At 44.0% G+C, this 144,179-nt stretch overlaps 1 protein-coding gene across 1 annotated transcript; it reads left to right on the top strand.

Moving 5' to 3' along the window:
- The first annotated feature begins 31,970 nt into the window (after positions 1-31,970).
- LOC120998708 (myc target protein 1 homolog) lies at positions 31,971-120,550 on the top strand. Its single transcript, XM_040429492.1, has 2 exons — positions 31,971-32,172; positions 119,448-120,550. Exons 1-2 carry the CDS (start codon positions 32,082-32,084, stop codon positions 119,975-119,977), a joined length of 621 nt encoding a protein of 206 aa, XP_040285426.1. The 5' UTR covers positions 31,971-32,081; the 3' UTR covers positions 119,978-120,550.
- Positions 120,551-144,179: the final 23,629 nt, after the last annotated feature.

Below are 144,179 nucleotides of genomic sequence, written 5' to 3'. Positions count from 1 at the left end.
TACACCATGTATTAGTTGGCCTATTTTAAAGCAGAATTTTGGTGCATGTTGGTGTACATATCAAGTTGTGCCCCATTTCTAATAAGCCATACCACTTTCATACTAAACCACACCCTTTTTGACTGAGGTGCTCTAAGTCACTAAGGTACGCAAGGCATGTACGCTACTCTTCTGGCTGTATTTGAAGCAGAATCTTCATTAGTAAATATGCTCCAATGTTGTACACTTCTGTCCTATGTGCTTCTTCAAGCCATTGTGTCACCGCCAGCTCTCTGAGAAGGTCTGGCAGACGTTCTTCTATACCTCTTGCATGATGTTCTTTGTTTTGGTTTCACTTTGTCATCTCCTTTCCTTCTCCCAGCTGTTACCTATTTGCACTAATTGCCTCCCTTTATATTCCCTTCCATACTGCCTCACTTTGTGGTTTATACTACTTCCTGGATTGAAGTGAGCACTGCTGGAGACTTCTGTTACTGCTTGTTCAGATAAGTCCTTTCATGTATTGTGTTTCCTTGCTGGCTTGATTCTAGGTGACCCTGACTCCCTCCGTATTAAGTGCAGGGAGCCGGTGGTCGTGTCCCCTCACTATTATAGGGTTTTCAGGTGTCACACAGTCTAGGTACGAGGGCATGCAATCGTCTACCTCTGAGACCCTTGTATGTGCTTAGCAGTCAGGGTGAGCTCTTAGGGTTTTATAGGGGTCACCTTTATGCTCCTTAGTTTGGGATCAAGCCAGTCGGATGTTTATCCATAACTTCCAGCTGTCTGCAACATCATCCGTGACATTATAAACCGCCATTACCATCTTAAGCATGGATCCGGTTTCAGCCTTAATTGACCGCATGCAAGGTCTTTCACTGGAGGTAGCAGATCTCTGTAAAACTGTGTCTCAGTTTCAGGTGACTGGTTCTGCTTGCGTTCATGGAGTTTGTTCAGAGCCTAAGATCTCGCTTCCGGATACGTTCTCCGGGGGTAGTGAGATTTTTGTTCGCTTTAGAGAGGCTTGCAAACTCCATTTTCGCCTACTTCCCCATTCCTCTGGTGATGAGGAGCAGAGGGTGGGGATCATCATCTCGCTGCTCATGGATAACACTCAGTCTTGGGCCTTTTCGCTGCCGGTGGGGGCACGGCCCCTCCGATTGGTGGATGAATTTTTTGTAGCCCTGGGGCAAATATATGATGACCCGGATCGTATTGCTCTGGCTGAATCTAAACGGCGTCTTTTATGCCAGGGTAAACAGTCCGCAGAGATATATTGTTCTGAATTTTGGAGCTGGGCAGCTGATACTGTTTGGAACGATGCTGCACTCCGAAGTCAATTTTGCCATGGTCTTTCGGAGGGATTGAAAGATGCATTTGCTTTTCATGAGAGACCAGCGTCGTTAGAGTCTGCCATGTCTCTAGCTGTTCGTATTGACAGGCATCTTAGAGAGAGAGGAGAGACCACTTCTTCCTGTCATATTCAGTCCAAGTGGGGCGGTCTCATTCAGTGCGCAGGGGCCTCAGTCTCTCTCAATCCCCTCTGAGCAGGAGGCCATGCAGTTGGGTTTGCTTACCTCTGATAGTAGAGGATTCAGGGTTTATTTCTGTTGTGGGGGTATAAATCATTTGGCTAATGTTTGCCCCTCTAGGAGATTCAGGGAGTTTTCTGAGGGTAATAAAGAAACAAAAAAAAAAAAAACCCTCTAAAAACTTTCCATTTGCTACTATTGGCAAGGTTGATGCGGAAATTGAAGGTTTGCCGTTTGCTTGTAGTTCCCGTTTTCTCCTACCTGCCAGGGTGGCGCTAGATAGCAAGAACATTGTTTGTGAGATTTTAGTAGATAGTGGAGCAGCTGTCAATCTCATTGATAATCAATTTGCTATAACACATGGTTTCCAGGTATGCATTTTGGAAAAGGATATACCTGTTTTTGCTATCGATTCCGCTCCACTTTCTCAAAAATCGTTAAAGGGCATAGTTCACAATATTCGTTTGACTGTGGGTGATGCTCATGTTGAGAATATGTCATGTTTCGTCTTAAGGCCTCTTTCACACTTGCGTTGTCCGGATCCGTCGTGTACTCCATTTGCCGGAAGTGCCCGCCGGATCCGTAACACCGCAAGTGAACTGAAAGCATTTGAAGACTGATCCGTCTTCAAAATGCGTTCAGTGTTACTATGGCAGCCAGGACGCTATTAAAGTCCTGGTTGCCATAGTAGTAGTGGGGAGTGGGGGAGCAGTATACTTACCGTCCGTGCGGCTCCTGGGGCGCTCCAGAATGACGTCAGAGCGCCCCATGCGCATGGATGACGTGTTCCATGCGATCACGGCATCCATGCGCGTGGGGCGCCCTGACGTCACTCTGAAGCGCCCCGGGAGCCGCACGGACGGTAAGTATACTGCTCCTCCGCTCCCCACTACACTTTACCATGGCAGACAGGACTTTAGCATCCTGGCAGCCATGGTAACCATTCAGAAAAAGCTAAACGTTGGATCCGGTAATGCGCCGAAACGACGTTTAGCTTAAGGCCGGATCTGGATTAATGCCTTTCAATGGGCATTAATTCCGGATCCGGCCTTGCGGCAAGTGTTCAGGATTTTTGGCCGGAGCAAAAAGCACAGCATGCTGCTGTATTTTCTCCGGCCAAAAAACGTTCCGGTCCTGAACTGAAGACATCCTGATGCATCCTGAACGGATTTCTCTCCATTCAGAAAGCCCCGACGACGGAACTCTATGCCGGAAAAGAACAACGCAAGTGTGAAAGAGCCCTAAGCTGACTACTTACTCCTCTAGTGTTGGGGCTACCCTAGCTCACTAAACATAACCCCACCATTGATTGGCAAGCAAGGCAAATAAATGGTTGAAGTGACTTTTGCAGAGAGAATTGCCTCACGGCGTCTCTTTCAGAGGTTTCTACCAAGACTGTACCATCTTTTCTCTCTGAATTTTCAGATGTGTTTTCCGAGAGTGGTGTCCAGAAGCTGCCCCCTCACCGGGAGTACGATTGCCCTATTAATCTCATCCCAGGCGCCAAGCTGCCCAAATCACGTTTATACGATCTCTCCCAACCTGAAAGAGTCGCTATGCGTACTTATATCTCTGAGAGCCTGAAAAGGGACACATCCTACCCTCAAAGTCACCTGTCGCCGCTGTTTTTTTTTTTTGTTAAGAAAAAAGATGGTTCTTTAGGACCTTGTCTGGATTTCAGGGAGCTGAACTGTATAACAGTTCGTGACCCATATCCGCTTCCTCTTATCCCGGACCTGTTTAACCAGATTATTGGGGCTAAAGTTTTTTCTAAGTTGGATTTAGGAGGGGCATACAACCTAGTCAGGGTCAGGGAAGGGGACGAATGGAAGACGGCCTTCAATACCTCTGAGAGTCATTTCGAGAATTTGGTTAAGCCCTTTGGTTTGATGAATGCTCCGGCCGTCTTCCAACATTTTGTGAACAGCATTTTTTATCATTTAATGGGGAAATTTGTACTGGTGTATCTAGATGACATTTAGATTTTTTCTCCTGATTTCAAAACTCATAGGGACCACCTACGTCAGGTCTTGCTCATTCTGCGGGAGAATAAATTGTACGCTAAACTGGAAAAATGTGTGTTTGCGGTTCCGGAGATTACATTTCTTGGTTTTCTTCTCTCCGCTTCTGGTTTTCGCATGGACCCTGAGAAGGTCCGCGCTGTGCTTGATTGGGAGCTTCCTGAGAATCAGAAGGCGCTGATGCGGTTTTTGGGTTTTGCCAATTATTACAGAAAGTTCATTTAGAATTATTCCTCTGTTGTTAAGCCACTCACTGATATGACTAAAAAGGGGGTAGATTTTTCCTCCTGGTCGGTAGATGCGCTTAAGGCCTTTTCTAGTATCAAAGAGAGTTTTGCTTCCGCTCCCATTTTGGTTCAACCTGATGTCTTTCTACCTTTTATTGTTGAGGTGGACGCTTCTGAGGTGGGTGTGGGTGCGGTCTTATCTCAGGGTCCCTCTCCTGCCAAATGGCGACCGTGTGCCTTTTTCTCAAAGAAACTCTCCTCCGCAGAGAGAAATTACGATGTGGGAGATAGGGAGTTGTTGGCCATCTAATTAGCTTTTGAGGAATGGCGCCATTGGCTAGAGGGAGCCAGACACCCTATTACTGTGTTTACCGACCATAATAATCTGGCCTACTTGGAATCAGGCAAGCGTCTGAACCCGAGACAGGCCAGATGGTCTTTATTCTTTTCTAGGTTTAATTTTGTTGTCACGTTCCGCCCTGGGGTTAAAAATGTGAAGGCTGATGCCCTGTCACGTTGTTTTCCGGGAGGGGGGAACTTTGAAGACCCGGGTCCCATTTTGGCTGAAGGGGTGGTCATCTCTGTTCTTTATCATGATTTGGAGGCAGAGGTTTAGGCAGCCCAGGCAGAGGCTCCTGATCTTTGTCCTCCTGGGAGGTTGTTTGTGCCTCTCGCTTTACGACACAAGGTTTTTATGGAGCACCACGATACTGTCCTTGCTGGGCACCCGGGGAGTAGAGCCACAGTGGATCTCATTGCTCAGAGATTCTGGTGGCCGGCTCTTCGTAAGACGGTTGAGGGTTTTGTGGCAGCCTGCGAGACCTGCGCTTGTGCCAAGGTCCCTCATTTACGGCCATCGGGTTCTCTCCTCCCGTTACCCATTCCTTTCCATCCTTTGGACGCACTTGTCCATGGACTTCATTACGGACCTGCCTCGTTCCTCGGGGAAGACTGTGATTCTGGTAGTAGTGGACCGTTTTAGCAAAATGGCGCATTTTATTCCCTTTCCTGGGTTAGCCAATGCTAAGACGCTGGCGCAAGCATTTGTTGATCACATTGTCAAATTGCATGGCATTCCTTCAGACATCGTTTCTGATAGGGGCACGCAATTTGTTTCCAGATTCTGGAAGGCCTTCTGTTCTCGCTTGGGGGTTCGGTTGTCGTTCTCTTCTGCTTTTCACCCGCAGTCGAATGGTCAGACCGAACGCGTCAAACATAATCTGGAGACATATCTGCGCTGTTTTGTGGCAGAGAATCAGGAGGATTGGTGTTCTTTTTTTGTCCCTTGCTGAGTTTGCTTTAAATAACTGTCGCCAGAAGTCACCATTTTTTGGTGCATATGGGTTTCATCCGCAATTTGGGACATTCTCTGGAGAGGGGTCTTCTGGTTTACCTGATGAGGAGAGATTTTCCTCATCTTTGTCATTTATTTGGCAAAAGATTCAGGGTAATCTGAAGAGGACGAGTGAGAGATAAGCGTGTGGCGGATAAGAGACGTGTGCCTGGTCCGGACCTGAATGTGGGTGATCTGGTGTAGTTGTCTACAAAGAATATCAAACTGAAGGTTCCTTCCTGGAAGTTGGGTCCTAAGTTTATTGGGCCTTACAAGATCTTGTCCATCATCAATCCCGTTGCCTTCCGTCTTGATCTTCCTCAGACTTGGAAGATCCATAATGTTTTTCACAGGTCCCTATTAAAACCTTATGTACAACCCACTGTACCCTCCTCTTTGCCTCCTCCTCCGATTGTTGTTGATGGTAATCTTGAATTTCAGGTCTCTAGGATTGTGGATTCTCGCATTATCCGCGGTTCTCTCCAGTACCTCGTTCATTGGGAGGGTTATGGTCCTGAAGAGAGGATGTGGGTCCCAGTGGCGGACATTAAGGCCACTCGTCTCATCAGGGCTTTCCATAGGTCCCATCCTGAGAAGGTGGGCTCTGAGTGTCCGGAGTCCACCCGTAGAGGGAGGGGTACTGTCACCGCCAGCTCTCTGAGAAGGTCTGGCAGATGTTCTTCTATACCTCTTGCATGATGTTCTTCGTTTTGGTTTCACTTTGTCATCTCCTTTCCTTCTCCCAGCTGTTACCTATTTACACTAATTGCCTCCCTTTATATTCCCTCCCATACTGCCTCACTTTGCGGTATATACTACAAACCGGATTCTAAAAAAGTTGGGACACTAAACAAATTGTGAATAAAAACTGAATGCAATGATGTGGAGATGGCAAGTGTCAATATTTTATTTGTAATAGAACGTAGATGACAGATCAAACGTTTAATCCGAGTAAATGTATCATTTTAAAGGAAAAATACGCTGATTCCAATTTTCACGGTGTCAACAAATCCCAAAAAAGTTGGGACAAGTAGCAATAAGAGGCTGGAAAAAGTACATTTGAGCATAACGAAGAGCTGGAAGACCAATTATCACTAATTAGGTCAATTGGCAACATGATTGGGTATAAAAAGAGCTTCTCAGAGTGACAGTGTCTCTCAGAAGCCAAGATAGGTAGAGGATCACCAATTCCCACAATGTTGCGCAGAAAGATAGTGGAGCAATATCAGAAAGGTGTTACCCAGCGAAAAATTGCAAAGACTTTGCATCTATCATCATCAACTGTGCATAACATCATCCGAAGATTCAGAGAATCTTGAACAATCTCTGTGCGTAAGGGTCAAGGCCGTAAAACCATACTGGATGCCCGTGATCTCCGGGCCCTTAAACGACACTGCACCACAAACAGGAATGCTACTGTAAAGGAAATCACAGAATGGGCTCAGGAATACTTCCAGAAACCATTGTCAGTGAACACAATCCACCGTGCCATCCGCCGTTGCCAGCTGAAACTCTACAGTGCAAAGAAGAAGCCATTTCTAAGATAGATCCACAAGCTCAGGCGTTTTCACTGGGCCAGGGATAATTTAAAATGGAGTGTGGCAAAATGGAAGACTGTTCTGTGGTCAGACGAGTCACGATTCAAAGTTCTTTTTGGAAATCTGGGACGCCATGTTATCCGGACCAAAGAGGACAAGGACAACCCAAGTTGTTATCAACGCTCAGTTCAGAAGCCTGCATCTCTGATGGTATGGGGTTGCATGAGTGCGTGTGGCATGGGCAGCTTGCATGTCTGGAAAGGCATCATCAATGCAGAAAAATATATTCAGGTTCTAGAACAACATATGCTCCCATCCAGACGTCATCTCTTTCAGGGAAGACCCTACATTTTTCAACAAGATAATGCCAGACCACATTCTGCATCAATCACAACATCATGGCTGCGTAGGAGAAGGATCCGGGTACTGAAATGGCCAGTCTGCAGTCCAGATCTTTCACCTATAGAGTACATTTGGCGCATCATAAAGAGGAAGGTGCAACAAAGAAGGCCCAAGACGATTGAACAGTTAGAGGCCTGTATTAGACAAGAATGGGAGAGCATTCCTATTTCTAAACTTGAGAAACTGGTCTCCTCGGTCCCCCAGACGTCTGTTGAGTGTTGTAAGAAGAAGGGGAGATGCCACACAGTGGTGAAAATGGCCTTGTACCAACTTTTTGGGGATTTGTTGACACCATGAAATTCTGATTCAACATATTTTTCCCTTAAAATGGTACATTTTCTCAGTTTAAACTTTTGTTCCGTGATTTATGTTCTATTCTGAATAAAATATTAGAAGTTGGCACCTCCACATCATTGCATTCAGTTTTTATTCACGATTTGTATAGTGTCCCAACTTTTTTGGAATCCGGTTTGTACTTCCTGGATTGAAGTGAGCACTGCTGGAGACTTCTGTTTCTGCTTGTTCAGATAAGTCCTTTAATGTATTGTGTTTCCTTGCTGGCTTGATTTTAGGTGAGTATAAAAATTTTGTTTGGAAAGGTGGGACCAGCACTCAAAACACTAGTAATACACGTGGTAATAAAATCTCTACAATTTATTATACTCGATAAACATGTATACATGTACATAAATTACAAATGCATATATAAAAAACAACAATAAAAGTCAGTGTGGAATTGCATATATCTCTATATTCACATAGGTAGGAATATATCACAATTAGGATTCGCTAAGCCAGACTCACTGCATCCGTATCCTCCCCGTGGGGGTGACTCGTTGGATCGCAGTTTGTTCAGACAGAGCGATTTTCCTTATTTGACCTGAACAGTTGCCAGCATCATAGACTATATCATGCTATGGGTCTTTTCCTTTAGAAAACATTCAAATTGTCCATCCAATTTGCCGTACTCTGGTATGTAAATACGTCATATAAGGTTCCAGCCGTAATTCGGCTTTATGTCCTTATACAGTTCCGATATAATTGTATTTAAGTTGTCTCACTACTCACTGTGTACCTAGATAGTTTGCTTTATTCAGCACGCGGAAGTATCTGCTGTGGCGTCCCACAGATCAGCTTTTCTCCGCTCCGGCGATGTTAGTTCCGGTTTGATCGAGATCTCGTCTTACTTCTCGCGAGAGCTTGGTACAAATGTTGGCTTACGTGAGTAGGATAACACTTCTTCGATAAAGTTTCGTATATTAGTCCATGGCCATGTATCGTCGAGACTGCTTGTCACAGAGATGTCCCGCTCAGACGCGTTTCGAGAACACTCGTCTCTTCCTCAGTGGGTAGCCTGTGTGTTGTGTGGTCTCGACTTTATATCCTCCTCATTATTGTTTAATTAATTACACTTGGTGTGCGAAGCTTGGGGATTGTGACGTAATCTTCTAACCCTATTTCCTATGCAAATTTTCATGTGACTTTTCGTCATGTGATTTTTCATGCGGTTATGTAGTTTCTTCGCATGATCTTTGCCTCATGTTCTTTTACATCATCATGCGGTTTTACATCCTAATGTCGTGTATCCTTCTATAGATATATATAGAGGGCAAGTCTCACTCTAACATAATATACTAAAATATGTTTCGGACATCACAATCTTTATATAAAGAATTTTTTGTGCATAAAGTTTTTTACAAATAAAATTTCTCGAGAGTGCCTTCTCAAAGATTTTCTCGAAAGAATCTTCCGAAATAATCTCGGAGAATTCCCCCGAAAACTTCCATTATGAAAGCAACCCTCGAACATTAAAAATCTTCAAACATTAAAAATCGATGAAACATTAAAAAATCGATATCTCATTCTTCTGAGTATCATTGGGGTAACTTCACAGATTACTCCCATGTTGTAGGAATTTTTTGGGGAATTTTTCAATTACTTGTGTACATCTTGAATCCAATTGCACATTCCCCCACCTTCCCAAGGGGTGTATCCAAGTGGTCTGGATATTTTTATTCAGTTCTCTCTGACATGCGTTTTTCATGTGTTTTATTTCTATACTTGCGTTTTCATCAAGGGATATGAAAAATGACCCTATATGTCTTCTATATGAAAAGTTTGCTGTCAATTCTATGCCATTCCTAATTATATGACACTTTCTTATTTTTCTATTTGTATAGATGTCTTTCCTAATAGGGATATAATTTTCATCTCCGATGGGTAAGTTACTATAGTTTTTATGGATGTTATTAAATATTATTCTTTTATAGTACTTTTAGTTCATGTGGCATTTTGCGGCATGTAGATTGTACAGGTGGTTTTAAAAAAGTTATGATGCATACTAATACTGCTTATATCTTGTCTGTCTAACCTATCGGTGATATTTATGGGTATTGGCCACCATACTAAAATTATTTCTTCAGTTGAAACCAAAAATCTCCAGATCTGAATTCAGACCTGCAGGGAGAAGACTACCAAAATCGTAAATTCTTCTCGATTCTGCTCGGGACATCCTCATAATGTGATTGCCTCCTCTCCAGTGTGTGTCTACCTTCTCCAGGGCCACGAACGTGATGCCCCTGAGATCGCTGTTGTGTACCACCTTAAAATGTTTGGATAAGGAATGATTTTCATATCCTTTTTTGATGTTATTTAGGTGTTCTGTTATTCTCACTTTCAGGGGCCTCTTCGTTCTGCCAATGTACTGTTTCTGGCAGGGGCACTGGACAAGGTAGACCACACTGGAGGAATCACATGTTAAGCAATCTTTGATGTCCAAAGCAAACTGATTCTGGGTAGATTGGACCCTAGTTGTCTTCTTTGGGAATGACGTGCTCCTACAACCTAGACACCTCCCGCATCTATAGAACCCATTCATGTTCAGCCATTTTTGAACTGTCAGTGCCTCTTTTTTCTTATGATTTTTAACTGACGGTGCAATTTTTATATCTAAATTTGGTGATTTGGTGAATGTGATGAGGGGAAAGGTGTGAAGTATAGGTCCGATGACCTTATCTCTTAGTAGAAAGTGCCAGTGTTGATTTATAATGTGATGTACTTGTTTAAATTGTGCACTATATGGTAGGATTAGCCTAAGTTCACTCTCTTTTGTTGTGTCTTTGTGCGTGCGTGGCTGAAAAAAGGTTCTTCTATCTATTTTTCTCATTTTTTCTAGGGCATCTTGTAAGATTTTCTCAGGGTAGTTTTTGCACTCCAATTATTGTTTCATTTTCAGGGCCTCAGATTCAAAGTTTGGCTCGTCAGTACAATTGCGCCTAATTCAACGGAACTGGCCTGAAGGAATATTTAGGAGCCATTGGGGTAAGTGACAGCTAGAAAAAGGTATAAAGCTGTTCTTAGCTGTCGATTTGTAGTGGGTGTTGCACATGTATTTATTCTCCCGTCGTGTTATCTGGATATCCAAGAATTCTGTGAATTCCTCTCTCATCTTCGATGAGAAGACCAGGTTCATATCGTTGTGATTGAGATTTTCCAGAAATAAACACAACTGATGGGCATCCCCCCCAAATGAAAAGAACGTCATCGATGTAGCGACGCCAGAGGACCAGGTCCGTCCCCAGCCTTGGAGCAATATTTTCATACTCCCAAAATAAATTTGCATAGCTTTGGGCGAACCTGGTCCCCATGGCCATCCCACAAAGCTGAAAAAAATGGGCGCCTTCAAAATAGAAATAGTTATGGTGGAGTATATATTTGATCAAGAATTCTATCTGTTTAGAACACATAGTGCCATCCATTTCCAATTGTGATCTTACTGCAGCAATGCCCTGGTCATGTCTGATGCTGGTATAGAGGGACTGGATGTCCAGCGTGCCGAGAATCCAGCCAGGCCGGGCGTCCAGGCCCTCCACTGTACCATTAATATCAGTGGTATCCCTAATATATGACTGGGTCTTCCTCACCACAGGCTACAATAATACATCGATGTACTGGGAAAGATTAGATGTTATTGACCCTATTCCAGAAATTATAGGGCGTCCTGGTGGACTCTCTAAGCTCTTGTGAATCTTGGGCAGACAGTAGAAGACAGGTAGTCTCCCCTGTGTGCCCAAGATAAAATTCTGTTTGGTTAAACCAAAGTGAGCCAACTGTTTACCATTTGTAAATTGATTCTAGGTGACCATGACTCACTCCATATTAAGTGCAGGGAGCCGGTGGTCGTGTCCTCTCACTATTATAGGGTTTTCAGGTGTCACACAGTCTAGGTACGAGGGCATGCAATCGTCTACCTCTGAGACCCTTGTATGTGCTTAGTAGTCAGGGTGAGCTCTTAGGGTTTTATAGGGGTCACCTTTATGCTCCTTAGTTTGGGATCAAGCCAGTCGGATGTTTATCCATAACTTCCAGCTATCTGCAACATCATCCGTGACACATTGCTCTATGCAATTAATAGACTTACCATCAGTTTTAATAAGACCAGACTGCTGGATGGTTTTAACTTAGAAAAAGAGAAATCTTGGGTTAAATTCTCAGTCTTACAAAGGTGCCATCACCAAGGAGCTTTCATTCTTTCTCAACATCTTTATTTCTAATAGTAGGTTTACAATTTTCTAGAATTACCCCTTCCTTCTTGTCCTATATAAATCAATGGGCTAAGGGCACTGTGACCATTACATTAGCATATTCATTTACATGCACCCTTTGAAGAGTGTCCAATTTTGAACAATAATATCACTGTAAAAAATATAATTTCTGTGTGTTTGAGCAGGGATGAACAAAATCCAGCAATTTGTGCATTTTTATTTATGGTACTCCCCATGCATGATAAATAACCTATTAATTTTTCAGACCAACTGTTATGGCTTCTGTGATACCAGTTAATTTTTTATTTTTGCAATTTAATTTTCTTTTCCTTAAAAAACTTGTTAGTTATCCTAAAATCTGCCCAACCCACTAAATGCCTTAAAGTAGAAAAAATATCCCATACTTATATTTTTCTTCCCTGCTATTTTCTGCACTATGCTACATAAGATCAATCTCAACAAGACAAACAAGAGCCTTTAATATTCTTCATCTAAAAACAATTTTATTAATATAATTTTAAAAACCTTCATAAATACTAGTAACACAACGATCCAATACTAGTTAATGCTGAAGACCCAAAAATAAGGCGATATCAGTAAATATCAAAGACCAAATCCACCAACCACCAAGCATGCTGACATTTAATACAACTATCACTTTAAATCAAAACTCAGCAACAAAGTATTATTAATATTAGAATTATCACATTGTGAATGAAAATAGATCTAAGTAGGCAGAAACTAATGATGCTACATCAGTACGTAACCTGTTAAGCAAACACTCTATTGATTACCTATAGATCAAAGCTACAATAAATAGTCACTAAATGGAATAACTGCCATAGGGCTGAGTAGCATTTACTATTAAAAACATCTTGTATAAAAGAAAACAGGGCTACTACTTGCTTTTGTGCAAGATGTTTTTAATCGTAACTGAATAAGGCTACTGTACTTTGACATCTGCATTTTCAATTCCGGTTTTGAGATCAGGCAGAGGATTGTCAATGGGGACAAAACGAATCAGGATGCATAAGTATGAATCTGTTCCGTTTTGTTGCGCTGCAAGCTGCAGTTTTGTTTTAGGTTTGTGAAACAGAATAAACCGGATCCAGCAAAAAAATCAATGTAAGTCAATGGTGCTGAATCCGTTTTTTTTTGTTAGCAAAAAAAAAAGGTATCGCCGCCTGTTGACTTACAATGATTTTCATACCGGATTCGGTTTGTTCAGTTTTGATTTAATACAACCGCATCCGGCAAAAACAGATGCATCCAGATGTATAAATGGCATGGGTGCTCGACTGAGCACCCGAGTATACTGGAAGTCAATAGGAGAATCTGAGCATTAAACCAGGTACCCCCTGCTCTGAAGAGGGTAGGGTGTCTGGTTCAAAGGAAAATGTCAGAAATTGATGGAAACACCACCGAAATGGTTCTGGAACAGCATAGGGAGGATGTCTGGATGCATCTTGTACTCGCAGGTCGCTGCTGGGAACGATGTTGTCCGAATAGTACGCCACTTTTACAGACTTACAATAATACACACAAAACCGAAAAAAAAAACAATTTTAGAGGAAAAATTGTTAAGAAAATTACAAGGAATATGTACTCCGATACAACCTGTATATCACTACTATTGTAGTACAATAGTTAAGGTAGTGGAACTCCTACACTCATAAAGCCTATGCACTGAGTGAAAGGGCTGCCAAAAATTACAAGGAATCGGACCTCCAAAACACCCTTTGTTACACATAAAGGAGGGCATCATACACACCCTTGAAAAATTATGATTGATGGCCTGCTGGTGACCCTCAAAAACATTTAGAGCAAGGGCCTGCTGATCTGACCATCTAAAACATTAGGGGCGAGGGCCTGCTGCTGAATTGGTGACTCTAGATAACCTCTGGGCAATTGCACATCGCTGTGACGGCGACGATCCATTCGGATGTCTGCCCTATCAACTTTCGAGGTTCTTTTCTGCGCCTACCATGGTGATCACGGGTAATGGGGAATCAGGGTTCGATGTCGGACAGGAAGCCTGAGAAACGGCTACCACATCCAAGGGAGGTCAATGGATGAAATCTGATTGGCTGTTGTTACATTGCCCCTTTTTTCCTAATTGTGAACCACCCAGAGAGGGTGGGTAAAGTTATTAAAGCACAAGCATCCAAGGAAGGCAGCAGATGCGCGGCAATAACCCACTCCCAACTCGGGGAGGTAGTGATGATAAATAACAAGAGGCCCTGTTATTGGAATGAGTACACTTTCCGTTAATGAGGATCTATTGGATGGCAAGTCTGGTGCCTCAGCCAACTTGCTCCCGGCCTCCACAACGTTTACCCAGTGTGCCATCATGGGGAGGATTGTGTTGACCAGACTCTTGGCTACTGAGACTGGACTTGTAGGTGAGGGCCGCCTGCCGTTTTGTTGACTCTAGATATCTTCTAGACGATTGCACATCCCCGTGATGGCAACGATCCATTTGGATGTCTGCCCTATCAACTTTGGAGCAATTTTTCAACAAGGACCTTCTGGTATAGCACCGTTTTGCTTGTCCTCTCCACCAGAGGAATGAGAGATGAGAAGTTCTCTTTGTAGTGGGGGTTGAGAAGGGTCAACAACCAGTAATCCGTGTTGTCTAAAATGCTTATAACGTGCGGGTCATGGGAAAGGCAGCCTAACATAAAGTGAGCCATGTGTGCCAGAGTACCAACAGGCTAGATCTTCGCTGTTGTCATCAGAAGGTGAGCTGACCCTGTAAAAGATTGTAGGTGAGGGCCTGCAGGTGAGCTGACCCTGTGAAACATTACATGTGAGGGCCTGCAGTTGAGCTGACCCTGCAAAACATTATATGCGAGGGCCTGCAGTTGAGCTGACCCTGTAAAACATTATATGCGAGGGCCTGCAGTTTAACTGACCCTATAAAACATTATATGCGAGGGCCTGCAGGTGAGCTGACCCTGTAAAACATTATATGCGAGGGCCTGCAGGTGAGCTGACCCTGTAAAACATTATATGCGAGGGCCTGCAGGTGAGCTGACCCTGTAAAACATTATATGCGAGGGCCCGTAGGTCAGCTGACCCTGTAATACATTATATGCGAGGGCCTTCAGTTGAGCTGACCCTGTAAAACATTATATGCGAGGGCCTGCAGGTGAGCTGACCCTGTAAAAAATTATATGCGAGTGCATATATGCGATCGCATTATATGCGATGAATAAGCATGTTGATATGATGTAAGAGGAGGAAGAGGAGGAGAAAGGAAGATTTAACCATGTACCCTTTTTGTGGTGGAAGTGGTGCATGGGAATACAATGTATTGAGTACATTAAACAACACATTTAAAGTGCCTTTGTTCATCCGCTTTCCTCTGGTGGAGTCGAGAAGTCTGGGGCAATCCAGGCCTTGTTCATTTTTATAAAAGTCAACCTGTCAGCATTTTCAGTTGACAGTCGGATAAGCTTATCTGTTATAATGCCACCAGCTGCACTAAATACCTGCTCAGACAAAACGCTGCGGCAGGGCAGACCAGCACCTCCAAGGCGTGGAGCGCCAGTTCGTGCCACGTGTACAGCTTGGACACCCATTAGTTGTAAGGCACTGAGGGATTACTGAGGACACTGACAAGGTCTGCTACGTACTCCTTTACCATCTTCCAAAACTTTTTCCTCCTTGTGACACTAGGCCGCACATCAGGGTGAGGGTGCTGGCGGGGTGTCATGAAACTGTCCCAGGCCTTGGAGAGTGTTGCCCTGCCTCTGTTGTAACTGCTGTGTTCCCCTTGTCTCCCCTCCTCGGTTGCCCAAGAAGTATAGACTCTGCCGCCAGCGTTGTCAGAATGAAATTTTTGGAGCAATTTTTCAACAAGGACCTTCTGGTATTGCACCATTTTGCTCATCCTCTCCACCTGAGGAATGAGAGATGAGAAGTTCTCTTTGTAGCGGGGGTCGAGAAGGGTGAACACCCAGTAATCTGTGTTGTCTAAAATGCATATAACGTGCAGGTCGCGGGAAAGGCAGCCTAACATGAAGTCAGCCCTGTGTGCCAGAGTACCAACAGGTAAGACTTTGCTGTCGTCATCAGGAGGATCACTCTCAATCTCCTCATCCTCCTGCTCCTCTTCTGCCCACCCACGCTGAACAGATGGAATAAAACTTCCATGGGTACTACCCTCTGTAGCGGAGGCAACCGTCTCCTGCTCCTCCGCTTCCTCCTCCTCTTCATTGTCTAATTCGCGCTGAGAAGACGGACGGAGGGTGGTCTGGCTATCACCCTGTGTAATGTCTTCTTCCCCCATTTCCACCTCTTCCACATGCAAAGCGTTGTCCTTAATGGTGAGCAGCGAGCGTTTGAGTAGACACAAAAGTGGGATGGTTACGCTGATAACAGCGTTATCGCCGCTCACCATCTGTGTTGATTCCTCAAAGTTTCTTAAAACCTCACAGAGGTCAGACATCCATGACCGCCTCGCTTCTGATTAGCATAAGCTGACTGGAAAGGTGACGACCATGTTGCAGCTGGTATTCCACTACTGCCCTCTGCTGCACACAAAGCCTGGCCAACATGTGGAACGTGGAGTTCCAGCACGTGCTCACATCGCACAACCAGTGAGCTGGCAATTTCAAGCGCTGCTGCAGCGTTGACAGACCGGCTGAAGCTGTCGATGACTTGCGGAAATGTGCACACACGCGGCGCACCTTCACCAGTAGCTCAGGCAAATTGGGGCAGGTTTTGAGAAACCGCTGAACCACTAAGTTTAAAACATGGGCTAGGCATGGGATGTGTGTGAGCTTGCCGAGCTCCATAGCCGCCACCAAGTTACAGCCATTATCAGACACAACCATGCCTGGTTGTAGGTTGAGTGGCGAGAGCCACAGCTCAGTCTGATGTCTTATCCCCTGCAACAGCTCTGCAGCAGTGTGCTGGGAAGGAGGCATCCTCGCATGCGCCTTCGCCCTGCAGACACAGATTGTGGACCCAGGTGTTCTTCCCACTTATTACGGTGCTTGGATGCCATGTGGCGGATCATGCTGGTGGTGGTGAGGTTGCTAGTGTTCACGCCCCGGCTCATTTTGGTGTGGCACAGGGTGCAAACTACTATTCTTTTGTCGTCTGCACTTTCCTAAAAAAAGCGACATAGTGCCGAACAACTATTCCTTGGCAAGGGAGATTTACGCAAGGGGTTGCCTTGTGGAACAGTTGCGGGCCTGTTTGGTGTGGCCAACCTTCTCCCTTTTGCAACCCCACTGCCTCTTCCAGACTGTTGCGGTGCTATAGATCCTGTCCTTGCTCGGCTTTCCACCTTCCCAGGTTGGGTCAGTGACCTCATCGTCCACCACCTCCTCTTCCACTTCCTCACTCTGATCATCCTCTTGATTTGTTGACCTAACCACAACCTCAGTGATTGACAACTGTGTCTCATCCTCTTAATCAACCTCTTGAGACAGTAATTGCGGTTGACTCATTGGCAACTGTGTCTCAACATCATCCACCTCATTAAACTCTAATTGCCGCTCCCCACCGTCATGTTCTTGTGACTGTGGATGCTCAAGAGGTTGGCAATCAGGGCACAAGATCTCTGTCCCTCTTCAAGCATGCTTGGCGAGAGGGCCAAATTAAGTATGGTGATGAAAAGAGCTCCTCAGAATTTCCGAGTGTGGGATCACTTGTTTGGCCAGACTCTCCATGGTGGGAGGAATGAGGATCAGGGTGAGGATTCTGTTGACCAGACTCTTGGCTACTGAGACTGGACTTGGTGGAAGACAGGGTGTTGCTTAACCGACTGGAAGCATTATCTGCTGCAATCCAACCGACCACCTGGTCGCACTGGTCTGACTTCAAGAGTTTTGTTCTGCGACGCCCTGCAAACTGGGACATGAAGCTAGGTATCGTGGATGATTGTTTTTCTTGTGCTCTGGCAGCAGGCACAGTTTCAATGCGCCCAGGGCCACGGCCTCTGCGTGAACCATCAGCATCATGGCCACTTTCCCGTCCCTTACTGCTCGCCTTCTTCATATTAAATGTTATATGCATGCTTGACACACAAGATGTGGCACAGATGTCACATTTCACAGCAAGGACAGTATATTGAAAAAGTACTTAAAAGTAGGAAAAAAAGGAAAATAGATTTCACTTATATTTTTCCTATCTCTGGCCATGACACACAGAAGGTATTGGACAGATGTAACAAGTCACTGCAGACACCCTCTATAGAAAAAGTATTGAAAAGGAAGGAACAAATATAGTAATTTTCACTTATATTTCTCCAATCTCTTGCCCTGACACACAGAAGGTATTGGACAGATGTCACAAGTCACTGCAGACAACCTCTATGGAAAAAATATTGAAAATGATGGAAAAAATATATTAATTTTCAGTTATATTTCTCCAATCTCTGGCCCTGACACACAGAAGGTATTGTACAGATGTCACAAGTCACTGCAGACAACCTCTATAGAAAAAGTATTGAAAATGATGGAAAAAATATATAAATTTTCACTTATATTTCTGCAATCTTTGGCCCTGACACACAGAAGGTATTGGACAGATATCACAAGTCACTGCAGACACCCTCTATAGAAAAAATATTGAAAAGGAAGGGAAAAAAAATTGGTACTATAGCTATAAAATACTGCCAGCCTTCCATCACACACAATAGGACTTTTGGGTCTTTAAACGTTTTTCTACTGAATTGATTGCGATCAGACTCCCTACACTCTTTGTCCCTTCCTAAGCGCAGCTCTCCCTGACTACAAATGAGCCGAACATGCGTCTTCGGGTGTTATATAGCACCCGATAACGAGTTCCGGGCCAGCCAATCACTGTTATGTCAGTAGCCAACATGGTTACTGGCATTACAGTGAGGGCAGTACTTACCTGCAAGTTTTTTCGGCCACATAGCAGCCGCGAAAAGTGCAGGGAGGAGACTCTAGCATGGCGCTCGAGCACATGTGGTACTCGGCCGAGCACCGCCATGTGCTTAGCATAGCGATGCTCGAGCCGAACAGCAGTTCGGCTGAGCATGCTCGCTCAACACTAGTCCCAGTACAAAAAAATGCTACCTTATAACGTGTGTCAGTACAAAAAACTATCCCCTTTTAGTAACCTCCATAGTGGCCCCCTTATAATGTGTGCCAGTACAAAAATGCTCCTTTTTACAGCCGCAATATCCCCATATTGCTTTCTCCAGTTATAAAATAATGACCCCTGCCCTATTGTGGCCCAACAGCATGCTGGCAAATAAAAGTAATAAACTCAAATACTTACCTTCATTCTGCTGTCAGCGATGCAGTGCAAGACACAGACCTCTTCTAGTCTGTGCCCTTAGCTCTATGCAGCCCGTCTCAGGCAGCGTGATAATAAGGACCCCGGCCTGATAGGCTACGGGAACTAGGACTAAAGTCTATTAGAGGAAATGTTGGGCCAGGGAGACATCGCTCCTGTGCACCATTGCAGCATTCAACTGTGTTCTGGATTACTTTATTAAGCCTCAGTGCAAGCACCTTAGCAAATTGCAAATTATTACTGAAATGGATCTATATGACCCACATTTGCTAGTGTCCTTCCTGGTCCCAGGTTTAGACAGTTCCTTTATGGTAGCTACATATATATAGATAGAGTCAAATGAGGCCCACATTAAACAAAGTCAGCAGCTGGGATGCCAGCTTATACTGATAATGTTTATAAACATCTGGGGTCAGCACACAGGGACCAGGCTCTTAGCCAGAGGTGAGAGATGCCAGCTTATATTGATAATGTTTATAAACATCTGGTGGCAGCACACCTAGACCCGGCTCTTTGCCAGAGGGGAGAGGTGCCAGCTTTAACTGATCATGTTTATAAACCTCTGGAGGCAGCACACCAGGACCAGGCTCTTTATCAGAGGGGAGAGATGCCAGCTTATACTGATATAATGTTTATAAACATCTGGGGGCAGCACACCAGGACCAGGCTCTTTATCAGAGGGGAGAGATGCCAGCTTATACTGATAATGTTTATAAACATCTGGGGGCAGCACACCAGTACCAGGCTCTTTATCAGAGGGGAGAGATGCCAGCTTATACTGATAATGTTTATAAACATCTGGGGGCAGCACACCAGTACCAGGCTCTTTATCAGAGGGGAGAGATGCCAGCTTATACTGATCATGTTTATAAACATCTGGGGCAGCACACCAGGACCAGGCTCTTTACCAGAGGGGAGAGATGCCAGCTTATACTGATAATGTTTATAAACATCTGGAGGACACCAGGACCAGGCTTTTTGCCAGAGGGGATAGATGACATAGCTAATGTAATTTCCTCTATAGCAAAAACATATGCACAAATCATATCTCAGGTAACTATGGAGCTACGGTATATAAAGAGCTACAAACTGCAGGAAAGTATCTGAGATGGACACTACAGATCCGTAGCCAAATTATGGATTGTCGGGTATAGACGATGGAACATTGGAGAAGCTAGCCTTAGGCTACATTTACAGTGTAAAATGTGTTAGGGCTGTCTTTGTAACATCTGTCACGTGACTGTTTTTCAAGCCAATTAAAGTCTAAGGGGCTATTCACATGGCCATTTTTTCATGGTCAGATAGACCCCGTGAAAATCAATAGGCCTAGTATTATCAGATGTATACAGTAGGCAGGAGTGTACCCCTCTAATGGCTACAAGGGTCCTTTAGGAGTTAATAAAAATATCTCATCCTCTTGAACATGCAGGGACACTCGCTTCTCAGACTCTTGCTATTCACTGAATGCAGCAAGTCCTACTCTCCCAACATCAGGTCCTGCTACATCCAGTGGATAGCAAGGGTTTCAGGATCGAGTGTCCTCACAGGTTCAAGAGGATGAGGTAAGCATTTTTTTTTATTTTATTTTTTTATGTCAGCACTAGCAGAGATGGGGTGAAGGAGGGGTATTACATATGGAGGCAGAATTGAAGGCCATTATATATGTATGGGTGCAAAACTGGGGGTTAATATCTATATTGGGGCACAACTTAGGGGCAATTATAACTATGCGGAGGCACTAAGGGGGCCATTATCTATACGGAGGGCATAACTGCAGTCATTCTAATTACAAGGGCAAAAAGGAATGCATTATTTATATTGAGGGCATTGCAGGGGTTGGGGTTTTAACTTAAAGTGCACCAGAGTTTTTTTTTTTTTAAGTTTGCATAATAGCTGTGCTTCTTTTTACAATTATAACTGTGGAGGAACAGGTGTTTCTGGGCTTCCCTAAAATATTTTTCAGCCATATTATTCCCTGTTTCGGCTGCACAGCTAGATGTATTTCACTCAGAAGCAGGGGGCGTATAATTTCTTTGAAATCTGCCAGCACCGTACTGCTGTGACGTCCTTTCCCTCACACTTCAAGAAAGGCATGAGGCTTCTGTGAATTCAGAAGCAGTGTAGAAACAGTTATTTTACCAAGCTCAGGATCTCAGCTAGCTCTCACCCCCCCCCCCCCACTTCTCTGCCATCTGTAGTGGCCATGACTTCACAGCTTTTTTTTTTAAATGTACTCATTTTTTTTAGGTGGATGCAGGCATAATTTTAAATTAAGTGATTTTGAAATTTGCTATTTAGACCATTGAAATTATGTCCAAGTACAGTAACTCTGTCACCCTTTCACTACCGGAGGATTTTTTGTTTTTGCGTTTTAATTTTTCTTCCCTATCTTCCTTGAGCCATAACTTTTTTATATTTACATTCACATAGCTGTATGAGGGCTTATGGTTTTGCAGGACAAGTTGTACTTTCTAATGCCACAATTAATTATGTCATAAAATATAGTTGCAAGCGGTAAAAAAATTGCAAATGGGGTGGAATTGGAAAAAAAACACAATTCCACTACCGTTTTACAGGTTTTGTTCCCACGGCATTTTGTTTATGGCAAAACTGACCCATGCCCTTCATTCTCTGGGTCAGTATGATTAGAAAGATACCCCAATTTGTATCTATAGTAGTGTAGAAATAAATAGTTTCAAATAGAATTATATTAGTCGGATCTTTTTAACCAAATAAACACCAGTCAGCAAATATCCTTAGGTGTGCCCAGTCATTTTCTCTAGAAATAAATAGTGTAGAAATAAATGTAAACTTTGGGAAAATATATATTTTTTTTACATCACCATATTATGACTCCCATAACTTTTTTTTATACTTATGTCTACTGAGCTATATTGGGGCTCATTTGTTGCGGGACAATCCATAGTTTTTATTAATACCATTTTGGATTGTGTGTTACTTTTTGATCACATTTTATTAAAGGGATTCTGTCACCTCGTTTTAGCCTATAGAGCTGCGGACATGCATGGTTATATCGTCGCTAGCATGTCCGCAATATACCTGTCCCATAGCGCTGTGTGCTTTTATTGTGTTAAAAAAATTATTTTATAGATATGTAAATGAGCCTGGTAAGGAGCTCAAGGGGCTGTACTAACCTTTTTGGAGCCCAGCATCGCCTACGTCCTCTGAATCTCCTCCTTGCTCACAGGCGCATCGCCGTAATCTCGCGATGCGTGGCATAGTGTTCCTTCCCTGTGCTGGCATCAGCCTCAGGGAAGGAACTGCGCATGTACGAGCTTCCGCATCTCGAGATTATGGCGATCTAACTTTGTGAGCAAGGAGGAGATTTGGAGGACGCAGGCGGTGCTGGGCTCCTTCACAGGGGGCGTGGCTGGGCTCCAAGAAGGTTAGTATAGCCCCTTGGGGCTAGAAACATAGAAAACATAGAAACATAGAATGTGTCGGCAGATAAGAACCATTTGGCCCATCTAGTCTGCCCAATATACTGAATACTATGGATAGCCCCTGGCCCTATCTTATATGAAGGATGGCCTTATGCCTATCCCATGCATGCTTAAACTCCTTCACTGTATTTGCAGCTACCACTTCTGCAGGAAGGCTATTCCATGCATCCACTACTCTCTCAGTAAAGTAATACTTCCTGATATTTCTTTTAAACCTTTGCCCCTCTAATTTAAAACTATGTCCTCTTGAAGCAGTTTTTCTTCTTTTAAATATTCTCTCCTCTTTTACCTTGTTGATTCCCTTTATGTATTTAAAAGTTTCTATCATATCCCCTCTGTCTCGTCTTTCTTCCAAGCTATACATGTTAAGGTCCTTTAATCTTTCCTGGTAAGTTTTATCCTGCAATCCATGTACTAGTTTAGTAGCTCTTCTCTGAACTCTCTCCAAAGTATCAATATCCTTCTGGAGATATGGTCTCCAGTACTGAGAGGCTAGAACCTGGGATCTTTTAATCCCTTGTCCTATTCACCCTAATAGAGATCTATTAGGTTGAAAAGGACTTCACACTCTCCCTGCTGCCCTGTGCATAGTGCACGCAGCATCATGGAGCTTACCATGGCAGCCCCGGCTTCAGTAGAGTCCTGGCTGCCATGGTAACCGATCGGATCCCCAGGATTACACTGCTGGGGCTCCGATTAGAACTGCCAATGCCACCAATGCAATGAGGAGGAGTAGAGGGGACCACTGCCACCAATGATGAGGGGGAGGGGACCCTGTGGCCACTGCCACCAATGATTCTACTTTATGATACTGGGGATGGGGGGGTGCGGTGCACTGCGCCACCAATGAATATAGTTTATGCCTGAATACAAACGTAGGCTGCGGGTGCCGGCCATATCCCATACCCGGAACCCAGCCTCTTTGACTGCGCGCTGTGATCCGCCGCTATTAACCCATCAGGTGACGCACCTGAGGGGTTAATAGCAGCGGATCACAGCGCGCAGTCATAGAGGCTGGGTGCCGGGTATAGGACATGGCCGGCACCTGCATCCTGCGTTTGTATTCAGGCATAAATTATATTCATTGGTGGCGCAGTGGCCACAGCCCCTCCCCTCCTCCTTGCTTCTATCAGCCCATTGGTGGCAGCGGCAGCAGCGGTACAGGGGGGAGGGACTGCCTCTTTCTCCCCTGTGCTGCTGAGGAGAACATGGCACGCGCTGACAGCAGTGCGTGCCATGTCAGTTCCTCGTGTGTGAAAGAGGCAGAGCAGCGGAGGGTCTAGGCGCAAATAGCGACAAGACTACAAAGTCTTGTCGCCATTTAGCAATTCTAAGTCGCATTGGCGACCAAATGGTCGCCATCTGGAGCCCTGGGGGGGGGGGTGTACCTGCACAGACTCACTCTATCCAATCAGTGCTGCCATTTTCAGACTGTGCAGGGACACCCCCCCCAACTTGTTACCTCCCCTCTGTACCCTTACTGCAGACAGCTATCAATTACTTATAACTTCTAGTAGAAATAATAGAGGAATGGGACAACATTCAGACAAAAGAATATATTCTCCAGAATTATTAGTATGTGGGGAATGCATGAAGCTATTAAAACAGACATGTCAGGAGTGGTGAAAGGTCCTCTTTAAACTTTAATGTTGATTTTTTTACTTTTTATATATTTTTTAACATTTTTAAAAAAAAATTGTGATGATTTTGAATCTCCTATATGAGCCTATAAATTCTGTTTTTTAATTTTGTGGTATCAGGGATTTTTAAAATGAGTTTTGGACTGCAGATTGTTAATTTTTTATCCAGGCCTGCCATCTGGTGGCCAAGATAAGAATTGCAGCATGAACACTTTAAGCCTTGTCATCGAGGCTTACAGTGTTCAGCGCAACTACCGATGCCCCCATTGGCCACAGGGGGCATTGATAGAAAGCACGAGCTTCTAGGTTTTTGCGCATTTAGATGCCGTGATCTCACTTGATCACTGTATCTAAAGCCTTTTAGTTAGGCGCAGGTCTCTGCTGTATGAAATAGCAGATACCTGCTGGCCATGGCGCCCGCTGCACGTACGAGCAGACGCCATGTTTACATATCGGTATAGCGCCGTACAAGTACAGCACTGGTAGCAAAAGGGTTAAAAACCCAAGGAAAAGCATCTGTTTTTAATGGCTGTTTTTCACTGCCTTTTAGAAATGGAATGAAAACGGCCAGAAAATGCATTCGCAACCATTTTTTTTCACTCTTGTTTGAATGTAGCCTTAGGCCCATTTCACACGGGCTAGAATTCCGTGCGGGTGCAATGCGTGAGGTGAACGCATTGCACCCGCACTGAATCCGGACCCATTCACTTCAATGGGGCTGTGCAGATGACCGGAGATTTTCACGCATCACTTGTGCGTTGCGTGAAAATCGCAGCATGTTCTATATTCTAAATTTTTCCCGCAACGCAGGCCCCATAGAAATGAATGGGTGTGCATGAAAATCGCAAGCATCCGCGAGCAAGTGCGGATGCGGTGCGATTTTCACGCATGGTTGCTAGGATATGATGTTAGTAAATTGAACAAAGTCAATTGACTGTATTATTTTACCTTATAGCATGGTTATAAAGGAAAATAATAGCATTCTTAATACAGAATGCTTACTAAAATCTTGCTTGAGGGGTTAAAAAATATAAATAAATTAACTCACCTCATCCTCTTGTTCGCGCAGCCGGCATCTTCTTCTATCTTCATTCAGCAGGACCTGCGCTGACATCACCGCGCTCATCACTTGGTGATCGCGATTACGTCATCAAAGGTCCTTTTGCAGGTCCTGAAAGAAGAAGAAAGAAGAGGATACCGGCTGCTCGAACATGAGGATGAGGTGAGTTAATTATTATTATTTTTTTAACCCCTCAAGCGACATTTTAGTAAGCATTCTGTATTAAGAATGCTATTATTTTCCTTTATAACCATGTTATAAGGGAAAATAATAAAATGAATAGAACCCCTAACCCAAACCCGAACTTCAGTGAAGAAGTCCGGGTTCGGGTCTGGGTACCATATTCAGTTTTTTTCTCACGCGTGTGCAAAACGCATTGCACTCTCACGGAAAAAACTGAACATCGGAACGCAATCGCAGTCAAAACTAACTGCAATTGCGTACCTACTCGCGCGGTTTTCCCGCAATGGACACGCAACGCATCTGGAGCAAATCCAGAAACCCGTGTGAAAGAGGCCTTAGGGTATGGCCACAACATTTGGTATACTGATGCAGTTTTGGAAGCCAAAAACAGGAGTGGATCAAAAAAGGAAGTCCTATAATGACCTCTCCCCGATTCTATATCCGGAAACCTGACTATATGGCCATATTCAAATACACCAGCAATTTGCTGGAATGATTATCCAGCTTGAAAAAAACTTTGTAATATCTTACATTTAGCCTTAGGCTACATTCACACGGATGGGAAAAATGGTAATGTGATGGCCATTTAAGTATTTAAGTGTTTTGCCTTTGATTCGCTTGTGTCCTGCCAGTTCATTGTCTAGTTCTGTCTATAATCTTGCTTGTGCTTCCAATGCCTTGCACTGGTGGTTCTGACCTTTTGTGTCAGCTTACAACTCTACCAGGACTATTCCAAGAGTTAAGGGGTGAAAACCAAGTGACCCCCCAGGATAACACCCTCAGGTCTAGCGCAACATCAAACCAGTTAGTTGTCACAGTGGTTCCACAACTATGGTCTGTAACACTAACTTGTGGAAACTGTTTTGTTTTTTTCCTTTGCCTTGCCATATTATGACTCATAACTTTTTTAGAATTATGTCTACTGAGTAGGGTTGAGCGAACCTGAACTGTAAAGTTCGGGTTTGTACCGAACTTTAGGATTTTTTGACCCCGGACCCGAACCCGAACATTTCAGTAAAAGTTTGGGTTGGAGTTCGGTGTTCGGAGTTTTAATGGCTTTTTTTGAAAGGCTGCAGGGCAGCCATTCAACAAGCGTTTAACTCGTGTGCCCTTAGAAGCCATCACAGCCATGCCTACAATTGGCATGGCTGTGATTGGCCAGTGCAGCATGTGACCCAGCCTCTATATAAGCTGGAGTCAAGTAGCGCTGCACGTCACTCTGCTATTACTAGTGTAGGTATAGGAGGATGCTGCTGCTGTGAGGGAGAGAATAGGAAAGAATCTATCTGATATCAGAACTTATTGTTAACTCTGCGATCTACAGCGATTTTTTAAATTTTCTTTTTTTTTTTTTTGTGGGTGCAATGCAACATTTTTGTACCCTGCCCTGAGCCCAGTGACACAGAAAAATACGTTTTATCCGTCTGTTAGTTAGGTGGGCGTCGGCGGCCATTTTGTGCAACAGCAGTGCACCAGCACTGCATATCTGCCAGGGACAATAATTTAATCCTGTTATTTTAGTTCAGTGGGCAACATATACCCATTTTTTAAGTGCCCCTGCATTGCATATGTGACAGGGGAAGGGAAAATAATATAGGTAATCCGTCTGTGAGTTCAGGGACCCAGGGGTTTACATATTCACATTTTTTCTGTAAAGTGCCCCTGTGCTGCATATGTGAGTGTAATCAATTCAGTAAATCCATCTGTTAGATTCTGGGGTGACAAATTAATTGTTTATTGCTAAAAAGTACATTTGCACCCTGCAATGCATTTGTGATAGTGAAAGAAAATAAGTTAAATCCATCTGTTTCACTGTAGGTGAAAAAATCATATTTATTTTCATAAAGTACCTTTGCGGCCTTTGCTGCATTTCTGACAGTCCAATATAACTGATAAATACTCCTGGTAATTGTGTTTTTTTTTAAAAAACACTAATTTTGTGCTAGATACTACATTTGCAGCCTTTGCTGCATTTCTGACAGTCCAACACAGCCGTTAAATACTGCTGTTATATTGTGGTTTGAAAAAAACATCCATTTTGTGCTAGATACTACATTTGCGGCCTTTGCTGCATTTCTGACAGTCCAATGCAACAGTTAAATACTGCTGTTATATTCTTTCTTAAATAAACACCCATTTTGTGCTAGATACTACATTTGCGGCCTTTGCTGTATTTCTGACAGTCCAACACAGCCGTTAAATACTGCTGTTATATTGTGGTTTTGAAAAAACACGCTTTTTGTGCTAGATAGTACATTTGCGGCCTTTGCTGCATTTCTGACAGTCCAATACAACCGTTAAATACTGCTGTTACATTGTGGTTTGAAAAAACACCCATTTTGTGCTAGATAGTACATTTGCGGCCTTTGCTGCATTTCTGACAGTCCAATACAACCGTTAAATACTGCTGTTACATTGTGGTTTGAAAAAACACCCATTTTGTGCTAGATAGTACATTTGCGGCCTTTGCTGCATTTCTGACAGTCCAATACAATCGTTAAATACTGCTGTTATATATACAGTACAGACCAAAAGTTTGGACACACCTTCTTATTCAAAGAGTTTTCTTTATTTTCATGACTATGACAATTGTAGATTCACACTGAAGGCATCAAAACTATGAATTAACACATGTGGAATTATATACATAACAAACAAGTGTGAAACAACTGAAAATACTGTATGTCATATTCTAGGTTCTTCAAAGTAGTCACCTTTTGCTTTGATTACTGTTTTGCACACTCTTGGCATTCTCTTGATGAGCTTCAAGAGGTAGTCCCCTGAAATGGTTTTCACTTCACAGGTGTGCCCTGTCAGGTTTAATAAGTGGGATTTCTTGCCTTATAAATGGGGTTGGGACCATCAGTGGCGTTGAGGAGAAGTCAGGTGGATACACAGCTGATAGTCCTACTGAATAGTCTGTTAGAATTTGTATTATGGCAAGAAAAAAGCAGCTAAGTAAAGATAAACGAGTGGCCATCATTACTTTAAGAAATAAAGGTCAGTCAGTCAGCCGAAAAATTGGGAAAACTTTGAAAGTAAGGGCTATTTGACCATGAAGGAGAGTGATGGGGTGCTGCGCCAGATGACCTGGCCTCCACAGTCACCGGACCTGAACCCAATCGAGATGGTTTGGGGTGAGCTGGACCGCAGAGTGAAGGCAAAAGGGCCAACAAGTGCTAAGCATCTCTGGGAACTCCTTCAAGACTGTTGGAAGACCATTTCAGGGGACTACCTCTTGAAGCTCATCAAGAGAATGCCAAGAGTGTGCAAAGCAGTAATCAAAGCAAAAGGTGGCTACTTTGAAGAACCTAGAATATGACATATTTTCAGTTGTTTCACACTTGTTTGTTATGTATATAATTCCACATGTGTTAATTCATAGTTTTGATGCCTTCATAGTCATGAAAATAAAGAAAACTCTTTGAATGAGAAGGTGTGTCCAAACTTTTGGTCTGTACTGTATATATATATATATATTTTTTTAAACACCCATTTTGTGCTAGATAGCACATTTGTGGCCTGCGCTGCATTTCTGACAGTCCAATACAACCAGCCAATACTGCTGTTACATTGTTGGTTGACAAATTCACTATTTTTGTGACCGTGAAGTAATTGTATAAAATTCGCCTGTCACACTGTTGTGTGACCTCAAGAAATGTTTTCTCTTTATGACACCGACACAGCCTTATTGTCAGTGAACTTATTAGTTGACTATTGGCGGTTACATTGTCGCCTGACATAAACCATCTGTTAGTTTGGTGGGTGAATGCAAAGAATAAGGACAGTGTCAAATAAGGGACGTGGCCCTTGTCGTGGTGCTGCTGGTGTTGGTGGAGCTCCTGTTGCAGGGAGAGCACGTGGTCAATCTGTGCCAGCTACAAGCACAAGTGAAACACCTCCCTCAGTTGCGAGTAGGCGACAGAACTTTCAGCGTTATTTGGTAGGGTCGACTGCGGCTCTACGAATGGTGGGGCCAGAACAAGTACAGGCGATAGTAGATTGGGTGGCTGACAGTGCCTCCAGTTCCTTCACATTGTCTCCCACCCAGTCCACTGCTGAAAGATCAGAGTTGGCACCTACAGCCCATGACCATCTGTCTTTCAACTCACCCCCTTGCAAATCAGCCAAGCAGTCTGACCCCCAAGTCATGCAGCAGTCTCTTATGCTTTTTGATGACTCTGCTAGCAGGGTTTCCAAGTGCCATCCACATAGCCCTGCCCCAGAAGTGGAAGAGATTGAGTGCACTGATGACATGGGAAGACCACCGTAGCACGTCTCTGATGATGAAACACAGGTGCCAACTGCTGCAGCATTCTACATTCTGCAGACCAACAAGGAGGGCAGGGGTAAAGAGTGGGTGGAAGATGATGTGGAGGATGCTGAGGTACTAGATCCCACATGGAATCAAGGTCATGCGAGTGACGTGTGCAGTTTGGAGGAAGACGCGGTGGTCGCACAGAGGCACCAGCACAGCAAAAAAGGGAGCAGTGTGCAAAAGCGTCTGTTACATTCTTGGGTGACATTTTACAATTTTTGCCGTAAATAAACCCCTGCTCTGCATAGGTGACAGGGACCTAAATTTCTAAAAATCGTCTGTTACATTCTCAGGTGACATTTTACCATTTTTGCCGTACACAAACCCCTGCTCTGCATAGGTGACAGGGACCTAATTTTTGTAAAATCGTCTGTTCAATTGGAGGGTGACATGAACCCAGTTTTGCCATGAATAAACCCCTGCTCTGCATAGTTGACAGGGACCGAAATTTTTAAAAATCGTCTGTTCCATTGGTGGGTGACATTAACCCATTTTTGCCATTGAAAACCCCCTTCTCTGCATATGTGACAGGGATTTAAATTTCTAAAATTCGTCTTTAATTGACGCGCGCCCCCTCCTTTCATTCGATTCTTCCGCTTTAATAACTTTTCCCACATTTCTGCCCGATCACATTTCAGCCATTGGATGTGGTATCCCTTTCTCACGCTCCCTCTCCGGCATGGAACCCCGATTCCCCATTACCCGTGATCACCATGGTAGGCGCATAAAAGAACATCGAAAGTTGATAGAGAAGATATCCAATTGGATCGTGGACGTCACGGGGACGTGCGATCAGTCAGAAGTTATCTATAGTCAACAAAGCGGCAGCACGGCCTCTCCTGTATAACGTTTCCTAATCCAAAATACTGCAGTGACATTCCCTTTAATTTTTCATTACTCATTCTAATAACAAGGCATCTTAAGAGTCCTGTATTGTTATTTGTTGTCACTACCTCCCCGAGTCGGGAGTGGGTAATTGCCGCGCACCCCGTCCTTTTACTTGGATGCTTCTGCTTTAATAACTTGACCCACATTTCCGCCCGATCACATTTCAGCCATTGACCTCCCTTGGATGTGGTATCTCTTTCTCACGCTCCCTCTCCGGCATGGAACCCTGATTCCACTGATTCCCTGTTACCCGTTATCACCATGGTAGGCGCATAAAAGAACATAAAAATTTGATAGAGAAGATATCCAATTGGATCGTGAACGTCACGGGGACTTGCGACATGGTGGAGAAGTATGTGTGCATATGCCTGCACGTACTGACTGATGGGTCTGCCCCCTTCAACTTCAGGGTCTCCAAATTGGGCACATGGCCTGAGCTTGCCCTTTACGCCTTGGAGGGGCTGGCCTGCCCTGCAGCCAGTGTATTTTCTGAACGTTTGTTTAGCACGGCAGGGGGCATCATCACAGACAAGCGCAGCCGTCTGTCCACAGCCAATGTTGTTTTAAGTCATTTCCCTATCCACATTTGTTTGCAGAACACTTGCCATGCTCTTAATCACATTTTGCTGCCCTTGGCAGCCCTCTAGCCCTTTCCATGACTTTTTTAGAGCCATTTTAGTGCTCCAAAGTTCGGGTCCTCATTGACTTCAATAGGCTTCGGGGTCAAGTTCGGGTCCCGAACTCGAACTTTTTTGTAAAGTTCGGCTGAACCCGTCGAACCCGAACATCCAGGTGTCCGCTCAACTCTACTACTGTGCTCTGTGACGGCTCATTTTTGTGGGGCAGTCTGTAGTTTTTATTAATACAATTTGGAGCATGTATGATTTTTTGATAACTTTTTATTAAATTTTTGGGGAGGTTAAAATAGGTTATCTGTGTTAAATGCTCAGATAACCATTTGTGAATCATTATACAATAGAAAAGGATTTTCTTTTAATATAAGATGTAATAATATAAAGTAGTAATATTTGATTTAGACAACAAGGATTAATGTCAATTAAAACCAGCTTGTATGAGATAAGGGAAAGTCATGATTTTTCAGAAGGAGTTTTTTATGTGATAAGGTAGAGATTTGTGGGAAAACTGGGATATACAGTAAGCTGAGGAAGCTAGTTATTTCAGGAAGGGAATGCTATAGATCTTCTGTTATAAACTTTCACACTGACTGCAGATCCTTCAAGTCATATTACTCCATATTTCTACAATACGGAGGACCACTTCATATGGAAAAGCTGCTTGAATACAGTAACATGTCCCATGGACCCTAGAGATTGCAGTCTGTTCACTGGTGAAAGTACTGTAAATGTGAGGCCAGCATATCTGACAATGCCATGGAATTGTGCATTGTTTAGAGTCAATTCAGTGCAAGCAGGGAAATGACGAGAAGGAAATTGTTCCATGTCTCAGGAACTGTGTGGTGTCCTGAGATAAGAAGTGGCTTGCCTGCTATGAGTATAAATACAGGAAATGTGCTACACTCATGTTTCCTTTGGACACAACCAAAGTGCACCAGGGATGTAGGCTTACTCACTCAGTCTGCCACTGAAACGTACATTCTCAATCCTTGCATGATTGAATTGGACCTATCTGTCGTAGATTCCTACGTTGGATATGGGTAACATCACAGTTCATCAGAACGTTACATGTTATGCGGAGCCAAAGAACATATCGTGCTTTACAACACTGCCTGACAATTTTGTTGGTAAGAGCATCCTTTACATTATAAAATCTAAGGGTGATCATAAAGCTTCTAAAAGTTTTAAAGATAGGATCCAGGCCTTAGATTTATCTTGTATATGACTGCTGTTTTCTATTTACTTTATCATCGAACTGTACATGGATTTTATTGTGACAGAAAATGGGACTCAATTTATATACATCTTTTGTATGACTTTTATATTAGCATTTACTATGTGTTCAGATGTGTCCATATGTGTCCTACATCACAGTCTGACAACATCATCTGCATAATTGATTTTCAATATATTTTTTAAATTGAATAAGTATATTTTTTAAATGTTTTATTTAATAATTTATCATCATCATTATTGTCATTGATAATAGTAATTATTGAATTGTGATAATTATATATAATTACATTAATCTGACCATAGTGTTTTTCTTAGTTTACAGTATATGTAGCTATTAATAGAGATGGCCTTGCGGGTCGCCCGTCGGTCATTTCGCGGCGAACTTTGCTCGTTCGCGATTCGCCGAACATGTGAACATATGGCGATATTCGCACGCGCCATTTTTTTTGCATAGCGCCGAACTTTGACAGATGACACGTCCTTCAGGTGGGACAGGACAGCCAATTGAGACGTTTAAGCACATGGACACACCCCCAACCCTATAACAGAACCCGATCTGGCAGTCATTTTACATTATGTGTTTTGCCAGTGTAGGGAGAGGTTACATTTAGGAGCAGGGACAGTTAGGGACACTAAACGCTATCTAATAGGGCCACAAAAGTCCATTTAAGGACTGGTATAGGTGTGCTATCAATAGGTGTGATATAGAGGGGTGTGATATACTTATAACTTTCTTTCTAACATAGAAATTATATTATAGTGTATTTGTATTGTGCAACAGTTGTGTGCGTTTCCGCCAAATACTGATTAAGGGGTGCTATTGCTATATTCCTTCTTCCACTAAATACTGATTGAGGGCTGCGATACACCTGCTTCCACAAAACACTGATTGAGTAGTGCCATATACCTGTTTCTGCCAAATACTGATTGAGGGGTGCTATATACCTGTTTCCACCAAATACTGATTGAGGGGTGCTATATACCTGTTTTCACCAAATACTGATTAAGGGGTGCCATATACCTTCTTCCACAAAATACTGATTGAGGGGTGCTATTGCTATATACCTTCTTCCACTAAATACTGATTGAGGGGTGCTATTGCTATATACCTTCTTCCACCAAATACCGATTGAGGGCTGTGATACACCTGCTTCCACAAAATACTGATTGAGGGGTGCCATATATCTGTTTCCGCCAAATAGTGATTGAGAGGTGCTATATACCTTCTTTAACCAAATACTGATTGAGGGGTGCTATTGCTATATACCTTCTTCCACCAAATACTGATTGAGGGCTGCGATACACCTGTTTGCACAAAATACTGATTGATGGGTGCCATATACCTGTTTCCACCAAATACTGATTGAGGGGTGCTATATATCTGTTTCCAACAAATACAGATTGAGGGGTGCCATATACCTTCTTCCACTAAATACTGATTGAGGGGTGCTATTGCTATATACCTTCTTCCACCAAATACTGATTGAGCGCTGCAATACACCTGCTTCCACAAAATACTGATTGAGGGGTTCCATATACCTGTTTGCGCCAAATACTGATTTAGGGGTGCCATATACCTTCTTCCACTAAATATTGATTGAGGGGTGCTATTGCTATTTACCTTCTTCCACCAAGTACTGATTGAGGGCTGCAATATACCTTCTTCCACAAATACTGCTCTTCTCTACGGACTTAGGCAGAGCGTCATAAAGAACATGACGGGCAGAGGAAGAGGCAGACCGTTCCACAGGGATGGTAGGGGTCAGGCAGGTGCACCAGGGCGGAGCCTAAGTGGGAAGTTGGAGAAGGCGCGTGCGATAACTTCAAAGGGCGCACCAGAATTGGTTCAGTGGCTCACTCAGCCTTCCGCTTCTGCACCCTCCTCATCCTCTGTATCTGCATCCTCCTCACTCTCTGCTGTGTGCACCCCCAAAGACACCACCCCCACCACCATAGCCCCTCCACTCGAGTCAGAGGAATTATTTTCCCATCCATTCCCAGACCTTACCGATGCGCAGCCATTCTTGGCATTGGATGAGGAAGAGGAGGTAGCAACGGCCCCCACCCAGCGGTCTGACAACAGTACCCAGATCAGCCCAAGGAGGGTAGTTCCCGCTGTTGCTGCCTACTCCGAGATGTCAGTGGTGGTGAAGGTGACGATGATGACGTGTCGAGGGATGTCACGTGGGTGCCCACAAGAGAGGAAGAGGAGGGGAGTTCAGAGGGAGAGTTGGAGCAGCAGATAGGGAGGAGAAGGAGGAGAGGCAGGCAGAACTCGCAGGGCACAGGAGGCAAAAAGCAGACTGCAAATGTATCTGGAGCAAGCTATCCACCATGCACGGTCACATCTTGCGCTCTCAAGATGCCGGCACATGGCTCCACAGTGTGGGCTTTTTTTTAACGTGTCCGCTGCTGACAAAAGTGTTGCCATCTGCAGCCTGTGCTGTCAACGCATAAGCCGCGGTAAACATAAAATGTGTCGGCAGATAAGAACCATTTGGCCCATCTAGTCTGCCCAATATACTGAATACTATGAATAGCCCTTGGCCCTATCTTATATGAAGGATGGCCTTATGCCTATCCCAACACTACCTAGGGATGACCGCCTTAAGAAGGCACCTGGCCTCCCATCACCTCTCATCATCCTCTGTCTCCTCCTCGGCTGACTCCTTATTTTCCACTGCTACCGCATCTTCTGCTGCACCCCCCAAGCTCCCCAGAACCTATTCGACGTGCCAGGTAAGACGTTGCCATGCTTGGCTGCGGCTGTTGTGCCTGGAAGCCAAGAGCCACTGCTTTCAGCTCTGCGGTAACAGGACGATCAGTGTCTAACCCCGCTCAATTTGACACTTGGTAAAGTGGTGTGCGACAACGGTGCCAATCTGCTGAGCGCACTGAAACAGGGCAAAATGACACACGTGCCGTGCATGGCACACGTCCTGAACTTAGTCGTGCAGCGATTTGTTGCCAAATATCCCAGGGTCCAGGACATATTGCGGCAGGCCAAGCTCACCTTCCTGATATTCAGCGGCGACACCACTTGCCCATCAGACGTCTGATTTGTGACTGCCTGACGCGCTGGAACTCCGCCTTGTATATGCTTGATAGGCTGCTCCAGCAGAAACGTGCCGTTAATGACTACCTGTACGAACTCTGCGGCAGGACAGGTTCTGGGAGCTTGTTTTTAGCACCGCGCCGGTGGCTGCTCATGCGCAACGCATGCAGACTTCCATTTGATGAGATCACCAAACTGGTCAGTCGCAGCCAGGGCTCCATCAGTGACATTGTACCTTACGCCTTCTTTCTGGTGCGTGCAATGCATCGTGTCCAGGGGCGTTACTAGAGTTCTATGGGCCCCAGGGCAAACTTTGAATTGGGGCCCCCCGCGAGACTCCGCCACCAGCCCCCCCTGCCATCCTCTGCCCCTACCCGCCATCCTCTGCCCCTACCCATACCCTCCCCCCCCTCTGTATGAAGCCATACATTTAAAAAAAATAATACTCTAGTCACTAGAGTATTTTTTATTTATTTTTGAATGTATGGCACACACTGGCTTTATATGAGGGATGGGGGGGGGGGGGGGGGATGAATGATGATCAGTGGTGCCGTGCGGCAGTGTGTCTGAATTCAGAAATGGGGGGCCCGCGCCGGCCATATGAGGGCAGCCAGGGGCAGCAAATAATGAGGGGGCAAAATGAAAATGAAATACTCTGTGGGCAAAAAATGTAAAATATATAGAGGGAATGGGGGCAAAATGAATTATAGTGAGACTCTTACTATATTTCATGTTGCCCCCGCCCACTCCCTCTATACATTTTGATTTTTGCCCACAGAGTATTTCATTTTCATTTGCCCCCGGGCTCCTCATTATTTGCTGCCCTATTATGGCCGGTCCGGGCCCTTCTGAATTCAGACACACTGCCTCACGGCACCACTGATCATCATTCATGTCCCCCCTCCATATGAAGCCGGACGCAGGTGTGTGGCATTTTTTACATAAAAACAAAAAAAAAAGACTTCCTACTCTTGTCTTGTTAGTTCTACTCTCTTCTTCACTTGAAGGCTGAGGCGGCCGGCGGGCTCGTCATTCCGAATCTGATTCCTGGCTGCTGTGATCCCGCGAGAGTCCGAGACCCGCCGCGGAGGTCACGGGTCTCGCGCTGACAAGTAAGCGCAGCGCAGCCACACAAAATATAGGCGGGCCGCCGCACTTAATAAAAAACCACTTGCGGGGCCCGCTTTACTCCATCTCTTCTGGGGGGCTCTATGGGCCCCCCTGACTTAGGGGCCCGGTCGCAATTGCGACCGCTGCGACCCCTATAGCTACGCCACTGATCGTGTCATTGATCAAGCTGTCGAGGAGCAGGAGCTGGAACATGAGGAAGTCGCAATGCTGAATGAATTCCCAGGGGGGCTACTCCATCTGAGACAAGTCAGCAGGAGTCTTAAGAGGAGTCAGAGGAGGATGGTGGCTGGGGGGAGGAGGAGCAAGAAGAGCAGGTTTTAAACTTTTCGTGTATCCCTGGTGTCCGTGGCTGGAGGGAGGAGACCAAGGAAGACATTTTCCTGGGCGATGGGCAGGAGCCAGGGCGCTCCACGGCTTCCAATTTAGTGTAAATGGGGGCCTTCATGCTCCAGTGTTTGAAGAGGGGCCCCCCTATAAAAAGCATGAAGGTCAAGGACATGTACCGGGTGGCAACATACTTAGACCCCCGATACAAACACAATATGACAGACATGTTACCAGCATCACAGAGGGCTGTCAGAACGCAGCATTTCCAGGCCTTGCTGTGAGAGATGCTGCATTCTGCTGTTGCGGGCACTGGCAGAGGAATTTCGCCCCACAGCGAAACAGGTGCGGGTAAAAATCCTACCGGGCCTGCAAAAAGAGGGCAGTTTGAAGATGTGTTGGTCACTTCGGGTATGAGATCATTCTTCCAGCCAACCCATCGACAGCCGCCCTATGGATCCAGCCTTGGGGAATGCCTAGACCGACAGGTGTCCGACTACATCGGGTTAACGGCCGATGTAGACACTCTGAGAAGCGAGGAACCCCTTGATTACTGGGTGTGCAGGCTTGACCTGTGGCCAGAGCTGGCACAATCTCTCATTGAACTCTTGGCTTGCCCCTCGTTGAGTGTCCTGTCCGAAAGGACATTCAGCGCAGCAGGGGGGGTCATGACCGATAAGCGCACTCGCCTAGCTCACGACAGTGTGCACTACCTCACATTTTTAAAAATGAATGAGGCATGGATCTCAGAGGAATTCAACACCTGTGATGATCACGTGTAATTGAATTTCCTCATGCCAGCCCACACATATCTGCTGCCACCCAGAACAAAGAATGGTCCTTGCCTTATGTAAAGGTCTTTTATTTCAGGTGAATGCCTAATTTTTGGGGCCTGTACTGGCCGACAGTTACATATTTATCCTGTGACCGCTTAATGTACCTTCAGCCACAGAATCCAAAGTTCTTTGCTGTCAGGTGAATGCCTATTGGCTAATTTTCTGGGGCCTGTACTGGCCGACAGTTACATATTTATCCTGTGACCGCCTAATGTACCTCCAGCCACAGAATCCAAAGTTCTTTGCTGTCAGGTGAATGCCTATTGGCTAATTTTTGGGGCCTGTACTGGCCGACAGTTACATATTTATCCTGTGACCTCCTAATGCACCTCCAGCCACAAAATCCAAAGTTCTTTGCTGTCAGTTGAATGCCTATTGGCTAATTTTTGGGGCCTGTACTGGGCGATAGTTATTTTTTTTTTATCTCTAGCCACATAATGACACCCCTGTCTCACTCCTCTGACTCTCATTATGGTGGTGTATGAACTGCATTCACCATAAGGACCTTCTAATGTCACAGGGTCATGTGACTGTGCCCCCCACCCTGTACTGTGCCCCCTTATTCCCTGCATTTATACACCGGATAACACCACCATACCGTGACTAGATAAAAGCCAATAAGAGGGCACAGTACAGGGAATGACTAGGGGCACTGCACAGGGTGTGGTAAGAGGTACCACCATACCGTGACTAGATAAAAGCCAATAAGAGGGCACAGTACAGGGAATGACTAGGGGCACTGCACAGGGTGTGGTAAGAGCCCTCTTATTGGCTTTTATCTAGTCACGGTATGGTGGTGTTATCCGGTCACTGTACAGAGGTGTTATCCGGTCAATGTATGGCGGTGGTATCCAATAACTGGATGGCCATAACTGTATCCCTTTCCCTGCCCACGCCATCCTTTTTTAGACCTGGCATGAGCAGGAAAAATGTGCAATTCCGGTGCTAAGGACCTTTGCGCCACAATCTGTGTCAGAAATGCGCCTAAAATAGACGTATTTCTATATAATAAATGACCACCTAATTGTATTATTATTTGGGGGTAGGGCTAATATCTTTATATTATATAGATTCTAGTGTATTATACTGTGCCCTGTATTTCCCAGTAGAGAATGATCCTTGAGAAGCACAGTCCTCATCCCTGACCACCAGGACCAGGTAGCGCTCTGTCAGTACATGGCGGCCTCCCCTCTCCGTCACGCTGCTCTGCTGTGTACTGGTGCTTATTCTGACACTAGGTCTGGGTTCACATCCTATTTTTGCCATCCATTTAATGCATACCAAAAATGTATACATTAACAGATGCCTCAGACTGATGCCGTACAGTGGCGTCCATTCACCATTCAGTTCCATAGTAGAAAAAAACATTTACGTTAACGTATAAAAAAAAATTTATGGACTCTGCAGGATAAAAAAACGTAGAGTGCTGCACATTTGTATACATCAAACCGATAGGAAATACAATTTTTCTAGGCTCCAGCAGCGCACATTTTTTAGAGTTTCCCTTTAAGACGCATTAAAAATGGCCCCTGATTAAAATACATATTTTTTGTGGGAATTTTTGCCACTGATCCCCCTCTGGCATGTCACTGTCCATATTGTGGGACTATTTGTGCACTCATAGTTTGTATTTGGTGGCTGCAAATATGACCTGAAGGTTTTTCAGGTTCACCTGCAATTGAAGTCAATGGGCGAGATGTGAACGTGCGGTTCGCACACTTTTGATCGCGAACACACGTTCGCATTCGCGAATCGTCCCGGCCGATGTTTGTACATCACTCGCTATTAACTGTACCATGATTTGGCATTTTTCTTGTTGCAATGTATATTTTTTTGGGGTGACTTAATAATAAAAAAAAGTGTAAATTCTTCACTTAGCTTAGTATATTCATGAGGCAATTTTTTGGAATACCCTTTAAGCAGGGAAAAATGAAAAAAATGGCAAAGCTTATAGGACAGGTTGTGATTAGCCCCTTCAGGACTTTAAAGATGGTGCCCGGAGCAATAGCTGCTTGGTTTCTGATGTTTCACACAGCAGACACCCAGGGCTAATATTTGTCATCAGTGATAATGCTGATTCCAGACATTTAAGCCCTCAGATGCCGTGACCAAGGCATCTGAGGGGGTTTTCCCCAGGAACACTACACTGCCGGGCCTGAAGGCTTCCCAACTCTGAGATCAGGGAAGCTGTTCATTGATGGTTATAGGCTGGAGCCTGTGCAAGACTACTAGGCCTATCACAAGTATATGCTTATGGAGGCCTGTAGGTGGCAGTGCTCCATAGGAATATACTGAATTTCCCATACACTACACTATTAAATCATAGAACTGTGAAAAGCGATCTAATGATCGCATGGTTAGGTCCCCTAGGGGGTCTTAACCACTTACCGACCACTTATTGACTATAAACGTCCTGAGCGGTTGGGTTTATCTCTGATTGGACGTTCTGGAACGTCTGTTCAGAGATTGCTAATTCTGCAGCTGCTGTGCCGGGTCCCGCTGTCAGTGACAACAGGACACCCCAGAGAGAAGGCAGGGACAGTTCCTGGGTCTGCCTGCCTTCTAGATTGCTGTATACACATTGCTGAATGAGCGCTGTGAATACAGCAAGGAAGTGATGTGCAGCTTCTTTTCCTGGCCCGGTGGTCATGTGACCGTCAGGGCTGTGGGAGTGCAGGAGCTGTTGTGTCTTCTACAGACCTCAATCAGCTCTGCATTGAGGCTGGACAGTGTTGTATAACACTGTACAGCCTCTCTGGGGCTACTATGTCACATGATCTACCCCATCATAAATAAACATTACACCAAAACAGCATTTTTAGTTAGCTCACCTCCCGAAAAACATAATGTTAATTGACGTCACCTCATACCGCAAAAAATGAACTCCCACACAAGACCATAGCCAGAAAATTTTTAAAAATATGGCTCAAAGAAAATTGCAACATAAAAACGGATTTTTTTTTTCTAAAAATGCTCTTATTGTGTAAAAAAAATAGACATATTTTTGTAGAGCCAGACGCGGCGATACCAAATATCACATGAGCTACCACACCAAGTGAACGGCGTAAAAAAAAAAAAAATTATGCCAAAACAGCTTAGGCTACTTTCACACTAGCATTTTTGCTGGATCCAGGTTCAGCAAAAACACTTCCATTACTGATAATACAACCATCTGCATCCGTTATGAACAGATGCGGTTGTATTATCTTTAACATAGCCAAGACGGATCAGTCATGAACTCCATTGAAAGTCAATGGAGGACGGATCCGTTTTCTATTGTGGCAGATTGTGGCAGAGAAAACTTGCTCCGCATCCCAGGCCGAAAAGGAAACCGCAGCATGTTGCGGTTTGCTCTTAGGTCTGGGAACGCAACTAAATGGAATGGAATGCATTTTGGAGCATTCTGTTTAGTTCAGTCATGTCCCCTCCCAAAAACATAATATCAATCAATCAATAAAAAAGTCGTATGTACCCCAAAATGGTATTAATGAAAATGTCATCTCATCCCGCAAAAATCCAAGCCATTACACAAGACCATAGCCAGAAAAATTAAAAAATATGGCTCTAAAAGAATTGTGTAAAACGTAAAAAAATAAAAAATAAATTGACATATTTGGTATTGTTGCGTCCATAATGACCAGATCTATAAAAACATCAAATGATCTTCCCCATCAAGTGAACGGTGTAAGAAAAATCTAGAAAAAATGACATCAAACAGCTTTTTTGCGACTTCACTTCCCAAAAAATGAGATAAAAAGTGATCAGAAAGCCAAATGTACCCCAAAATGGTGCCAATACAAGCTACAGCTTGTCCCACTAACAATTAGCACTCATGCAGCTCAGTGAACAAAAAATTAAAAAAGTTATTGCTTTTAAAAACCATGTCAGAAAATTCCATGATAGAAAATCCAGATGCCGCTCCTTCCCTTCTGAACCGTGGTGTATCCCCAAATAACAGTTTCCGACTACAATCGGGGGTTTACTGTATTTAGGAGAAAATTCCAGAAAAATCTGCCCTCCAAAAACCACGTTGCTTCTTGCATTTTGAGCCCTGCCGTGTGCCTATACAGTGGTTTACGACCATATATGGGTGTTTCTGCCAACTGCAGAATCAGGATGATAAATATTGAAGCTTGTTTTGTTGTTAACCCTTGATGTGTTACAGGAAAAAAATTATTAAAATGGAAAATCTGCAAAAAAAGTGACATTTTAAAATTTCACCTCCATTTTGCTTTAATTCCTGTGGCATACTTAAAGGGTTAACAACATTTCTAAAACCAGTTTTACATAGTTTGAGGGGTGTAGTTTCTAAAATAGAGTCATTTATGGGTGATTTGTTGATTTTGGAAATTTTCTTGAAAATTTTTAAAAATTGCTTCTGAAATTCGAAACCTTTTAACGTCCTAAAAAAAAAATACATTACCAAAATGTTGCCAACATAAAGTAGACATATGGTGAATGTTAATTAATAAGTATTTTATGAGGTATCACTATCTGTCTTAAAAGCAGAGAGATTGAAATTTAGAAAACAGTGAATTTGTTAAAATTTTTGGTAACTTTTTGATTTTTTTTATAAATAAAGGTAAAACATATTGACTCAAATTTACCATTAACATGATGTACAATGTGTCACGAGTAAACAATCTCTGAATGGCTTGGATAAGTAAAAGCGTTCCAAAGTTATTACCACATTAAGTGACATACAGTATGTCAATTTTGCTAAATTAGGCCTGGTCAGGAAGGAGGCAAATGGCCTGGTCTGGAAGAGGTTAAAAAATAAATAAAAAAAGTTTATAAAAAAAATATCAAAATTTCAAACCATAATAATAAATAAACAATAAAGATTTTTTGTGCCCAAACTATTAAAAATATAAACATATTCATCCCATAAGATGAACTCAGGAATGGAACAATAAATGAAAATTGCAGATTCACCATATTTCCATAACTCCAACCCCTTTATGAGTCATCGGAACACTTTTTTAAGCTAAATTTTCCCTTTTGTAGCTTCTTTCACTAATATATAAGGGAGCTGTATTTATAGTATTCCCATACCACTCTGAAGAGATTCAAGGAATCACAATGCATCTGCCCTGTAGATCCATTATCAGCCAGTGTCTACTGCTACTGCTACATAGGCAAAACATAGACATCTGTAAGGGACTACTGTATATTGCTGACAGATTCGTAAAGGCCCACTGTATTTTGCAGACAGATTTGCAGGGCATTGGTCAGGAATGAATTTATGCAAGTTCATTATAAGAACACTTTTGCTTGCTGCAGTAATTGAAAGAACATGTACTGTGTGTTTTAGGGATTTGCTGCCCTTCGTGGAATGCAGGGCATTGTAGATAGCTTGTATTGTTCTAATATGCATTTGTTAACTTTTAGCATAGTTATTTTATGATTCTGTTTAAACAGGATGCTTAATATAAGTATAGTTTGTATTGGAGGAAGCCATGGCATTGAAACAAATACTTATGTGTAGAACCAAGAATTCTAGACGTAGGAGAGCAAGTATTCATTATTTGTGTGTGTGTGTGGGGTGGAAATTTTTTGTTACTGGATTGATGGGTTTTGTTCCTTTTTTGTATGCTGGAATTGCCTATTTATTTTGATGAAAGATGAAACTAAGAAGTTTCCATAATGGTAGTAACAATGAAAAATCGTTGTTGGCGAGAACAACAATATTAACTCCTTTAGGCATGTTATCAAGATAATGACTCGTGTACATAGCCACATTACAGAAATCTGTAATACAGCACCCCTAAACTGCTGCAGATCCATAAGTACAATTAGAGGCGCACAGAGGTTTATTTTCATCCTGGAATCATATGAAATATATAATAAAAAACCATAGCTGCATCGCATAACATTTTATGGGGATGGGGTGTACACAGATCTCATATCTCCCATTGCAAAAATTAGCATGGGCCCCCACCTGCTCCACCCAAATTTCCAGTATACGTGCATCATAGACTCCCAGGCAAGGTGGAAAGCAAAGTGTGACTCCCTAGATGTCTGATTTCTAAATTTATGATTTTTTATTTATTTATTGCAACAAGCCCCTCCCCCCCCACACACACTTTATCTGAAACCCACGGTGGAACAAGTGCTTCATGAATATGGTGTTAATCTGTGAACCATATACATACATAGGTAATTCTCCTGCTTCCCTTCACACAGTATATTGGCAGCAACCACTAGGGGGAGCAAAGTGCATAGGAATGTATACAATTACCATTACATTTAATGGAAGATGCTAATAATCTCCAATCACTGAGCTCCCCCTAGTGACGGCTAATGGAAAATGCAGTATTTTCATGTTGGGAACAGGAGAAACAACCCCCCCTCACAGGCCCCATACTAGTCATGTGTATCCCTGTATCAAGTTATTATCCACCAGAAGCATTACTTAATAGAGAATATGCTGACCATTGGAGTCCCCTGAGCACCTACAGCTCTTTAATATGGAGCCATATGGACTCACAGTTTTACACCTCAAGCACATAGAAAAGTGGTCAGTCAATGAAACATACACTTATATATGCTTACCTGGATACAGTGATAGATTTTATATTTTACTACATTTAATTCAATACCAGTCAGCTTTATTGAGTTCCATCAATGAGACCATAGATCGGCCTTAAGCTGCCAGGTGCAGAATGTGGACTATCGTCATGAAAAACATCCTGTGTTTTGTTCAAAATGCGGGAAGTTGTATATCTTTTAAAAGTTACAGCTCACTTTGAGGTCAGTGACACAGAATCCTCAACCAACACAGTTATAGTGGTGTCATTTCCAGTCAGGAGAACGGAGGTTATAAAGGACTTGTGTAGCAAAGACACTGTATTCTGCTCTATAGGTATATACCGTATTTTTCGCTTTATAAGACGCACCTGATGATAAGACGCACCTAGATTTTTGAGGAGGAAAATAAGAAAAATATATTTTGAACCAAAAGGTGTGCTTTTGGTAGGTTTTGCACTAATGGTGGTCTGTGGATGCCGCACTGTTATGAGGAATCTGTGGATGATGCACTGTTATGGGGGATCTGTGGCTGACGCACTGTTATAGGGGGATCTGTGGATGACGCACTGTTATGGGGGGATCTGTGGATGACACTGATGGGGGATCTGTGGATGACACTGATGGGGGATCTGTGGATGACACTGATGGGGGATCTGTGGATGACACTGATGGGGGATCTGTGGATGACACTGATGGGGGATCTGTGGATGACACTGATGGGGGATCTGTGGATGACACTTATGTCATCCACAGATCCCCATAAGTGTCATCTACAGATCCCCCATCAGATGCATCAGTGTGGAGGGAGGAGGCGGAGACACTCATGGCGGGGCCCGGTGCAGCGACTCTACTCTAATAGACCGGGCCCCGCAACTGTTAAATACATTCAATCCGATCTATATCTAAATGTATACCGCACTGTTCGGTACTTACTGTAGTACCGTAAGTATAGCATTAAGACGACGCAGACCGGCAGCTCCTTCGGTCATGCGCCGCCTGCCCCACCTGCTGCAGCTCCCTCCTCATGCGCCGCCTGCCCGCCTGCCTGCTTATCTCACTTTATGAATGAACAGGCAGGCGGCGAATGACCGAGGGAGCTGCGGCAGGCGGCGCATGAGGAGGGAGATGCCGGTCTGCGCCGTCTTAATGCTATACTTACGGTACTACAGTAAGTACAGAACAGTGCGGTATACATTTAGATATAGATTGGATTGAATTTATTTAACAGTTGCGGGGCCCGGTGTATTAGAGTAGAGTCACTGCAACGGCCCTGCCATGAGTGTCCCCGCCTCCTCCCTCCACACTGATACTTCGCTGGCCGCGCTGTGCAGCATAGCGGCCAGCGCAGTATCCGCTTTATAAGACGCACGGCCATTTCCCCCCCACTTTTGGGGGGGAAAAGTGCGTCTTATAAAGCGAGAAATACGGTAATTACATTTATTAGGTGCATAATCTATAGTGGAATATACCGTATATGAGTTATTTAGAAAAGAAGCAGCCTCTGCTCTGGTGCCAGTGGTGGCGAGTCCATTGATGACTGAAGGCTGTATTACACAGCTAATGTGGCAGACGATTGTTGGGAGGGAATTGTTCACTCCTGGCAATTGCCTGCTCTCTAGTGGAGGAGACTGCTGCTATTAAATGCAGTGATCCCCGCCGCCGCATGGGGAGGAGCAATCGCTATGCCATTGCTCATCTCCATGCTGTATAGTGGTTTGCCAGCGGCAGATCATTATTAAATACCATGATCTGCCGCTTGCAAACAATATTTTTTTAACTTGTCAAAAGATATGGATTGGCCGATAATCGAACTTTGCTCGGCGGCAGTATTACACTGCCAGATGACAAAAAATCGGGTAGTGTAATACAGGCTTTACCTCTTGCTTAGGTAAGAATGATCCTTTAAGAGGCAGGTTTTACTTCTCCTCTTCGTCTTTGTTTCTACACATTTTGAATCACATTTAGCACAATTTTAGCTGCCTGAAAGTAAGTAAATAAAATCTATGCCTACTATAAGCAGGTGTTGAATTACACCAAAATGTGTGCCATTTTCTCATATTCTAAATCCAAAGTATGGCCAAAACTACATCTTCTTTGGAGACCACACTTGATGTGAAATGTTGCAACCAGTAAACCACAGGCTCCTGCATCAGATGCCAGTAATGTTATCTTGAAAAGCCATTAAGCTTGTTTTTATCTCTCTATTATTATCATCTAGTTGTTATTTAGCTTTGCTCCTTGTCCTTATCTATGAGACTTTAGATTCCCTATTGGTGCCATTTAGTTGCTCTGATCCCCTGAAGAACCGACTTGGGGAAATGCTTTGGGCCACACAGAAGGACTAATTGAAGGGATACTGCAGTGATGAGTGAGGGCTTAGGCTACTTTCACACTGGCGTTTTGGCTTCCGTTTGTGAGATCCGTTCAGGGCTCTCACAAGCGGTCCAAAATGGATCAGTTTTGCCCTAATACATTCTGAATGGAAAAGGATCCGCTCAAAATGCCTCAGTTTGCCTCCGTTCCGTCTCCATTCTGCTTTGGAGACGGACACCAAAACGCTGCTTGCAGCGTTTTGGTGTCGGTCTGGCGAAACTGAGCCAAACGGATCCATTCTGACACACAATGTAAGTCAATGGGGACGGATCCGTTTTCTATGACACAATCTGGCACAACAGAAAACGGATCCGTCCTCCATTGACTTTCAATGGTGTTCAAGACGGATCCGTCTTGGCTATGTTAAAGATAATACAAATGTATCCGTTCTGAACCGATCCGTCTTGGCTATGTTAAAGATAATACAAATGTATCCGTTCTGAACGGATCCGTCTTGGCTATGTTAAAGATAATACAAATGTATCCGTTCTGAACCGATCCGTCTTGGCTATGTTAAAGATAATACAAATGCATCCGTTCTGAATGGATGAAGACAGTCGTATTATCTGAACGGATCCGTCTGCGCAGATCCAGGACGGATCCGCACCAAACGTGAGTGTGAAAGTAGACTTAGCCACTGAGAGCTGGGGTTAAAGAGGTAGTTTAGGGGCAGTTTAGGAACAGGGAGAGCTGTTCCTGACATCAACCCTGACCTCCACTACACCCGTCACTGACTGTGATCATCAAGTGACCGCACCCAATCTGAATCTGGTTATGGCTGAACCCCACTTGACCTACTGAGTAAGAAGGATCAACACGGTCATTAGACCGTGATCGCATCCCTGCACTATCCAAACTGCATTACGCTTTATATCTATTCGATTCTTGGAGCAGATACTTGGATTTAATTACTTTTGTTACAATATATAGTTTTTTTTGTGGCTTTTAACAGCATATATTAAAAGTTAATTTTTAATGAGAGGGTTTTTTCTATGATGAACCAACCAGTAAACAGTGATGGCCAGTTCGCATTGTTCGCCCGCGAACATATGCAGGCTGCCATCCTTTTTCACAAGTCTGGCGAGGCTCATCATCACATGAGACATTTTAGCATGTTTTGCCAAAACCTGGCATAAAGTGCATAAAAGGGTTTTTCCAATATTTTGACATCGGTGGGGGCCCAAAATTCCAGACCCCCTCCACATCAGCTGCTTGAAGATGCTGCTTTGTTCGGCTGAGTGCTGCAGCCTCTTCATAGGCCGGTGGTCTAGATACAGATCAGTCCTATTTAAGTGAATGGGGCTGAGCTGCGATACCAAGCACACACGCTATCCAATGGCTGGAGCTGTGATTGGTAACCTGTGAGGACCAGAGCACCACTGTCTCCTCAAACAGCTGATCAGTGGGGGCCGCTGAGTGTTGGACCCCGCTGATCTGATATTGATGACCTATACTGAGGATAGGTCATCAATATTAGAACCTTGGAAAACTCCTAGAATAAATGTTGGCAACTGACTTGTTTTTGCTGCATGCTAAAGAACAGGATGAAGACATATTCATATTTTTTTTATAGTTATGGCAAATAAATTCTATTGACAATATTGATACATGAGCTCTTAAGACATTATCTTTCTACGTATATTATCAGTTATTTTTACCTGTACAGTACTGTATTCGTTACTGCATCAGACCGTGGTTTTCCATCAAAGAAAATGATAATCACAAACTATGGTGTAATATACAGTATGTGAATTAATTCATAAGTAGTAGACAGACCTAGAGTCAGCTCCTAACACGGTTATCATCAACTGGTGAATAGTGATGGCCTTATGGTTCGCCCGGTGGTCGGTTCGTGGCGAACTTTGCTCGTTCGCGATTCGCCGAACATGCGAACATATGGCGATATTCGCGCTAGCCATATTCTTTTACATTGTGAAGAACTTTGACCCATGACACATCCATCAGGTGGTACAGGACAGCCAATTGAGATGTTTCAGCACATGGACAAACCCCCTATCTTATAAATAAACCTGATCTGGCTGCGATTTTACATTCAGTGTTTTGCCAATGTAGGGAGAGGTTGCTGTGTGGAGCAGGGACAGGCTGTTAGGGACAACAAACGCTAGCTAATAGGGCCACAAAAGTCATTTTAAGGACTGGTATAGGTGTGCTATTGATAGGTGTGCAGTACAGAGGGGTGTGATACACTTATAATATACTTTCTAACATAGAAACCATATTATAGTGGATTTGTATTGTGCAGCAGTGGTGAGCGGTTCTGCAGCGATACTGCAGCTACACAGAGTGATTAGAAAAAATAATTATAAACTGAAAAAAAAATAATTATAAACCCCAAAAAACTGATAGAAGCGGTGTGTTATATACCAATAATATACTTTCTTTATAGTGCATTTGGGTACAGCAGCATTTGTTTGCGATTTTGCTGCGTTCCCTCTGCTACACACAGTGACAAACGGTATTGGAAAAAATAATTACAACTGGTGTGCGCATGCGCGTACGCAAAAATTATATTGCCGATATTTCGCATTGAAAAAATAATGAATGAAGATCGCAAATTTGAATAATACATCTGGTATGTCACTGTCCATGTTGTGGGACTATTTGTGCACTTCTAGTAATTATTTCTTGGCTGCAAATATGAGGTTTTTCAGGTTCGCCTACAATTAAAATGAATGGGACCCGCTGCGAACTTTTGAATGCGTTCGCGCGTTCGCGAACTGTCCCGGCAGTTGTTCGGCCATCACTACTGGTGAAGTATTAGTGGTGGAGTATTAGGGGCCTATTATTGTTTCTGATGGCAAGGCTCATTTTAATGCCAGAAATGGAAGAAAATGAGTAAAAAGATGTGTGCAAGGTGTACCGCGAGGGATATCTTTATATATAAAAGAATGTGTTGATTCTGCCTTGCTGAGATTTGCATTTAGAATTTGGTCAGATGCTTCTAATAGCTTTTTCTTTATCAATAAAAATAAATGGGGAGTCTGTTTCTAAGGAGATCAGACAACATTGTAGTGATATCCGCGATACTGAACCTAAATAATATTCTTCTAGTATGGCTATATTATTTCTAAGGGTACTTTCACACTAGCGTTAATATATTCCGGTATTGAGATCCGTCATAGGGTCTCAATACGGGGAAAAAACGCATCCGTTTCATTGTCAATGGGGACAAAACGTAACAGAACAGAACGGAATGCTCCAAAATGCATTCCTTTCCGTTTGGTTGCTTTCTCATATCGGAGAGCAAACCGCAACATGCTGTGGTTTTCTTTCCGTCATGGGATGCGGAGCAAGACGGATCCGTCATGACCCACAATGCAAGTCAATGGGGACGGATCTGTTTTCTCTGCCACAATAGAAAACAGATCCGTCCCTCATTGACTTTCACTGGAGTTCAATTGGCTATGTTAAAGATAATACAACCGGATCCGTTCATAACGGATGCAGATGGTTGTATTATCAGTAACGGAAGCGTTTTTGCTGAACCCTGCCGGATCCAGCAAAAACACTAGTGTGAAAGTAGCCTAAGATTGCAAAAACAATCATAGAAAAAACTTTAAAAGTACACATTCAAGTAAAGGGGCTGTCCCATCTAGGACTCACTGATGATCAGCAGATAAGGGATGCTACACGTGGGCACACATTCCCCTTTTAGCATAGACTCCTTGCTCCAGCTTATTAGGTTGGTGACCCCCACTATGACATCTGTATGACCTAATCGGGCATAAGGAAAAGGTTTGTCCTAATTGGACCACCCTTTCTGCACCTTGATGTAATAGTGTGCCAAAGGCCTGAGATAGTTGGAGTATCTTGATCTTGTGGGCACTGCCACTGTAAAAGTTCAGCTTGTACCTGTTGAGAATCATTTGAAGAGATAGAAAAATCAAACTGCCTGTTACCAGATTATCATTAATCTGATCAACAATTAGATCCACATCAGTTGGTTACATCCATTGACTATGGTACAGTGTTACAGATTGTGCTGGTTACATTACATATTATATTAGGTATGGCTTTCATGTAAAGGGTATGTACAGTTTGCATTTATTTTATGCATCTAAAATTGAAAAAAATATGAATAAAAATATCCTACCATTCTTTGTCTACAGTTATGTTGCTCCATGTTTACAGGCTTCAAACTTACCCTGTGCACTTAGAACTTGCAGTCGGACTCCAATGCATCTGAGCTGTTAACAAAATGATGATTTTGGAGAGATTGTGCGGGCAATAGGTTTGCAAGTATTTTTGGATTTGTTGGTAGAATCTAAAGGAAAACATTTTATTATAAAAATATTTACTATATCTAAAAGAATAAAATGATTGCCTCTATTGATCCAGTCATCATCTGACCTGAATTGTTTTCGGTCTAATTGCAGTTTTTGCTTTGTTTGTGATGAGGAAAATGTCATTACAGGGAAACACATTGGGATGATTTATGCAAGCCATATGCGAGCTTGAATGTTGTACTCTGGTATATGAAGGGGTTTCACTAGGATTACATAAAGTGTGTATTGACATGAGACGATCATGTGCTCTCACTGGCCACTTTGAAGAGGACTTTTTTGTGTAGGGTAAGAGAAACATTCCTTAAAAAGTTTTTAATATGATTTTAATGATTACATTTTTTTCTTTAGAGAATAGGATGTTAAATAGTGTTGAAAGAGCATGCTCGGCCGAACTGCCGTTCGGCTCGAGCATCGCTATGCTCGGCACATGGCGGTACTCGGCTGAGTACCCCATGTGCTCGAGCGCCATGCTAGAGTCTCCTTCCCGCACGTTTCGCGGCTGCTATGCAGCCAATAAACGTGCAGGTAAGTACTGCCCTCACTGTAATGCCAGTTACAGTGGCATTACAGTGATTGGCTGGCTGGAACACGTCATCGGTGCTATATAGCACCCGATGACGCATGTTCAGCTCATTTGTAGTCAGGGAGAGCTGCACTTAGGAAGGGACGGAGAGTGTAGGGAGTCTGATCGCAATCAATTCAGTAGAAAAATGTTTCAAAGACCCAAAAGTACTTTTAAGGACTATTGTGTGTGGTGGCAGGCTGGCAGTATTTTATAGCTACAGTACAATTTTTTTTCCCCATCATTTTCAATACTTTTTATATAGAGGGTGCCAGCAGTGACTTGTGACATCTGTCCAATACCTTCTGTGTGTCAGGGCCAGAGATTGCAGAAATATAACTGAAAATGAATATATTTTTTTCCCATCATTTTCAATACTTTTTATATAGAGGGTGTTGGCAGTGACTTGTGACATCTGTCCAATACCTTCTGTGTGTCAGGGCCAGAAATTGGAGAAATATACCTGAAAATTAATATATTTTTTCCATCATTTTCAATACTTTTTATATAGAGGATGTCTGCAGTGACTTCTGACATCTGTCCAATACCTTCTGTGTGTCAGGGCAAGAGATTGGAGAAATATAACTGAAAATTAATATATTTTTTTTCCATTATTTTCAATACTTTTTATATAGAGGGTGTCTGCAGTGACTTGTGATATCTGTCCAATACATTCTGTGTGTCAGGGCCAGAGATTGGAGAAATATAAATAAAGATTAATATATTTTTTCCATCATTTTCAATACTTTTTATATAGAGGGTGTCTACAGTGACTAGACACATCTGTCAAATGCCTTCTGTGTGTCAGGGCCAGAGATTGGAGAAATATAACTGAAAATTAGTATATTTTTTTCCATCATTTTTAATAATTTTTCTATAGAGGGTGTCTGCAGTGACTAGAGACATCTGTCCAATACCTTCTGTGTGTCTGGGCCAGAGATTGGAGAAATATAACTGAAAATTAGTATATTTTTTCCATAATTTTCAATACTTTTTATATAGAGGGTGTCTGCAGTGACTAGAGACATCTGTCCAATACCTTCTGTGTGTCAGGGCCAGAGATTGGAGAAATATAAGTGAAATATATTTTCCTTTTTCCATACTTTTATGTACTTTTTCCATGAACTGTGACATCCGTACCACATCTTGTGTGTCAAGCCTGCATTTAATATGTGCAAGGCGAGCAGTAAGAGACGGGGAAGGGGCCGTGATGCTGATGGTTCACGCAGATGCCGTGGCTGGTGGTGCTTGTGTGCGGTGTCTCAGTTCGGCTGGTCAGTATCTGCTATGTGCTCTTGATATATTGCTGTGCTCATGATATTTTGTTGCTTCCACGCTTTATACATTTTATGTGGTGGCGTCATGTGACATTATTTACATAGCAATGTGCTTTGGATGTACTGTAATATGAATTTTGATAATATTTATCATTGAGCCTGAATTGTTTGGTTATACCAACTGTGATTATCAGAGGCTGACCATTAATATTGCACTTGCACTTTATTATTGTACACCGACCACCCACCATCGGTCCCATTGGTTCTTAATGTTTTTTAAATGTCCTGTGGCTTGTGTTAATCATGTGTCTGTGCAATGTTCTATAAAAATCATGTAATTTTACTTTGTTTTTATATGTGATTTTGTTTATTTAATGACCCATTCATCTTAGATTGGTTTCTCTTGATATATTTAGGTGTGGGTCCTGCATTTTGGTTTTAGGCTCTATATAGGTTTCTCACATTAAAACTGTGCCTGCTGCCAGAGCACAAGAAAAACAATCATCCACGATACCTAGCTTCATGTCCCAGTTTGCAGGGCGTCGGGTGCTCGGTAGAGCACCCGAGCATCCCAATGTGTTCGGCCAGAGCACCCGAGCAATACGATGCTTGATCAACACTAATGTTAAACTATTTTGTAATATACATCTATTTAAAATGTTGCCCGCAGAACTTTTTTATGTCAGAGAAGTAACTTCTATCTAAAGAAAAAAAATGGTATGGCCCATTTTAGTCCTGTAAAATGTACCCATAGGAGAGCTGGGTAGGACTAAACATGGTGTCAGTCATGTGACCCTCATATGTCATGTGATCTCGCTTTCAATTAACTGCCCAGGCATCTAACAGGTGAATATTAGTGTATTTAGGAGCAGAAAATATACAGTATATACAGTATTACTACCTGCAGCAGTATATTATCATGTCTGGCATTGTCTGTGTATAAGATCTGTGTGTGTGTGTGTTGTTTTTTTTTACACTAAACTTAATTAACAACATGACAACATCACCTAGAGACAGGCGGTCAGTTTACAAATCACCTACAGATAGCCATGTGAATAGACATAGTAACGTAGTTACGGTAATAACTACAATAAAAATCAATATTCCATCGCTAGTTCTATTTACTTATCACATAAATGTGTCCTGTGTGATGACACAGCACATGTACAGTACAGACCAAAAGTTTGGACACACCTTCTCATTCAAAGAGTTTTCTTTATTTTCATGACTATGAAAATTGTAGATTCACACTGAAGGCATCAAAACTATGAATTAACACATGTGGAATTATATATATAACAAACAAGTGTGAAACAACTGAAAATATGTCATATTCTAGGTTCTTTAAAGTAGCCACCTTTTGCTTTGATTACTGCTTTGCACACTCTTGGCATTCTCTTGATGAGCTTCAAGAGGTAGTCCCCTGAAATGGTTTTCACTTCACAGGTGTGCCCTGTCAGGTTTAATAAGTGGGATTTCTTGCCTTATAAATGGGGTTGGGACCATCAGTTGCGTTGAGGAGAAGTCAGGTGGATACACAGCTGATAGTCCTACTGAATAGACTGTTAGAATTTGTATTATGGCAAGAAAAAAGCAGCTAAGTAAAGAAAAACGAGTGGCCATCATTACTTTAAGAAATGAAGGTCAGTCAGTCAGCCAAAAAATTGGGAAAACTTTGAAAGTAAGGGCTATTTGACCATGAAGGAGAGTGATGGGGTGCTGCGCCAGATGACCTGGCCTCCACAGTCACCAGACCTGAACCCAATCGAGATGGTTTGGGGTGAGCTGGACCGCAGAGTGAAGGCAAAAGGGCCAACAAGTGCTAAGCATCTCTGGGAACTCCTTCAAGACTGTTGGAAGACCATTTCAGGGGACTACCTCTTGAAGCTCATCAAGAGAATGCCAAGAGTGTGCAAAGCAGTAATCAAAGCAAACGGTGGCTACTTTGAAGAACCTAGAATATGACATATTTTCTGTTGTTTCACACTTGTTTGTTATGTATATAATTCCACATGTGTTAATTCATAGTTTTGATGCCTTCATAGTTATGAAAATAAAGAAAACTCTTTGAATGAGAAGGTGTGTCCAAACTTTTGGTCTGTACTGTATGTTGTGTAATACTGCTGCTTACGGAATGTCAGGGATTGTATGATGTATGGCCATGAATGCATTACATAGGACTGATACATGGGCTATACCATTCTATTGCATATACAGGTCAACTGACTGATATAAGAAATTGATGGAAGCAGAGTTTTGAATACATGTACATTAGAAAAATTTCTGATTTCCTATTATATAAACAAAAACATAAAAAAATAAAAACTGCAATACCTCTTTAACGCTACAAAGCAAGGGCTATAATGTCAAAGCTGTTGTTCCAGATTTGCCTTCTGCACACTCATGTTGTGAAACTCTCATTCACCCACATCCCAAAGGTATTCCAATTTTGATCAAGTGCTTCTTTAGGCTACTGGAGTACACTAACTGATAGGTCATGTTCATGGAACCAGCCTGAGGCGGCATGTGCTTTTGTGCAAAGGTGTGTTATCCTGCTGTAAATTGATATTAGGAGATTATATACTTTAGCCATGAAAAACTGGAACATTCATATGGTGCTCAATTGGTAATACAGAGGTATTCCATATGTTAGATATTGATGAACTATCCTCTGGATGGGTCACCAACCTGGGTTTTTTTTTGGGTCTGAAAAGATCCCCAGTGGTGTGTTCCCCAAAGTCACAAATAAAAGAAAAAATCTAATACTCAAATTACTCCTGCTTTCCCCCCCATCTGTTGCCTGATTTGCCTGTGTATTGGCACAGGTGGTCGTGGTAATACCATTGAGGTATCTGCTAATAGGCTTCAGGCCTAGATACCTGTGGCCTGTGAGAGTTTTTTTTTACCTTGTAGAAGGGAGCCACCCCACAGTATTGAACTTTACACCATCCTAAGGATGGCATGGCAATTAAATGAGTGGTGGTTTCGGTGTTTGAATCTTTAGGAAAAATTGGGCACAAACTCCAGATATTTTAGCCGAGCAGTGAACCTGGACATCAATATCAGATTGATGGTGGTTCAACATCTCACACCCCCACTGATTGGCTGTTTTTGGCAACCACCAGCAGCAGAAACTAAACAGTGATGATGCCAGAGGCAGAGTGCTCTGTCCACTGTGCAGTGGCCATGCCAGCAGATTGCAGCTCAACTCCCTTTGAAGTGAGTGACCTTTCCAGATGATAGGTTATCCATGCCTAAAATCTGGAATACCCCTTTAAGGGCCTTGTTGTGTGCCAAAAACTATTTCCCACATCAATGCACCACTAACACGAGCCTGATACATGGCAAGGTAGAGCCCTGAATTTATAGGCCATACCTTCAATATATTACAGAAAGATTTTTTAAATGAGATACTGTTATTTTCAATGTTCAACAGTCTAGTTTTGATGAGCAATGAAGACGTGTATGTAATTAGGTGATAGTAGTGGAACCAGAATCAAATTTTGACATACTCTTTCACATACCTCTTTTGTAACACATCTTTCTTGAACTAGTCTGGCCATTCATTTTTGACCTGTCTCACTAATGCATGTTCAAGTCATAGAATCGGTGCTCAAATGTGAGATCAGTAGTATTGTTAATGTGAGATCAGTGGTGCCTCAGATACTCAAACCACCATGTCTGGCTACAAGTATGGTATGTTCACACTGAGGACACACGTCAGAAAACTCAGATGTGTATTTTCTGTGGAATATTCATCAGAAATGTAAGAAGCACAAATCTGCAGATTTGCATTTGTACATGCCATGGATTTGCATGTGGATTTCATCCCATTAAGGCCTCATGCACACGACCGTATTTTTTTGCGGTCCGCAAAACTGGGTTCCGTTTTTCCGTGATCCGTGACCGTTTTTTCGTCCGTGGGTCTTCCTTGATTTTTGGAGGATCCACGGACATGAAAAAAAAGTCGTTTTGGTGTCCGCCTGGCCGTGCGGAGCCAAACGGATCCGTCCTGAATTACAATGCAAGTCAATGGGGACGGATCCGTTTGACGTTGACACAATATGGTGCAATTTCAAACGGATCCGTCCCCCATTGACTTTCAATGTAAAGTCAGGAGTTAATATACCATCGGATCGGAGTTTTCTCCAATCCGATGATATATTTTAGCTTGAAGCGTCCCCATCACCATGGGAACGCCTCTATGTTAGAATATACCGCCGGATTTGAGTTACATCGTGAAACTCAAATCCGACAGTATATTCTAACACAGAGGCGTTCCCATGGTGATGGGGACGCTTCAGGTTAGAATATACTAAAAGAACTGTGTACATGACTGCCCCCTGCTGCCTGGCAGGTGCTGCCGGGCAGCAGGGGGCAGCCCCCCCCCTGTAGTTAACTCATTGGTGGCCAGTGGGCCCCCCTCCCTCCCCTGTAGTTAACTCATTGGTGGCCAGTGCGGCCGGCCCCCCCTCCCTCCCCTGTAGTTAACTCATTGGTGGCCAGTGGGCCCCCCTCCCTCCCCTGTAGTTAACTCATTGGTGGCCAGTGGGCCCCCCTCCCTCCCCTGTAGTTAACTCGTTGGTGGCCAGTGGGCCCCCCCCTCCCTCCCCTGTAGTTAACTCGTTGGTGGCCAGTGGGCTTTCTCCCCTCCCTCACCCTTCTAATTAAAATCTCCCCCCTATCATTGGTGGCAGCGGAGTGTACCGATCGGAGTCCCAGTTTAATCGCTGGGGCTCCGATCGGTAACCATGGCAACCAGGACGCTACTGCAGTCCCGGTTGCCATGGTTACTTAGCAATTTGTAGAACCATTATACTTACCTGCGAGCTGCGATGTCTGCGTCCGTCCAGGAGCTCCTCCTACTGGTAAGTGACATGACCTGTCACTTACCAGTAGGAGGAGCTCCCGGCCGGACGCAGACATCGCAGCTCGCAGGTAAGTATAATGGTTCTACAAATTGCTAAGTAACCATGGCAACCGGGACTGCAGTAGCGTCCTGGTTGCCATGGTTACCGATCGGAGCCCCAGCGATTAAACTGGGACTCCGATCGGTACACTCCGCTGCCACCAATGATAGGGGGGAGATTTTAATTAGGAGGGGGAGGGAGGGGAGAAGGCCCACTGGCCACCAACGAGTTAACTACAGGGGAGGGAGGGGGGGGCCCACTGGCCACCAACGAGTTAACTACAGGGGAGGGAGGGGGGCCCACTGGCCACCAATGAGTTAACTACAGGGGAGGGAGGGGGGCCCACTGGCCACCAATGAGTTAACTACAGGGGAGGGAGGGGGGCCCACTGGCCACCAATGAGTTAACTACAGGGGAGGGAGGGGGGCCCACTGGCCACCAGTGAGTTAACTACAGGGGAGGGAGGGGGCAGTCATGTACACAGTTCTTTTAGTATACTCTTACCTGAAGCGTCCCCATCACCATGGGAACGCCTCTGTGTTAGAATATACTGTCGGTTCTGAGTTTTCACGAAGTGAAAACTCAGCTATGAAAAAGCTTTTATGCAGACGGATCTTCGGATCCGTCTGTATAAAAACTAACCTACGGCCACGGATCACGGACACGGATGCCAATCTTGTGTGCATCCGTGTTCTTTCACGGACCCATTGACTTGAATGGGTCCGTGAACCGTTGTCCGTCAAAAAAATAGGACAGGTCATATTTTTTTGACGGACAGGATACACGGATCACGGTCTCGGCTGCAAAACGGTGCATTTTCCGATTTTTCCACGGACCCATTGAAAGTCAATGGGCCTGCGAAAAAAAAACGGAAAACGGCACAACGGCCACGGATGCACACAACGGTCATGTGCATGAGGCCAAAATGCGGATAAGCCGTGTGTGGCCACCAAATGCAGCTTTCGAGCAGAAACTGCAGCAAGAATGGTCATGTCAATTGGACATGCCAGGTGTGTAAACTATTGTGTTGATTCCCATTTAGGCCTCATGCACACAACCATATTTGTTTTGCGGTCCGAAAAACGTGGATGCCAAACGTGCGCATATCACCACTCCTGTAGAAATGTCCTATCCTTGTCTGCAAAATGGACAAGTATAGGACATGTCTTATCTTTTTTGCATGGCCGCAGAACAGACATACAGATGCGGACAGCACACAGTGTGTTGTATGCATTTTTTGCGTCCTCGTTGAAATGAATGGGTCCGCATTCGATCCACAAAAAATATGGATTGGATGCAGACAGAAAATACGGTTGTGTGCATGAGGCCTAAATCGGATGCTTATTTTAAGGGTACAACTCAATGGTGCTGCCAGCTGCATGTGTCCAAGTTGTGCTTATCTGCAGCAGCCAATGGGTGCATGATTTTGCTGCAAAATCGTGTGGCCGCTGGCTGCTGCTGGTACGAGGTGGCTTGGCCGAAGTGGCCAGCCGCACCATCAGGTTGTACCTATCCACGTTTTTAATGTTCATTTGGCACCAAAATCTATGAACATAACTTGAAAGCTACTCAGTTCACACATCTTCCTCTTTTTGGTATTTGGTCTGAAAATCCTTTGACTTGTTGACCATAAGCTCATGATCTATAAACTGATAACATTAGAAGTGTGGGCAATTGTACCTAATAAAGTGATTAATATATGCGACTTATATATGTTGAGCATATAAATATAACTATATTGAGGTCATGTACACTCTATGGAACCAAAATAGATATATAACAAAGTGTCCGAAGATGATCTACACACTTCAGTGCGGCTGGGACTCATTTGTATTACCCAGCCTGCTCCTTAATTACTGGTCTAGAATAACAAATTGAATAATACTCACTGTACTGAATCCCCACTGGGTCCCCAGACAATCTCTCTATTCCTACTTGCAATATTAATGTTTTGACACGGACATTTGACGACTGCAACCATTCACTGCTTGCAAAGGTGACCTCAGTCCATTACAGCTTGATAACTGATCGGAGTCAAAACTACATTGCTGAAGGCCAGGATGCAGAAACCAGTGAGGGGACCTGGGAAGTGGTGTCACAGCAGTGGTGGAGGATCGGTAAGGGTATTATAACTTAGTGGTGTCCCCATTATAACTAATGGGGACTCAGCTGATCAGCATATGCACATCAGCTGTTTCTTAGGGTAGATAAGTTAAGGGCTCTGTCTTGGTAACAGATTCTTTTTAGGTCCCACTGGCTACCTTTCATCAACCTCATTCTATATACTGCTCGAAAAACCTAATAATGAAGGTACATTAGTATTTATTTATGTCTAAGGGATGACGTGCAGTGGTGTACCTTCAATAAAGACAGACCACATGACTGCTAGGGGCCGGGGAAGGGGGGTTGGCACTGATCTCATTCTCTCCTTCTTACGTTTTAAGGTGAAAAGAAGCAGCCCCTCTAGTGGTGGCTCAGTGCAAAACATTATTAAGGCTTCAATGCTTCCATTGCACTGTATAAAATCATCTATACAGTGGGCTCCCTCTAGTAATGGCTGCAGGCAGACAGCTTTGTAATATGTGAAGTAAGGCTGGAGAATTTATCAATGTATTTATGCTAGAAGTCTGGTGTAAATACATTGAAATATTTGCTGTTCAGGATGAGCACCATATTTTCCAAGTTAATCCAATCTTTATTTCATCCGAAATGTTTTCACTACAATTGGCCAACGTTTCGGTTCATCCCGGGCCTTGTTCACGGCCTATGAGTTAGCAGAGTCATGAAGTCGAACGCCATCCGACTTCATGACTCTGCTAACTCATAGGCCGTGAACAAGGTCCGGGATGGACCGAAACGTTGGCCAATTCCAGTGAAAACATTTCGGATGAAATGAAGATTTGATTAACTTGCATTCTATATCCGAGTGCCATGATTTTTGTTTTCTATAATTTTGGGACATTACCCCATCACAGAGCACCGGGATCCAAAATGAGTGGAGTGCCAACCATCCAGTATCATTCGAGCACCATATTTTGACACTCCTGATCCATTTTTAAGGACACAGACGTTGAGGTAAAGTAGGTGAGGCCAATGGTGACTTTTTATTAAAATTTTATTAAAATTATGTATATAAAATTTTTCTGCTTAATAAAAAAAATTGCAATTGGTCAGAAATCTGGAGCATTGTGCTTTGCATTGCCTGAAAGTGTTTGATGCACATGTACTGGAAAATTGGTGATGCAGGGGGGCCTATACAAAGTTTTTTGGGGCCCAATGAGATCTGTGTATACCCCTGCTCATGTGCATGCCAGAGCCCTGTGCAAAGTCTGTAGTGGACAGAGGCTTTACAGGCACTGATGGACTGAAGTGCTTTGACGGGAGAATATTTTCATACATGTGGAGTCTTATGGAGCATGCCAAAATATTTTTTCTGCCAGATTCATATGGAATCCCACAGGAAAAAAAAACACTGTTTGCCTCTGTATGAAATAGGAGACATACAGAGGTATATTAAAGACCTTATGCATTTTTATGGTAGCCATGTTACAGCTTCATACACAGCTATACCATAGTACAGCTGTGTGCATGAACCTCATACACAGCACCAGTTTATGGCATTGCTGTGAACATAAACTTAAAGGGGTTATCTCACTACAGCAAATAGCATTTATCATGTAGAGGAAGTTAATACAAGGCACTTACTAATGTATTGTGATTGTCCATATAGCTTCCTTTGCTGGCTGGATTCATTTTTCCATCACATTATACACTGCTCGTTTCCATGGTTAGGACCATACTGCAATCCACCAGCGGTGGTCGTGCTTGCACACTATAAGAAAAAGCTCCAGCCTCAATGGTGGCCGGTAGAGATGAGCAAATGATCGAAAAGTTGGATTCGGCTGATTCGCTGAATCTTGCAAAAAAAATTGCTTAGTGACGAAGCACATTTTTTTTGTAAGTAGCGGGTGCAATGACAGGGAGCTACTATAGCGCCGCCCCCGTCATTGTACCCTTGCTCACAACAAGCTGGACGCCGCAAGCTTGCTTGAAGATCTGCAGCGAAATCTCGCATGGCACGAGATTGCGTCACTAAGCACGGGATTTCGGCCGACATCGAGCAAATGTAGGAGGTAAGTTTCATTTTTTTTAGTTTTTTACACTATTTCAGGTTAAATTGATTCGCTGACACGAAGCACGAGGAAATTCGGCTTCGAGGTTAATCGAATTTATTCAGAAATTTGGATCAAATTCCAGTTTGTGGGATTCGATTCGCTCATCTCTAGTTGCCGGGACTGTAGGAGCTTGCATAGGCTAGTGCTATTTCCTATAGTGTGCAAGCACGACCACTGCTGTGGATTACAGGGTGGTCGTAACCATGGAAATGAGCAATGTATAATGTGATGGAAAAAGGAATCACACTACATTAGAAAGTGGTTTGTATTAACTTTCTCTACATGATAAATGCCACTTACTGAAGTGAGACAACCGCTTTAATCTCAAAGGCAGGGTACGGTAGACAAATCTTACAGTGAAGCATGGGGGCTCAGTGGTTAGCATTACTGCAGTGCAGGGGTTTGAATATGACCAAGGTCAACATTTACAAGGAGTTTGTATGTTCTCCATGTGTTTGTATAAGTTTCCTCCCATTCTCCAAAACTGTTCTGAGTGGTTGGTTACTTGGCTTCCTACGAAAATCGACCTTATTATATTTTCAGGAATGAGTGCCTTGATGGAAACCACTCACTTCCCTGCTTTACAACCCTCTGCATAACCCCTTGGGTTAGAAAAGTTCATTAGAAATGTGTTTGTTATATACAGTAGAGAGGGCTGCATACACTAATGGAAATGAATTATGGTAGGTTATGAATGATCATTCTTGCACTTGTTTACCCCTGATAATTTACCAGTTTAAAATATCTCTGAGTGCTGGATGACTTGCTATATCCTCAGTCAGTGCTTGTTACAGTTTGTTATCTGGGCACAATGTTCATAACACAGCACAGACTTTAACCCTTAGAAGAAAAGCGCCATACATATACGACGTAGGGAACATGGCATTGGGCAAAGCATCGTATATATACGGTGCTCTGATCGAGCGGGCACAGAATCTGTCACTGACAGACACACCACTGCAGCATCCTCCGGCATAACTGAAAACTGCAAATGGTACCAATGAATGCGTGAACTCATCCCACAAAAAATTATCCCTCACACAAGACCATTGTACACTCGTAGAATGGCAACGCAAAAACATTATTTTTCTTATATCAAAATGAAAAAAATTTAAAATATAGGGGGTCATTTATCTAAAACGCAGGTCTTAACAACCCCTATATCTGGCAGTGCATCTGCCGAAGTAATGAAGAGGTGTAGGCCTCTACATAACTTTGGTGCATCTAGTGTCAGTCTAAATGTAAGACAGCTTCCTAGCTGACTTACATTTACACCATTTTCTACACCTAAAACAGGCGTAGAAAATGATGAATGAGATGGGCCTGCCAGCCCGTCCCCTTCCCCGCCCATGCCACGCCCACTATTTTAGACCTGGCATGTGCAGGGAAAAGTCGTAGATTGGGGCTCAACTAACCTTTGCGCCACAATCTCCACCAGCAATATGCCTAATATTGGCATATTTCTGGCTAATAAATGACCCCAATAGACATATATTTGATATTGACGTGTTTGTAATAACCTGCTCGATAAAGATATCACATTATCTACCCTATTAGGTGAATTCTGTAACTATGTCAGAACAGCCATTTTTGGGTCACCTAGCCTTGCAAAAAACATAATATCAAGCAATCAAATAATGTTGTACCTCAAAATCATACCAATTAAAATGTCAACTCATCCTGCAAAAAAAGAGCCCCCACACAAGACCATTGCCATAAAAATAAAGCAAATATGGCCCCCAGAAAATGGTGACACAAAACCATGATTATTTTTTTATAATGCTGTAATTGTGTAATAATAGCAAAACTATGAAAAAGTATATATAAAACTTGTATCCCTGTAATTGTACTGACTAACAGAATAAAGACAATGTGTCATTTTGTCCAAACACAAGTCCGCACTAGGCCTGCAGCCTATCAGAGGCCGGTGCAGGTGGCGCGATGGCGTCATTGCGCCGCCTGAGCTGTACAGCGCGGGACACAGGCCAGAAGAGGCCTGCAACGCATCGCTGCCAGCTTGATAGAGGTAAGTATGTGAGTTTTTTTGTTGTTGTATAATACAGGAGAGGAGCCCTGTGGGGGCACTTGTGAATGGCACATGATTGGGGGGCATCTATGCGGGAGAACTTCTTACTGGCACATGATTGGGGGGCATCTATGGGGGGCACTTCTTACTGGCACATGATTGGGGGGCATCTATGGGGCACTTTTTACTGGCACATTATTGGGGGCATCTATGGGGGCACTTACTGGCACATTATTAGGGGGCACTGTGGGGGGATCTACTGAGGCAACAAAGAAGGGGTCTTTTATATGGGGGGCACTATGAGGGAAGGGGGAGAGGAACACTATGGGGCCATCTACTAAGCCACAAAGAAGGGGCATTTTATATGGGAGGGCTCTGTATAGGGGCATTTTATATTGGGACACATTATGGTGAGTACTATGGGGAATGGGGGAGAGGAGTACTATGGGGTCATCTACTGGGGCACTAAGAAGGGGTATTTTATACTTGCAAATTATGGGGGACACTGAGGGCATCTACTGGGGCACTATATAGTGGCATTTTATACTGGTACATTATGGGGGCACTAAGAGGAAGGGGGGAGAGGAGCACTCTGGGGGCATTTACTGGGGGTACTATATAGGGGTATTTTATACTGGCACATTATGGGGGAACTAGGGGGACATTAGCTCAGCTGGGGGCATTAAAAGGGACTATTTTTTTTTGCACAGGCGAATTATTACTACTGGGGTCTTATGGTGGGTTTTATTACTACTGGGGGTCTATGGGGAACATGATTACTAGTATGGGCACTATGGGAGCATTATTACTTCTGGAGAACATTGGGTCATGTTGGGGGCACTGTAGGAGCACTATTACTATTATGTGTGCTCTAGTAGAGAATTAATACTATTAGTGGGACTTTGGGGAGCACTATTACTGTGGGGGCACCTTGGCACAGTATCAGCTTACCACAATTATTTTGGGGGACATTATGTTTACACTATTAGTGTCAGGGGCACTATTTGCTGGGCGCAGTTATATTAGGACACTTCGTGCCAATAATTAATGAAGGGCACTATCTGCATGGTACTAGTATTATCAGGGGATTTAACTGTTTCTTCACTATAATATTGGGGGGGGGGGGGGAGACGCTTTTTTAATTTTCACCTCAGGCAGCAGAAAGGCTAGGTGTCCACACAGCATACACTGCAATAACAAAACCCAAAAAGCAATGGCAGAATTGCTGTCTTTTTTTTACCATGCCTCCCAAAAACCAAAATAAATAGTGATCAAAAATTGTATGTACCCCAAAATAGAACCAACAGTAATGGCAAGTCATGCCACAAAAGCAAAGCCCTAACAAATCTCTGTCAAGAGAAAAATAAAAAGAAGTATGGTTGTCAAAAAATAGCTGTACTGGTATCTCTTTTTAAATACAAAATGATGCCTGTATACCAATCCATCAAAATATGTACTGCAAAAGCCAAAAGGTAGTCTTTCCCTTCTGAAGCCTGCATTATAGCCAAATAACAATCTACACTCACATTTATGGCATTTCAGTACCCAGTAACAATTTAAGGGGCATGGTGTGTTTCAGATGGAACAAGCTAGGCACAAAATATTCGGCACTGAAATTCCATATTTTCACTATAGGAGTACCTCAGGGTTCCTGCAAATGTGATGTATCATCTAAAAACAATTCCAGCAAAGTAGGCATTCCAAAAACCAAATGGCACTCCTTCCCTTCTGAGCCCTACCATGTCCCCATACAGCAGCTTACATCCCCATTTATGTCATTTGTGTAGCTGTGAGAACCCAACTATGAATTCCAGTAGTGTGGTGTAAGTCTCAGATAGCATGAACTAGGCACAACATACTGGGCACTGAAATGCAATATCTGTGGAAAAATTGCAATTTTCATTTTGCACGGTCCGCTGCACATTCATTTCTGCAAAATACCCCTGGCGTCATAATTCTCACTCCATCCCATAATACCTTGAGGGGTGGAGTTTACAAAATGGGGTCAATTATTTTCTAATGTGGTTTCTATTATGTAAACCCCTCAAAGTCACTTTAAGGGCTCATGCACATGGCTGTTGCCCGACCGTGACCGTATTGCGGCCCGCAAACAGTGGGTCTGCAATACACGGGCACCGGCTGTGTGCACCCCGCATTAAGGATGCAGAGCCATTCAAGTAAATGGGTCCGCAATCCGGGAGATGCAGTGCAGAACGGAGGCACGGATCGGAAGCCCACAGAAGCACTATGCCTCTGCACCGCAAAAAATTAGTGCATGCATTCAAGTGAATGGGTCCACGATCCGCATGCGGCTACCCCATGGTCCACAGCATGGGCCTGGCCAGCACACGTTCGCATACATGAGGTCTAAAACTGAATTAGTCCTTAAAGTCATTTTAGAAATATTCTTGAAAATTTTTAAAATTGCTTCTAAAAGTCCAAGCCTTATAACGTTCTAAAAAAAGAAGATGACATTTGCAAAATGATGCCAACATAAAGTAGACATATAGTTAATGTTAATTAATACCTATTTTGTGAGGTATGTCTTAAAAGCAGAGAAATTCTAATTTAGAGATTCTTTCCAAATTTTCTTAACATTTTAGATTTTGTTTTATAAATGAAGGTAAAACATATCGACCCATGTTTAACACAAACATGAAGTACAATGGGTTATGAGAAAACAATTTCAGAATCTGTTGGATAAGTATAAGCATGCCAAAGTTATAGTAACATATGTCCGATTAGCAAAATTTGGCTTGGTTCATAAGGTGAAAACTGGGTGTGTCCCTAAGGGTTAAAAAAGACTCGTTTTGCACATCTTTCATATTTAGCCCATTGTGTTTAGGTGAGTTCCTAGTGCACCGTAGACAATTATATAATGTGCTAATAATAGGGGAGCAATTTACCTCCAATGTTTACCATCCAGCTACAGGAAAGGGCATGGCTGATAAATAGGTCTATATTTGGTGAAGAGCGATATTGCGTCTGAAGTTCTTCTCGTTGTAGATACAAAAACTTCATTAATCAATTTCCTGCTTGGAAAATAAACATTGCTTTACTGTTGATTCATCTGTTTCTATTAAATATAGCGTCGTTTTAGCAAGATAATTCAAAAGGCCTAACATTTTCCATCCGCTTATCTTTTCATGTGTTTGCTTTATAATCTTTTCTCTATGGTGGGTATACTTACATCACACTGTTGTGCTAATTGCTATCATTTGTTATCATTAGTGGAAAATTCCATCTGAAACAGGGAAAACATGTTCAAAGTTAATTGAGCCCTGTACATTCTATCTTAATTTAACTATGTAGGTTTATTACTACTATTAATTGGTGTAATTAGGATATTTGTAAAGGTCGCTTTACATGGGCCGACTGATCAGGTATTTATTGAGAATGAACCTATGGTTCCTGATACTTTCGTGGGCATCAGAGGAGGTAAGAGGAGGTAAGAGGAGGTAAGAGCTGCATTTACATGCAACAATCTCCACCGCTGTATGGGGATAAGGGATTGCTGCTGCAGATTCTAGCAGCAGATCGCTGTGTAGAAAACGCCATCTGATGGCAAAAACGATGACTGAAGTGTCCGCACCAGTGATGCTTTCACCCGACGAGTGTTTGCTCATTTGTAGGGCGATTAGCTGCAGGGCAGATATTTGGAATAATTCTAGGAGTGCTACTTTGCAATAATTGTCCGATCATTAGACCATGTAAAGGGGCCTAAACTGTGATTAGACATTTGCTAAAAGAGGTATTAAGTAAAATCTATGTACAGTTTAGATAATAATGCATTGGTGTGTGGCAGGTGCTGTTGTGGGATTTTCATATTCCTCAGTAAAAGTTACATTGGCTGTTTTAGGAAAGTATCTATATTTAAATTGGGTTAGGCCATCAAGAAGCTAAATGGCTATAGTTAGGTGAACACAAGAAACTTTGTACTGCATCTTAGGAAAATGCTTCTTTATCTACTTATTAGGCTCCTTTCCTTCTACCCTCTTTGTCCTAAAGTGTTTAACTCGGCTGTAAACCGCAGTAGCTCCGATCACCTTATCCTGCAGCCTGGACCCACCTCCTGCTGCCTTCTACCTGGCAGGTCCAGCAGCTGTGTCTGCTATGTCCCTCCACACAGGCTGTTGCCTGTTTGCCTTACCTATTCTGTCCCTGACTAGAGATGGCCTTGCGGTTCGCCCGGTGGACGTTTTGCGGTGAACCTTGGGCGTTCGCGATTCGCCAAACATGCAAACATATAGCGATGTCTGCCGGCGCCATATTCTTTTGCATTGTGCCAAACTTTGACCCATGACACATCCATCAGGTGGGACAGGACAGCCAATTGAGATGTTTCAGCACATGGACACACCCCCTACCCTATAAAAAAAAATAAAAATCTGGCAGCCATTTTACATTCTGTGTTTTGCCGGTGTAGGGAGAGGTTGCTGTGTAGAACAGGGACAGACTGTTTAGCCCTAGCTAATAGGGCGTGCTATTGATAGTTGTGATATACTGAGGGGTGTAGGCCCAGAGCTGCTACGAGATTTCACCCATTATCGCACACCACCAGGCCGGGCTTGAGGCTCAGTGGCACCAACCACTCATCGTTCTGTTGTTCCATGCCCGTCCACAGCTCCTGCGAGGTGTAGGGTTTTCCTCCCAAACAGATGAGTTTCAAAACAGCCTGCTTTCGTTTCCCCCTGGCTGTGCTGAAGTTGGTGGTGAAGGTGTTACGCTGACCAGATGAGGAGGTGGTAGAGGAGGAAGCTGAGTAGGAGGAGTAGGCAACAGGAGGCAAAGAGAAACGTCCTGCAATCCTTGGTGGCGGAAGGACATGCGCTAAACTACTATCTGCCTCATCCACAGCCGCCAATGCATTTATCCAGTGTGCAGTTAGGGAGATATAACGTCCCTGCCCGTGCTTACTAGTCCACATATCGGTGGTTATGTGGACCTTGCCACAGATGGCGTTGCACAATGCATACTTAATTTTGTCTGCCACTTACCGGATTTTTCGCCCTATAAGACGCACCTAGGTTTTTGAGGAGGAAAAGAAGAAAAACATTTTTTTTTAACCAAAAGGTGTGCTTTTGGTGGGTTTTGAATTAATGGTGGTCTGTGCATGACACTATTATGGGGGATCTGTGGATGACGCACTGTCATGTGGGGGACCTGTGGATGGCACTGTTATGGGGGACCTGTGGATGGCACTGTTATGGGGGATCTGTGGATGGCACTGTTATGGGGGATCTGTGGATGGCACTGTTTATGGGGGATCTGTGGATGGCACTGTTATGGGGCATCTGTGGATGGTACTGCTATGGGGTGGGGGATCTGTGGATGGCATTGTTATGGGGTGGGGGATCTGTGAATGGCACTGTTATGGGGGGGGATCTGTGCATGACACTGCTATATGTCATCCACAGATCCCCCTCATAACAGTGTCCCCCAATACACCGGCCCTCTGCTCACGGCAGTATTTATAAACCTTAATCCTTATCCTGTTAATAAGTTTAACTAAAGCTGCGCTCTTCCCTGTTCCCCTGTATCAGTACAGCACTTACGAACAAGCTTCCATAGCAGGCAGAGCGGACGGCAGCAGTAACGTCACTCACTGACGTTGCGCGCCTGCTCTGCCTGCTTCATTTATAAAGTGGGAGGAGCAGGCACTCAACGTCAGTGAGTGATGCTACTGCTGCCGTCCGCTCTGCCTGCTATGGAAGCTTGTTCGTAAGTGCTGTACGGATACAGGGGAACAGGGGAGAGCGCAGCTTTAGTTAAACTTATTAACAGAATGAGGATTAATGTTTATAAATACTGCGGTGATCGGTGGGGCTCGGTGTAACAGTGCAGTGACTGTACCGGGACCCGCCCCTAGTTCCGGACTCCAGCCCCTCCTCTCTCCCGGCTCATACATCGCAGTCTGCGATGCTGCCGCATCGCAGAGTACGATGTAAAATGGAAGCATTCGCCCCATAAGATGCAGGGGAATAAAGTGCGTCTTATGGGGCAAAAAATACGGTAGTTGTGCAGGGCGGGGATGGCTCGTCTGGAAAAGTAGTGGCGGCTGGGAACCACGTACTGTGGGACAGCCACCGCCATAAGTATTTCCGTCTCCACCAGACGGAATTACAGAATTTGAAGGGCTGGGAATTTTGAAATGCTGGCATTCAGGGCCAGGGATCGCGGGTGGGCAGGGGGTACTTCCTCTTTCTCTCCAGTGTTTGGGAGATGGACAGCTGAATGCTTCCATGGGACATTGTGGAGATGCTTGGTGACGGTGATGGACGTGGTGGTGTTGCTGCCACATCCTCTGTTTGCAGGGTGGCAGGTGCCACTGTCACTCCAGAGGGGGAGGAAGAGGCTTTCGTGTTTTTTTAGGTGTTTACTCCACTGCAGCTTGTGCTTTGCATTTAGATGCCTGGTCATGCAGGTGGTGCTCAAGTTTAGAACATTTATGCCTCACTTCAGACTCTGATTGCACGGCGTGCAAACGACTCGCGTATAATCATCAGCACATTGTCTGAAGAATTGCCACGCCAGGGAACTCCTTGGAGCTGGCTTTGTTGTGCTCAGTCCCTGGGTGCAGTGGGCAGTAGCAAGCGTACTGGCTAGGGGACGGCCACTCAGCTTTTGCAAACTGCTCCCTCTTTTGCTGTGCGGCTGGTGCTGTGTGACCACCACCACTTCCTCCGAACTGCACACGTTACTCGCATGACCTTAATTCCATGTGGGTTCTAGTACCTCATTATCCTCTACATCATCTTCCACCCACTCTTCACCCCTGCCCTCCTTGCCAGTCTGCACAATGCAGAAAGCCCCCGCAGTTGGCACCTGTGTTTCGTCATCATCAGAGATGTGCTATGGTGGTCCTCCCATGTCCACATCCTGAAACATAAGTAGTTGGGCATCAGTGAATTCAATCTCTTCCACTTCTGGAGGACGGCCCTCGGAAACCCTGCCAGCAGAGTCATCAAAAAGCATAAGAGACTGCTGCATGACATGGGACTCAGACTGCTTGGCTGATTTGCAAGAGGGTGAGGTGAAAGACAGATGCCCATGGGCTGCAGGTGCCAATTCTGTGCTTTCAGCAGGGGACCGGGTGGGAGACAATGTGAAGGAGGCCATGTCAGCCACCCAATCTACTACTCCCTCTACTGGTTCTGGCCGTACCATTCGTAGACCGGTATTAGGGCCTACAAAATAACGCTGAACGTTCTGTTACCTACGTGCACCTGAGGAAGGTGTGTCATTTGGGCGTGTAGCTAGCACAGATCGACCACGTCCTCTCCCTGCAACAGGAGCTCCACCAACCCCAGCAGCACCACGACCAGGGCCACGTCCCTTATTTGATGCTCTCCTCATTCTTTGAGGTCACCCACTGAACAGACTATATTATTTTCCCTGTCACATATGCAGTGCAGGTGTACTTCACGCAATAAATGGGTATATGACGTGTACCTAACTAACAGACAGATTAACTATAACAATTTCCCTGTCACGTATTCAGTGTAGGTGTACTTCACGCAATAAATGGGTATATGACGTGCACCTAACTAACAGATGGATTAACTATATTATTTTCCCTGTCACGTATGCAGTGCAGGTGTACTTCACGCAATAAATGGGTACATGACGTGCACCTAACTAACAGACGGATTAACTATATCAATTTCCCTGTCACATATGCAGTGTACAGTAGGTGTACGTCACGCAATAAATGGGTATATGACATGCACCTAAATAATAGACGGTTTAACTATATTATTTTCCCTGTCACATATGCAGTGCAGGTGTACTTCACGCAATAAATGGGTATATGACGTGCACCTAAATAACAGACGGATTAACTATATAAATTTCCCTGACACATATGCAGAGCAGGTGTACTTCACGCAATAAATGGGTATATGACGTGCACCTAAATAATAGACGGATTAACTATATTATTTTCCCTGTCATGTATGCAGTGCAGGTGTACTTCACGCAGTAAATGGGTATATGATGTGCACCTAAATAACAGACGGATTAACTATATCAATTTTTTCTGCCACGTCTGCTGTGCAGGTGTACTTTACACAGTAAATGGGCATATGACGTGCACCTAACTAACAGACGGATTAACTATATTATTTTCCCTGTCACGTATGTACTGCAGCTGTACTTCACGCACTAAATGGGTATATGACGTGCACCTAACTAACAGACGGATTAACTATATCAATTTCCCTGTCACGTATGCAGTGCAGGTGTACTTCACGGAATAAATGGGTACATGACGTGCACCTAAATAACAGACGGATTAACTATATCAATTTCCCTGTCACATATGCAGTGCAGGTGTACTTCACGGAATAAATGGGTATATGATGTGCACCTAACTAACAGACGGATTAATTGTATTATTTTCCCTGTCACGTATGCAGTGCAGGTGTACTTCACGCAATAAATGGGTATATGACGTGTACCTAACTAACAGATGGATTAACTATATAATTTTCCCTGTAACGTATGCAGTGAAGGTGTACTTCACGCAATAGATGGTTATATGACGTGCACCTAACTGACGGATTAACTATATCAATTTCCCTGTCACATATGCAGTGCAGGTGAACTTCACGCAATAAATGGGTATATGACGTGCACCTAACTAACAGATGGATTAACCATATTATTTTCCCTGTCACGTATGCAGTGCAGGTGTACTTCACGCAATAAATGGGTATATGACGTGCACCTAACTAACAGACGGATTAACTATATCAATTTCCCTGTCACATATGCTGTGCAGGTGTACTTCACGTACTAAATGGGTATATGACGTGCACCTAACTAACAGACGGATTAACTATATCAATTTCCTTGTCACATATGCATTGCAGGTGTACTTCACGCAATAAATGGGTATATGACGTGCACCTAACTAACAGACGGATTAACTATATCAATTTCCCTGTCACATATGCAGTGCAGGTGTACTTCACGGAATAAATGGGTATATGATGTGCACCTAACTAACAGACGGATTAATTGTATTATTTTCCCTGTCACGTATGCAGTGCAGGTGTACTTCACGCAATAAATGGGTATATGACGTGTACCTAACTAACAGATGGATTAACTATATCATTTTCCCTGTAACGTATGCAGTGAAGGTGTACTTCACGCAATAGATGGTTATATGACGTGCACCTAACTGACGGATTAACTATATCAATTTCCCTGTCACATATGTAGTGCAGGTGAACTTCACACAATAAATGGGTATATGACGTGCACCTAACTAACAGATGGATTAACCATATTATTTTCCCTGTCACATATGCAGTGCAGGTGTACTTCACGCAATAAATGGGTATATGACATGCACCTAACTAACAGACGGATTAACTATATCAATTTCCCTGTCACATATGCAGTGCAGGTGTACGTCACGCAATAAATGGGTATATGACATGCACCTAACTAACAGACGGACTAACTATATTATTTTCCCTGTCACATATGCAGTGCAGGTGTACTTCACGCAATAAATGGGTATATGACGTGCACCTAAATAACAGACGGATTAACTATATAAATTTCCCTGACACATATGCAGAGCAGGTGTGCTTCACGCAGTAAATGGGTATATGACGTGCACCTAAATAATAGACGGATTAACTATATTATTTTCCCTGTCATGTAGGCAGTGCAGGTGTACGTCACGCAATAAATGGGTATATGACGTGCACCTAACTAACAGACGGATTAACTATATTATTTTCCCTGTCACGTATGTACTGCAGCTGTCCTTCACGCACTAAATGGGTATATGACGTGCACCTAAATAACAGACAGATTAACTATATTATTTTCCCTGTCACGTATGCAGTGCAGGTGTACTTCGCGCAGTAAATGGGTATATGACGTGCACCTAAATAACAGACGGATTAACTATATCAATTTTTCCTGTCACGTAAGCCGCGCAGGTGTACTTCACGCAATAAATGTGTATATGACGTGCACCTAACTAACAGACGGATTAATTATATCTATTTCCCTGTCACGTATTCACTGCAGCTGTACTTCACGTACTAAATGGGTATATGACGTGCACCTAACTAACAGACGGATTAACTATATCAATTTCCCTGTCACATATGCAGTGCAGCTGTACTTCACGCAATAAATGGGTACATGACGTGCACCTAAATAACAGACGGATTAACTATATTATTTTCCCTGTCACGTAAGCCGCGCAGGTGTACTTCATGCAATAAAGGTGTATATGACGTGCACCTAACTAACAGACGGATTAATTATATCTATTTCCCTGTCACGTATTCACTGCAGCTGTACTTCACGTACTTAATGGGTACATGACGTGCACCTAACTAACAGACGGATTAACTATATCAATTTCCTTGTCACATATGCAGTGCAGGTGTACTTCACGCAATAAATGGGTATATGATGTGCACCTAACTAACAGACGGATTAACTATATCAATTTCCCTGTCACATATGCAGTGCAGGTGTACTTCACGGAATAAATGGGTATATGATGTGCACCTAACTAACAGACGGATTAACTATATCAATTTCCCTGTCACATATGCAGTGCAGGTGTACTTCACGGAATAAATGGGTATATGATGTCCACCTAACTAACAGACGGATTAACTATATTAATTTTCCTGTCACGTATGCAGTGCAGGTGTACTTCACGCAATAAATGGGTACATGACGTGCACCTAAATAACAGACGGATTAACTATATTATTTTCCCTGTCACGTATGCAGTGCAGGTGTACTTCACGCAATAAATGTGTATATGACGTGCACCTAACTAACAGACAGATTAATTATATCTATTTCCCTGTCACGTATTCACTGCAGCTGCTCTTCACGTACTAAATGGGTATATGACGTGCACCTAACTAGCAGACGGATTAACTATATCAATTTCCTTGTCACGTATGCAGTGCAGGTGTACTTCACGCAATAAATGGGTATATGACGTGCACCTAACTAACAGACGGATTAACTATATCAATTTCCCTGTCACATATGCAGTGCAGGTGTACTTCACGGAATAAATGGGTATATGATGTGCACCTAACTAACAGACGGATTAATTGTATTATTTTCCCTGTCACGTATGCAGTGCAGGTGATCTTCACGCAATAAATGGGTATATGACGTGCACCTAACTAACAGACGGATTAACTATATTATTTTCCCTGTCACGTTTGCAGTGCAGGTGTACTTCACGCAATAAATGGGTAAATGACGTGCACCTAACTAACAGACGGATTAACTATATCAATTTCCCTGTCACATATGCAGTGCAGGTGTACGTCACGCAATAAATGGGTATATGACATGCACCTAACTAACAGACGGATTAACTATATTATTTTCCCTGTCACATATGCAGTGCAGGTGTACTTCACGCAATAAATGGGTACATGACGTGCACCTAAATAACAGACGGATTAACTATATTATTTTCCCTGTCACGTATGCAGTGCAGGTGTACTTCACGCAATAAATGTGTATATGACGTGCACCTAACTAACAGACAGATTAATTATATCTATTTCCCTGTCACGTATTCACTGCAGCTGCACTTCACGTACTAAATGGGTATATGACGTGCACCTAACTAACAGACGGATTAACTATATCAATTTCCTTGTCACGTATGCAGTGCAGGTGTACTTCACGCAATAAATGGGTATATGACGTGCACCTAACTAACAGACGGATTAACTATATCAATTTCCCTGTCACATATGCAGTGCAGGTGTACTTCACGGAATAAATGGGTATATGATGTGCACCTAACTAACAGAAGGATTAATTGTATTATTTTCCCTGTCAAGTATGCAGTGCAGGTGATCTTCACGCAATAAATGGGTATATGACGTGCACCTAACTAACAGACGGATTAACTATATTATTTTCCCTGTCACGTTTGCAGTGCAGGTGTACTTCACGCAATAAATGGGTAAATGACGTGCACCTAACTAACAGACGGATTAACTATATCAATTTCCCTGTCACATATGCAGTGCAGGTGTACGTCACGCAATAAATGGGTATATGACATGCACCTAACTAACAGACGGATTAACTATATCAATTTCCCTGTCACATATGCAGTGCAGGTGTACTTCACGGAATAAATGGGTATATGATGTGCACCTAACTAACAGACGGATTAACTATATTAATTTTCCTGTCACGTATGCAGTGCAGGTGTACTTCACGCAATAAATGGGTACATGACGTGCACCTAAATAACAGACGGATTAACTATATTATTTTCCCTGTCACGTATGCAGTGCAGGTGTACTTCACGCAATAAATGTGTATATGACGTGCACCTAACTAACAGACAGATTAATTATATCTATTTCCCTGTCACGTATTCACTGCAGCTGCACTTCACGTACTAAATGGGTATATGACGTGCACCTAACTAGCAGACGGATTAACTATATCAATTTCCTTGTCACGTATGCAGTGCAGGTGTACTTCACGCAATAAATGGGTATATGACGTGCACCTAACTAACAGACGGATTAACTATATCAATTTCCCTGTCACATATGCAGTGCAGGTGTACTTCACGGAATAAATGGGTATATGATGTGCACCTAACTAACAGACGGATTAATTGTATTATTTTCCCTGTCACGTATGCAGTGCAGGTGATCTTCACGCAATAAATGGGTATATGACGTGCACCTAACTAACAGACGGATTAACTATATTATTTTCCCTGTCACGTTTGCAGTGCAGGTGTACTTCACGCAATAAATGGGTAAATGACGTGCACCTAACTAACAGACGGATTAACTATATCAATTTCCCTGTCACATATGCAGTGCAGGTGTACGTCACGCAATAAATGGGTATATGACATGCACCTAACTAACAGACGGATTAACTATATTATTTTCCCTGTCACATATGCAGTGCAGGTGTACTTCACGCAATAAATGGGTACATGACGTGCACCTAAATAACAGACGGATTAACTATATTATTTTCCCTGTCACGTATGCAGTGCAGGTGTACTTCACGCAATAAATGTGTATATGACGTGCACCTAACTAACAGACAGATTAATTATATCTATTTCCCTGTCACGTATTCACTGCAGCTGCACTTCACGTACTAAATGGGTATATGACGTGCACCTAACTAACAGACGGATTAACTATATCAATTTCCTTGTCACGTATGCAGTGCAGGTGTACTTCACGCAATAAATGGGTATATGACGTGAACCTAACTAACAGACGGATTAACTATATTATTTTCCCTGTCACATATGCAGTGCAGGTGTACTTCACGGAATAAATGGGTATATGACGTGCACCTAAATAATAGACGGATTAACTATATTATTTTCCCTGTCATGTATGCAGTGTAGGTGTACTTCACGCAGTAAATGGGTATATGACGTGCACCTAAATAACAGACGGATTAACTATATAAATTTTTTATGCCACGTCTGCTGTGCAGGTGTACTTTACGCAATAAATGGGCATATGACGTGCACCTAACTAACAGACGGATTAACTATATTATTTTCCCTGTCACGTATGTACTGCAGCTGTACTTCACGCACTAAATGGGTATATGACGTGCACCTAACTAACAGACGGATTAACTATATCAATTTCCCTGTCACGTATGCAGTGCAGGTGTACGTCACGCAATAAATGGGTATATGACATGCACCTAACTAACAGACGGATTAACTATATTATTTTCCCTGTCACATATGCAGTGCAGGTGTACTTCACGCAATAAATGGGTATATGACGTGCACCTAAATAATAGACGGATTAACTATATTATTTTCCCTGTCATGTATGCAGTGTAGGTGTACTTCACGCAGTAAATGGGTATATAACGTGCACCTAAATAACAGACGGATTAACTATATAAATTTTTTATGCCACGTCTGCTGTGCAGGTGTACTTTACGCAATAAATGGGCATATGACGTGCACCTAACTAACAGACGGATTAACTATATTATTTTCCCTGTCACGTATGTACTGCAGCTGTACTTCACGCACTAAATGGGTATATGACGTGCACCTAACTAACAGACGGATTAACTATATCAATTTCCCTGTCACGTATGCAGTGCAGGTGTATTCACGCAATAAATGGGTACATGATGTGCACCTAAATAACAGACGGATTAACTATATTATTTTCCCTGTCACGTATGCAGTGCAGGTGTACTTCGTGCAGTAAATGGGTATATGACGTGCACCTAAATAACAGATGGATTAACTATATCAATTTTTCCTGTCATGTAAGCCGCGCAGGTGTACTTCACGCAATAAATGTGTATATGACGTGCACCTAACTAACAGACGGATTCATTATATCTATTTCCCTGTCACGTATTCACTGCAGCTGTACTTCACGTACTAAATGGGTATATGACGTGCACCTAACTAACAGACGGATTAACTATATCAATTTCCTTGTCACATATGCAGTGCAGGTGTACTTCACGCAATAAATGGGTATATGACGTGCACCTAACTAACAGACGGATTAACTATATCAATTTCCCTGTCACATATGCAGTGCAGGTGTACTTCACAGAATAAATGGGTATATGATGTGCACCTAACTAACAGACGGATTAATTGTATTATTTTCCCTGTCACGTATGCAGTGCAGGTGTACTTCACGCAATAAATGGGTATATGACGTGCACCTAACTAACAGATGGATTAACTATTTTATTTTCCCTGTCACATATGCAGTGCAGGTGTACTTCACGCAATAAATGGGTATATGATGTACACCTAACTAACAGACGGATTAATTGTATTATTTTTCCTGTCACGTATGCAGTGCAGGTGTACTTCACGCAATAAATGGGTATATGACGTGCACCTAACTAACAGATGGATTAACTATTTTATTTTCCCTGTCACATATGCAGTGCAGGTGTACTTCACGCAATAAATGGGTATATGATGTACACCTAACTAACAGATGGATTAACTATATTAATTTCCCTGTCACATATGCACTGCAGGTGTACTTCACGCACTAAATGGGTATATGACGTGCACCTAACTAACAGACGGATTAACTATATCAATTTCCCTGCCACGTATGCAGTGCGGGTGTACTTCACGCAATAAATGGGTATATGACGTGCACCTAACTAACAGACGGATTAACTATATCAATTTCCCTGTCACGTATGCAGTGCAGGTGTACCTCACACAATGAATTGGTATATGACGTGCACCTAACTAACAGACGAATTAACTATATAAATTTTCCTGTCACGTATGCAGTGCAGGTGTACTTCACGCAATAAATGAGTAAATAACGTGCACCTAAATAACAGACGGATTAACTATATTATTTTCCCTGTCATGTATGCAGTGCAGGTGTACTTCACACAGTAAATGGGTATATGACATGCACCTAAATAACAGACGGATTAGCTATATCAATTTTTCATGTCACGTATGCCGTGCAGGTGTACTTCACGCAATAAATGTGTATATGATGTGCACCTAACTAACAGAAGGATTAACTATATTATTTTCCCTGTCACATATTCACTGCAGGTGTACTTCACGCACTAAATGGGTATACTGTATGACGTGCACCTAACTAACAGAAGGATTAACCATATTTTCAACTGCTTAAATTTCTTAAATAAATGTGAATATAACCGTAGTGTAAGTACACACATCTGGTGTATGATTTGTGACATGGCTCTATGGCAATGGCAAAAAAGAAGGGTCAAGAGTCGACAACTCTATCTCGTGTAGAAAAAAAGGTTTCCGCATGTCAGGATAAAATCCAATTCTTTTAATAAAAAAAAAAACTTAAAAATGTCACTATAAAAAACCATTTCACTATATATAGGAATATGTGTCCTGTGGGGTGGACGGTTCTTTTTCTAAAGGCTTTAGTGATTGTAACCTTAAATATCAGTGACGTAAGGTCAAATAAGAAACAAATTTCATTCATCAGGGTAACTTGAACATCCTAATAATGAGATCACTCTAGACAGCAAAAGTCAAAAGTTAATTTTGTTTATCATTTTTCCAGTGAGGTGCAATTAATCTTTACTTATCTGGAGATATTTTTATCGGTCTACGCACAATTGAATGTATATCAAGAAGGAGACATGAACTAGCTGTTGTTGAAGGGAAGCATCTGGCAATAGAGCCTATAAGAAATAAAACTGAATGCTGCCATGCTCTGAAGTCTGTGCACAGCTCGAAACAATAGATCTTAGTCTAAAGATAGAGCCAATAGAATATATATACTATATAGACTAGCCCAACTCTGTACACCTTAACCCCTTAAGGACCGGGCTCATTTTCACCTTGAGGACCAGGCCATTGTTTGCAAATCTGACCAGTGTCAATTTATGTGTGAATAACTTTAAAACGCTTTTACTTTTCCAGGCCATTCTGAGATAGTTTTTTCGTCACATATTGTACTTCATGACACTGGTAAAATGGAGTAAAAAAAAAATCATTTTTATTTATTTAAAAAATACCAAATTTACCAAACATTTAGAAAAATTAGCAAATTTCCAAGTTTCAATTTCTCTACTTCTATAATACATAGTAATACCTCCAAAAATAGTTAGTAATTACTTTACTTTCCCCATATATCTACTTCATGTTTGGATCATTTTGGGAATGCCATTTTATTTTTGGGGATGTTACAAGGCTTAGAAGTTTAGAAGCAAATCTTGAAATTTTGTCTGAAATTTTCAAAAACCCACTTTTTAAGGACCAGTTCAGGTCTGAAGTCACTTTGTGAGGCTTATATAATAGAAACCACTCAAAAATGACTAGAAACTACACCTCTCAAGTAGAGTTGAGCGAACACCTGGATGTTCGGGTTCGAGAAGTTCGACCGAAATTCCCGGAAATGTTCGGGTTCCGACCCGAACTTCGTCCCGAACCCGAACCCCATTGAAGTCAATGGGGACCCGAACTTTTGGGCACTAAAAAGGCTGTAAAACAGCCCAGGAAAGAGCTAGAGGGCTGCAAAAGGCAGCAACATGTAGGTAAATCCCCTGCAAACAAATGTGGATAGGGAAATGAATTAAAATAAAAATAAAAAAAATAAAAATGACCCAATATCAATTGGACAGAGGTCCCATAGCAGAGAATCTGGCTTCACATCAGCAGAGAATCAGTCTCTTCATGCCATAGCAAAGAATCTGGCTTCATGTCAGCAGAGAATCAGTCTCTTCATGCCATAGCAGAGAATCTGGCTTCATGTCACCCACCACTGGAAGAGGCCACTGTCACATATTTAGGCCCCGGCACCCAGACAGAGGAGAGCGGTCCCGTAACAGAGAATCTGGCCTTATGTCAGCGCAGAATCTGTCTTCATGTCATAGCAGAGAATCAGGCATCACGTCACCCACCACTGGAACAGGCCACTGTCACATATTTAGGCCCTGGCACCCAGACAGAGGAGAGCGGTCCCGTAACAGAGAATCTGGCCTTATGTCAGCGCAGAATCTGTCTTCATGTCATAGCAGAGAATCAAGCTTCACGTCACCCACCACTGGAACAGGCCACTGTCACACATTTAGGCCCAGGCACCCAGGCAGAGGAGAGAGGTCCCGTAACAGAGAATCTGGCCTTATGTCAGCACAGAATCTGTCTTCATGTCATAGCAGAGAATCAGGCTTCACGTCACCCACCACTGGAACAGGCCACTGTCACACATTTAGGCCCCGGCACCCAGACAGAGGAGAGCGGTCCCGTAACAGAGAATCTGGCCTTATGTCAGCGCAGAATCTGTCTTCATGTCATAGCAGAGAATCAAGCTTCACGTCACCCACCACTGGAACAGGCGACTGTCACACATTTAGGCCCAGGCACCCAGACAGAGGAGAGCGGTCCCGTAACAGAGAATCTGGCCTTATGTCAGCGCAGAATCTGTCTTCATGTCATAGCAGAGAATAAAGCTTCACGTCACCCACCACTGGAACAGGCCACTGTCACACATTTAGGCCCAGGCACCCAGGCAGAGGAGAGAGGTCCCGTAACAGAGAATCTGGCCTTATGTCAGCGCAGAATCTGTCTTCATGTCATAGCAGAGAATCAGGCTTCACGTCACCCACCACTGGAACAGGCCACTGTCACACATTTAGGCCCAGGCACCCAGGCAGAGGAGAGAGGTCCCGTAACAGAGAATCTGGCCTTATGTCAGCACAGAATCTGTCTTCATGTCATAGCAGAGAATCAGGCTTCACGTCACCCACCACTGGAACAGGCCACTGTCACACATTTAGGCCCAGGCACCCAGGCAGAGGAGAGAGGTCCCGTAACAGAGAATCTGGCCTTATGTCAGCGCAGAATCTGTCTTCATGTCATAGCAGAGAATCAGGCTTCACGTCACCCACCACTGGAACAGGCCACTGTCACACATTTAGGCACAGGCACCCAGGCAGAGGAGAGAGGTCCCGTAACAGAGAATCTGGCCTTATGTCAGCGCAGAATCTGTCTTCATGTCATAGCAGAGAATCAGGCTTCACGTCACCCACCACTGGAACAGGCCACTGTCACACATTTAGGCCCAGGCACCCAGGCAGAGGAGAGAGGTCCCGTAACAGAGAATCTGGCCTTATGTCAGCACAGAATCTGTCTTCATGTCATAGCAGAGAATCAGGCTTCACGTCACCCACCACTGGAACAGGCCACTGTCACACATTTAGGCCCAGGCACCCAGGCAGAGGAGAGAGGTCCCGTAACAGAGAATCTGGCCTTATGTCAGCGCAGAATCTGTCTTCATGTCATAGCAGAGAATCAGGCTTCACGTCACCCACCACTGGAACAGGCCACTGTCACATATTTAGGCCCAGGCACCCAGGCAGAGGAAAGAGGTCCCGTAACAGAGAATCTGGCCTGATGTCAGCACAGAATCTGTCTTCATGTCATAGCAGAGAATCAGGCTTCACGTCACCCACCACTGGAACAGGCCACTGTCACACATTTAGGCCCCGGCACCCAGACAGAGGAGAGGTTCATTCAACTTTGGGTTGCCCCGCAATATAATGGTAAAATGAAATTAAAAATAGTATTGAATGAGGAAGTGCCCTGGAGTAGAATAATATATTGTTAAGCGGAGGTAGTTAATATCTAATCTGCACAAGGGATGGACAGGTCCTGTGGGATCCATGCCTGGTTCATTTTTATGAATGTCAGCTTGTCCACATTGGCTGTAGACAGGCGGCTGCGTTTGTCTGTAATGACGCCCCCTGCCGTGCTGAATACACGTTCAGACAAAACGCTGGCCGCCGGGCAGGCCAGCACCTCCAAGGCATAAAAGGCTAGCTCTGGCCACGTGGACAATTTGGAGACCCAGAAGTTAAATGGGGCCGAACCATCAGTCAGTACGTGGAGGGGTGTGCACAGGTACTGTTCCACCATGTTAGTGAAATGTTGCCTCCTGCTAACACGTTCCGTATCAGGTGGTGGTGCAGTAAGCTGTGGCGTGTTGACAAAAATTTTCCACATCTCTGCCATGCTAACCCTGCCCTCAGAGGAGCTGGGCGTGACACAGCTGCGTTGGCGACCTCTTGCTCCTCCTCTGCCTTCGCCTTGGGCTTCCACTGGTTCCCCTGTGACATTTGGGAATGCTCTCAGTAGCGCGTCTACCAACGTGCGCTTGTACTCGCGCATCTTCCTATCACGCTCCAGTGTAGGAAGTAAGGTGGGCACATTGTCTTTGTACCGTGGATCCAGCAGGGTGGCAACCCAGTAGTCCGCACACGTTAAAATGTGGGCAACTCTGCTGTCGTTGCGCAGGCACTGCAGCATGTAGTCGCTCATGTGTGCCAGGCTGCCCAGAGGTAAGGACAAGCTGTCCTCTGTGGGAGGCGTATCGTCATCGTCCTGTGTTTCCCCCCAGCCACGCACCAGTGATGGGCCCGAGCTGCTTTGGGTACTCCTCCTCATCCTCCTCCACCTCCTCCTCATCCTTGTCCTCCTCGTCCTCCAGTAGTGGGCCCTGTCTGGCCACATTTGTACCTGGCCTCTGCTGTTGCAAAAAAACTCCCTCTGAGTCACTTCGAAGAGACTGGCCTGAAAGTGCTAAAAATGACCCCTCTTCCTCTTCTTCCTCCTGGGCCACCTCCTCTTCCATCATCGCCCTAAGTGTTTTCTCAAGGAGACATAGAAGTGGTATTGTAACGCTGATTACGGCGTCATCGCCACTGGCCATGTTGGTGGAGTACTCGAAACAACGCAACAGGGCACACAGGTCTCGCATGGAGGCCCAGTCATTGGTGGTGAAGTGTGTCTGATCCACAGTGCGACTGACCCGTGCGTGTTGCAGCTGAAACTCCACTATGGCCTGCTGCTGCTCGCACAGTCTGTCCAGCATATGCAAGGTGGAGTTCCACCTGGTGGGTACGTCGCATATGAGGCGGTGAGCGGGAAGGCCGAAGTTACGCTGTTGCGCAGACAGGCGAGCAGCGGCAGGGTGTGAACGCCGGAAGCGCGAACAGACGGCCCGCACTTTATGCAGCAGCTCTGACATGTCGGGGTAGTTGCGAATGAACTTCTGCACCACCAAATTCAGCACATGCGCCAGGCAAGGGATGTGCGTCAAACCGGCTAGTCCCAGAGCTGCAACGAGATTTCGCCCATTATCGCACACCACCAGGCCGGGCTTGAGGCTCACCGGCAGCAACCACTCGTCGGTCTGTTGTTCTATACCCCGCCACAACTCCTGTGCGGTGTGGGGCCTGTCCCCCAAACATATGAGTTTCAGAATGGCCTGCTGACGTTTACTCCGGGCTGTGCTGAAGTTGGTGGTGAAGGTGTGTGGCTGACTGGATGAGCAGGTGGAAGAAGAGGAGGAGGAAGCTGAGTAGGAGGAGGAGGAGACAGGAGGCAAAGAATGTTGCCCTGCGATCCTTGGCGGCAGAAGGACGTGCGCCAAACAGCTCTCCGCCTGGGGCCCAGCCGCCACTACATTTACCCAGTGTGCAGTTAGGGAGATATAGCGTCCCTGGCCATGCTTACTGGTCCACGTATCTGTGGTTAGGTGGACCTTGCCACAGATGGCGTTGCGCAGTGCACACTTGATTTTATCGGACACTTGTTTGTGCAGGGAAGGCACGGCTCTCTTGGAGAAGTAGTGGCGGCTGGGAACAACATACTGTGGGACAGCAAGTGACATGAGCTGTTTGAAGCTGTGTGTGTCCACCAGCCTAAATGACAGCATTTCATAGGCCAGTAGTTTAGAAATGCTGGCATTCAGGGCCAGGGATCAAGGGTGGCTAGGTGGGAATTTACGCTTTCTCTCAAATGTTTGTGAGATGGAGAGCTGAACGCTGCCGTGTGACATGGTTGAGATGCTTGGTGACGCAGGTGGTGGCGTTGGTGGTACATCCCATGTTTGCTGGGCGGCAGGTGCCAATGTTCCTCCAGAGGCAGAGGAAGAGGCCGAGGCGGCGGCAGCAGCAGCAGAAGAGGCCGAGGCGGCGGCAGCAGCAGAAGAGGCCGAAACGGCAGCAGCAGAAGAGGTAGCAGGGGGAGCCTGAGTGACTTCCTTGTTTTTAAGGTGTTTACTCCACTGCAGTTCATGCTTTGCATGCAGGTGCCTGGTCATGCAGGTTGTGCTAAGGTTCAGAATGTTAATGCCTCGCTTCAGGCTCTGATGGCACAGCGTGCAAACCACTCGGGTCTTGTCGTCAGCACATTGTTTGAAGAAGTGCCATGCCAGGGAACTCCTTGAAGCTGCCTTTGGGGTGCTCGGTCCCAGATGGCGGCGGTCAGTAGCAGGCGGAGTCTCTTGGCGGCGGGTGTTCTGATTTTGCCCACTGCTCCCTCTTTTGCTTCGCTGTTGGCTCGGTCTCACCACTGCCTCTTCCTCCGAACTCTGAAAGTCAGTGGCACGACCTTCATTCCATGTGGGGTCTAGGACCTCATCGTCCCCTGCATCGTCTTCCACCCAGTCTTGATCCCTGACCTCCTGTTCAGTCTGCACACTGCAGTAAGACGCAGCAGTTGGCACCTGTGTTTCGTCATCATCAGAGACGTGCTGAGGTGGTATTCCCATGTCCTCATCATTAGGAAAAATAAGTGGTTGTGCGTTAGTGCATTCTATCTCTTCCACCCCTGGGGAAGGGCTAGGTGGATGCCCTTGGGAAACCCTGGCAGCAGAGTCTTCAAACAGCATAAGAGACTGCTGCATAACTTGAGGCTCAGACAGTTTCCCTGATATGCATGGGGGTGATGTGACAGACCGATGGGCTTGGTTTTCATGCGCCATCTGTGCGCTTTCTGCAGAAGACTGGGTGGGAGATAATGTGAATTCTGCTGGCTACTGGGACCTGAGGTAGTTGGTTCACTAGGACGTGTGGCTGTGGCAGAACGGCCACGTCCTCTCCCAGCACCAGAGGGTCCACTAACACCACCACGACCATGTCCACGTCCGCGTCCCTTATTAGATGTTTTCCTCATTGTTCCCGTTCACCACAATTTTGAGAATGGCAAATTTGGGAATAGTTTTTCAACCCAGAACAAAAAGTGTGCTTTTACGGTCACTAGAAATAACTTGACCTGCTAAAACAGTACAGATTTGGTTGAATAGAAATGTGAGGCCTGTTTTTTTTTGCACTGTGTGACAGGTATAGGTTTAATCACAGAATCAGACTTCTATCTGCACGGTAGCGTGTGTCTTAGGTTTTTCTGAATGACACTATCAGTACCTTCAATGTAAGATATCCTTTTTGGGATAGATTTCAAGTAGGCCTCAAATACCAGAAACTAGTTATTTTGAGAATGGCAAATTTGGGAATAGTTTTTCAACCCAGAAAAAAAATTGTGCTTTTACGGTCACTAGAAATAATTTGACCAGCTAAAACAGTACAGATTTGGTTGAATAGAAATGTGAGGCCTGTTTTTTTTTGCGCTGTGTGACAGGTATAGGTTTAATCACAGAATCAGACTTCTATCTGCACGGTAGCGTGTGTCTTAGGTTTTTCTGAATGACACTATCAGCATCTTCAATGTAAGATATCCTTTTTGGGATAGATTTCAAGTAGGCCTCAAATACCAGAAACTAGTTATTTTGAGAATGGCAAATTTGGGAATAGTTTTTCAACCCAGAAAAAAAAAGTGCTTTTACGGTCACTACAAATAACTTGACCAGCTAAAACTGTGCAGATTTGGTTGAATAGAGATGTGAGGCCTGTTTTTTTTTTTGCGCTGTGTGACAGGTATAGGTTTAATCACAGAATCAGACTTCTATCTGCACGGTAGCGTGTGTCTTAGGTTTTTCTGAATGACACTATCAGCACCTTCAATGTAAGATATCCTTTTTGGGATAGATTTCAAGTAGGCCTCATATACCAGAAACTAGTTATTTTGAGAATGGCAAATTTGGGAATAGTTTTTCAACCCAGAACAAAAAGTGTGCTTTTACGGTCACTACAAATAACTTGACCAGCTAAAACAGTACAGATTTGGTTGAATAGAAATGTCAGGTCTATTTTTTAGGCGCTGGGTGACAGGCTCAACTTGCCCCTGATGTAGTATATGGCCAAAAAATAACCACACTGTTGATGGTTAAATGCACTTGAGTGACACAGGCTCAGCCTGCACCAGATGTAGTATATGGCCAAAAAATAATCAGACTGTTGATGGTTAAATGCACTTCGGTGACACAGGCTCAGCCTGCAGCTGATGTAGTATATGGCCAAAAAATAACCAGACTGTTGATGGTTAAATGCACTTCGGTGACACAGGCTCAGCCTGCAGCTGATGTAGGATATAGCACAAAATAACCACACTATTGATGGTTAAATACACTTGGTGATAGCTTGTGCTGGCGCACCACAAGTCACAAAATGGCCGCCGATCACCCCAGAAAAAAAGTGATCTAAAAACGCTCTGGGCAGCCTCAAAAAAGTGAGCAAGTCAATATTAGCACTTCAATGATCCACAGCTGCAGATCGATCACAGAATGAAGTCTTTTGGAGGAGTTAATCTGCCTAATCTCGCCCTAACGTCGCAGCTGCAACCTCTCCCTATGCTTCAATCAGCAGAGTGACGTGCAGCGCAACGTGACCCAAGCTTAAATAGAGGCTGGGTCACATGCTGCACTGGCCAATCACAGCCATGCCAATAGTAGGCAAGGCTGTGATGGCCTCTTGGGGCAAGTAGTATGACCCTTGTTGATTGGCTGCTTTGCAGCCTTTCAAAAAGCGCCAAGAAAGCGCCGAACACCGAACCCGATCCCGATCCCGGACTTTTACGAAAATGTTCGGGTTCGGGTCCGTGTCACGGACACCCCAAAATTCGGTACGAACCCGAACTATACAGTTCGGGTTCGCTCATCCCTACTCTCAAGGTATTCAAAACTGATTTTACAAATGTCTTTAACCCTTTAGGTGTTCCACAAGAGTTAATGGCAAATAGAGATAAAATTTCAGAATTTCAATTTTCTTTGGGGAAATTTTCAATTTTAATCCATTTTTTCCAGTAACAAAGCAAGAGTTAACAGCCAAACAAAACTCAATATTTATGGCCCTAATTCTTTAGTTTACAGAAACACCCCATATGTGGTCATAAACTGCTGTACGGGCACACGGCAGGGCGCAGAAGGAAAGGAATGACATTGGAAGGCAGATTTTGCTGGACTTGTTTTTTGACACCATGTCCCATTTGAAGCCTCCCTGAGTAGAAACTCCAAAAAAGTGACCTCATTTTGGAAACTACGGGATAGGGTGGCAGTTTTGTTGGCACTATTTTAGAGTACATATGATTTTTGGTTGCTCTATATTACACTTTTTGTGAGGCAAGGTAGCAAGAAATAGCTGTTTTGGCACCGTTTAAATTTTTTTTTATTTACAACATTCATATGACAGGTTAGATCATGTGTTAATTTTATAGAGCAGGTTATTACGGACACGGTGATACCTAATATGTCTTCTTTTTTTTTTTTATGTACGTTTTACACTATTATTTTATTTTTGAAACAAAAAAAAATCAAGTTTTAGTGTCTCCATAGTCCGAGAGCCATAGTTTTTTCAGTTTTTGGGCGATTATCTTGCGTAGGGTATGATTTTTGCGGGATGAGATGACGGTTTGATTGGCACTATTATGGGGTGCGTATGATTTTTTGATCGCTTGCAATTACACTTTTTGTGATGTAAGGCGACAAAAACACTTATTTATTTTAATTTTTTTACGGTATTCACCTGAGGGGTTAGGTCATGTGATATTCTTATAGAGCAGGTTATTACGGATGCGGTGATACCTAATATGTGTAGTGCATTACATTTTTTTTATTTTTAATCAGTGATAAGTGTGTTTTTTTATTTTTACTTTTTTTTTACTTTTTTGGACCCAGACCCACTTGGTTCTTGAAGATCCAGTGGGTCTGATGTCTGTATAATACAGTACAGTACACTATATAGTGTACTGTACTGTATTTTCACTTTACAAAGTCTTATCAAACTTCTGCCTTTAGCAGAAGTCTGATCAACACCAAAAGTCTGAACAACAGTGCAGCGAGTGATGGGGAGGGAGGGGGGCCCCCTCCCTCTGTGATCCTGTCAAGATTCGGGGGCTGAAAAGGCACAGCAGCCCCCGATGTACTTACATACAGCGGTCCCTACGGACCGCGGCTTGGAAAGGGTTAAACGCCTGACATCACAGCACAGATGTCATCCGTTTCAATCCGAGTGTCAGCAATGTGCTGACACTCTGCTTGCTAACCGCTCGGCCATCCTGGAAATGAGAGGGGGCGGGCAGGATGATCGCGTGCCCGCCCCCCCTGCACCGCCCGCCCCCCAGCACTGCCCACACCGCCCCCCCGCACAGCCCGCCGGCAGATAACAATGAGGGCTGCAGGGGGGGGTTAAAAATTAAAATGTAGGTCATTTTGAAGTTTCTGATCCCCGTGGTCACGGATCGCGGGGATCAGAAACTTCCGAATGCACTGCAAACCGCAGGTCAGAATTGACCTGCGGTTTGCAGCAATTGCCGATACGGGGGGGTCACTTGGCCCCCTCGGCATTGTCCCAGGGTGCCTGCTGATTGATTTCAGCAGGCACCCAGTTCCGATCACCGCCCGCCGCGCGCTGTACGCCCTGTGTCCTTAAGAGGTTAAATGGCTTCTGTCATCAGGAACATGGTTATTAAACTGGCTGACTTTAGACATGTCCTAATGCCAGCTTAGGCTGACATTCTTTGTCCCTTCTTTCTATGTGCCTCTGTGTTTGTGAAAAATGAAGTTTTATAATATGCTAATGAGCCTCAAAGAGCAATGGGGGTGTTGCCCTTACTCCTAGAGGCTCTGTTCTTCCTCCTCTGGCCACACCCTCATCATATTGATTGACAGGGTCAGGCAGGATGATGTGAACACTCAATCAACATGATGAGGGCGCAACCAGAGAAAGGAGAACCAAGCCTGTAGGAGTAGGTGCAACACCCCATTGCTCTTAGAGGCTCATTTGCATAATATAAAAGTTCATTTTTCACAAACACAGAGGCACATGGAAAGAAGGGACAAAGTCTGCTAGCTTCAGCTGGCTTAAGGGGTGAGTAGTGCAGAGGGAACATTAGTATTAATAATGGTCCCCTGGAATGTATCGGTTTTATCTCCTATATAAGTGGTCTGTGGGTTATTGTACTAATTTCTTGAAAGTATTCATATATTTGGTTGTGCATGGTTATTTAATTTGCTTTGAGTCTGGTATGGATTGTGTTTAACAAATTTATAGCACCTCTACTCTCTTTTTATTAAGTGGTGCTGGTTTATTACATTTTCCAGAAGCAAGCTGTGAGCCATCTAAGGACCTTAACAGTAACAAGAGGGCATGCTCCTCGTCTAGAGGAAAAAAAGGTTTTTACAACCACATAGAACGGGATTCTTTACTGTAACAGCAGTGAGACTATGAAACTCTCTGCCAGAGGAGGTGGATACATTTCTTGAGCGTAGTAATATTACCAATATTAGTTATTAGAATTCTGGAGAACGGTTGTTGATCCAGAGAGTTATTTTGATTTCCAGATTGGAGTCAGGAAGGATTTTTTTTCCTATGATGGGGAAAATTGTCATTACATTGGTTTTGTTTTGCCTTCCTCTGGATCAGCCGTAAAAACTATTGAGGTTATTTATTAAGACTGGCAATTTATGCACTGGTCTTAATACCCCTGCTGTGGAGGTGGATACGCCTAAGTTATGCAAAGGTGCCAGCCTCTACATAACGTAGGCACATGTTCCAGCAGCGTACAACAAGCTTAAACCTATATTTAAGCCATTTTCTATGCCAGAAACTGGAGTAGAAAATGATAATTGAGACAGGCCTGCTAGCCTGCCCTCTTACATGCCAACGCCTACTTTTCTCGGCCCTGGCGTGAGCGGCGTAAAAATAGGAAAACTTGCAGAATTTGCTGCACCCACACCTTTGCAACAAAATCTGTGTCTAATATATGCCAAAAGTGGCATACAGTGCCTTGCAAAAGTATTCACCCCCCTTGACTTTTTTCGTATTTTATTGCCTCACAACTTGGAATTAACATGGATTGTTTGAGGATTTGCATTATTTAATTTACAGAACATGCCCACAACTTTGAATATGTTTATTTATTTTTTTATTGTGAAGCAAACAACAAATAGGACAAAATATCAGAAAAAGTCAATGTGCATAACTATTCACCCCCCTAAAGTCAATACTCTGTAGAGCCACATTTTGCAGCAATCACAGCTCCGAGTCACTTTGGATAAGTCTCTATGAGCATAATTCAGGATGTGGGTAATCTAAAATATAACGTTTAATAATAATGCAGATAAAATAAAGTATTTTCCTAGATAAAGTGTGCAAATGACAAACCTTGGGATAGAGAATGTTAATAAACCCTAGGAATCACCTAGGTGTCTATCCCAAATTTGGGATAGACACCTAGGTGATTCCTAGGGTTTATCAACATTCTCTATCCCAAGGTTTGTCATTTGCACACTTTATCTAGGAAAATACTTTATTTTATCTGCATTATTAATAAACGTTATATTTTAGATTACCCACATCCTGAATTATGCCCTTACTTTTGGTAATCTGGAGCGCTGATCTTACATTGGTTTGACCTCCCTTATCAGTACACATAGTTAACTTAAGTCTCTATGAGCTTGCCACAGGGGCGTAGCTATAGGCTCATGGGCCCTGGTGCAAGAGTTCAATTTGGGCCCCCCCCCTACTCCACAGCAGAAGTATATGCCAATCGTTCACCAGCAAGGCAGTTGGCACTGGGATCTCTATGTTATTGGTCAGTTAATACATCAGGGACCCCCTGGCATGGGGCTTATTATCACAATCTCACCGGCGCTCCCACCAGGCGGGTCAGAGCCCGGATTCACTCAGGACAGACAGAGTCGTAGTCACTCACTCACTGGACTGACCGGACCAGGACCCCGGTCGGTCGGACGCTCACCTCAGTAAGTCAGTCAGGTCAGTCAGTGTGTCTCGCAGTCGCAGTCACACTCACAGGATGGGAGAGCAGTGGGTTGCCTGCACCCGGGGAAAGCCAAAAATGGTGCCACCCCCCTACCCCGGGCACGCCTCTTTTAACAAATACTGTAGTAGATCACTAGCAGTCCTATGTAACACAGTGATAACTCTCTGAGTACAGATAATGTTGTAGATGGGTGTGAGGCCCCAGAATTCAGAACACAGTGTTACCTGAAGTCTGGGGCCGGATGCGGCAGTGTGGGTCAAATTCTATATACCCCTTACCCTACCGAGAAACAGATATGTGCATGGGTAATATTATTACAGGAGAATGCCACACCATACCTGTTGCATCCAGTGACGTCTCCTGTGATGTACACTTTTCTCAACGTCTTCATCCAGAGATAAGACCGCCATGACACCTTCTTTCAGCCGCTTCTCGTCTCTGCAGAGTTTCACAGATTATTTTTTAGGTTCCTCACTTTACTCTCATCCTCTCCTTCCTGGTGTCTCAACAACTCATCCTGCTGCCCCCCAATATTGTGCTAGAGCCAGATAGTCCCCCATTCCCCATAATATTATTCCCCCTGTATATTATAATGGCCCCCTCTTCATCATTAATGTAATGGCCCCCACTTTATTATTAATATAATGGCCCCTCTTTAATAACAAAGAGGGGCCATTACATTAATAATAAAGAGGGGGCCATTACATTAATAACAAAGAGGGGGCCATTACATTAATAATAAAGAGGGGGCCATTACATTAATAATAAAGAGGGGGACATTACATTAATAACAAAGAGGGGGCCATTACATTAATAATAAAAAGGGGGCCATTATATTAATAAAGAGGGGGCCATTACATTAATAATAAAGAGGGGGCCATTATATTAATAACAAAGAGGGGGCCATTACATTAATAATAAAGAGGGGGCCATTATATTAATAACAAAGAGGGGGCCATTACATTAATAATAAAGAGGGGGACATTATATTAATAATAATGTATTGGCCCCCTCTTTGTTATTAATATAATGTCCCCCTCTTTGTTATTAATATAATGGCCCCCTCTTTATTAATATAATGACCCCCTCTTTGTTATTAATGTAGTGGCCCCTCTTTATTAATAATATAATGTCCCCCTCATTGTTAATATAATAGCCCCCTCTTTATTATTAATATAATGGTAGTCTCTCCAGTCTCCACTCTTATTAATACTATGATGTCCACTGACTGAGTACTGTCAGTGGTCCTCCTCTCGTGCCCCCAGTGCCTCTGCAATAAGGGTAGAACGTAGGGTACATTAAAAAAAAAAAAAATTAATACTTACCTCTCTCTCCTTCACAGCTTGTGGCATCCTGGTACAGGCGGTCACCAATGCCTCCCTCACTGTGCCTTCCCGCGCCGCGTCATCTCGTGAGATCCGACGCAGGAGGTCACAGTGAGGTACGTGACTAAGTCCTGCGTCGCACCTCAATTGAAGCCGCTCCCCCGGCCCCTCCTCCTCACTTCGCCTGCCCAGCTGCCCTGCACAGTGCGCGTCACACAGGGCCTCTCCTCTCGGCCTTCGCTCCGCCCCCTGTAAATCGTATCTTAGTTATTCAGCTGCGGCTGCGTTCTCCTGGCTTGAGGGGGCCCTGTGGGCCCCCCTGACTCAGGGGCCCGGTCGCAATTGCGACCGCTGCGACCCATATAGCTACGCCACTGGCTTGCCACATCTTACCACTGGGATTTTTGCCCATTCCTCCTTGCAAAACTGCTCCAGCTCCTTCAAGTTGGATGGTTTGCGCTTGTGAACAGCAATCTTTAAGTCTGACCACAGATTTTTATTGGATTGAGATCTGGGCTTTGACTAGGGCATTCCAACACATTTACATGTTTCCTCTTAAACCACTCTGAAGAGGGGAGGGTGCCTGGTTCATAGCTAAAGGTCAGAAAATGATGGAAGCACCACCTAAATGGTTCAGGAACAGCATGGAGAGGATGTCTGTATGAATCTTTTACAGACTGACAATAATATGCACCAAACGAAAAATAAAATCGATTTTAGAGGAAAAATTGTTAGGAAACATTCTTTCCTGTATATTTATTTGTATATAAAGTGCAAGTGCTGCCAAACATTACAAGGAAGAGGCACTCCGATACAACCTGTATATCACATAAAGGAGCGCCTCATTCACATTGTGGTACAATTTTTCAGGTAGTGAGAATCCTAAATATTACTCATAAAGCCTATGCACTAAGTGAAAGGGCTGCCAAAAATTACAAGGAACCGGCACTCCAATACACCCTTTGTTACACATAAAGGAGGGCATCCTACACAGCCTTGAAAAATTATGATTGATGGCCTGCTGGTGACCCTCAAAAACATTTGGAGCAAGGGCCTGCTGATCTGACCATCTAAAACATTATGGGTGAGGGCATGCTGCCGCTTTGGTGACTCTAGATAAACTGGGGCCGATCGTACATCCCCGTGATGGCGACGATCCATTCGGATGTCTGCCCTATCAACTTTAAATGTTATTTTCAGCCCAAACCATGTAGACCATGGGTAACAGCTACGGCTACCACATCCAAGCAAGGCAGCATGCGTGCAAATTACTTATTAGGTATAATTAGGTGAGGGCCTGAAGGTGAGCTGACCCTGTAAAAGATTGTAGGTGAAGGCCTGCTGGTGACCCTCAAAAACATTTGGACCAAGGGCCTGCTGATTTGACCATCTAAAACATTATGGGCGAGGGCCTGCTTCCGCTTTGGTGACTCTAGATAACCTGGGGCCGATCTCACGTCCCCGTGACGGCGACGATCCATTCGGATGCAAACCATGGTGACCACGGGTAACGGGGGAATAATGGTTAGATTCCGGAGAGGGAGCCTGAAAAACAGCTACCACATCCAAACAAGGCAGCATTCAAGCAAATTACCTATTAGGTATAATTAGGTGAGGGCCTGCAGGTGAGCTGACCCTGTAAAAGATTTTAGGTGCGGGCCTGCAGGTGAGCTGACCTTGTAAAAGATTTTAGGTGCGGGCCTGCAGGTGAGCTGACCCTGTAAAAGATTGTAGGTGAAGGCCTGCTGGTGAGCTAACCCTGTAAAAAATTATATGCGAGGGCCTGCTGGTGAGCTGACCCTGTAAAAAATTATATGCGAGGGCCTGCTGGTGAGCTGACACTGTAAAAGACTTTAGTTGCGGGCCTGCTGGTGAGCTGACCCTGAAATCTTTTTAGGTGCGGCCCTGCTGGTGATCTGACCCTCAAAAAGGTTGTAGATGAGGGCCTGCAGGTGAGCTGACCCTGTAAAAGATTTGAGGTGCGGGCCTGCTGGTGAGCGTACCTTGTAAAAGATTTTAGGTGCGGGCCTGCTGGTGAGCTGACCCTCTAAAAGGTTGTAGGTGAGGGCCTGCAGGTGAGCTGACCCTCTTAATCATTATATGCGAGGGCCTTCAGGTGAGCTGACCCTGTAAAAGATTTGAGGTGTGGGCCTTCAGGTGAGCTGATCGTGTAAAAGATTTGAGGTGCGGGCCTGCTGGCAAGCTGACCCTGTAAAAGATTTTAGGTGCGGGCCTGCTGGTGAGCTGACCCTGTAAAAGATTGTAGATGAAGGCCTGCTGGTGAGCTGACCCTGTAAAACATTATATGCAAGAGCCTGCTGGTAAGCTGACCCTCTAAAAAATTATATGCGAGGGCCTGCTGGTGAGCTGACCCTGTAAAACATCATATGCGAGGGCCTGCTGGTGAGCTGACCCTGTAAAACATTATATGCAAGGCTTGCTGGTGAGCTGACCCTCTAAAAAATTATATGCAAGGGCCTGCTGGTGAGCTGACCATGTAAAACATTGTAGGTGAGGGCCTGCTGGTGAGCTGACCCTGTAAAACATTATTTGAGAAGGGCATATATGCGAGGGCATTATATGCGATGAATTAGCATGTGTTGATATGATGGAAGAGAAGGAGGATGAGAAATGGAAGATTCAACCATATACTCTTGTTTGTGGTGGAAGGGGTGCATGGGAATACAGTGTATTCAGTACATTATAAACAACACATTTAAAGTGCCTTTATGTTCATCAGCACAGTTGAGCGGACACCTGGATGTTCGGGTTCGAGGGGTTCGGCCGAACTTCACAAAAAAGTTTGAGTTCGGGACCTGAACTTGACCCCGAACCCCATTGAAGTCAATGGGGACCCGAACTTTTGAGCACTAAAATGGCTCTAAAAATGTAATGGAAAGGGATAGAGAGCTGCAAATGCCAGCAAAATGTGGTTAAGAGCATCGCAAACAAATGTGGATAGGCAAATAACTTTAATTAACATAAAATACGTAAAAAATAAATAAATAAATCTTGATCTAGGAGGACGAGGTCTATATGGAGTAGAAGGTTGAGGAGGCAGTGGATGTGGATGTGTAGGTGGAAGCTGTGGTGGAGGAGGAGAAGGTAGCCTACACTGCTTTTTGGTTTAAAATTTATTTATATATTTTAAAATTAGGGTACACCCCAAAACATTGGAAAATATAACCTGTGATAACCCCCTCCAGTCGTGCTAAACACACGTTCAGCCACTACACTGGCTGCAGGACAGGCCAGCACCTCCAAGGCGTAAAGGGCAAGCTCAGGCCATGTGCCCAATTTGGAGACCCAGAAGTTGCAGGGGCAGACCCATCAGTCAGTTCGTGTAGGCGTGTGCAAACATACTGCCCCACCATGTCACACGTCCCCGTGATGTTCACGATCCAATTAGATATCTGCTCTATCAACTTTCGATGTTGTTTTCTGTGCCTACCATGTTGATCACGGTTAGAGGCGAATCAGGGTTCCACGCCGGAGAGAGAGCGTGAGAAAGAGAGAAAACATCCAAAGGAGATCAATGGATGAAATTTAATTATGATCGAGCGGAAATGTGGGAGAAGCTATTAAAACGGAAGAATTGAAGGAAAGGAGGGGGCGCGTGGCAATTACCCACTCCCGAATAGGGGATTTAGTGATGAAAAATAACAATAAAGGACTCTTAAGATGCCCTGTTTTTGGAATGATTAATAAAAAAATTATAGGGAATGTCACTGGGGTATTTAGGATTTGGAAATGTTAGCCAGGAGAGGCCCTGCTGCCGCTTTGTTGACTCTAGATAACTTCTGCCTGATCACACGTCCCTGTGACGTCCACGATCCATTTGGATATCTTCTCTATCAACTTTCGATGTTCTTTTCTGAGCCTACCATGTTGATCACGGTTATCAGCGAATCAGGGTTCCACCCCGGAGAGGGAGCGTGAGAAAGGGAGACCTCATCCAAGGGAGGTCAATGGCTGCAATGGGATGGAGCGGAAATGTGGGACAAGTTATTAAAGCAGAAGGATTGAATGAAAGGGCCAATTAAAGATGCATTTTAGAAATTTAAGTCCCTGTCACCTATGCAGAGCAGGGATTTTTCATCACCAGAAATGGTTTAATGTCACCCACCAATGGAACAGATTATTTTCAAAAATTTCGGTCCCTGTCACCTATGCAGAGCAGGGGTTTATTCACGGCAAAAATTGTAAAATGTCACCCAAGAATGTAACAGAAAAATTTGTGAAATTTATTAACCTGTCTAGTAGGTAGAGCAGAGGTCTATCACAGCCAAAAATTGTTGAATGTCACCCGAAAATGTTACAGAAAAATTAGTGAAATTTATTAAGCTGTTAACTAGGTAGAGCAGCGGTATATCACACCCAACAATTGGTGAATTTCACCCGAAAATGTAACAGACAAATTTGTGATTTTTTTTTTACCTGTCTACTAGATATAGCAGTGGTATATCACACCCAAAAATTGGTGAATTTCACCCGAAAATATAACAGACAAATTAGTGATTTTTTTTTTTAGCTGTCTACTAGGTATAGCAATGGTATATCACTCCTAAAAATTGGTGAATTTCAACCGAAAATGTAACAGAAAAATTAGTGATTTTTTTTTTACCTGTCTACTAGGTATAGCAATGGTATATCACACCCAAAAATTTGTGAATTTTACCTGAAAATGTAACAGACAAATTAGTGAAATGACATAAAATAAAATAAAATACGTAAAAACAATAAAAATACTTGATTTATGAGGTGAAGGTCCATATGAAGTAGGAGTTTGAGGAGGCGGTGGATGTAGCAGTGTAGGTGGAAGCGGTGGTGGAGGACGAGGTAGCCAACATTGGTTTTTGGTTTTAATTAAAAAAAATTTTTTTTTTAAATTAGGGTACACTCCAAAATAGTGTGAAATATCCAAAATGCAAGAATTAGCAATTGCGCTGTAGTATAACAATGGCTGGGTAAGGCCGGTATACATGTCTATTCTGCACAAGGTACGGACAAGTCCTGTGGGATCCATGCCTGGTTCATTTTAATGAACATGAGCTTGTCCACATCGGCTGTGGACAGGCAGCTGCGCTTGTCTGTGATAACGCGATATTACACTGGCTGCAGTGCAGGCCAGCACCTCCAAGGCGTAAAGGGCAAGCTCAGGCCATGTGCCCAATTTGGAGACCCAGAAGTTGAAGGAAGCAGACCCGTCATTCAGTTCGTGTAGGCGTAGGCACACATAGTGCTCCACCATGTTGCTGAAATGCTGCCTCCTGTTAAGACGTTTCATATCAGCTGGTGGTGCTGGTTGTTGTGGTGTGCTGACAAAGCTTTTCCATATTTCGGCCATGCTAACCCTGCCTTCTGAGGTGCTGGCGGTACCCCAGCTGCGTTAGCGACCTCTTACTCCTCCTCTGCCTTCGCCTTGTGCTTCCACTGTGCCCCTGCTGTACGCAAGCGTGCGCTTGTACTCGCGCATCTTACGATAACGCTCCAGTGAGGGAATTAAGGACGGTACGTTGTCCTTGTAATGGGGATTCAGCAGTGTGGCCACCCAGTAATCAGCACAAGTTAGAATGTGGGCAACTCAGCGGTCGTTGCGGAGACACTGCAGCATGTAATCGCTCATGTGTGCCAGGCTGCCCAGAGGCAACAAAAAGCTGTCCTCTCTGGGAGGTGTATCGTCTGTGTCCTCTGTATCCCCCCAGCCACGCACCAGTGATGGCCGTGAGCTGGTCTGGGTGCCACCCTGCTGTGAACATGGTTTCTCCTCCTCCATTTCCTCCTCCTCATCCTCCACCATGTCATCCTCCAGAACTGTGCCCTGGCTGGACAATTGTGTACCTGGCGTTTGTGAGTGCAGGAACCCACCCTCAGAACCACTTGTGAATGACTGGCCGGAAACCCTATGAAATAATTCCTCTTCCTCCTCCTCTTCCTGTGCCACATCCTCTTCCATCATCGCCAGCAGCATTTTTTCAAGGAGGCATAGAAGTGGGATAGTAACGCTGAGAACGGCGTTATCAACACTGGCCATGTTGGTGGAGTACTCGAAACAGCACAACAAGGAACACAGGTCTCGCATGGAGGCCCAGTCATTGGTGGTGAAGTGGTGCTGTTCCGCAGAGCGACTCACTCGTGCGTGCTGCAGCTGAAACTCCACTATAGCCTGCTGCTGCTCGCACAGTCTGGCCAGCATGTGCAAGGTGGAGTTCCACCTTGTGGGCACGTCGCATATGAGGCGGTGAGGGGGAAGGCCGAAGTTGCGCTGCAGCGCTGACAGATGAGCAGCAGCAGGGTGAGAATGCCGAAAGCACGCATAGACGGCCCGCAGTTTATGCAGCAGCTCTGACATATAGGGGTAATTTTTAAGGAATATCTGCACCACCAAATTCAGCACATGCGCCAGGCAAGGAATGTGCGTCAAACCGGCTAGTCCCAGAGCTGCTACGAGATATTGCCCATTATTGCACATCACCTGGCCGGGCTTGAGGCTGACTGGCACCAACCACTCATCGGTCTGATGTTCAAGGCCCGTCCACAGCTCCTGTGCGGTGTGGAGTTTGTCCCCCAAACAGATAAGTTTTAAAACTGCCTGCTGTCGTTTACCACTGGCTGTGCTGAAGTTGGTGGTGAAGGTGTTACGCTGACCGGATAAGGAGGTGGTAGAGGATGAGGAAGCAGAGTAGGAGGAGAAAGCACCAGGAGGCAAACTGATGCGCCCTGCACTCGATGGTGGAAGGACATGCAGCAAACTGCTATCCGCCTCAGGCCTAGCCGCCACTGCATTTACCCAGTGTGCTGTTATGGAGATATAACGTCCCTGACCGTGCTTACTGGTCCACGTATCCGTAGTGAGGTACACTTGCCACAGGTGGCGTTGCGCAGTGCACACCTGATTTTGTCCCCCACTTGGTTGTGCAGGGAAGGGATGGCTCGCCTGGAAAAGTAGTGGCAGCTGGGCACGTACTGTGGGACAGCCACCGCCATAAGGCTTTTAAAACTCTCCGTCTCCACCAGACGGAATGACAGCATTTCAAAGGTCAGTAATTTTGAAATGCTGGCATTCAGGGCCAGGGATCGCGGGTGGGTAGGGGGGTACTTCCTCTTCCGCTCTAGTGTTTGGGAGATGGAGAGCTGAACGCTTCCGTGGGACATTGTGGAGATGCTTGGTGACCTAGATGGTGGTGTTGCTGGTAGATCCTCTGTTTGCGGGGTGGCAGGTGGCACTGTCACTCCAGAGGGGGATGAAGAGGCCGGGACTGCAGCAGAAAAGGAAGCAGGAGTTGCCGTAACCTTTCTTGGTTTTTGAGGTGTCTACTCCACTGCAGCTCGTGCTTTGCACTCAGATGCCTGGTCATGCAGGTTGTGCTCAGGTTGAGAACGTTTATGCCTTGCTTCAGGCTCTGTTTGCACAGCGTGCAAACCACTCGTGTCTTGTCGTCAGCACATTGTCTGAAGAACTGCCACGCCAGGGAACTCCTTGGAGCTGGGTTTGGTGTGCTCTGTACCTTGCTGCGGTGGACAGTAGCAGGCGTACTGTCTAGGGGACGGCTGCTCCGTTTTTGCACCCTGCTCCCTCTTCTGCTGTGCTGGTGGCTCTGTGCGACCACCGTATCTTCCTCCGAAATACACAGGTCACTCGCATGACCTTGATTACCTCATCGTCCTCCACATCATCTTCCACCCAGTCTTCACCCCTGCCCTCCTTGTCGGTCTGCACACTTTCGAAAGCCTCAGCAGTTGGCACCTGTGTTTCATCATCATCCGAGACGTGCTGCGATAGTCCTCCCATGTACTTATCTTGAAACATAAGAGGTTGGGATCGGTGCACTCAATCCACTTCTGGGCCAAGGCTAGGTGGATGGCCCTGGGAAACCCTGCTAACAGAGTCATCAAAAAGCAGAAGAGACTGCTGCATGACTTGGGGCTCAGACTACTTGGCCGATTTGCAAGGGGACATCGGCTACAGGTGCCAACTCTGATCTTTCCGCAGGAGACTGGGTGGGAGACAATGTAAAGGAACTGGGGGCACTGTCAGCAACGCAATCTACTATCGCCTGTACTTGTTCTGGCCTCACAATTCGTAGAACGTAGGTTCTGTCGCCTACTCGCACCTGAGGAAGGTGTTTCACTTGTGCGTTTAGCTGGCACAGATCGACCACGTCCTCTCCCTGCAACAGGAGCTCCACCAGCAGCACCACGACCGGGGCCACGTCCCTTATTTGACGCTCTCCTCATATTTCTCAAATTTAGGATCTTGCCCAAAATGAGTGTTTTTTTTTTTATAACAGAATAGAACAACAGTATCTAACGCGTGTATCTCACACGTACAGATGCAGACAAGGCCGCAAATTAAGTATTTTGCCCTAAATGGGTGTTTTTTAAAACCCAGAAAATCATGTATTTAAAGCTTGTTTTAACAATAACAGATGCAGCAAAGGCTGCAATATTAATTACTTTGCCCAAAAAGTTTTTTTTTTTTTATAACAGAATATGACAGCAGTATATGAAGCTTGAATTTTACACGTACAGATGCAGCAAGGGCTGTAATATTGAGTATTTTGCCCAAAAAGAGTGTTTTTTAAAACCCAGAAAATAATAGCTGTATTTCTAGTCTAAATTGCACACTGACTAATGCGGCAGAGGTCCCAGATGGAGGGTATTGCCAAAAATGGGTGTTTTTTTAAAACCCAGAAAATTATTGAAGTATTTCAAGCTTGTTTTAACAATAACAGATGCAGCAAAGACTGCATTATTAAGTACTTTGGCCAAAAAAGGTGTTTTTTTAATAACAGAATATGACAGCAGTATATAACGCTTGAATTTCACACTGACCGATGCAGACAAGGCTGCAAGTTAAGTATTTTGCCCAAAATGGGTGTTTTTTTAAATACCTGAATAGCTCAGCAGTATCTAAAGCGTGTATCTCACACTGACAAATGCAGACAAGGCCCCAAATTAAGTATTTTGCCCTAAATGGGTGTTTTTAAAAACACAGAAAATTATAGCTGTATTTCTAGCTTAAATTGCACACTGACCAATGCGGCAAAGGCCCCAGATTGGGGGTACTTCCAAAAAAGTGTTTTTTTAACCTGTTACGGACACAGGGCGTACAGGTACTCCCTGATATCCTGGTACTTAAGGACACAGGGCGTACCTGTACGCCCTGTGTATTTCCGATCACCGCCGCGCTGCTCTATAAAAATTCCACATGATCTAACCTATCAGATGAATGTTGTAAATAATTAAAAAAAAAACTTTGCCAAAACAGCTATTTCTTGTTACCATGCCTCACAAAAAGTGTAATATAGAGCATTCAAAAATCATATGTACCCTAAACTAGTACCAACAAAACTTCCACCCTGTCCCGTAGTTTCAAAAATGGGGTCACTTTTTTGGAGTTTCTACTCTAGGAGTGCATCAGGGGGGCTTCAAATGGGACATGGTGTCAAAAAAACAGTCCAGCAAAATCTGCCTTCCAAAAACCATATGGCATTCCTTTCCTTCTGCACCCTGCCGTGTGCCCGTACAGCAGTTTACGACCACATATGGGGTGTTTCTGTAAACTACAGAATCAGGGCCATAAATAGTGAGTTTTGCTTGGCTGTTAACCCTTGCTTTGTAACTGGAAAAAATTGATTAAAATGCAAAATTTGCCCAAAAATTTTAATTTATAAATTTCATCTCCATTTGCCAATAACTCTTGTGGAACACCTAAAGGGTTAACGACATTTTTTAAATCAGTTTTGAATACCATAAGGGGTGTAGTTTCTTAGATGGGGTCACTTTTATGGAGTTTCTACTCTAGGGGTGAATCAGGGGGGCTTCAAATGGGACATGGTGTTAAAAAAAAACAGTCCAGCAAAATCTGCCTTCCAAAAACCGTATGGCATTCCTTTCCTTCTGCGCCCTGCCGTTTGGTCATAAAGCAGTTTACGACCACATATGGGGTGTTTTTGTAAACTACAGAATCGGGGCCATAAATATTGAGTTTTGTTTGGCTGTTAACCCTTGCTTTGTATCTGGAAAAAAAATATTAAAATGGAAAATCTGCCAAAAAAGTGACATTTTGAAATTGTATCTCTATTTTCCATTAATTCTTGTGGAACACCTAAAGGGTTAACGACGTTTGTAAAATCAGTTTTGAATACCTTGAGGGGTGTAGTTTTTCAGAATGGGCTCATTTTTGGGTGGTTTTTATTATGTAAGCCTCACAAAGAGACTTCAGACCTGAACGGGTCCTTAAAAAGTTGGTTTTTGAAAATTTCTGAGAAATTTCAAGATTTACTTCTAAACTTCTAAGCTTTGTAACGTTACCCCCCAAAAAAATGTCATTCCCAAAATGATCCTAACATGAAGTAGACATATGGGAAATGTAAAGTAATAACTATTTTTGTAGGTATTAATATGAATTATAGAAGTAGAGTAATTGAAACTTGGAAATTTGCTAATTTTTGGCAAATTTGGTATTTTTTATATAAATAAAAAAAAATTTGACTCCATTTTACCAGTGTCATAAAGTACAATAAGTGACGAAAAAACAATCTCAGAATGGCCTCGATAAGTCAAAGCGTTTTAAAGTTATCACCACTTAAAGTGACACTGGTCAGATTTGCAAAAAATTGCCTGGTCCTTAAGGTAATATAAGAGTCCTTAAAGAGTTAAAACCCAGAAAATTATTGAAGTATTTAAAGCATGTTTTAACAATAACAGATGCAGCAAAGGCTGCAATATTAAGTACTTTTCTCAAAAAGGGTGTTTTTTTTAATAACAGAATATGACAGCAGTATATAACGCTTGAATTTCACACGTACAGATGCAGCAAGGGTTGTAAAATTGAGTATTTTGCCCAAAAAGGGTGTTTTTTTAAAACCCAGAACATTATAGCTCTGTATTTCTAGCTTTTCTAGCTGTATTTCTGCACACTGACTAATGCTGCAAAGGCACCAGATGTAGGATATTGCCAAAAATTGGTGTTTTTTTAAACCCAAATTATTATTGTAGTATTTCAAGCTTGGATTTCAATGTCACAAAAGCACATATGCAGTGCTGGTCCACTGAGCTTGCATAAAATGGCCGCCACCGCCCACCTAACTAACAGACGAATAAAAGTTCTATGTAGATCGCTGAGTTCAATTGTAGTACTGATTAAACTTTGTTTCCTATTCTCTCCCTCACAGCATCAGCATCCTCTCCCTACACTACTAACAGCAGAGTGACGTGCAGCCCTTCAAAAAGCACCAATAAATCGCCGAACACCGAACCCGAATCCAAACTTTTACGGAAATGTTCAGGTTTGGGTCCGGGATCCAAAAATCCTAAAGTTCTGTATGATCCCGAACTTTACAGTTCGGGTTCACTCAATCCTATTCATCAACTTTCCTCTGGTGGAGTCGAGAAGTCATGGTCAATCCAGGCCTTGTTCATTTTTATAAGAGTAAACCTGTCAGCATTTTCAGTTGACAGGCGGATACGCTTATCTGTTATAATGCCACCAGCAGCACTAAATACCCGCTCAGACAAAACGCTGGCGGAAGGGCAGGCCAGCACCTCCAAGGCGTAGAGCGCCAGTTCGTGCCACGTGTCCAGCTTGGCCACCCAGTATTTGTAAGGCACTGAGGGATTATAGAGGACGCTGACACGGTCTGCTATGTACTCCTTCACCATCTTCCAAAATTTTTCCCTCCTTGTGACACTAGGCCGCGCATCAGGGTGAGAGTACTGGCGGGGTGTCATGAAACTGTCCAAGGCTCTGGAGAGTTTTGCCCTGCCTCTGTTGGAACTGCTGTGTGTTCCCCTTGTCTCCCCTCCTTGGTTGGTCAAGGAACTACGGACTCTGCCGCCAGCGTTGTCAGATGGAAAGTTTTGGAGCAATTTTTCAACAAGGATCTTCTGGTATTGCACCATTTTGCTCGTCCTCTCCACCACAGGAATGAGAGATGAGAAGTTCTATATGTAGCAGGGGTCGAGAAGGGTGAACAACCAGTAATACGTGTTGTCTAAAATGCATATAATTTGCGGGTCGCGGGAAAGGCAGCCTTACGTGAAGTCATCCATGTGTGTCAGAGTACCAAAAGGCAAGACTTCGCTGTCATCATCAGGAGGATTATTCTCAATCTCCTCATCCTCTTCTGCCCACCCACACAGAACAGATGGTGAGCTGACCCTGTAAAAGACTGTAGGTGAAAGCCTGCTGGTGAGCTGACCCTGTAAAATATAATATGCAAGGGCCTGCTGGTGAGCTGACCCTGTAAAAGATTTTAGGTGCGGGCCTGCTGGTGAGCTGACCCTATAAAATTTTTTAGGTGCGGGCCTGCTGGTGAGCTGACCCTCTAAAAGGTTGTAGGTGAGGGCCTGCAGGTGAGCTGACCCTCTAAAACATTATGTGCGAGGGCCTTCAGATGATTTGACCCTGTAAAAGATTGTAGGTGAAGGCCTGCTGGTGAGCTGACCCTGTAAAACATTTTATACGAGGGCCTGCTGGTGAGCTGACCCTCTAAAAAATTATATGCGAGGGCCTGCTGGTGAGCTGACCCAGTAAAACATTATATGCGAGGGCCTGCTGGTGAGCTGACCCTCTAAAAAATTATATGCGTGGGCCTGCTGGTGAGCTGACCATGTAAAACATTATATGCGAGGGCCTGCTGGTGAGCTGACCCTGTAAAACATTATATGCGAGAGCCTGCTGGTGAGCTGACCCTCTAAAAAAATTATATGCGAGGGCCTGCTGGTAAGCTGACCCTGTAAAACATTGTAGGTGAGGGCCTGCTGGTGAGCTGACCCTGTAAAACATTATATGCGGAGGGCATATATGTGAGGGCATTATATGCGACGAATAAGCATGTGTTGATATGATGGAAGAGGAGAAGGAGGATGAGAAAAGGAATATTAAACCATATACCCTTGTTTGTGGTGGAAGGGGTGCATGAGAATACAGTGTATTCAGTACATTATAAACAACACATTTAAAGTGCCTTTATGTTCATCAGCTTTCCTCTGGTGGAGTCGAGAAGTCATGGTCAATCCAGGCCTTGTTCATTTTTATAAGAGTAAACCTGTCAGCATTTTCAGTTGACAGGTTGATACACTTATCTGCTATAATGCCACTAGCAGCACTAAATACCCACTCAGACAAAACGCTGGCGGCAGGGCAGGCCAGCACCTCCAAGGCGTAGAGCGCCAGTTTGTGCCACATGTCCAGCTTCGACACCTAGTAGTTGAAAGGCACTGAGGGATCATAGAGGACGCTGACACGGTCTGCTATGTACTCCTTCACCATCTTCCAAAATTTTTCCCTCCTTGTGACACTAGGCCGTGCATCAGGGTGATAGTACTGGCGGGGTGTCATGAAACTGTCCAAGGCTCTGGAGAGTGTTGCCCTCCCTCTGTTGGAACTGCTATGTGTTCCCCTTGTCTCCCTTCCTCGGTTGGCCAAGGAACTGCGGACTCTGCCGCCAGCGTTGGCAGATGGAAATGTTTGGAGCAATTTTTCAACAAGGACCTTCTGGTATTGCACCGTTTTGCTCGTCCTCTCCACTAAATGAATGAGAGATGAGAAGTTCTCTTTTTAGCGTGGGTCAAGAAGGGTGAACAAGAAGTAATTCATGTTGTCTAAAATGCGTATAACGCGCGGGTCGCAGGAAAGGCAGCCTAAAGTGAAGTCAGCCATGTGTGTCAGAGTACCAACAGGCAAGACTTCGCTGTCATCGTCAGGAGGATCACTCTCAATCTCCTCATCCCCTTCCTCCTCTTCTGCCCACCCACGCTGAACAGATGGAATTAAACTTCCATGGGTACTACCCCCTGAACCGTCTCCTGATCCTCCTCCTCCTCTTCATTGTCCAATTCGCGCTGAGAAGACCTTCCCAGTAACTGCATTGGTCAGGGCACGTGTGATGTTACGGGACACATATTGGTGTAAGGCGGGCACGGCACACCTTGAAAAATAGTGGCGGCTGGGGACTGCGTAACGTATAAATGGCAACATTTCCAGGGCCAGTAATTTGGAAAGCTGTGCATTTAGTGCTATGGCCTGTGGGTGGGTGGCTGGGTATTTTCGCTTGTGTTTAAAGGCCTGGGTAAGGACATTTGGACGCTGCACTGGGACGTGGATGTGGTCGCTGATGATGCTTGCAAAGGTCCAGGTGCAGGGCGGGAGGCATCCCGGCCTGCGCCTCTGACAGGGGAATGGCCAGCACGTAACATAGGGGAAGAGGAGGCAGTGGTGTGACCCACAGACACAGATTGTGGACCCAGGCGTTCGCCCCACTTATTACGGTGCTTGGATGCCATGTGGCGGATCATGCTGGTGGTGTTGAGGTTGCTAGTGTTCACACCCCTGCTCATTTTCGTATGACACAGGTTGCAAGCTACTATTCTTTTGTTGTCCGCAGTTTTCTCAAAAAAGCGCCGTACTGCGGAACATCTACCCCTTGGCAAGGGAGATTTCCGCAAGGGTGTGCTCTGTGGAACAGTTGCTGGCCTGTTTGGTGTGGCCCGCCTTCTCCCTTTTGTCACCCCACTGCCTCTACCAGCCTCTTGCAGCGCTGCAGATCCCTCCCCCTCTGTACTGCTGTCCTCGCTTGGCTTTCCACCTTCCCAGGCATCGTCCACCACCTCCTCTTCCACTTCCACCTCCTCACTCTGATCATCCTCCTGATTGGTTGACCTAACCACAACCTCAGTGATTGACAACTGTGTCTTATCCTCTTCATTAACCTCGAGACAGTAATTGCGGTTGACTCATTGGCAACTGTGTCTCAACATCATCCACCTCATTAAACACTAATTGCCGTTCCCCACCGTCATGTTCTTGTGACTGTGGATGCTCAAGAGGTTGGGAATCAGGGCACAAGGTCTCATGTCCCTCTTCAAGCGTGCTTGGTGAGAGGGCCAAATCAAGTAATGGCGATGAAAAGAGGTCCTCGGAATATCCGAGTGTGGGATCACTTGTTTGGCCAGACTGTACATGATGGGAGGAAGGAGGATCAGGGTGAGGATTGTGTTGACCAGACTCCTGGCTACTGAGACTGGACTTGGTGGAAGACAGGGTGGTGCTAAACCAACTGGAAGCATTATGTGCTGCAATCCAACCGACCACCTACTCGCACTGGGCTGACTTTGCAAGCGTTGTCCTGCGCCGCCCTGCAAACTGGGACATGAAGCTAGGTATCGTGGATGATTGTTTTTCTTGTGCTCTGGCAGCAGGCACAGTGTCTCAGCGCCAGGGCCACGGCCTCTGTGTGCACCATCAGCATCACGGCCACTTCCCCGTCCCTTACTGCTCGCCTTCTTCATTTTAAATGTGATATATGCTTGAAAGTATGTCACACGTACAGTAGCGTAGGATTTGGAAGTGTATGCGCAAAAAAATTTACAAAGGTATTTGTGATGAGGAAACATTATACAGGACAGGTACAACAGGTAATGTCACTGTTCGCAGTGTCTACGGAAAAAGTATACTGGATGTCACTGATATTTTAGGGATTTGCACACTTTTCACGGGAGATGTGGCACAAATAATTTAACTGTCCGCAGTGGCCTATTACACGGTATTTATCGCTAAAAATGTATATTGTTGCTGTCACACACAATAGTCCTTAAAAGGACTTTTGGGTCTCTGAACAGTTTTTTGTATAAAAATCTTCCTATTACACTCCCTACACTGTCTGTCCCTTCCTATGCACAGCTCTCCCTAACACTGAGCAATTTAGCGCAGGTTGCGCTACAAACATATATTGCTGCTGTCACACACAATAGTCCTTACAAGGACTTCTGGGTCTCTGAACCATTTTTGTACAAATAAAATATTCAATTACACTCCCTACACTCTATGACCCTTCCTATGGTCAGCTCTCCCTGACTAGGAATGAGCCGAACATGCGTCATCGGGTGCTATATAGCACCCGATGATGCGTTCCGGCCAGCCAATCACTGTAATGACAGTAGCCAACATGGCTACTGGCATTACAGTGAGGGCAGTACAAACCTGCATGTTTATTGAAATGTGCTGGGAGGAGACTCGAGCATGGTGCTCGAGCACATGCGGTACTAGGCCGAGTACCGCCATGTGCTGAGCATCGAGATGATCGAGCCGAACAGGTGTTCGGCCGAGCATGCTGAATCAACACTAGTGCATTATAATTGTGAAGTTAATGGGGTTCTCCAGGAATTAATAATAAAACATTACTGAAAATACTTAAATATTACTTAATTATGAATTCATTCCCAAATACCTTTCATTAGTTATAATGGCTAATTTTGTCTAAAAAGCAATCATTGAATAAAATGGCTTCAAATGATAGCAAGTTACTTTAGAACACTGAGCTACAGAGCTGCCTCATCCTCCTCTCTGCTCTGCTTGTCAGTGTTTATGGTCCTGAATACAGCTGATAAGATCTTCAGCTCAATCTCTGTAGGAATGAAGTTTATGAGGAGACATGAAGTACAAAGAGGAGGGTGGGAGTGTGGCTAATTACCAGCCACACTTGTATGCAGTCAGCTACATTATCACGGCCCCACATTACCAAAGTCTGTCCTAACCGTCCACTCTGTACATCTGTCTCCTCATGAACTCCATTCCTACAGAGATTCAGCTGAAGATCTTATCAGCTGTATTCAGGATCATAATCCCTGACAAGTAGAGTAGAGAGGAGGATGAGGCAGCTCTTTAGCTCAGTGTTGTGAAGTAACTCGTCCTTATGTGTAATTAAGACAGGTTCTGTGCTAATTAAAGTTATTTGGGAATATATTTATATTAAAGTAATATTTAAGTAAACTTCAATACATGCAGTGTGATGGTAAGAAGCACTATAGTTTTCCTTCTCAGGTGGTACCTTTGTTGGCTCCCTTGTTTCCACAAGCTGCATATATTTCAAGATTTCCCTATATACTGAACAGATTAAAGCTTCTTGCTGTGATACCAGTATCTGCTGCAAATTTCACAAATATTTGACAGACAAGTTTGCAGGGATGGATAGACTTTACAACCAGGGCTACATTTTAATTTTTAACCTTGTGCTTTGTTACTTTATAAAATGTAAGAATGCAAACAAATAGTTTCAAGTTCTGAAATCTTTTCTGCTTTTGCAAATGTATTATTGAAATTTCCTGTTAATTGTATTGTCTCGGACAAGCCCTAAAGCACAGTTCTCTTTGGTGCTGGTCTGGTTCTCTGACCACTGTGTGCTTTACAAACAGCAGTGGTGATGTGCCATAATACAGCAAATAACTGCTACAGAAAGTCACTGTCCTCAATGGTCTACTGCTGAGGACAATGATTGGCTGCAGCGGTGATGTTCCAAATACTGTTTGGCCACTGTGCATGTCACATACCTTAAACCGCTGAGGAGAGTGACTACAACGGTCACATGCTATATACTGGCACTTATGCTGTTTGAAAAGCACACAGCAGCAAGAAAACTGTACCAGTGCAGCAGAGAATAGCTTTGGAGAATAGGGTAAATATAGCATTTTAAGGCTTGTCCAAGACAGCCCCTTTAATCTAAAAAACTATTATGTACTGTAGTTATGCAATACTTTTCACTACATAAATTACTACACCTACCTGAAAAAGATCTTTCTAGGCATGTGCCTCAGGCGCGCTAATTTTTTAGACCTTTCATAGCTAGAGACATCATTATCCCTCATGAAGGGGGGGAGAATAGAATGGTGAGTTCCATTCCATCTAAGGATAGCTCTGCCATATACCCTGGCACCTGCTGGTGAACCAGACACATTACATGAACATAACAATTTCAAGATAGTAAAATCAATGCACACTTAAGAAGGACTTGGAAATAAATGCACAGAATGACATTGGTGTTAGCAATAAAAGACAGTAACGGAGTGAAAGAATAGTAACACCACTCTGGGGTGGGGGGGCACATGGCTCCAGTTCTCATGATCAGTGGGGGTCTCAGAGGTTATAACTGGAATACCCCTTTAAGGTCAGATTTCTCTGGCCTCTGCCGGTGCACTAAAGAGGTCAGTGATTGGGTGCAGTAGTCACATGTTGTCAATGTTATGTCACTGCCGGGAAAACAGACCCTTGAAGGGAGAACCAGAGCTACAGTGCACGATCTGTCTGGTAAATAATTACTTATTCTTTATTACAGGTTGACCCTCTGAGTTGACCAGTTTTCTCTTGAAACCAGACAACCCATTTAATGTATGTTTAAGGTGTTGAGGAAAAATGGAACTCAAAATCCTCTACACAGATGACTGATATACATGCTGGTTTCTTACAGCTGCCACTAGAGGGAGCTCAGAAGCCTGCTACATTGAACTTAATAATAAAACAGTAAATAGTAAGTGCCTGCATTTAATCACCATCTGTTCAGAGACCAGCTTCCCTCCTGCTCTGTTACTTTGGGTTCTGGCAGCGTAGACCTGCCAGCCTCTCTCCCCTTCTTTCCAGTGGACCTTGCTGTCAGAGTTGCTTTGTCCCTCCACATAGGCTGCATCCTGCTTCTTGCTGGCTAGACCTCTATTGCTCTGTTCGTAGGGTGCGCAAACTCCTTCCGGCTCACAAAGTGCCATCAAAGTGCACCCTAATTTTCACCAGCCTTTGGCTGTCTATTTTTGGGAAAGTGCCTGAGCAATAGGTTCCAGTTTTCTAGTTCCTGCAAAGATGTGCTGTTTATGTTCATTTGCCAGTGTACTGACTACTGTCTGTTTTCTGGATTTTGACTCTTGTTGCCTGTTTCGACTTCTGCCTGATCTCCATATTGGCCATGAGCTGATTGCCCTGACCTTGGACTGTTCACTAGATTTCACGTACTCTGCCTGCCCTGACATTGGCCTGTCTCTGACTACAGTTTTGTCTGATCCCTCAGTGTTCTGTTCTTATCCCTCTTGACCCTCGGTGGGTCAGCAGTTACTCAAACAGAGACTGCCCCAAGAGGTAGTGATCTGGTGGTTCCCCTGCAGCAAAGTTCAAAATGTCTGTAAAGGGGTGAATACCAAGGGGTCGTTGGGAGTAGCCCCAAGCCAAAACTGTTCAAAGGACACAGTGGGTCCACACCTGCTACGTAAGAGATGTATTAAGAAAATAGTCAGCACAGATCTTTGGATAAAAAAATGAAGCATCTATGGTGGATGGTAAATATTAAAACCTTATAAGTATGACGTATACATAATTCCATCCTAGTGTTTGTATCTGCAAATGATTTTAATAAAACAGGATGAAGTGAAATTTGATCTTGCTTTGTGGTCTGACTGGTGTATGCTACTTTTAACACAGTTAAAAAATAATTATGCATTCTCAAATGGGACTAACCAAATTAACAATCAGCTTACATAACGTAATATAAAAGGATGCAGTTACAATTATTCTTCAGGTAGTTCCTGTACAATGCTGCAAATGAGCATTATAAAAACTAAAGTCTTGTACTTTAGGAGAACAATATAGGGATCTGTTCACATCACATTTTGTGAAAAATATTCTGGCAAAGCTCCTAGTGCATACAGTATATCAAACATACCCTTAGGGCCCTATTCATCTAATGGAGGCCAAGAGTTTCCTTTTGGGCAGGTATACATCACCTATTTTTGTAATTCATAGAAAAGTATCGTCAACTACACATTTTTATGCGGCAAAATGTTTACCAAGTGGCATATGTTTTTATATGGAAGTTTATGTGTGACATATGTCACTGTATGCCTATATAGTAGCATATGTTGACATCATCTATCTCTGCTTGCTAGATTTTTCTTTTTAATGTGCTGGTCATGTGAAGATCACAGCTTGCTAGAAGGCACGGCTCTGAAACTGCTTACTAACTGTAAAGAGCTGTGCACATGCATGTTCATCAAATGTCCAGGACATATGAATATTGATTGATCGAAAGTAGAGAGATTTTATTGATGGTTAGTACTAACAACTACATTTAAAGGGATTCTCCTACCCCTAAAATATGTTTAAATAAAGGATCATGTAAAATAGTTAAAAGCAGCCTTGACATCTAACAAGAAAAACATGTATCCTAACTGTGTTACCATTGACCTTGATGCCACAGCAATGCCACTTAAAGAATAACTCCCCAAACATTTTTATTCTCCGACCTGTTAGAAAGGTACTTGATGTAATCTGTAGTGAATGTAATCTTCTCATCAGTGACTGTATTTGTGAGTTATAACCTCCCTTCTGATTCTTAGCTGTGTCTGATCTCCAACTAACACAGGACAGGAAGTCAGTTCTCTTCATTCCTATGGAACTGACATTGAGTCTCCCATAAGAATACATAGAGAAACTGCCCACACATAAGATGCTGTGTTATTTGGAAAGTCTCATTGCTGGTGACATGACACAGGCAAGAAGCAGAAAGGAGGGGATAACTCACAAATACAGACACTGGTAAGAAAATTACCTTCACTACAGATTACATCATATACCTTTCTAGCAGGTAAGAGAATATTTTCTTTTTTCCGGGAATTCTACTTTAAAGGGAACCTGTCATGTGGATATTTGATTATAATATAACTAATTATATACAATCATTAACTACTAAAAAGTACTTTAGATGTATTCACTTACTGGTGTGACAGATGGTTACCTCATAATATACACACAAAGGTGCCTCATGCCGCATGCTAATGAGCTGATTTGAGTCCAGCATGATGTCATTGAGTCCAGCGTTTATTTAATTAACAGCTATAGCCACTCCCCTGCCCACCTGCTGCTGATTCATATGAAAAAAAACTGTCATTCAGCAGCAGGTAGGCGGGGAGAGTCAGGAGCTCATGAATATTCAGGACTCATCATTATCAGCTGGAGCTTTTCAATACAAGATGTTGGCAGATTGACTAGGTCAATTAAAGAAAGTGACCCAGCATTTTGCTAAGAGAATCAATCACTTATTTATGTTGCCCTTAGTTAGGACACCATAAAACTGGTGACAGGTTTCCTTTAAGTTAAACTGTAGCTCTGTAACTGTTCACTGGGAACACTATGCTATGTTTATGTATGATATTATATCTCCTTGCACTTAAAGGGGTTGTCTTACCTCATTAAGGCCCCTTTCACATGAGTGAGTTCCACGCATTGGACTCAAAGCATGTGTCAACGAGAGCACCTGTCTTGACCTCCCAGCACTGACGGGGGTCGCCTAGCATTGCATTGATTTATGATGCTATGTAACCCTTACAGTTCTGGAATGTATTGGATAACACTGACCTAAGGGAAAATACAAATAAAAAGTGCACTGAAAACAAAAATGTGCCACTGTTAGGTCATCCCTTGGTTTTCAGTCACACAAATGCCATCATTGGCATTGGCAGTGAAGACCAGTACTCTATAAAAAATGAAAATTCTTCAAAATCGACAAAACTATTTGTAAAACTGTACATGAAATTAGCTCCCAAAAATGTGAGAGAAAATATCCAAAAATAACCAATGTAATTGTAAATCTTAGAGAAAAGGTTGCTGATCTGTAAAGAAACACTAATTGAAATTGACACAAAATATGAGAAACCTACTCAGCTACGTTTCAGTGCACGGTTGTTCCGGGAGGGTTGCCATACTGACCAGCCAAGCTTCAGCTGATTAACCAATTAGTGAGTCTAGATGCAAGGCCATTCAGGTCCCTGGCTTGGCATCCAATCCCAGAGCTAGATGGAGGATTTAGGTTAGGCACTTACTGCTTGTTAGTGCCTGTGATTTTTTGATTCTTGGCTCCAGTTTGTTCTTTGTGCTGCATTTCTGTGGACCATTGTGTATATTGATCTCAGCTTGTTTCAGGATATACCCCTTGTTTACTGACTAGGCTTCTATTGATTTTCCTGATTTACTGTTTGGCTTGTTCTACTCTCCTGCTACTCCTTAGCATCTGATAGGTCTGCTACCTGTGTGCTTGCGCATGTTTTTTGCCGCCTTACTCTGCAGATGTAAACTGGGACCCTAGCAGCAAAATCCAATTGGTCTCATCACAAGCTTTTGTGAACACTTAGGGGTAGCCTTAGACCTAACTATCGTACTAACCAGAGTGGTGAAGGAAGATACGTAGCAAAGTTAGGGTTTGCTGGTGGTGGTTCCAGATACACAGATATAGTTAAATTCAGGACATGCTGTGGCCTCCCAACCGTCCCACCGGATCTGAGACAGTTGTATATTAATGATGGCCACAACATTACACTTATCAACTGCATAAGTGGTTAAAGCAGCCCTGTCTGAATTCGCAACAAATACATAAGTAATTCTTCCATACTGTATGTGCCCATGAATATCAGCTAAACACCATTCCTTCTCACAACTCTATGTCTAAGGGCTTGTTCAGACGACAGTTGCCCCTCCTTGCCCATGCTGTGGACCGCAAATTGCAGTCCACAATGCAAGGGCACCGTCCGTGGGGCTGCCGCATGCGGATCGCGGCCCTATTCACTTGAATGTGGTCCGCGATCCATCCGTTCCACAAAAAGATAGAGCAAGTTCTATCTTTTTGCGGTGCGGAGGCACGGAACGGAACCCATTCGTTCCATTCTGCACCGCATCTCCGAATTTGCGGACCCATTCAAGTAAATGGGTCTGCATCCGTGATGCGGAATGCACATGGCCGGTGACCCGTGTATTGTGGACCCGCCAACAGTCGTGTGAATGAGCCCTTACTGTGAGGAAAAAATGTCTGCCCCAACTATCTTCAATTGAAAACAATTGCTATTAATCACCTCCACTTGGCTAACATCTTTCAGTTGTCTGCCATGTGGAAATAGAAGAGAGAAGGAAGAAATCAAAGTTCTTAACTAGGCAGATTTCTACCTGGGAATGTGTGTGCGAATTGACAATTGAATGTGTGCGAATTGACCTGTTTAAGATTTGTCACACAGGCAGATAATTGCCTAAATCTACAGCCAGAAGAACAATCAAATTGTTTATGTGGCCAGTTTTGTTTGCATTATTATTGGAAGCAACATCCCCTCTTTACACGAGGAGATGTGCGGCTGAAATGGGGAACAAAGTGGCAGGTTTGCTATTCTGGATATATCCCTGAGGAAGCTGCTAGTAGATATGATTTAAGAGAGATTAGGTTCTCTCTCTCTTCCTCAAGCCATGGTAAAAGCACACATCAGAAAAAAAGACAATGCTGCAGCACTCTGCAAACACAAATAAAGTACAATAATGCCATAATTATAGAAAACATTCTGGTGCTAATGCTATGCTTATTATGCAATGTTCAGATTCTTGGCAAATACATTTTGTACAAAATTATTTGGGCCCATCTGCCAAACGTCAAGGCGATCTCTGTAAGACGGGAACCTAACACTACATTATATCTGTTATGTGCCATAATGGCCACCATAAAATTCAGGGAGTTCAGTTTCCGCATGCATGCTGGGTCCACTCTGCGCTTTACCATTTTTGGTGCCATAACGCCCTCCATTAAATCCAGGGATGCAGGTACCAACATGCATACTGAGCCCACTCTATACTTCTCCTGGTGCCAGATGGCTTTTAATAAATACAATGAGAGCAGGCTACAGCTTTATACTTACTCTAATAAAATCAGCCTATAGGGCAGATAGGCGGGTCAGGAGTGCAAGACCAACAGGAGTCAGCCACCCCTCCAGCTCCAGTACAACTGCAAAAAAAGCGGGTCAGTCAGCACATCCCAATGTGCAGGTGCACGCTGCCATGGCTAGAAACACAAAGAAAAAAAGACAATGCAACAGCACTCTGCAAACCAAATAAAGTACAATAATGCCATAATTATAGAAGTGAGTGGGCTAAGCATGCGTGTTGATACCTGCATCCCTGGATTTAATGGAGGCTGTTATCGCACCAAAAGTGGTAAAAAGCAGAGTGGACACAGCATGCATGTGGAACCGCCACTCCTTGAATTTAATGGTGGCCATTATGGCACATAACAGGTAGCATTTAGTGTTAGGTTCCCGTCTTACAGAGATCACCTTGACGTTTGACAGACGGGCCCAAATAATTTTGTACGAAAATGTATTTGCCAACAATCTCAAAGTTGCAAAATAATGGCATTATTGTACTTTATTTGTGTTTGCACAGTGCTGCTGCATTGTCCTTTTTCCCCCTGTATGTTTCTAGCCATGGCAGCGTGCACCTGCATATTGGGATGTGCTGACTGACCCTCTTCTTTTTGCAGTTGTACAAAAGCACACGTAAAATGTTTTACAAGTGTCCATATTCTTTGATAATGTTCTTTACTACACAGATATCTAGAATTTTTCACTTCACAATGGTTGTTTCTCATAAGACGTCCTGTTTAGCATGTCTCCTTCAAGTCTACAGTCGTGGCCAAAAGTTTTAAGAATGACAAAAATATTAGTTTTCACAAAGTTTGCTGCTAAACTGCTTTTAGATCTTTGTTTCAGTTGTTTCTGTGATGTAGTAAAATATAATTACACGCACTTCATACGTTTCAAAGGCTTTTATCGACAATTACATGACATTTATGCAAAGAGTCAGGACCTCTGCAATTCGACTGGGCATGCTCTCAATCAACTTCTGGGCCAATTCCTGACTGATAGCAACCCATTCTTTCATAATCACTTCTTGGAGTTTGTCAGAATTAGTGGGTTTTTGTTTGTCCACCCGCCTCTTGAGGATTGATCACCTTGAACACCGGCGAACACTGCGAACTGGCCATCACTGGTCATGTGTTAGGAATATTTAAAGGGGGTTTCCAAGAGTTTGATATTGATGACCTATTGTCCGGATAGGTCATCAATATCAGATCACTGGGGGTCCGACACTCAGGACTCCTGCTGATCAGCTGTTTAAGGAGGCTACTGTCTCCCTGCAGTTTACCAAGCACAGCACCGTCCAAGCTGCGCTTAGGCCACGTGACCGATGAACATGATGTCAATGGCCTAGGAACAGGCCGTGACACTCACTGGAGCACCGCGGTCTCTTGAAACAGCTGATCAATGATAGTGAAAGATTCTCCCCATAAATGAGGGACTATCGGCTGAAGGGGACAAAGCACACAGCACAGGTATGACATTACATTAAGGTGCTCTCTCCCTAAGGAGACTTAGTTCCCCCTTACCAGGTAGATAATACTCAGCTTAGTTATAGTGAAATGAGTGAAAAGCATTGCAATGCAAAAGGTGATATCCGTGAAAAAAGCTCTACATGATAGACATGCTAAAATCCAACTGGATATTTTCTTCTTCCTGTATATGAGGCTTTGAAAACTCTATTAACTAGCATTGTGCTGCCATTGATTGCAGATTTCTGGTGCAGCTGCCGCAACAAGTCTGCCACAATTGAATGTGGCCTAATGTATTGATTAATATAAGGACAGTTACAATGGGGGGATGATTGAAATGTACTCAGGAATTTTCAAACTGTTTATTCTTCCATGACTGGGCATTGTTAATAAAAAATCGGATAATGGTCAGTAGAATTTTCCTGTCTTTTATATATGCTGATCATATAACAATAAATTTGACAGTTTTTCTGAAAGATAAAAAATTTGGTTATTGATTAAAATACATTGTGTTATACAAATAATTCTGCAGTGATATTGCACAACACCATAAAAGGTTTGCCAGGACCCAAATATTGATGACCTATCCTCAAGGATAGGTCATCAATATCAGATTGCTGTGGCCTCTTCATTGACTACAAAGCACAGCACCTTCCTTTGTATAGTGGTCACGCTCGGTACTGCAGCTCAGTCCATTCACTTGAAATGAACTGAGCAGCAGAAAGGCAATGTGTATGATGGGCGTGACATCAGAGTGTTAGACCCTCTATCATATGATGCCTGATAGGGTATATAAACCAATCCCACCATGTTCATGGGATGTTAATTTCTATAACTTTACTTGAGTCTATATTTGTAATAATATTCTTTTATTTCTTAACAGGTGGAGTAATAATATCATTTACAGTCTCCATTGCAATTGGACTGATAATTGGAGGTTTGATATGGGTTCTAATCACATGCTTGTCCCGCCGGCGTGCCAGTGCAGCTATTTCCCCAAGAATGACGAGCTCATCAAGTCGCCGTCCCAGAACTTCTTCTCAAAACCAGGCATCGAATAGATCTGGGTTTTATCGTAACAGTAGCTGTGAACGTAGGAGCAACCTCAGCCTAGCCAGCCTGACTTTTCAACGGCAGACTTCACAAGAGCAGCCTGATCCATTTACAAGAAAACCTAGCTTCAGAGCATCCACTTTTCATCCATTTTTACAATCTGCTCCTCTAGCGGTTGAAGCTGAAAGTCAACTTGTTACTCTACCTCGTGCCAACAGCACATCGCCAACAATTAACACCACTGGCAACTTTGGACGTCCTGACTTTCACTGGTCTAGCAATAGCCTACGTCTTGGTCTCGCAACTCACACACCACCTCCAGCCTATGAAAGTATCATTAAAGCTTTTCCTGACCCTTGAAAATTGTTGGATTGTTGTAAAAAACACTCACACAGTTCATTACACTAAAAGTTCAAGGCAAAAAAAAAAAAACATCTACAAACTGTACAAGAAAAATTAGGTTGCTACAAACGTCATCAATGTTGGGTCAGCATTTGACTCACTTTTTAACTGTGCAGTGTAGAACAGCTACGTATATATTGACATTGAATCAACAGTATGCCGCTTGCAACTGCTTGTTGGAGTGGTTTGCTTTCTTCAGATAACCATTTGCATTGCACAGCAAAAGCTTTACATTTAATATTGTATTTTGTATACCTTTCAATCATGGAAAACGTGAGATGCGGGAGGCATGTGGTCAACACCTGTTTAAAAATTCATTTTGAATTGATAGTTGATTGGAAATAGTGATGCAAGGGCCATTATTATTCGGAAACTGCTGGACTTTCATATGTTCCACACCCACATGGTTTTCAGCTGCACTGCATCTACATATCATAATAATAACACAAGGGACCTGATTTGGGTAGAGGTATACCTATACACGGAACCACTATAAGCCTCAAGGGCTCATTTCCTTACATGACCCAGATCAATGTAAAGCACTAAAATGTAACTTTTTTATTGATATATTTATTTAAAAAAAACGTGAGCCTAGAAAAGTATTTAAAACGTCTTGTTCACTGCAAACAGCATCTGATGAACGTATGCTGCTTATTTGTGGTGGAGATGTGCACTCTGTCCTACACACTGCAGCAATGGTCACTCTCCTGGCCTGTTGGTCAGTTACTGCACTTTCACATGTAAAGAGCTGAGGCTTTACTCGCTGGTTCTGGCTAACACAGGTTAGCTACCTAGATGATTAGCTATCACCTCAAAGTGCATTCGCTAATGCTGCCTGTATTGGCGGCTAGCTAGCTAACTGATATATCTAGGTAGTTGACACACACTAAGAATTGCTCATTGTTGTTAGACTATCTGACTGACCCATGAGATAGCGGCAGAGGAACTGACTCAATAGTGCTAGCTGAAATTGCAATCCGACTACCTATACGCTAAAGCTGCAGCAGTGGAAGAGATTTTAAAACCTAAGTCTGCCCCCCTACATGTTTTGCTGGTGACCTGGCTTCCTCAGGGGTAACGGGCAGAATTGAAGGCGCTTGCCGCCAATGAGATATATAAGAGGTACTATTGTTGATGAATAGGAAAATAAGCCAATAAAAGTACCCCAACATCATCTGTGAAAAGGTGAGTCGGGTTATAGGCACAGCTTACCGTGCTTGAAATCCCTCCCATATCGCCGTATGGCTAATCAAAGTGCAGCGGAGGTGGTGCCCGAGTCAGGTGCTGGGCGCAGGGGCGCTGCGCACCGACTTAGAGACATCCGGGAGCCAAGTACTGTACAGCGCATGCTCGGCGCAGCATCGAGATGCGCATGGACTTAGAAGAATCCAAGAGCCAAGCACTGTTCTGCGCATGCTCTATGCGGTGTCGGGATGCGCACGGACTTAGAACCGGGAGCCAACTGCAATGCTGCGCATGCTCTGCGCGGCATGGGGATGCGCCCGGACTTTGAAATAAGTGAAGGATGGTGCACTACCCAATGCACTGCCCTATGGTGACCCTAAGGTGATCCTTGTGGATTTTAATTCATAGAGCAAAGCACATTGTATTGTGAGGTATATCACATGCACTTCAAATAACTGAGATTCGTTATACATAATTAACGCTCTGTAACAGAAACCAAATATAGGGTGTGCTCAACATTATCAAGGAAGAAATATACAGTTTATAAACTCTCTGATTTGATATTGGTCACAAGGGAAGGCACCCACCACCTTTGATTTTAATCAGGTTGTTTTTTTTGGTTCTAATTGATAGAGGCTATGGACTAATATGTCTGAGGTTTTTCCCCCTCCGATGTGTAATGCTGGGTCGTGTAGTGATAACATCTCTCAGATCGTTATCTGCCTGAAATACATGCCAGTATTAATTTAGGATTTGGTGTACTTGATGATTCCGGGCATCATATGTGCCAATACATCTGATAATTTTGGAGGTGAAAACCTTAGGTGCACTGCATAATGTGTCCTACACGTGCATAGGCCCTGTGTAGGACCTTTTTGGGGTAGCCCCCTGCTCTAAATCTGTGGTAAAGATTATCACACTCACGACTGAAGCTAGAATCCTCAGTGTAATTTCTCCTGGCTCTGATGTATTGGCCCATTGGGATGCCTTTCTTTAGAGATTGAGGGTGGTAACTCTGCCAGTGCAGCAGATTATTCATAGCAGTTTTTTAAAAATAAATATATTAATAAAAGTTAAATTTTAGTGCTTTACATTGATCTGGGTCAAGTGAGGTAATGAGCCCTTGAGGCTTATAGTGTTTCCGTGCATCTACATATCAGTCACAACATGGGACTGTACCCTTAGGCTATCATTATGTTCTTATAAAATTAAATGGGAAATACAAATTCAAAATATGATGTTCCCTTTTCGGCATCTAGACCAAAAGTATCGAATGGAGACTTAATGTGTTACAACCTGTGGCTATTTGTCAACCACCAAAAAAATGGGCTTATGGTGTGGTCCATACAGAACAATTGTGGTTGGTTTGCAAAATAGAGTGAACCAACCATACATACCCTCATTCCCTACAAAAAGGAAGAACAACATCTTTACTTCCAAGAGTAGAAGAAGGTTGAAACAATGGATGGACTTACAACTTGGTTAGGAATAGTTACATAGCGCAACTTTTTTTTTTTAAATGTCATTATAAGTGCATGCCATATATTCTCCTAGAATACCAGCCACATATGCTCCATAAAAGTGTAAGTGCCCAGAATGACATGTTAATTTTACCCCATAAAACCATTGTTTTTCAATACCCACTAGGCTGCCAGTACACATAGCAGTATCATCTACCTTGGTTTTGCAATCTGGCTCTGCAGCTTAATGTGTCTCACCTGTACAATCCATATGACCAAAAATGCATTACAAAACTGTGGAAATTTGAGGGTAAACTGTGTGTGGCTTTGCCATGCCTTTCTTGCTACATGGCACGCTATCACTATATGAATAGGGCAGCCTTAAGTTAGCTTTGGAAGTATAATCTATGTATGACATCTGTAGCTATGAAAAACCGTATTACTGGAAACAATATGCAATACAATATTAAAATTTTAATTTAGCTTTTGATCCTTAAAAAAAATCTTGCATGAAAAACTTTTTTATTCTATTTATTTTTTTGTATCTAATATCGCATTTATATAGAATGCATTGCTCTACTATTTTCTTATGAAGTACAATGTAACAATCAAGTATGTCTTCTACCATGTTTTGCAAAGTGGTTCTTATAATTTCTAGAGGAAATGTGTAAATATTGTAAGCAGTGCTGTAATTAATTTAGTCATTTGTAATAAAAATGCAGAAAACTTTCCTAAATCAATCAAGTTTCCTTTTACAACAATATACTAATTTTGAAAACACGGAAATATATTGAAGGTAGAGATGAGTGAATTTCACAAAATTTGTTTCGGGTTGAATAAATTGGTTTCCTATAAATTAGATCTGATTCAAAACAGTACAAACCTCTTCAAGATCTTTTGGTTTCAAATGCTTTATTGATGAACAAACAAAATAAAGAATTCAGGATCATGTATGATGTGCGAATAGGATACAGCCCCAAGCAGGGGGGCACGAATAAGGAAAAAATGACATTAATGAGTATTAATTTAGTACAGGATTAAACAATCAATAAAAGGAAACATGAATGCAGTATGCAGTATAACATCAAAATACATCAACTAATCCACAGTTAGGGTATGGCCACATGGAGCATCTATAATATGGTCGGGTTGTGGCCGTGCTGCAGTCATTGACAATGAAGGCCAACTATAAAGTGCAGCCTTCATTAGTTAAATGAAAGGCAGCTGTGGGTTATTTAGCCACGCGGTTCTTGACCGCAGCATGGCCGCAACATGACTGTATCATGACTGTACCCTTATAGTGAATTGTGCACAATGGAAATTAAGCTGGGGCTTAGCAATAAGGGTAAGACAGAACAAGGAAAGTTCGACCAGAAAGGAGATCCAACCTGAAGAAATGTGTAGTAAGTCATATGGGAGGTGGACAGCTACAGTTGACACACTTTTAGGTAATTATAAACAGTATCACCCTGAATTGCCTCAAATTTCGCAAAAATTGCGATTTTATCTATCCTGTGCTTAACTTCAGAAATTAAAATGTTTGGGGTTTGCCATTTAGCTGCAATATGTATGCCTGCAGCTGAAACAATGAATTGTAGTACTGTTATGCCAAAGGGTTTGTCCCCTAAAAGATAAACTGCGAGTATCTTATAGTATAACAGGAGGTACCCAAAAATATCAGAGATGATGGAACGAATGGATAATAAGAGGGTGTTCACAATAGGTCAGGCCCACCAGATAGGGTACATTGATCCAACTGTATCGCAGCCCTTGAAAGAAACTGGTAAGACTGAATATTGTTGAGGCATTCTAGCACCAAACTTATAAAACTTTGAGAGATGTCTCCACCAGAGTCACCTGTCAGCTGCCTTTACTAACAGTGGTGCAACAGGTATGCCATTTAGATAAAAGTGTTTGTGAATAGATGTCCTCCTCCCACCTACCCACAAGGGGTGATTTCTGATCCATAGGCAAGATCTTTAAAGCCAAGACACCCTTAGTAATGTCAAAATGACAGAAATATACACTCACCTAAAGAATTATTAGGAACACCTGTTCTATTTCTCATTAATGCAATTATCCAGTCAACCAATCACATGACAGTTGCTTCAATGCATTTAGGGGTGTGGTCCTGTTGAAGACAATCTCCTGAACTCCAAACGGAATGTCAGAATGGGAAAGAAAGGTGATTTAAGCAATTTTGAGCGTGGCATGGTTGTTGGTGCCAGACGGGCCAGTCTGAGTATATCACAATCTGCTCAGTTACTGGGATTTTCACGCACAGTCATTTCTAGGGTTTACAAAGAATGGTGTGAAAAGGGAAAAACATCCAGTATGCGGCAGTCCTGTGGGCAAAAATGCCTTGTGGATGCTAGAGGTCAGAGGAGAATGGGCCGACTGATTCAAGCTGATAGAAGAGCAACGTTGACTGAAATAACCACTCGTTACAACCGAGGTATGCAACAAAGCATTTGTGAAGCCACAACACGCACAACCTTGAGGCGGATGGGCTACAACAGCAGAAGACCCCACCGGGTACCACTCATTTCCACTACAAATAGGAAAAAGAGGCTACAATTTGAACGAGCTCACCAAAATTGGACTGTTGAAGACTGGAAAAATGTTGCCTGGTCTGATGAGTCTCGATTTCTGTTGAGACATTCAAATGGTAGAGTCCGAATTTGGCGTAAACAGAATGAGAACATGTATCCATCCTCTGATGGCTACTTCCAGCAGGATAATGCACCATGTCACAAAGCTCGAATCATTTCAAATTGGTTTCTTGAACATGACAATGAGTTCACTGTACTAAAATGGCCCCCACAGTCACCAGATCTCAACCCAATAGAGCATCTTTGGGATGTGGTGGAATGGGAGCTTCGTGCCCTGGATGTGCATCCCTCAAATCTCCATCAACTGCAAGATGCTATCCTATCAATATGGGCCAACATTTCTAAAGAATGCTATCAGCACCTTGTTGAATCAATGCCACGTGGAATTAAGGCAGTTCTGAAGGCAAAAGGGGGTCCAACACCATATTAGTATGGTGTTCCTAATAATTCTTTAGGTGAGTGTATATAGCTATGGGTGAACGTATGGTAGTTGCGGAAAGAAAAAGCCTGTTTAAAAACACACTGTACTGTTGGACTTTTTTTTTAATAAAAAAAAAGGTGCAAAAGTTATCCCTTTTGGTGCCAGATGCCTTCTTCTCTGTCTTCTGAAGTATAAAGTGGTGCCCAGCTATTCATGAGGGACTAGTTCCAAAAGTTTCAGATATCTTTTGATAAATTCATAACAAATTTGATTTGTGCTGAATCAATTTGCACATGTCTAATTAAAGGGCTAGTGTAACGGATCTCCTGGCACCCCGACTGGGTACCTCCGTTGATGAATGCTCCTAGTGCTTCCCGAGGGCTCCAAGCACTCCACTTGACACCGTAAGCACTGCAAACCCACGAACCGCCGCAGCTTGGTTGGGATCTCGCCATCTTCTACCCACCCTGGACCTACAACAAGGCTTCCAGGTTCCAGTGGGTGAACCTCTCTTCCTTCAGAAAGTGAAGCAGGAACAAGTTCTTAAAAGAGCTCAGGGATTATAGCCAGGGGAGTATACAGCGTATAGCATTCTCCAGTGTAGATGCAGCCTTTTCCCCCACACACATGAGACGAGGCTCAGAAACTGTCATGGTCTTACCTTCTTGCTGTTCTCCTTCGTTTGACATGTGCTGGCGGCCATCTTGGTTTCTGGGTTTCTTGTAGCCTCCCACCCTGCGGCTTCTCCTTCCCACTGGGAGGAGCTGGATGCCTAGCTCATATATATAGGAGGTCTGTGGCTTCAGTTCCTCGCTTGGTCCTCCTGTGTTCACATGCTTCTAGACTGCTGCTGCTTCTGGTTCCTGATCCTGGTTTCGTCCGACTACCCTGCTGGTTCCTGATCCTGGTTTCGTCCGACTACCCTGCTGGTTCCTGATCCTGGCTTCGTCTGACTACCCTGCTGGTTCCTGATCCTGGCTTCATCTGACTACCCTTCTGGTTCCTGACCTCTGGCTTCGCAAAGACTCTGCTTCGGTTTCGCCATCCGTTTGGACTTTTGCTTTACAGCTTTATTTTCAATAAAGCCTTCTTATTTTCACTTATCCCTTGTTGTACGTCTGGTTCATGGTTCCGTGACATTAGGACCAAGCCATGAATTCTGACGGTACAGGGCCATCCTCGCTACCCACGCTGGTTGCCAGACTTGATCAGCAGGATCACCTGTTGGGTCGGTTCGCTGTGGCGTTGCAAACCCTGCTTGAACGCACGGCTCATTTCGCTCCCGTTGCCGATGGGTCGGTTGTCGCTCCTGGGCCCGCTCCTACTGCCGCTCCGGTTGTTGCGCCAGAGTCTACCCCGACACCTGTTGTTGCACCTGCGGTGTTTCGGGGTATGACCGGTTCTGCCCCTCTTCCACAGCGCTTTGGGGGAGAGCCAACTCAGTGCCGAGGTTTCCTTAACCAGGTGGGCATTTATTTCGAGTTGCTGCCACATGCCTTTCCTACTGAGAGATCAAAGGTGGGCTTCTTGATCTCGCTGCTCTCGGACAAGGCCTTGGCCTGGCCCAGCCCTTTATGGGAGAACAACAATCCGGTGGTTGCCGAGTTTGCCGGTTTTGTTGCTTCTCTTCGGAAGGTATTCGATGTGCCGGCTCGTGCTGCCTCTGCTGCGAAGCTCCTTATGTCCATCAGACAGGGTTCACGATCCGTAGCTGAATACGCCATTGAGTTTCGTACCCTGGCAGCAGAGGTGGGCTGGAATAATGAGGCTCTGGTCGCTGCTTTCTCTCATGGTCTCTCGGATGCCTTGAAGGATGAGGTTGCAGCTAAGGACCTACCAGTGGAGCTCGAGTCTCTTATTTCTTTCCTGATTTTGATTGACACCAGACTCAGGGAGAGACCTTCCTTTAAGGAGAGCCTGCGGAGGTTTTCTAACAGATTGGCGCCTACGTTTGCTGTCCCACCCGTGCCTCCCTCTCCTCCCACGCCTCCTGGGGATGACTTGTCTGGGGGTGAACCCATGCAGCTGGGGTTTGCTCGCCTGTCCGAGGGGGAGAGGGTACTCCGGAGACGCGAGGGCCGATGCATGTACTGTGGTCTCGGTGGGCATTTTCGGTTGGCATGTCCGAACCGTCCGGGAAACGCTCGCACCTGAGATCCTGTCGGGGGCAGATCTTGGGTGGAGTTTCCTCGTCCCCGGTTTCCCGTGTTGACAAACCACTGATCACTGTTGTCCTCTCCTGGGTCGGGGGCTCGGTGACGACCCAGGTGTTGGTGGACTCTGGTGCTGGTGGTTTGTTCATTGATAATGTGTTCGCTGCCGCCAATTCCATTCCTCTGCAGGCTTGAGGTTCCCCACTGGTTCTTGAGGCGATAGACGGCAGACCCCTTCTGCCGCCACACGTGACTCATGAGACCCTTCCAGTGGGGATAGCCATTGGTGCCGTTCACAGAGAGTCGGTCTGCCTCCAGGTTATTTCGTCTCCACACTACTCGGTGGTCTTGGAGTACCCCTGGCTCCGGAAGCATAATCCGACTTTCGATTGGAGATCGGCCGAGATCCTCTCGTGGTCACCGCAGTGTGGGGCTAGTTGCATCCATGGGTCTGTCAAGTTGCTGTGTACTTCCTCGGACTCTCTGTTGCCTCCTGAATACGAGGAGTACCGGGATGTATTCGATAAGGTGCGCGCGGTTGCCCTACCTCCGCACCGCCCATACGATTGTGCCATAGAGTTACAATCTGGTGCCGTTCCTCCTCGTGGCAAAGTCTATCCACTGTCGGTAGCGGAGAATGAGGCCATGGAGGAGTACGTGAGGGAGGCGCTTTCACGCGGACACATTCGCAAATCCTCGTCCCCGGCAGGGGCTGGATTTTTCTTTGTGAAAAAGAAGGGCGGTGAGTTGAGGCCTTGCATCGATTACAGGGGTCTCAATCGCATCACGATCAAGAACGCTTACCCGATACCCTTGATTTCCGAGCTGTTCGATCGCCTTAAAGGGGCCACGGTCTTTACCAAACTCGACCTGAGGGCGGCATATAACCTGGTAAGGATCAAGGCGGGCGATGAGTGGAAGACCGCGTTTAACACCAGGACCGGTCATTATGAATCCTTGGTTATGCCCTTTGGGTTGTGCAATGCGCCCGCAGTCTTTCAGGAATTCATCAACGATGTTTTCCGTGACCTGTTGCAGCAGTGTGTGGTGGTCTATTTGGATGACATCTTGGTATATTCTGAATCCATGGAGGCCCACATTCTGGATGTCAGACGAGTGTTGCAACGGTTACGAGAGAACAAGCTGTTCGGTAAGCTTGAGAAATGCGAATTTCACCGATCCCAGGTAACCTTCTTAGGTTACATCATTTCCGCTGAGGGGTTCTCCATGGATCCTGAGAAGGTTTCGGCTGTCTTACAGTGGCCCCAGCCCAGTGGTCTTCGTTCCCTGCAGCGCTTTTTGGGCTTCGCCAATTATTATCGGAAGTTCATCAGGGACTTTTCCATGCTAGCCAAGCCTCTCACGGATCTGACCAGGAAGGGCAGTAATTCCCAGGTCTGGCCGCTCGAGGCCATCCGAGCTTTTGAGGCTCTAAAGTCCGCCTTTGTGTCGGCTCCGATTCTGTCGCATCCCAACCCTGGGTTGCCCTTTGTCCTCGAGGTGGACGCGTCTGAGACGGGAGTAGGCGCCCTTCTGTCTCAGCGTAGAACACCAGAGGGTCCTCTGCTTCCTTGTGGGTTTTACTCCCGGAAACTGTCTTCCGCGGAGTGCAACTATCAGATTGGTGACAGGGAGTTATTGGCCATCGTGCAGGCCCTTAAAGAATGGAGGCACTTGCTCGAGGGTTCGGTGGTTCCGGTCCTCATCCTGACGGACCACAAGAATCTGACCTACCTTTCTGAGGCCAAGAGATTGACACCACGTCAGGCCAGATGGGCTCTGTTCTTGTCACGTTTTAATTACGTGGTCTCCTACCTACCCGGTTCCAAGAACATCAGGGCGGATGCCTTATCACGGCAGTACTCCGAGCTGTCCAGGGAGGAGTCGATTCCGACTTCGGTCATACCTCCGGATCAGATCTTGGCCGCCATTTGCACCAGCCTGACCTCTCCCCTGGGTGAGCAGATTTTGGCGGCTCAATCTGGTGCTCCCTCTGGGAGACCCAACGGCAGATGTTTTGTGCCTGAGGAGTTGCGCACTCGGTTGTTGCGAACCTACCATAACTCCAAGACCGCGGGGCATCCTGGAAAGAATCAGCTGTCCTGGGCTGTTTCACGTCTGTTCTGGTGGCCTTCCCTACGTTCCGACATCGCCGCATATGTAGCGGCATGATCCGTTTGTGCCCAGAGTAAGTCCCCTCGGCACCTTCCGTTGGGCCTTCTGCAACCCATAGCCACCGGGGAGCGCCCATGGTCACACCTGGGGATGGATTTCATTGTGGACCTCCCTGCATCCCGAGGCCATACGGTCATTCTCATGATTGTGGATCGGTTTTCCAAAAAGTGCCACTGTGTTCCTCTCAAGAAGTTACCCTCTGCACAAGAGTTGGCCACGATTTTTGCCAGGGAGGTCTTCCGGTTGCACGGTTTGCCCAAGGAGATTGTGTCGGATCGGGGGAGTCAGTTTGTGTCCAGGTTCTGGCGCGCCTTTTGCTCCCAGTTGGGGATTCATCTCTCCTTCTCCTCGGCCTACCACCCTCAGTCCAATGGGGCCGCAGAACGATCCAATCAGGCCTTGGAGCAATTCCTTCGTTGCTATGTCTCCGATCACCAAGACAATTGGGTTGACCTCCTGCCTTGGGCTGAGTTTGCCAGGAACACGGCGGTGAACTCTTCCTCTGGGACGTCTCCCTTCATGGCCAATTATGGGTTCCAACCTGCCGTGTTACCGGAGGTATTCTCTCCCCAGGATATTCCGGCTGTGGAGGATCACCTTTCCGTCCTACGTGCTTCTTGGGTACTGATCCAGAAGTCCCTTGAGGTCTCTGCGCAGCGCCAGAGACTCCAGGCTGATCGCAGACGAGCGCCTGCTCCTTCCTACCAGGTCGGAGACCGTGTACGGTTGTCCACCCGCAACCTCAACCTTCGAGTGCCCACTCCCAAGCTGGCGCCTCGCTTTGTTGGTCCCTTCCGAGTGCTTCGCAGGGTAAACCCGGTAGCCTATGCCCTTGCGCTTCCTCCTGGCATGCGGATCTCCAACGTGTTTCATGTCTCCCTGTTGAAGCCACTGGTGTGTAATCGTTTCACTTCCTCGGTTCCTCGGCCTCGTCCGGTCCAAGTGGGTAATCGTGAGGAGTATGAGGTGAGCAATATCCTGGACTCACGCCTGGTCCGTGGTCGGTTGCAGTTTTTGGTCCATTGGCGTGGTTATGGTCCAGAGGAGCGTTCCTGGGTTCCCTCCGCAGATGTCCATGCTCCGAGCCTTCCACGAACGCTTCCCTCAGAAACCGTTCTTTACTCCGCGGAGGAGGGGCCCTTGAGGGGGAGGTACTGTCATGGTCTTACCTTCTTGCTGTTCTCCTTCGTTTGACATGTGCTGGCGGCCATCTTGGTTTCTGGGTTTCTTGTAGCCTCCCACCCTGCGGCTTCTCCTTCCCACTGGGAGGAGCTGGATGCCTAGCTCATATATATAGGAGGTCTGTGGCTTCAGTTCCTCGCTTGGTCCTCCTGTGTTCACATGCTTCTAGACTGCTGCTGCTTCTGGTTCCTGATCCTGGTTTCGTCCGACTACCCTGCTGGTTCCTGATCCTGGTTTTGTCCGACTACCCTGCTGGTTCCTGATCCTGGCTTCGTCTGACTACCCTGCTGGTTCCTGATCCTGGCTTCGTCTGACTACCCTTCTGGTTCCTGACCTCTGGCTTCGCAAAGACTCTGCTTCGGTTTCGCCATCCGTTTGGACTTTTGCTTTACAGCTTTATTTTCAATAAAGCCTTCTTATTTTCACTTATCCCTTGTTGTACGTCTGGTTCATGGTTCCGTGACAGAAACTCTTTATCGGGGCTACATGTCAGCCTTTTATGCAGGTCATCCAGTAAGGGACACTCCCCTGGGGACCTTATGGAAGACTGAGACAGTTTTTACATTAGCCAATAACATGCAATTACAGTATGGAAACACTCCCAGCAACTGTACACAACCCCCCCTGTGCCTGTGATACAATTAACAAACACAATGGACTCTGTCTGTGATACAATAAAAAAACGCAATGGGCTCTGCCTGTGGTATAATTACTAAACACAGTGGGCTAACTTAACCACTCACAGGCAGAAAACACAAATTTTTCCCCAAAACACAGAAAACACTGCAAAGCCCCACGTATCCCCATAAATTATACATCCCTGGATAGCTCTGATCTGGGCCAACAACATATCCAGAAATCACCCAGATCCGAGCAGGGGTTCCTGAATTCCATGGAAGCCACATTTGACCGACCGCAAGCATGGTTTTCTTGCCCAAAACAGTTCCACAGATTTAGGCTGTGTGGCCGGTCTACCTTCTCCTTCAAAGTTTAGTATATGGTCCATAATCCTGGGACAAAAGGCTTGCAAACAGGCCCCTCCAAAAGCCAGTGGCAAGGTTATTTCCACCACAAATCTCCCCCTCAAGGGAAGACTAACCAGGTACCTGACCTCACGCCAGTCTGAGTTAGTCTGGCAGCCCACCCACAACCAAATACTGGACCTGTTGAATTTGGTAGCCTGTCTCTGTCCAGTGAGTCCACCAAGGTTGTGTGGGTAACTGGTACTCCCGGTCTCTGTGTTGCTCTCTGGCTGGGAGTGGAAGTTGCTTTGTGGGCAGGGATCAGCGGTACTCTGCCCTGGTGCCAGCGCTTCAGCTGGGCAAACTGGTGAGCAGTCCTGCCCGGTAACAAAGGGACAGGTAGGGCAGAGGCCAGCATCGCTCTGCCCGGATGCCAGCGCTTCTGCTGGGGTAGCCTATGGGTAGTCAGGCTTTGGACAAGAGGATAGGGGAGGGCAGAGGCTGACTGCGATCTGCCCAGATTCCAGCTCTTCCACTGGGATGTGGTCAGGGAATCCTACCCCCAGGACCTGGTTGCGGATCTTCTGTGGAGAGGAGGAATCACTTACCTCCTCCTCCTGGCATTCCTGCGGGGTTGGTTGGGGATCTGTACCCGACGTCCAGCACCCCTTTGGGTCTGGTGCAGAGACCGCAGTCCCATCTGCATCATCGGAGTTAGGGGTGCTGTCCCCCTGTGGTTGGGGAGAGAGACCGGTTGTCTCCTCTCCCTGCAAGGTACACTGATGATGGGGAAGGGAGACGCTCTCCTCTCCCTGCAAGGTACACTGCCGCTGGGGAAGGGAGACGATGCTCTCCTCTCCCTGCAAAACATACTGCCGCTGGGGAGCAGTACCGACTGTACCTACTCCCTGAAACTCCGGCTGCCATTGGGGATCTGGGCCGATCGCCCAGCATCCCTGTAGGGCCAGTGGAGAGACCTCGGTCCCATCTCCACCTGCCATATGGAGTTCCCCCCAGAACCCGTCTATCAGGTCCCCTACCTCTGTAGCTGGTAATGAGGTGGGGGATACCTCAGCCGGGTCTTCCCCGCTGCAGAGCTTTTAGTCTGGGACTGCCATCCAACTCTCCTGCAGGGTATTCTCATTTACGTGGAGCAGATGCCGGTAGTCCTGCTCCAGCCCCCACTCCAGTGTCATTAGATATTCCAAGTCTGGTGTCCCCTCGTTGGGGTCAGCCCAATCTTGCATACCCTCCCTAGATGTCTTAAAATCAGGTCTATGTAGTGCTCCCAAACTCTGGTTCTGTGAAAACCTCCCACAAAAGGCCAGGGCCATCGTAATCATACCCTTCCAGGTTGTTGTGCTCCGCCGTCCAGGGTGTATGCCAAGCGGTATACCACCAGAACGCCTGGTAGGCATTCTCCAGCCACAGCTCCTGATGCACCCAGCGCTCAAGCTCCTTCACCCACTCCTCCAGGGGCTGCTCTTCCAGGAGGGTCATCCGTAGGGCCATTCGCATCTGCCATCGCTGGTCCTTGCTGTGGAGTCTCTCACCGTGCTGACGCTGTACACCCTCCAGGGCCTCATACCAGATGCCTTTCTGGACTGTATCCTGATCGATCAGTTCCTCCTCTTCGTGTCGGGATGCTGTACAGGGACAAGCGTTGCCCTCAATTTTGTAACTCCACGAACGGTGTCTCTGAGCTGCTTCTCCTCGCACTAGGATGCCATCCCACTGTTGCCACCACTGTAATAAATCTCCTGGCACCCGACTGGGTACCTCCGTGATGGATACTCCTAGTGCTTCCCGAAGGCTCCAAGCACCACTTGACACCATAAGCACTGCCGAACCCACGAACCGCAGCAGCTTGGTTGTGATCTCGCCATCTTCTACCCACCCTGGACCTACGACAAGGCTTCCAGGTTCCAGTGGGTGAACCTCTCTTCCTTCAGAGAGCGATGCAGGAACAAGCTCTTATAAGAGCTCAGGGATTATAAAAAGGGAAGCATACAGCATAAAGAATTCCCCAGTGTAGATGCAGCCTTTTCCCCACACACATGAAACAAGGCTCTATGTTGAGGGTAATACAGAAACTCTTTAATGCGGCTACATGTCAGTCTTTTATGCAGGTCTTCCAGCAAGGGACACTCCGCTGGGGACCTTGTGGAAGACTGAGACAGTTTTAACATCCGCCAATCACATGCATTTACAGTATGGAAACACTCCCAGCAATTGTACACCCCCCCCTCTTCCTGTGATACAATTAACAAACACAATGGGCTCTGCCTGTATACAATTACAAAACACAATGGGCTAACCTAATCACTCACAGGCAGAAAACACACATTTTTCCCCAAAACACAGAAAATACCGCAAAGCCCCACATATCCCCATAAATTATACATCCCTGGATAGCACTGATCTTGGCAAACAACATATCCAGAAATCACCCAGATCCGAACAGGGGTTCCCGAATTCCATGGAAGTCACATATGACCGACTGCAAGCATGGCTTTCCTGCCCAAAACAGTTCCACAGGTTGGGCCATATTCCTGAGGCAAAAGGCTGGCAAACAGGCCCCTCCAAAACCCAGTGGCGAGGTTATTTCCGCCACAGCTAGCATGTGCTATCACTTCCTGATCTGTGAAGCACAACTGCACATTCTAAACTCTTTTTAGAATAAAAAGGTTACAATTAGGCTTGAGCGAATCTAGCTTCGGATCATAGATCCAAAGTCAATTTGTTAAAAAAATTCATTGATAATGCTGTTTCTGTACAGTATTAAAATGCATAGGCTCCGTGTAGGCAAACTTTGTCTCGACCCAAGTCGAGCGAGACTTCTGTGAATGACTTCGATATTCCTATTTATGTATTTAAACACATTTTAAAATAGGAATCAGAAGTTGGCTTTGGTACCGAGGTACCCGCCAGTACTGAAGCCGACTTCAAATACCTATTTTAAAATGTTTTTATATATGCAGATAGGAATACCGAAGTCATTCACTGAGATATTGAGCAACATTGCCTACATGGAGCCCATATATTTTAATGCTGTACGGAAACAGCATTATTAACAAAGTTTTTTAGCGAATTTGCTCAAGACTAGTTACAATACATCAGCACTAGTGATGTCGCGAACATAAAATTTTCAGTTCGCGAACAGCGAACGAGAACTTCCGCAAATGTTCGCGAACTGGCGAACCGGGCGAACCGCCATAGACTTCAATAGACAGGCGAATTTTAAAACCCACAGGGACTCTTTCTGGCCACAATAGTGATGAGAAAGTTGTTTCAAGGGGTCTAACACCTGGACTGTGGCATGCCGGAGGGGGATCTATGGCAAAACTCCCATGGAAAATTACGTAGTGGACGCAGAGTCGGGTTTTAATCCATAAAGGGCATAAATCAACTAACATTCCTAAATTGTTTGGAATAACGTGCTTTAAAACATCCAGTGTGTGTATACGATCAGGTATGATGTTGTATCGATCAGGTAGTGTAAGGGTTACGCCCGCATCACAGACATTGACAGACCAAACTCCCCTTTTAATGCACCGCAAACAGTTCATTTGCACAACCGCAAACTCCCCATTTGCACAAGGTTGGATACCAAGCTAGCCACGTCCCGGTGATGTCATTGAAGGTTTCTTCCTCCACCCAGCCACGTACAACACCAAGGGTCCCCGAAAGGTCAATTGAATTGATTTTTCGAACGGGGAGATGGTTAAAAAAACGCTGGCTCCCTCCCCTTTGTTTTTATCCACGGTGACTGCGTCTGCGCCGTGCAATTTACTGTCACACCCGATATGAGTGGTATTTTCTGTAGTACTATTCTCATCAGTTTAATCCCTCTAACGTCCCCGACTCCCCAATCTGGGGGCCATTTATTAAACAGATTTTTCGGACGGGGAGATGGTTAAAAAAACGCTGGCTCCCTCCACTCTGTTTTAATCCACGGTGACTGCGTCTGCGCCGTGCAATTTACTGTCACACCCGATATGAGTGGTATTTTCTGTAGTACTATTCTCATCAGTTTAATCCCTCTAACGTCCCCAATCTGGGTGCCATTTATTGAATAGATTTTTCGAACGGGGAGATGGTATCAGTGGTTGGCACTGGCAGTGGGCACACTACAGTCAGTAGAAGCGGGCCTGACACACACTGGCAGCAGGCAAGCAACTGAAATTACACTAAAGTGTAAAAATTAAATGCCTTATTTATCGGCAAGCTACTGTGCCACCCGGTATGAGTGGTTGGCACTGGCAGTGGGCACACTACAGTCAGTGGAAGAGGGCCTGACACACACTGGCAGCAGGCAAGCAACTGAATTTAGACTACTGTCTAAAAATTAAATGCCTTATTTATCGGCAAGCTACTGTGCCACCCGGTATGAGTGGTTGGCACTGGCAGTGGGCACACTACAGTCAGTAGAAGCGGGCCTGACACACACTGGCAGCAGGCAAGCAACTGAAATTACACTAAAGTGTAAAAATTAAATGCCTTATTTATCGGCAAGCTACTGTGCCACCCGGTATGAGTGGTTGGCACTGGCAGTGGGCACACTACAGTCAGTGGAAGAGGGCCTGACACACTGACTGGCAGCAGGCAAGCAACTGAATTTAGACTACTGTCTAAAAATTAAATGCCTTATTTATCGGCAAGCTACTGTGCCACCCGGTATCAGTGGTTGGCACTGGCAGTGGGCACACTACAGTCAGTGGAAGCGGGCCTGACACACACTGGCAGCAGGCAAGCAACTGAATTTACACTACAGTCTAAAAATTAAATGCCTTATTTATCGGCAAGCTACTGTGCCACCCGGTATCAGTGGTTGGCACTGGCAGTGGGCACACTACAGTCAGTTGAAGTCGGCCTGACACACACTAGCAGCAGGCAAGCAGCTGAAATTACACTAAAGTGTAAAAATTAAATGCCTTTTTTAAGCAAAGTCCTGTGCCACTCGGGATGACAGGGGTGGGCACTGGCAGTGGGCACACTACAGTCAGTTGAAGTCGGCCTGACACACACTGGCAGGCAACTAACCTTAGATTAAAGTGTAAAAATGAAGTGCCTTTTTTTTAAGCAAAGTCCTGTGCCACACGGGATGACAGGGGTGGGCACTGGCAGTGGGCACACTACAGTCAGTTGAAGTCGGCCTGACACACACTAGCAGCAGGCAAGCAGCTGAAATTACACTAAAGTGTAAAAATTAAATGCCTTTTTTATGCAAAGTCCTGTGCCAGCCGGTATGAGTGGTGGGCACTGGCAGTGGGCACACTACAGTCAGTGGAAGTCAGCCTGACACACACTGGCAGGCAACTAACCTTAGATTAAAGTGTAAAAATTAAGTGCCTTTTTTTAAGCAAAGTCCTGTGCCACACGGAATGACAGGGGTGAGCACTGGCAGTGGGCACACTACAGTCTGTGGGCCTGCAGCTCCTCACACACAGGCAGGCCAGGCAACTGCAATATGTATATAAAGGAAAAAAAAAAAGCAGACTAATGTTGCAGCCCTAAAAAGGGCTTTTTGGGGTGCTGTCAGGACGCTGTCCTTACAGCAGAGATCAGATGAGTCTTTCAGGACTGGAGTGGACACTGAATTCACTAGCCTAGCTATCGATTTCCCAATTAAATCAGCAGCAGTTACAGTCTCCCTCCTCTCACTAAGACTGCAGCTTCAGAATGAATCTAAAATGGATGCTGTGCAGGAGGTGGGAGGGTCTGGGAGGGAGGGTATGCTGCTGATTGGCTGGAATGTGTCTGCTGACTGTGAGGTACAGGGTCAAAGTTTGCTCAATGATGATGTATAGGGGGCGGACCGAACATCGCATGTGTTCGCCCGGCAGAGGCGAACGCGAACAAGCTATGTTCGCCGGGAACTGTTCGCCGTCGGATAGTTCGGGCCATCTCTAATCAGCACCTCCATATTTTTTTTCTGCACTGTGACACTCACATTCACCTACTGAATTCACTTGGAAAATCCCTTTAAACTTTTTAGCCTTTCCCATTGTGACCATTCAGAACCTACATCACAGGCTGTTTGGGTTGTTCAAAGGGTCAACAGCTGAATGAAGAAACCTGTCTTAAGGAATACCAACAATGGCAGTAGTCATATTTTTTTTTAAGAGGACCACAAAGGTTTGGGGCTTATATATTTGTCTGTGAAGGCCATTTTTAACAATATGTGAAACTGCATGGTGCCTTCAATGTTCAGTGATTTAATAAAATTCTGAGATAGGTAAGCAAGGTTATAAAACTGTAAAAAACTACAATAGTGGCTCACCCTCTCAGATAAATATATGGGTGCTCTGTCTGCGGCGCACCCTCCGCCGTATATATTCAAAAAGTACCATCAATAATAAAGGTGACAGGCACTAAATATCCCAGGGCTGCATAGATATGTCACTCAGATGTATATATGTACACATACGTAATTTATTCTACATAAAAACTTGTCAATTAAGTGTTGAATGAGAGACTTGCCTTCTTTTCCCTAACACCAAATATATGAGCTTCACACTTGGATATCTGAATATCTATACAACTATTATACCAATTGAACAAGACGTCTCTGCACACTTTATATTTATTTTTTATGCTATTTTTTATAAAAAAAATTATTTTTATGTGTTTTTCAATGTGTAGTACAATAATATGGAAGGAATATACTAATCTATGAACTTATGGACTTACTGCTACAGAGCTACATTGTTTTTATTTTAATAATTATTTAGAAGATAAGTACTACTAACTATTTACTAATTGCTTAGAGTGTCCTGAATATCCATTCATCCAATATATAGCACATCATATATTTGCTTTAGTGGTCCGGACCTATTTTGTGCTTTTATTTATAAAAATCGCTGCTATACCAATTGTAGACCATAAATCAATCAAGGTACAAGAAAGAGCTATAAAGGGAGTGGAGAGAGAAGGAATGAAGTCCCCAGGATCGCGGCATTTCAGGCTAAGGAAGGAGTCTTGTGACAGGTTAGGTGTGGTGAAAGCTTCTGCAATACCGAAGACAGGGACCACTCCATTAGAAGCAATACGGTACCTTATTGATAGGTTAGGTGCGGTAAAAGCTTCTGCAACACTGGAGGCAGAGACCGCTCCCTTAGAAGGAATACAGTACCCTATTAATAAAAAGCATAGTCTATTTGGTCTGAATAGTAATTATTAGGGTGGTGATTGGATTTTGGTTTTATATGTAGTAGAATAAAACATAAGGAGTTTATACCCCTTTTTACCTCTTTTTATGATATTAGCGATACCCATGCATAGAGTGAGTTAGGGAATTTACATAGGTAGCAGCAGATAAAAAGGTTATACAGGATAACTGCTGGAATGCAAAGATGTTTTATATAATTTTATGGAACGCAAATTATAAGGAAATGTGTATCATTTAAATTTTTTATAGATAAAATGAAGCTGTTTTAATATTTTATGTGAGTAAAATGGAATGTAAGTACCAAACTGAGAACCCCTTATAAGAAAGGAATACCCGATTAATTTAGGGTGGGAAGCTTTGGTAAATCACGTGATTAGTGTGATGAAGCAATAATTACCGCCCATACGAAAATGAAACTATGACGCTCCAGATGAAGCAGGAGCGAAACCCGGGTTGGGCTGAAAGAAGAAATTTGAATGTACAATAAATTATTCCGAATATCCTGTCTTGCGGGTCTGCCCTATGTTCATGTTTAATTTGACGGAATAACATCAGCTCTGGATGCTGGTCGGTTCAGAGATCGTGGGGGTTGGAGCCAAAGACTGAGATAAACAACTGCTGAAAGACCAGTGCTTTTGATCCATTCTCTACATGTGAATTTTCAGAGCGGACCCAAGCTTGTATGTATAGACTTTTATAATATACTGTAGGGAGATTGGACCTACTCCCTTTTACTGGGACTGCTGCTTAAGTGGTACTAGAAATAACACACAAAAAAATCCTTTTGTTTGATATTTTGAAATTTGTTCACACTTTGTTTGGTGGTAAAAGCAGAATTGCATTATGGATTCAGTTATCACGGGCCATAATACAATTCTATGACGGAATGCATACCCTAATTCCTTTAGAGGCATTCCGCTATTCATATGGAAAAATCTAAGTACAAGCTCCTAGAGCATGAACAAAACCTAAACAAATAATGGAACTCACAAAGTACAAATAAAGAGTATCATATTTTATTAGTCACAAAGTATAAAAGACAATGTCATTTTAAAAGGAAAGGTAGCAGAGAGAAACACACCATCCTGGCAGAGGACAAGGTAGCTATATTAATATGTCATAAGCTCTTATGTAAGAGATTTTATACGGGTATGTCCCATACATAAATGATATAGCAGTAATAAATATCAGGTACCCATAATAGTTGACACCAGTCAAAATACAAAATAACAATAATATAATATCAGGGAGTGAAATGACATGCTCCCCTTTTGCATGGAAAAACCTGGGACCTGTTGCATGGAACTTACCCAAAGCGCTGTGCCCACAACCAGGATGGTGCTACCACGATGCGCGTTTTGGCGTGCCTTCGTCTGGGGGCTGCAAAATAGATCTATCCCGTTTCCGTTATGCAGGGGAGTCCTCTCCTGCATAACGGAAATGGGACGGATTTGTTTTGCAGCCTATAGACTTCTATTATGACAGAATGAATAACGGAATGCCTCTAAAGGCCTTCCATTATGCATTCCGTCATAGTATTGCGTTATGGTCCATGGCAACGGAATTCATAACGCAATTCTGACTTAACCACCAAACGAAGCGTGAATGAATTTCACAACATGAAATTTGCTTATCTCTAAAAATGACATCTGCCACCACTAGGGGACCGAATGGAGCATGTACAAAAACTTGAATAAGAACCGCATGTGTTATAAGTATGTAAGAAAATGGAGAATTATTAAATGCCATGCCATAACTTTTTCAGGTAATATGGGAAGCTTCTCTATAGTAGGTGTGCTGTAATATTAAGTCTATTTTCATTTTGTTTGAGAAAATGGGCTTTTACAAATAACTTGACCGAGTGAAACAATTCTTCTTCTGGAATGCAATCAAGTACAGTTTATCATATCTATATATCCACAAGTAGCTATACAATACAAATAATACAGACTGCTATATCTATTTCAGATTTTTCTTTATTAAATGTACAGCATAAATTATCATTCAGTCATCAAGAAGTATCCCACAAGGAATGCCAAGTAACCATTTCCTTATTCGAATTCAAAACAGGAAACATTCCTTCCTGAAACTAAAATGAAAATCACATTTGCCTGTTAAAGCATATACCACACAACCACTGGTCTTATACCCTATTAGGGAATATGGACATCATAGAGAGGGGTCAATCTCTGGACTCCCTTCTACGGGCAGTGAGCTCTTCACAAGCAGTGCCTTCCACTTGGGCTGACTCAATCCATTCATGACATTCATGGAATAAAATATGATGGGTAGATGGGCAACTCCAAAATACCAGTTCTTGTGGAATGTTCCTGGTATACAGTGTTCCTGGTAAAAGTGGTCTAAAAGAATAAAACCAGTAAACCAGGACAATGGTCATAGGTGTCCATGGTTCATTTATGTGTGCGGGTATTAATAGATAAAAAAGAAGGACTCGGATTGTATCCTCACACCTGGAATCACAGCACCAAGAGGGAGCATCAGAAAACACTGAGCAAGATATGAAGAAAGATTTGGTTTGTTTCCATTACAAACATACTGTACAATGACAGTACTCGTTAAATGGGACTATGGAGACAGTAAAAGAGCAAAAGCTGAACTCCCATTTTACAAGAAACTGATCAGACTGTAAATAAAAAATAATATTAATACTTTTAACCCCTTAAGGACCGGGTCATTTTTCACCTTGAGGACTAGACTGATTTTTGCAAATCTGACATGTGTCACTTTATGTGGTGATAACTATAAAACGCTTTTACTTATCCAAGCCATTCTGATATTGTACTTCATGACAGTGGTAAATTTGAATCAAAATAATTCATTTTTATTAATAAAAAATACCAAATGTACCACAAATTTGGAAAAATTCGCAACTTTACAAATTTCAATTTCTCTGCTTTTAAAACAGATAGTGATACCTCCAAAAATTGTTATTACTTTACATTCTCCATATGTCTACTTCATGTTTGGATCATTTTGTGAATGCCATTTTATTTTTTGGGGACGTTAGAAGGCTTATAAATTTAGAAGCAAATCTTGATTTTTTTCAGAAAATTTTCAAAACCCACTTTTTAAGGACCAGTTCAGGTCTCTGAAGTCACTTTGTGAGGCCTACATAAAAGAAACCACCCAAAAATGACCCCATTTTAGAAACTACACCCCTCAAGGTATTCAAAACAGATTTTACAAACTTTGTTAACCCTTTAGATGTTCCACAAGAATTTATGGAAAATGGAGATGAAATTTTAGAATTTCACTTTTTTGGCAGATTTTCCATTTTAATCATTTTTTCCTGCTAACAAAGCAAAGGTTAACAGCCAAACAAAACTCAATATTTATTGCCCTGATTCTGTAGCTTACAGAAACAGCCCATATGTGGTCAAAAACTGCTGTACGGGCACACGGCATGGCGCAGAAGGAAAGGAAAGCCATATGGTTTTTAGAAGGCAGATTTTGATGGACTGCTTTTTTGACACCATGTCCCATTTGAATCCACCCTGATGCACCCCTAGAGTAGAAACTACAAAAAAGTGACCCCATTTTAGAAACTACACCCATCAAGGTATGTATTCAAAATTGATTTTACAAACTTTGTTAACCCTTTAGGTGTTCCACAAGAATTAATGGAAAATGGAGATGAAATTTCAGAATTTCACTATTTTGCCAGATTTTCTATTTTAATCCTTTTTTTTTCCAGTTACAAAGCAAGGGTTAACATCCAAACAAAACTCAATATTTATTGCCCTGATTCTGTAGTTTACAGAAACACCCCATATGTGGTCAAAAACTGCTGTATGCTGTATGGCCATACGGCAGGGCGCAGAAGGAAAGGAACGCCACATGGTTTTTGGAGGGCAGATTTCACTGGGATAATTTTAACTTGCCATGTCACATTTGAAGACCCCCTGATGCACCCCTAGAGTAGAAACTACAAAAAAGTGACCCCATTTTGGAAACTATGGGATAATCTGGCAGTTTTGTTGGTACTATTTCAGGGTACAGGTGCTCTATATTACACTTTTTGTGAGGCAAGGTAACAAAAAAATAGCAGTTTTGCCACTGTTTTTATTTTTTGTTATTTACAACATTCATCTGACAGGTCAGGTCATGAGCTATTTTTATAGAACATGTTGTTACGGATGCGACAATACCAAATATGACTATGACTATGACTTTTTTGTTGTTGTTTGTTTCAGTTTTACATAATAAAGCATTTTTGAAAAAAAATATTTTTTAGTGTCTCCATATTCTGAAAGTAATTTTTTTTTTTTGGCGAATGTCGGGGCTCATTTTTTCAGTATGAGATGACGGTTTGTTTGGTACAATTCTGGGGTGCATATGACTTTTTGATTGCTAGCTATTACACTTTTTGTGATTTAAGGTGACAAAATGGCTTTTTTACACAATTTTTTTACTGTGTTCACCTGAGGGGTTAAATAATGTGATATTTTTATAGAGAAGGTTTATACGGACGCGGCGATACCTAATATGTATACTTTTTTTAAATTTATTTCAAGTTTTATACACTAATTTCATTTTTTAAACAAAAAAAATAATCATGTTTTAGTGTCACCATAGTCTGAGAGCCATAGTTTTTTATTTTTTGGGCGATTCTCTTAGGTAGGGTATCATTTTTTGCGGGATGAGATGACGGTTTGATTGGTACAATTTTGATTGCTTGCTATTACACTTTTTGTGATGTAAGGTGACCAAAAAATTGCTTTTTTGAAACCTTTTTTTTTTACGGTGTTCATCTGAGGGGTTAGGTCATGTGGTATTTTTATAGAGAAGGTTTTTACGGACACGGTGATATCTTAAAAG

This window comes from Bufo bufo, chromosome 4 (genome assembly GCF_905171765.1).
Source record: "Bufo bufo chromosome 4, aBufBuf1.1, whole genome shotgun sequence".
NCBI lineage: Eukaryota > Metazoa > Chordata > Amphibia > Anura > Bufonidae > Bufo > Bufo bufo.
Note: the sequence above shows the minus strand (reverse complement) of the source record. Positions and strands in the feature narration are given on the sequence as shown.

Excerpts from the sequence above, each read along its gene's own strand:
- LOC120998708 (XM_040429492.1), top strand. The coding sequence starts at position 32,082 with ATGGGTAACATCACAGTTCATCAGAACGTTACATGTTATGCGGAGCCA. Across the intron at positions 32,173-119,447 it reads ACTGCCTGACAATTTTGTTG|GTGGAGTAATAATATCATTT; the intron begins GTAAGAGCATCC and ends ATTTCTTAACAG.